A 116351-nucleotide genomic window follows, 5' to 3' on the forward strand; every position below is an offset into this window, starting at 1 on the left:
GACCGCCAACATCAATGGGATCTCCCGGTCCGCAAATTTCTGAGATTGACACCAATTTGATCATGGTTTAGGAGTACCTGGACTCAACCTCCAGTTGCCAACACGGGCGGCCAAGCAGAGAGCAGTGTCGTGAGCTGCAATCGTGCTTTCATTGATGTTTAGACGTGCACCTTGTTGTACGAAGAGTCGTACCACATCGAGATGACCGTGTGCAACCGCTCGACAAATTGGCGGATCTATGGAGCCCCGTCCATTGATCTCTACACCTTGCACACTCAAAAGACAAGCAACCGTATTCACACGTCCGTGATACGCGGCCACGGGAAATTGAGTCTGGCCTGCAACGCAGAGATTCAGAGCGATCCCCGGTATTGCAAGTAGCCGTTTTAGGAGGACGGTGTCCAATCTGATTGGTGGAGTGGTGAAGAGACGTAGACGACGTTTGGAATCCCTCCTTCCGCCACCAACAAAATTAATGTTGACGTCTTTCTCCGCCAACAGCCTGTCGGTTATCTCGTCGCATGACAAGTAAGTCGACAGCCACAGTGGCGTGTTGCCATTCTTGTCTTTGCAGTTCACGTTGGCACGGGGGTGACTGAGGAGTATATTGACCATCTCCAGGCGTCTGCTTTGAATGGCAAGATGGAGCGGCGGATAGCCTTTCCGGTCCTGGAGTTCCAAATTCAGACCCTTGTGTCTGAAAAGCTGTTCTGACAGCTCCTACCAACCCATAGGACACTGCTTGGTGAAGAGGTAGCTCAGCATCTTGTGATGATTGTGTACCAATATATGCCTCAGACTGCGGATTGTTTGAAAATATCAGTTCCATCACGGGCCGATTGAAGCGACATGCCCAGTCCCATAGTGAATGACCTGAATCGTCCCGTATATCAGGGTCGCTGCCATTCGAAAGTAGCAAATGCACGACCCCTATTCTGCCTGCCAAGACTGCTGAGTGGAGTGCCGTTCGGCCGTGTTTGTGCTCGACGTCCACTCTAACACTGGGTTGTTCTAGAACGCGCTTGACGATGGAAAAAGTGTTCCGTATTGGAGGGCATACGACAGTAGGCGTTCTCCCGTGCGTGGTTTTGAATGTTGATGTCTAGGTCTTGCCGATTGAGTAGGAAGTCACGCACAGCAGCGGAAGAGTACTGGAGCGCCCGCATCAAAGAAGTTTTGCCGCGGTAGAATGCATTGATGTTGGCGTTATATTGGAGCACAGCCTTGAAAAGGTGAACATTGTCGTCCTTGGTAGCCAGATGCAACAGATTGCTGTTCTGAAATTTGGCATTGTACTTCCAGATGCTGGGCTGCAGTCTGAAATTGAGGTCGGTGCATGAATTTGCGAGCGAAAATAATGCAGTGCCATCCAAATGCGACACAATCCACAGCAAGAGCTCGTTGGGCAGGTCTCTGATGTTTGGCTGTAATGTGTTAGCTTATCAGTAGACCCAGGAAGAGCCAATTGAGACAGACCATGATTGGACAGATTCAAGCGAGGAAGCATGGGAACTGCAGAGGGTGTAGTGTGAGAACTCGAACACTGGATATAGCAGGCCTCTTTATACTGACCTTTTACTCTCACCTAGGAGTGTAGCCTCCTCACTCCTCCGAGAGATGTAGCAACTACACGGCAGCATCAAAGCCTTGACAACAATGTTCAGGTGGTGTTAGAGAATCTGGAGTCCAGCTCCGGGAACGCCAAATGAGTTCCTGGCAGTGTCAATGGCCCCGGGAGCTCCGAATTTATCTACGTACCCACATCTGCATCTAGTGACATAGAGATAAATCACAACCTACCACGCACTTCGAAATTTCAATAGGCAACCCAGAATGTGTCGACTATGCTGCCTACCGCAGTAGCCACTCCTTGTACCAATGCATGGTCATCATAATTTACAGCCACAAGTGCAGCCGATTGCGCAGCAGTGATATGGAATGACATGCCTTCTCGCAGGCTGCTGATCGGCCGTATACCGACGCATACTGCATGCGAATGCATTTCTCGACGTATCGTCTGTTCCAAGGAAGGCGTTGCATGCCAGAAGGCACGCAGACATGCAGGGCAAGAGCCTACGGAGATGGTATATAAGCTGACGAGGGGACGCTGCAGAGATTGCCCAACACCACCAACAATCCAAAGCATTTTCTGCCTTTGTCGAGTCCATCACGACCACATCAATGACTACCATGCCTTGGAACCCATTTTCCGTCAGCGAAATCCCTCACAGTGGTCCTGGCTCCTGTTGCGGCATGACGAAAAAAGGCGAGCCGTGCAAGAACCGATCAAAGTTGGGGACACCAAGATAGGGCATCAAAGTTGGCCACTCTCGCGGAGAGTCGTTTGACCTGTCAAATTTGCCGGAATCGAAGCTCTGCGACATTGCCAGAGACTTTCTCTGCGCGAGATGGCATCGGCAACGACAGAACCGAACAACTTGGCCAGCAGTGGTATGACGCCGCCGTCCGCAACCAGACACAAGTACCACATGGCTCCAGAACAGCCTGTTCATCAGCTGTTGAGCACTCGGGCCAGCGTGAGACATTGTCAGTCTCTCAAAGACGCACGCCACAGTCCGACGAAACTGACCGATCATCGCGCGGGCTCAGACAAGACACGCAGGTACTGCCAACAAACCCCAAGCCAGTGCTGCCATCGAATCCATATGTGACTTCCACAACGCTGCGGACCGACAGTGTCCCGTGGCAAGTGTCGCCGGCCCGACCAGCTGTTCTCCTTTCAGCAACCAATCTCCTGGCCGGGTTCCAGAGTTTGACGTTCCAGCGTATCACGCCCAGCGATGAGGTCAACAGCATCACTGTGTGTTCTGCCTGGCCGAGGATGAAGAACATGCGAACGAGTCCGTGATCTTGTGTTGCCCACAGTGTCAAACACATTCTCATCTATCCTGCGCGGAAGAGTGGTTGGACAAGCGAGATACGGGCTTTGGCACGTCATGCTGTGTGTGGTAAGTGTCGATGATTTGTTTCTGCGACGACCAGGATACTGATGACTACAGTCGAAACGAAGGAGCCTTGGACGCCTTGATTCGCCCTTTACCAGCCCTTCTTCTAATGCCGAGACACATTTTGTCAACACGGCCAGCCAATCGTCGCCCAATGGAGGACTTGCAGCCGTCAGAATGTTTTCAGCGAACGATCCTCAGAGTCAGTCGCGTCAGCGGTCGGAGGGATTGCCGGCAGCAATCGAGCGAAGTGGTCTCCGTCGCTCCGCCAGACTATCAGGGGCCCATCCACCACGAGCCACGTCTACTGCACCGCTCCGTCGGTCGGCACGACTGACTTGGACTCGGTAGGTGAGATCAGCGAAATATGTTACGGGGATTTCAGCAAAATGGGTCTCAATCATATCCGGTAATGCTTGATTAGACGCTCGGAATTGTGACGGAATTGTGATCAGCAACGGGCATCATACCTGTGGTTGATTTTTGGAATAAACTTAGTAGAAAATGCAATTTTGATTTTTCGACTCAAGAATAAAGTAAAACGCAAGCGACCTTACCATTACATCGTAATCAAAGGCTGCAAACTGCTTCGCGTATGACGAAATGACTAAGCGCTGAGCTGAGCTGTGCTGGCAGGCTGTTCTGTCGACCAAAGGGAGCCGCAATGTTTAGCGCGCCCGAAGAATATCCAGCCTGACGATCGTAAGGGACTTAACAACCATACTAAGCTGATCCCCCATCCATTTTGCACTTCCATAGTATAGAAAACCACACCCTGAAGTACTCGATTGGCTATGCCCGTACTAGTCTGTAATCTAACAACCACGTCACGAAATGCTTTTATATCCTACAGTACCGAACAGCGCGATGAAACAGAAAGATACATCTTAGAGTTGCGTCACGTGGGAACGGAGACTGTTGGCGGAAAACACACCTCTCAAAGTTGGCAGCAGACTAACACACTCTTGTGCTTATCGATTTGACTTTGAAAATCAATATAATGACTCTCGGACTCAGTGTCATCTTCAGAAGGTGATCCCATACACTTTAGCTCCTGGGGCTATTCTAGGTTCCAGGAAGACGAGATCTGCCCCTGGGACCATTACTCTATGTTCCTGACTGAATAAGACAATGGCTCTGGGAATACACCAAGCAGACCCAGGAGCTAGAAAGCCCCTGGGAGCATATTTTGGAATCCTAGAGCCACCATACTACCATCTGAGTTTGTGAAAAGCCCTGACAAAACACCTTCATCAGTCCTGCGCCCAAACCTGCGCCATTAAATAATTCCTTGAAGACCCACAGGTAGTCCAAGAAGTCTCGCCTACGCCTCTAGAAACCACAAAGTTGCCAACAGGTATGCGGCTTTGATTCGGGGTGTGTCAGGAGATATACAGGACGGATGGAGATACGATCTGCGCGGAACCCACTTGGTGAGTCTGGATTCACCTACACGCGACAGTCAATCTTGCATCTAGAGTCGACTACAGCTGCTCTCAATATTGATTACTCACCTACAATGTCATCTCGCATCTGTACATACGTGAGACCATCACGCCGACGTTTCGGAGTTCACTGCGACGGCGCGGCTTAGTTCCTGATCTGCACCCGTCTGATATTACAACACAGAATCATGATGGAGTCAAGATGAGTATGCCTAAAGTAAATATCTAACTAACTAATCTTTTTTTTGTGATTTTTCTCTTTCATTTTTTGCAATCCAAGCAGGTACTGTAAAAGCAGTGAAATCAGCGCGTAAATTGGACGTGCTTGTTCCCCAATCAGCAATCAAAGTTCCTCCACACTGTCGGCCGTCCCCAAATTGTGGACCTCTCTTGCGTTATTCTGTAGCATCGTCGCTTTGTAAATTTCAAAAAGAGCCTCAGCCTTGATTTGCAGTACTTCCCTTTCCGAGGGAGTTTTCTGTTCCCACTGACCCTCTGTGGCTTTTCTTTTCATGAAATCCGCCTTGCTGAATTCAACAATAGGAGTCTCCCATCGAGATTCCGAGGCAGTTCGATTGTATGACTCGTTTGACATAGCATTGGCAGACGCTGATTCTGACCAGGTAGGAGAATTGATGTTCTCCGTTTTCACGTCATGGCTGACAGGATTGAATCTGATGCCCGCCACATCATGGTGCCGAGACGGCGGAGGGCTACCGTCAGGATCGTAAGCTGGATAGAACGTCCTGACAGCAGGTGTTCTCAAGCGAGAAGTGGCTCTTTGTTGCTGAAGCCGGCTCAACGATTCGTTCAATGGACATGGCGTGGTGGAACGATTACCATTCCCCTTCCAGATTCCTGGGCCCAGGCCATGTATTGCCGCTCCTGGGTATCCCAAACTTGCTTGATCTTTGCCACGGTTGCCTCTGACCTCTTGAAGAATCGTTCGAAACTGGCTCTTGGAATCCATGAATACCCCTGCGAAATTTTGCACATCTCTTGGTCTTCTTTTCTCAAACCCTGCCATTGAACTCTCACGTATGAGCATGTGTCACGTGTCGAGAACCTCGCATCCAGGTTTTCGAATGTTGCTCCGGAGAAGCAGACGACGTTTTCGCTCGAATACCGATAAATCTTTTTTCCATTAACAGCTCGGTCTCTTATATCAGAAATTCGAAAATCTCGGTCGGAAATGTTGGCGGTACGATCATTGGTGTAGTCTTTCTTATACCTGAATCTGTATGTGGCTGCGTGGGGTGGGCCCTCTTGCACGATCACGAAGGACGAATTTCTCAAAGTACCCCATCCATCCACAATGACATCGGATTCGAAATCTTGATCCTGCGTGAGGCGATCTTTCTTGGGTTTCTTAGGCGGATCGAGGATCGCTAGACATCTCAAACCCTCAACCAGTTTATCGGTATTCTGCTCGTGCGATGATGACACACTTGGACGGTTCGGACCACTCTGTACGTCCAGTGGGCCCATTTGCGTGGATTGTTGCTGGTTTTCGATCTTGCGACTTGCAGAAAGATCCTGCATCTCGATCTCATCTGATTCTACTGATTCGATGATCGCATTACTTTGTGATGTTGGGCCGTTGTCCGCAGGGGCATTCTGCTGCGCCTGATCAGGATGATCTTCGTCCCGGGAGGGCTGGTTTCTGCCATTCGAATTCGTATGCGATACCGATGCTTGTTGCATTCCACTTTCCAATTTTTGTTGAGAGAGTGACCCGCTATCGGCCATCCTCAGTGCCTTTTCGACGCTGGAAACAGACTTTGAGTCCGAGTTTTTGGAAATACCATTGGATGGCATATTGGCAAGTCAGAGCAATGATCGTTCTGAGATGAATTGATGTGTGACCAGTGGGAGATATTTATGCCTTTTCATCCATGACAAAGAGAACCACATAGGCCATAAGCATTCATACGTATGAACTAGAAATTGAGGTTACATCATTTTTAGGACCCTGGGTTTTCTCGCCCGACGGTATCGAAAATGCGGTGTCATGACATTGAGATGCAATCAAGATTTAGTAAAGGAATGAGAATTAGACATGTTGACCCCAGTGATGGATTTTGGGATGCACCAACATCATGTTCTTGAGGATAACTCCAAAGTGACAATGCCAGACGTGAGAACAAGGTCCGCGCAAGTGAGGGACTCAGAAACTGAATCTATCATATTGAATGATGGAATATGCAGAGGGCTTACGGCCACAATCAGGGCTAGCAATAGAATGAAGATGCCGGCGGCCGGTTCTGCATTTCCTGCGGGCTCGTGCTTCCGCTACAGGTCATCTCGCGATGCAAAACTACGGTTGTTGCGGGATCACTAGGCAATGAGCTAAACAATATGCATCTTTTTTTGTAATTGGCACTTTTGTCAATTGATATGCGCTTTTACAGGCTTGAGACATCTGCGCAATTTTTAGCACCATTCAAAGTTCTCGTACCACGATATCCTTGGCATCACTTTCCTAGTACAGTGGTAGGATCTGTCTTCTGGTGTTTAACGAGAATAACACCTTAGCAATACCGGGCTGTTACATTGATCTTTACATGATCGCTTGGTACAGCTTTTGTGGTATTCTAATGTTCTCCAGGTGATTATCAGAGCTAAAAAATTGTTCACGTGGTTGTTGTACTGTAGTTTGCAGTGGCTGTGGCGTTCCCTAGCCAGCTTCATATGCCATTGCTGTAACTTACCAACGCCACAGTTGGCTTCTTGATCTCTGTGAGATTTCTAGGCTGCTATCTCTATGGCTGTGTGGCTGCTCGCATGCAATGTTTTCTTGAGCAGACAATGCGTCGAATCAAGCACCCGGGTGCAGTATGCGCCGTATACGCCTGATCAGTGGCCTGCGTGACGGGCCACCATTCCAGACCACGGTTCAATTTAGCTATACTAGTCGGTGCATAGTATGGTAACGATGTATTGACACAGGGATTCGTCTTCAATGTTTTTGAAGCTCATAAATATGTGTCCAAGTTCTAAAACATGTAGTAGCTTGGGGATCGCTGACCAGGCACAGTAACTTTTGGCCAAATAGCGTAGTGATAAAATCCAAGCACCCATAAGATGTCACACCATCCCCAGGAGATATTCGTGAGCAACATATAGAGAACAAGCGCTTCGCCAATTGCTTCTCGTTACAGTATTAGGGTGACCTGCGGTATGTGATTCATCGATTCAAGTAGTAGCAAAGAAAATTGATCAACCTAGTCTTGCCTGATTATCAAAGCAAAAAATATGCCTTGAGTCTGTCGGTTGCATGTGCAGTATCCAGGCTCCCGTGTGTTTGTTTTCGAGCTCGAATGTTATCGAGAAACTCGACACCGGCAATGGTTGGATTTTCTCTGGGCTGAGAATTATAGTCATCTTAATGGGACAGCCTCAAGATTTTATTCAATTTCCAATGACGCAATCGTCCCCGAAGATGGGATACTGACGCTAACATGCGAAGCGGCCGGAATACCGGTTTACGTTTATTCCGTGACGTTGCTGCGACACATTTCTCTCTACTTTGCCCTTGATTCATGAGAATCTCGAGAAAACAGTAAATTCAAGCATTGGCAACATATATTTAACTAAGAAAGACAGAAATAACATGTGACGGTAAAGTCGTGAAGGGTATGCCCGGTACATGCTGGGAAGGAGGCCATTTTCCCATCTGCACTTAGCGTTTCAAACATTGGAACAGCTAGGAGAAGATGATGTCTGAAATGTTGTCGAAGATGAGTCCAAAATTTTTGACGCAGATTTCTCTGTGGTCAAAGCCGACAACGTCTTGGTAGAAGATTCCGAATCTGTAGCATCGCACCGACTGCCATGCTTGAGTCCATTTTCGAAGGCACAGGTCGATGTAGATCCTTGGTAATTGAAGAATTTCACCAGGCCAGAGTCTTCCACTTCAATCCATGCAGCTGACGAATGCTCTTCTGCGCCACAAGCCTCCTACCCCGTGAACGGGGTAGCGATTAGTGCCGTTTGTGACTTCCTCCGCTGCCCGTGCGTTAGTCTCTCGTCCTTAACTCTCCTGATAAGAATCCACTTACTTGAACATGTCTCTCCCTTGAGTCGGCCAAAATATGCTGAAGACCCTGTGCAGCCATGGTTGTCATATGACCATATCGCGCATTGACCATCAATATCAATGATCTCTAGAGTGCCACCGAGCGAGCCGCTTGCATAGGCACTAGCGAGAATCATGATGACGGAGAACCGCATCTTGTTTATCTTCAGGCGAGGTGAATAGGCTTGAAATCTGAAGATGTCTTGTGTGCTACGGCCAGTCCTGTGTTGTGTAGTCAAGTATCTGGGGAAAGGCGGTAGAGACTTTTATAGACTTACCTTGAGAGATCTAGGGGCTGCATGTTGTCTGTGGCAAATTATGAAAACGCTGTCTGTTTTCTGAACAAAGATGAGGCGCATTCAACATCATGACCTTAGTACGTTGCATATATTGAGTCCGACTACGAGCAACAGAGTTCAGGGTCAAGAAACGAGTTCCTGGAACTTATCAAACGTCAACAGCAGCGTGACCAACTATTTGATGACGATGGTTTTCATTCTGCATTTGGTTGAAAACCGCAAAAATAGACTATGAGAGACTTCGTAAGCGGAACTTTGAATGTACCCGAGCCGTCCTACAATTTCCCGATTAAACACTAAAGCGTAGGCTGGTAGATTTCGACGCTACATTTTTCATATTATAGCCTTGATGAACTAAAGGGCCCTTCAAGCCCCAAATTTACAACGAGATTCCGTTCCCAGCAAAAGATGTGCCTCTGGTTTCATGCGCGTAAATCCAACTTGAAATGCTTCTTTGCTCCGCATATTGAAACCTTACCCGTCCCAGGAGCCGTCAACCGAATACAAGCAATGTTGGCTATACGAATGCATGGCTTACAACAGGCCTCAACTAGGCACCGGTGTCTTTTATTTCCTGCTCGGCATCAAAGTTGATTGTTGAGTAATGATCCAAAAATATAAATACCTCGACTCCCTGCGTCTTTGCTTTCCACGATAGCTATCCAACCACTTTGGAGTCGATTATTCCTCACGCTCGGAGTGACCTGATATCTCTTTCTCTTCATCCAAGGGCACTTTGACAAATATATGAGAATTTTCCATTGAGTTCTGAACAATTCCGTTTAAAGTCTCTTTTACATTCTTTCGAGCTCTACTCCTCACGCTCAATTGCCTCATTGAGAATGAAAGCCAGTCATAGCTATTTCGACACTGAATCCGAGTTTGACCGCCTGAAACTCGTCGTGGAGATTGCTCTTCAGGACGATCTAGTGGCATTTGTGGAAGAAGCTCATTCGTCGCTTCAGTCGCGAGGATGTTTCAAGAAACGGGATCGCTTCAAGAGGTCTCTCCTACATTATGCTGCCATGGGAAATTGCACAAATCTCCTTCTCTATCTCCTAAAGAGGAAGCCCAATGTGGATTCCCGTGACCAGTGGGGGCGCACTCCCCTCTCCTGGGCTGCCCAGTACGGCTCATTGACTGTTGCAAAACTCCTCCTAGCGCAAGGAGCAAATATCAATGCCTCAGATTATGAGAGTGGCACGCCATTGACCTGGCTGTTACACGGCGGAGACCCTGATGTGACAAGCCTAGCGGCGACCGAAGCTTATCTCAGAGAGATGGGCGCGACGGAAATGAAATTGAGAGGTATCAAGCTGGCCTGGATTTGGGTTTTGACTTATACGCGCTTACTCCGATACATTCGCCCTCATATCTAAGAATCTCGACAAAGTGGAGCTGGTCTGGTGCGAGAATAGTACGGACATCAGATGGTGGGCATACGGAGGCAGTACTATGCACTGTGGTGCGAGATTAGGCCAAATGTCTTAACACCGATACTCGTTGCTCTTTCTATGCTGCTCAATTTGTGTCGTTGGAATGGAAATAAGAAACAAACAAGTGAATTTTCAAACATAAATATCATAAGAACTTTGGTTAGAGGAGACATTTATCTTGCTTGGCCGTGTAGCATCGTAGACAAGGTATTTGTACGTTTTCCCTTTCCGTGCACTACTAGACTGGTGCATTGGACCCAAGTGTATTGCAAGTATTTTATGATTCTTTTAATTGGCCAGAGTTTTGAGCGTATGGACTACGTCTTAGTACTGGGTCTTGTCAATTGTGTTGTGATATGAGGCTGGTGCAGATCAGGAAGCAAGCCGCACTATCCAATTAGCTCCGAGATATCTATACAGACAACCAGGTTGATTCCTAATCAGATTGGCTCCTACTTGTATATATAATCACATATTTTCCGTCACAATCAGGAACCAGGTATATACCTCTGAACTACAATAGAGCGCCTTGTCTCACGATGATTCTTTCCTGGCAAAGGCTAGTCTAGCAATACATAAGAAATAGAGGGTTGCTGTTGATGCAATGGCCACACCACATGAAATGGAAACGATACAGGAGTGAAAAGACAAATCATGGAATACTAAATGTTTGCTCGCCTAGTTCGTCGGACTTGCGGAAAATGAAGACCTAAAACTAATCTGTATTCTGACCGTCCTATAAGTCGATCATTTTGGCAGTCTCAACCATTTTCCCTTTGGCCTATTGTACTTCTCCATTAAGCTTGATGTTCGGGAATTTAACTAAGAAGGTAGCTACAGTAGAACTTGACCGCATCAACAAAGGTTATGATTGATTGGAGACCGATAAGGAATGATTGGATTGCAGATTCGCCGTCTTCTAAAACAGACAATTTGAGCACTGTGAACAATACAAGGAGTCGGGAGATCCCTTCAGCCAGGTCACAGATCAAACAGCCTCCTCACAACCAAGAAAGGTAATACAACAGTGTCTAGGAAAACATTCTCGTAGTCTTTCTCTTGATCAAAGCTCGTGTAGCTCCCTTCTTCGTGGCACCATGCTTCGTCAGATAATTTATCATGGCTGATCGGTTAGGGCCCTGACCCGCACGTATCAGCCATGTCAAGGGTGTTGTGTACATATCATCCATGGAATTGATGTCCGCTCCGTTTTCGAGCAAGATCTTCATAGCATCCCATGCTCCATATTCTACAGCCCAGGAGAGAGGCGTACGTTTGTTCTGGTCGATGTCGTCTTTCGCGGTGCCATCTTGTAGAAGATAAAGGAGCAGCTCGGTGCAGTTACCCATTGCCGCGTAATGGATCAGGGACCGTTTAAAAGGTCCTCGCGGGTTGTGCAGTCCTTTGTATGCGAGTGTTGACTGGGCTTCCTGGAGAAATGCCAAAACATGATCATCTAGGTCAATCTCTCGAATGCATTTCAAGCGTCGGAATTCATCCTCTATGATGGTCATAGATCGAGGAGGAATTGTCATGTTCCTTACGGGTGTTTCAGAGTATAACGATCTATACTTTTGCGAGAACCGAACGATTGGTTGCTTGCTAATAAAATAAAAATTGCACTCCAAGTCTGAGCATCGTGCTTCTCTTGATATAGCAGGCCCCAAAGGTGTACAACTTTCAAATGTGATGGTATGTGCTTTTTCACTGGCTACAATTGCGTGCGAAGAATTGTTGCATCTGATGTTTGTTGATTTCGGGGTTGGAAGGTAGATTAGATTCCATTTCAGCGTCGGATCATTTACTGAGGGTCATCGTTTGTTTATAATCCAGATGATAACTGGACAGAACATGCGCTGGTGTCGGCTGCGGTGCGCAGTATTTGGGTATGCTAATTTATGCATTCAAGCCATTTATAAGCACTTGTTCATCCCCTTTTGCGCGCGCTATGCTGGTCATATGAGGGGTTGAGGTGAGATTGTCGAATTTTCCTCACAATAATTCGGGTGATAGATCCAATTCTTCGTGCATTGCTGGTGTCCATCGAAATTTCGACCTTTATATTTCATTCAAGAATCCAACACATGTACTTGAACACATTCCCGTTATCAGATATGAAAAAGCGACCCAACATCGTTTGAGAACCACATGAGGCTTTAAAACCACGTGGCAGCAGCAGGAACGGAAAGCTCCCTCGAGCTACCAGGGCCATAATAGATACATGTACCGGAAGCAGCATAGATCTTTCCTCGATGAGAGTACAATAGAGTAGATTGATGTGGTGTCGTGGCCCGGTCTTCACTGATGCTAAGGGTCCAAAATCTGGTGCTTGTAGGATAGAGTCTGAACGTGCGCTATTGGTGGATATCCTGTACTGATGGTATTGACCTGTCAGCCTGATACGCACTACTACTTCATTACGCACATGACTCCACCAATAATACAATTCACATACACATGCTACAAGTGCTATCTACACTTTTCGAACTTGCAAGATATGAAGCGATGAAAATTGTACCGAAAGAGTTGCGAGTAATCACCAAGATCTACCAAGCGCAGGGCGCTTGCCCATTGCAACCATGTCTGTCACAACTCCAGTAAGACTGACCATGCTGAAGTTGAGAATTATGATATGAACCGAGCTGCAAATGCTGTATCCACTCATGTCCTTGACTTCGGCGTGGCTCAATGCGAACCAGCGGCAATTACTTCGCAATGCGAGTGCTATGTTGCAGAAAAGGCGGAACGGCGCATTTTTTTTGAATCATACTGGCAAATCATACTACCAACTCTATGTCACAGTTATTCTGTTTGAAAACCTTCTTCGCACACTATTGATGAACCATGTGACAGGCTGGAGCAGAAATGAGCTTTCTTCCCTTGCATCCGCATCCATAGGTGAGTCTTCCAGAATCACTGTGTCTACCTCGCTGTTTTCGTCATCCCCCGAGGGCTCGCAGATATCTTCCTGGACTGAGTCCCATTCATCATCGCTGATCGGGCTTGGTCTATGCGTCTCTACTTCAAAGTGCCCCCATTCTTCGTCAGCCGTATCATGATCCAACCGGTCGACCAATATGTGACCTTTTTCTGATCCCTGTGAATACACATACATCACCCAGTCTTGCATAGCAGAGTCATCCAAATACCCCCCACGTGCATGGACATATTCTATAACGGTGAAAAGACGTTCCGTACCAGCGCCTGTAGCTGGAATAGAGAGTAGATCTCGGGCCAATCGACTGAGAACTGGCCACTCGTGTTGACGATCTTTCCAGTACGAGCATGGCGAGATATTGACAGCCCCTGCAGTGGGTCAGTGTCGAATAGAACATGCACTGGACAGTATAGACAGACCTTCTTGGAGATATTGATCAACTTCATCTGGCTCACCTCTCGAACTATGGAACGGACCAGCTAGTGGGTGTAGAAGCCGCTCAAGCCCTAACAACTGCGGGGAACAAGATAGTCCATTTGCACAGGACAGGCTCGTGGGCATTTGGGGTGAATATTGTAGATGAAAGATTCTCAAAAGTTCGATGTAGCGCCCAGCAGAGCCCAAGCCCTGTGATGACGTGGCGTCATCAAATGCGGACACTTTGTATTGGGGCGCAACGAATGTTCCAGTGCCATACATGACCTCAAACTTTTGGAATGTGTTTTCATAGACTTCTGCAAGCTCCATCCGTAGGCGCAGGAATGCCTTTAATAAGGTCCGCTTCCACGGTGCTGACTTTCTTCTTAATATCCCAGCTGACTCGTCGATATGCTTCATCAGTGCCTTGAACACGAAAGAGACGTTGTGGACTGTCGCCTCTTTCGATGCCAATAGAGCTGTGGTAAATTCAATGAATGGTGTTATCAGCTGCACCAGGTAATCGACCTTCCGCCAGTCATTATCTGTTAATTTATGCTGTAAATTCCCACTTTCATAACAATATTGGTCAATAAATTTTCTCAAGCTGCTGGCTCGCTTCAGCATCAAAAACAACGATTTCCAGCCGTCTTCTGCATCATCTAATGGTAACAGTCGAACCAAAGAGGACTGGAGAGATAAGAATGCATTCCGCTTCTGGTTGGTCTCGTTGACGTACTTTGCAAATGACCGAATCTACAAGGCACAACAGTCAAAATGTTTCTCGTCAATGGATGGAGGGGATGTACCTTTTCCAAGACAATCATAATTTCGTCGCCGTTCGAGGGGTCAGTCCAACCATTGACGTGTGATATTGCTCGCACATTTTGAACCTTTTCTGGTAAGTTTGTAATGTTTTCAGAAAAATGCCGAAGAGAGAGCTGTATGGCTTGCACTGTGCCAGGAACGCCAAAAAAGCACTGAAGATGGCTGATACCGCCAGAAGAAACAAGTTTCTCTTGTAGTGACAGCGCCAAGTTAGCATCGACCCTATAGTCGATAATCACGCTGAATATCCGACGGAGGAGCCCTTTCTTCCTGATCAGTGCCAATATTTGATCCCCCGGGTCAGTCCCTGTCTCATTCCTGCAAAGCATCTCGAGCCCAAGCAGGGCCTCTCGGTACCTCCATTCTGTATCAAAGTAATACGCTATCATAGCCAGACAATCTTGTCCCAATGAACTTTTCCAGCAACACAAGGCGATTGACACTTTCGAGTCCCCGGGCAGATCCTGCAATTGCGACTCTTGATAGCTACTTGCCACATCGTGCATATGCTGGCGGAGTTGCTTTGACGAGGGAAGCTCCAAACCGTGGGGTCCGGCATAGACCAGGTTCAACAATTCCTTGAATGTGGGTTCTTCTGTCACTCCAAATGAAAGGTTTGCGGTTGTAATTGTCCGCAGAAGCTGATCTTTCAGCTGCGCCTGGTCGAATCTGCTCCTTGGGGGGACCGATCCCGCACGGGCCACCTGGATTGGGCCTGAGGTGACAGCAGAAACGGCCACCTTCTCCTTGCTTCTGCGACAAGACGTAGATTTCAGATGCTTGCCCATTGTGCTGGTCCCATGAGATTTGTGATGTGGGTGATGAGGGTGATTCAGCGGCGCCAGGCAAGACCGACACACGACCTTGGGTCGACCAGACCCGACCTCTGCCACCTGGTCAAAGTGCCTCCACACCTTCGAAGAACGCGACTCAGTCGACCATCTGAAATTGTATTGTCCATTTTTGGTCAGTTGTTGTCCATATTCGGTCTCCAGCCACCAGGATAAGAAGTCGTTCTCCTGGGCGGTCTCGTAGAGTACCCAGTGTCGGCGGTCAGGTGCGAATCGCGTGAGATTGGCCGAGGGGGTTCTCGGTTGGCCAGCGGAAGGCTGTAAGTCGTTAAGTAAGAACCACTTCACTGACTCCGGGTGAAGACATACCGAACACCGCGATACCGGGGTAGGTGACGAGTCTATGTCTACCCCAATCGAACACATCGCGCTAGAAGGTGTTTCACCTGCGAGAAGACCAGCCGGTTTAAATGAGAGGAAACCAAGCGAGATCGATGTGAGAATTTTATTTCAGAGTAACCGCTGGGTCCCAGGAATCAGTGTTCGCGTCAGATATTATATATGGCTGTCCTGACGAACCCATCCATTCCTGCCTTGGTGCTGAGTTCGGTGAATTTCGTCATTGTTGAGTCAACGCGGGTACACGTTGCAAAATCTCTTACTGCAACCCTGTTGATCATGGGTTCATCAGGTGAATCAACTGACCACTGGTCTTGTACCATAAGCCGGGTGAAGCACCCCTACATTTCTTTGGCCCTTGCTCGCCTGTTGAAACACTGGCTATAGTTATAAGTGCGAAGATCGAATAGACCCGTGGTTATAAAACTGGGCGTCGAACCAGATTGGACCCGCGACATGCACCATATTACCCAATATTTTGCTCGCACCCAATTTGTCTACCTGAGACGGCCTCGAAAGAAGACATTGATTTTGTCGGAGCCATGTCTTCGCACAACGAACTCAGTGACTGTGAAGCACAAGAGTCCATTTCCGAGTACTCAGATGATCTTATCTCAGAGGATGATATTTCGGAGACAAGTGAAGACCGCGCATTCGTGGTATCCGATGGAGAACAATCGGCCTATTCGAACAGATCCTCTGCGTCTTTCAATGACAGCCAGTATTCCTCCAATGACTCTTCTAATTTTGTAAGTCAATTGGGGATACCGTTTTGGGTATAGGTATATAAGCTGACATCTTCAGAATGGCCAGAAAGTCCCGCTATGCATAGTTACCAAACGTACTATCGAACAAAACGGCGGTCCCGTTGTACAATATTTAGTGATATGGCAGTCCTGGGAGCAGGAAAAACCACAGATAAGGAGGGATTTGGAGGTTTGATTTGGACTTGGTATTGCAGCTTTTCATTATTCAATTTGTCAGGAAAGTGGCTCTCTGTTGTGCGTGCTAAGCAATGTCGCTGTTTAGCAAGAAGGCCATCATTTGAGTTGTTTTCCCAGATATTTAGCCATGTTGGCATAGTAGAGAACATCTACATACATTGTTAGGCATCTGCATCTTGTCCATTGCACATTGTCCTAGTATAACCTTCTCACAAATAAAATAGTCTCTGTATTTCCATTGGATGCATCAATGTACACCTTTAATTCTGCTCTTTGTAAGCTTGTTGTCACGCGTTGCACGGAACAATTATAGCCAAAAAGAACTTGTGCTGTATCCAACGTTGAGTGACAAAACGCCTCCCACGATGCCAAAAGTCTCAAACAGTTCGATCAACATGTGCGCCTCTCTACTCTCACCAAGAAAGAAAATATTTTGCACAATGGAAGCGCTGCTCAGCGTAAGCACTGCTGAAAGGCTGCAACGGGGAAATACTTAAGTACACCTAGTCCTCCGCGAAGTGCAACTTTTATCTTAAGCATCAGAGTCTCACGCAGACGCCCTCAGATATTTTCATACATCAATCTCATTCCCAAGGCCCACTTCGTACCTGCTTTCGTACATCTACATTGTCAGAGACTGACACTTGTGGGTTGGTCAAAAGATTTTGTTACAGCAACGCGTTGATATCGCCCTTGATGCTAAAAGTACTGGAACTTCCGCTTCTGTCGCATTGGGGGCGTAAAAGTTGGTATGGCATGACTCCGATGGCCATTTGCGAAAATACTGAAGAAAGCAGGAAGCATTGTCCTCATGCTGATCACTCCTCAGAAATCCCAGTCACCAAAGTCCCTTTCATATATTCGAAGACTGAAGAGCTCGTTTGGAAGTGGGAGCAGTCAAAGCTCTGTGGCCAGAGTATTAACGTCACTCTCTCTTCCAACATAATTCCACCAGCCCATTCAGCAAACAAAGCTGATAGCCGGGGAGAATACGTATCCATAGAGAATGGCGTCATTCATGTCTTCCCTCAAGCCCAGCTCAGCAATCTGGAACCGCATGACTATCAGATTGGGATTCTGCAGACAGCGCATTCAGCCAATTTGAAGATCATTCTTCTCGGTTCAAAGAAAGAAAAACAAACAAGCCGTCTCAGGAAAGGCTTCTCTCGCTTTCAACGTCCTTTGATGCAGAGAAGCGATTTTTCTTCCAACCGCTGGTCAACCGAATTCTGGATATCTGACTCGGTCGTTGTTGATTCAAGATCCACCGAACAGGCTATATCGGTACTCAGGACTGTGCTTCAAGACAGTCGTGTAGAGGCAGCGTACGTCTGTGTCGGCCTTCCAGTTACAATCTTCGGGCCATTATTCAACACGCTGGTCTCAAAATGGAACGCGAGCGCAGCTTCTTTTGAGTACTCCAACGGGTTTATCTGGATGTATTCCACCCTGGACCCGGCAAACTTTACGATTGATGCGCTTGACCCTGCCAGTCTAACCAATGACTCACTTTCCTCCCTGCTGGAACGAATGAACGGTAAATCATGGCTTGCTAGGGCAAAGCTCATGTTCAGACTCGAAATTTCGAGCAGAGAGAAAGCGACTATTCTTGCTGAGCTATTGGAAATTTCTCATATACATGCAACCTCTTCTCACAAGCCCATCACTCACTGTTAGGACCTGCATGGAAGCTGGAGGCTGGTACTACTGCTGCTGTCATCCATTTGTGAAGTATACGCTGCCAAATGAATGATAAGAGGAGTATTTCAAATCTTGTGATAGCTTTACTTTGTGATTGGACCGTCACACTCACAATAGAGCCAGAAATATCTTGTAATGGTCTTCACCACGCATCCTATTGGAGGAACTTCAGACCAGGAACCAAGTGCCACAATTAGATGTAGCAAGCCTTATTAATGGATCTGCAACATCAGTACGTAGAAGGAGTTATAAAACGCAAATGCTGTGATATAGGTGCGGTCTTGTCGAATCTACATTAGATCGAAACAATTCAATACAGTAAAACAGCTCGGAGACATGTTCGCTACGACACGACCGCCTTCCTCGGAAAAGATGTTTTTGCGTCTTGGACAAGTCCGATCCAGACTGCATCGATAGGCAGAACGACTAGGTCATTGAAAAATCTGGTGTGAAAGCCCCAAGGGCGAACAGTCACAACAGTATCTATGGTCGCCGTCGCTGTCCACGGTCACCTTGATCGTCTTGACAATGACAATCACTGCCCAATTTAATAGGCGGGCATGCGACATCTAAAAAAGCCTCTCTGGACGTTGACTGGGCTCAACTTTGGAAGTATGGGATAATGAACAACCGCATAATATTACAGCGATTTGATCAGTGTATACTTGTGGTTCAACGTTGATCGTAGACTGGACGAGCCTCATCTTATGCAATAGATAGCGTTTTTCATGTTGTCGGTGATGCTCATTTCAATCGTCAATCGTCAACCCGTCATCTCAGTCCGCGTTGTACAAAGAGACCTTCCCATCTTTTTCGCCAGCAGCATGATTACCGCATCAACATTGCAAGGTGCTTTCGACCACCCTTGCAGAAGCACTGGAACGCCCTGATTTGGCTTACCGATAGAACTTGAGATATAAGCCTGCTGCGATCCAGTATTGCCTCGCCTCAAAGCATGTCCCGCCCTGTTTCAAAGTTTGTCGAGTGGCTTGCCAGGGCTCCTATCCAAGATAAATTCGGTCTTTGCGGGCTCCTCACTCTTGTATGCTGGATATCTTATAGCCTTGGACTCCGATTCAGCTATTTACCACTGAGGTTACAACGCACCGTATCCTGGAGACGCTTCTTCCGGGCGCCAACACCAGACGTGCTCCAGTCGCTGGATATCCCGTCATACTCGCAAGGGGGCATACTTGCAACCTTGGTGATTGCCAACGTCATTGTAATCACCTTTCATGCTCAGAGCTGGGCGGATGTGCACAGGCGAGCCGGATGCCTGGCGGTCACACACCTTGTTCCCCTCTACTCCGGGTTGAGCTTCAGTCTTCCGGCCCACATCTACCGTGTCGAACGAGGCACGTTTCAATGGGCCCATCGGTGGCTAGGCCGCATTTGCGTGCTGCATTGCCTTCTTCATGGGTCCATCTTAATCACAATGGCTCGAAATACCATGTTTGGAGCTCCCCTCGTCATTCCACTCCTGGTACGTGAAGCGCCACAGAGAACGGCAACCTTCCCATTTCCCGTAGTAACTAGTAGTGGCTTATATGGAACAGGCCGGATGCAGTCTCATCTCAATCATGCCTTGGACGCTTGCTGGAATTCTTCGACGGTGGCCGCAACTCGGCCTCGAGGTCCATTATGTGCTAGCTTCGATCGCCACCGGCGCCCTTTTCTACCATTTGATCGACCGAGCATCATCCTACCGATGGGTTTTACTGGGTGGTATTTGCGCTGGATGTGCCTGGAGTGCCGTCACTTGCCTGCACAGCATGTGGGTCCATAGGTCGTGGCGTATCACCGCTCGAAAAGCCCTCGCGCGGTCTTCCAACCGGCTGTTATGGCTTGATATCGTGGTTCCAGTAGAGTGGGTGGCTCGACCGGGGCAGTATGTGCAGCTCTGGATGCCACGCTTGGGAGTCAGATCCTGCTTGCAGCTTCCTGCATTTCACGTGGCTTCGGTGGCTACAGTGCAAAACCCCCCAGAAGCACCAACTCGTCTGCTACACATAGTGACCCGACCTGGGCAGGGTGTGACTGGTAGGATCGCGCAAGCTGCGGATCGTGCACACTCCACAGTTCATTTTCCAGTGTGCGTGCTGGGTCCTTACGGGCACCCACCTTACCTGGGACAGTACGGGACCGTCGTGTTTGTACTTGAAGACATTGGACTCTTCCGTGCGTTGCCGTTCATACGACACCTCGTTGAAGAAAGCCGAAGCCGGAAGAATACGGTGCGACGGCTACAAGTTCTGTGGCAAGTTAAGCTGCAAAACTTCAGTAAGTGTCCCCTTCTTGTCAGATGATTTGCAATGTCATGCGCTTACCGAAATAGACCATCCCCATTGGGTAGGGAACGAAATATCGCAAATCCTCGAGCTTGACCGTATGTTTGACCGAGACGATTGTCCCGAGCATAAACATCGAGATGACCGGGGATTTGATGTGAGTGGATCCCTTTCTGCGAATTTTTAACATTAAATCGGCCTAACTCAATATAGATCCTGCAATTCACCACGCATATTCTAGGCACTCAGCCCGCGGACCAGATTCGTTACCGCAACCGAACGCGCTTGAAGTACCGTTTCCATCCCATTGACATCACAAAGGAGCTAGCACGTTTCATGGACGGTAGAGGCGGAAAAACTGCGATTTCTGGTATGACTACTTATACCCTTTGGATTATGCCAGCGCTGACTGGTCTTAGTATGCGCAAGCAACCCGTTACGCGCAGCAGTTCGCCGTGTCGTTCATCCCAGAATGACGGGTACTGTTCGGTTAATTGACCTGGACCTTGAACCCTCTGGCAACTGGTGGACTGGCGATGACCCTTTCGACCATGTAAAATCCGACAGGATGACAGCCTCGGAGCGAGCAGAATCTTGCAGTGCTGGTACAAGTTTTGAGCCCACTTGGACGCCGGCCCCCGTTCCTGTTGCACATACGGTCTCTGAACAGTCCGCGCGGCTCTCAGGAGAAACATTGGTCGATATCAGACAATCCTGGCAAGGCGATGGGTCGGCGGTTGGAGGCCAGAGTGCCAATCACAAAAAGTGGGTTCGGCAGAAAATCATGGAGGGTGTGCATGGCCTCAGGCGGTGAACAATGTCGGATCGGATAAACTGATCTTGCTGGGCCGGGAGCTCATTCGGACGTAGATCTGAGCGGACAACGCTAACCAAACAATGGCCGTGCGAATTCTGCTTTACTCATGACCACTATGACTACGTATATTTCTCAGATTCGGGGCGCGTGTCCCTTGTTCGTGCTGGAGATGTACGATATGTATACATGATTGGCTCTCCCAAAGATATATCCTGAGCCGGATGGGCCAAGAGTAGCGCCAATTCATGACAGCAACCTCCTTCTCACGGTACATTCACCTCATCTCACATTCCGATGTGGAAGACCAATGATGGCGTTGGAGGACAGGATAGAAAAAACCGAAGGAATTGCTTTATCGTGTGACAGTGACATCAAAAAAAGTAGGGATGCACGCCGGCCAAGTCGTTGACCCTCGGACCCAAATCAACTCAAATTTTACAATCCTCATCCGTTTTGATTATACCACGCACCATTTTGACGCTGACGTCGAACCGATCTATGGGCTATCGTCTACTGTTGCTAGTTCTTTCGAGGTCCTCAGCTAGCGCTTGATCGAATCGGTTCCTAAAAATCCACAGAAGGGCAATATGCGTTTGAAAAGGGAAATAGATTCATAGAACAAGATAATAAAGATGACGTACATTTGCATTGTTTTCTACTCTACGCCAGTTATTCTCCTTTTAATACAATAAAGTTGAACAGGTGAAACTTAGTGCCACGTACATCTCGAGCGCCAGAATCACTCATGGCCAGCATAGTCAAGTGGCCCCCCTTCAGGGCTTAGCTGGCCACGGAAATCCGGGTCATACATGGTTCCTGTCTTATCTAGAGTAGCCACATACCGATTGCGGCCCCCACGTTTGCCGTGTGTTTGATAGTGGGCATTGAGGCTGTCGCGTCGCGAAAATCTGCGTTGGCACCCAGGGACCCAGCAAACATGAGGTTTCGCTCCTGAATGATTTGTCAAGTGACGGCTCAAGCCTTTTTGGCGTTTGAATTGGCGCTTGCATCCCGAAATTGTGCAATTGAAATGTCGCCCTTGGGTACTGTGTTGTAAACCTCCCTGATCAAAGTTGGAGGGATCTTGTGTGGAGATTGGATTGAGAGCCTGTGGAATGACCTGGCACGCCTCTACAGCCTGCGTATTCTGGGAAATGTGATGCCCTCCAAGCTGCTCTAGCCAGGGAACATTGCTATTCTGTGAGACTGGCAAGGAGGACGTTCCGAACGCATTCGGCACAATGTCAGAGTAGCCAGGACCAGACTCCGAAATAGGTAGGTATCGAAACCAGCAGAGAACAGGCCGCCATCCGCAATGGCTGGAGCCTGGGTCCATTGAGCAACCCCCGTGTCGACAAAAAAGACCATGATTAATGCTTTGGCTGGTATGTAATTGGTATGTCCAGCCCTGAGGACTAACTTCACAGGTTTGAATCCGGGGGAACTCTAAGTTAGGCTGTTCAATGGGTACGTGTTCGGTCGGGTATTTTTGCTCGCTTTTGTCGCCGCAGAGCAGTGGTGTGTCGCTTGGGGAAAACATATCCGTCGCGCATGTTTTTTTTTGCGAGAAGGTTGCCATACCTTGTACCACTTGTGATTCTCCGCTCAGACTAAGCATGAATCCGAATTCTTGTGTCAAAAGGGAGGCGAGAGAAGGAGTAGAAGGTCCCAAGGACGATGACTGATCGAGAGTCGATCAGTGTATTATGTGAGATCTAAAGTGCATCAAAGAGATGGCCTCTTGAAACAACATGGACAAGACAAACAGCAGAAAGTGTCAACAAAGCCGTAGAGCTAGATGACTGCAAAGTTATTGTTCGCCCTTAACAGTGGCTGAACTGACCTCAACAAATTCTGTCGAAAAAATATTCTGCCATCTGTGTCCGAGTGTATTTCAACATGGCCTCTAATTTATGGTTGGCAAAACACATGAATGATGAAGAGGACTAGTTGAGGCGAGATGGTCGTTGATTAAACGTTGATAAGACACCGCCTTTGAGGCTGGCTTACTGTGGGATTTTGCTGCCGACAACTGGAAACAAGCAGTTACGAGTGCAGACTGATTGGAAATATGTAATTGTTCACCGGCTGGTCAAGCTTCTGGAATTGCCCGTTGAATGTTTGAAGCTGTCGAAGCCGCAGGACATGTTTAATGCTGCTGGAACAAGCCAATGCATTTTAGCACATCCATCAGCAAGGATACAGGCTTGCTCAACCAACAACAGCATTTAAATAAATGAGTCCGTTGATACCCGTATCTCTGTCGTAACCCCAACGAGGCCGTAACGTGTCTCCAAGCAGACTATAAGAGAGGCTTTCATCCCCTGAACAAAATTAAATCAAAACTGATTCTTCCCCTGTCATAAAATGGATACTGCAAGGAACGTACAGGACCAAAACAGTGAAGGAGATCATGAGCCGAGTGGGCTTCCAATCCAGGTTGATGAAAGCCACCTAAAGGATGCTTCTGATCCCAAACCACGACAGGTAAGCCAGATGCATCCTATACAGTATTATATCTCGTGGCTGACCACTAGAAATTTCTACCCGCAGCTGGATACCAGCCAGAAAGAAACTCTGTTGATCGAGCAATTTCAACCCATCTTGGCAACGCTAGCAAACGTTGAACGCGAGGATGCGAAACTGGGCTTTCAAGCGGCTCGAACTGTGGGGCTTCATCGACGTGTATGGGCATCATGTGTGCCTAAACACCTCCGTGGCGAGGATGTTGATCAAAATCTGCAACTTTCAAAGGAGGCCAGCATCGACCCGAGCAAAGAGGGGGTTGTACCTCAGCTTCCTGCTGATGAGCAGCGACAACGACTGCTGTCTTTTGAGCAGGCTTGGGAATCAACTCGGGAGCGACTGGCGGTCGTGCTTAACGGTTGGAATCAATGCTCGAAAAGTAGCCTGGGCATGTTAGTGGATGCCAAAGAACTGAGTAGGGGCTGCTAGTGGGAATCATGCTACTGCACTGTATGTATTTCTTGAGTGTGATGTAATGTCAATCTTTTGACGGTCGTGTTTATTTCGATAATGTTGTACAAAGCCCATTGCAATTACGTGACTACTGGTAGGCAATCGAAACACAAGTACTATCACACGAGTTGCATCACGATCATCTATAGTTTTCTTGGATATTATGTACAAAGAACGACGGGTCCAGAGGTGGCATCTTGGGTAATGTCGCTAGTGGAGAAAGGGTAGAGTGACCGGAAAAAGGTAGCGATTCTGTGCGCGGCCATAGAGATAAACTAAAGACGGGAGAAGTTGCTCCAACAGTGGCTAGGGATATGATATCTAGGATCTGTCCTCGCACCCGACGTAGATTACCCATGACTGTTTCAACACGGGGCAGGAAGAATAGATGCTCACCCATTGTCTCGCCGGTAGATTGATGCAATCTTGCAAGCCTCAACTCCACCCAGTAGACCTCTTCAAAAAGAAAGAATGCTGACATGTGAAGGAAAAGGTCCTCAGGTCGAGTGGAGACTGACAGAGGGTCTGGACCTGTCCACTTGAAGCCCGGCTGGTTATCGTTGTTGAGGTGAAAGAGATATTCGACCGGGCGGAATCCTTGTCCCTTGTGTGATACCGAATTCAAGTCATTGTGAAAGTCTGGTCCTGGATTTTCGTGATCCGCGCAAAGACATGGCGGTGGCGCCGGGATGCAAGAAGACTCTCGCCAGATAGCGTGAAGGTCGAGATCGAAGTCGTCATCTAGTCTATTGTCAGCACAAGCACGCCGTAGAATCAATTCTCACAAACCATTTTGATCAAGTTTATTCATCTGAATCAAAAGGACTCGGGTACTGTCGTTGCGAGGAAGTGACAGGAGCTTCTGAATTGACAGTGCAGAGTTGCCGGAGGTTTAATATAGAAAGCTGTACGCGATGATTATTTAATAAGGCAGAGTCAAAAAGCCAAAAGTCAATCATTCAGAAAAGAGAATGGGCTAATGTACGTGGATTTCGTGAATCGTTGATGGTTCATCGGGATCAACGAGACATCACCGTCGGCCGTCTCACCGGGTATCCCCGTTGATAATCTAAAATATCATCTCACGAAAGTATCGCTTCATTATTATAGTATTATAAAAGGACACTAACTCCACGCGGCATTGATTTAACTGTTCGTGAGGCTGTCGTTGAGCTTCTTTCCTATGTTTCGGGTAAACAATAATGAATCATGATTGGGCGCGAGGCCCGAGTATCGTCACAATCTCAGGATCATGTACTTTTGGACGGCACCAGCTCAATCAGAACGTGATTAACCGGGTATAAATGGATCAGCTCAAGCTACTTAGCCTCGTTCGCTTGCTATCTGAAAGAATCCGTTAATGTCTACTGTTATTGTAGAAATCGGTAATTGCCAAGGCTTAGCTCAGATAGGGGCTGGTAGATGCTGAAATCAGAGCGGACGCCCGTCAAATGACAGCGGACCACGGAACTCTGGATCGTAGTCGGGACTCATCTTGTCGAGGGAAGCAACATAGCGGTTGCGACCACCGGATCTCGCATGTGTCTTCGTACAATGGGCTTTGAGATTGTCGCGGCGTGAAAAGCTACGGTGACATCCAGGTACCCAGCAGACAAACGGCTTTTCCTTTGAATGACTCCTTGAATGGCGCTCGAGGTGATCCCGACGCTTGAAGTCCATTGTGCAGCCAATAATTTTGCACTTGAATTTTCTCGTGTGCGTATTAAGCTCCTGTTCTTTTGCATTCGATAGATGCCTAGGCTGCTTGATATAGACGTTGAGGTCTTGCTGTGAAGGGTCTTTCATACCCACGTTGGTCTCATGGGTTTTCTGCCATTGCTCTGGTGACTGGTCAAAGGAGATACTGGTAAGAGAGGGAATGGTATTGGCTTCATCATTTGCGTCAGGGTTTCCTGGAAGACCCAAGAAGTCGGAACTACTTGTCGGAAGATTCGGAAATATCAGTGCAGGGTTGATAGTCTGCGTTGGCGAGTAATCAGCCCCCGGCTGCCGTTCAGCTAAATCGAAAGGTGAGATCGATGGAACTTGGTGTGGCTGACAAATTCTTGGTGGCAAGCAAAGTATGGAGGTCAACTCAAGGCAATGGTTTGCTTCCTGGCCAGGACAGAAGTCCGAATTGCCATGGTCTCGGGCCGGGATAAGTGTGGGATGATGAGAAGTTGAGGGGCAGTAGTAGACCTGGATGACTCCATGCTCTGCCCGACTGCCATGTTGCAGCGAAGCAACATTAATGCGACTAGCTCTTCGTAAGCTATCATCCAGGTTGGACCAGGTTGGCAGTATCTGTGAGTCCAGATAATAGACAAGATTGGTCCTTGCGGTTGACAGCTTGACTGGTGCGAACTTTGTGTCATCATGCTGAACACGAAGCTCTGCGAAAGTCGGAGCCGGCAAGAGCGGGGGAAGGGGTTTTTGATGTGTCCGAGACATGTTGCCAGCTGATCTGGGCATTTTCAGTATTTTGAAGCAGCATCAAGAGAATTGGAGCGGCTGGCAAACTATTTGGAGTAATAAAAGCTTATAGCTCAATCTAGGAGGAAAAGGACATAATGACGCACCGGTAGTGGGCAAAGTCATGACCAAGATGCGAGCAAGTAAGATGCAGAAAATTGCGTTAATTGTACATTGATTGCCTCAGCGCACACGATTTCAACAGCATCTCAAACATATGTCTATAGCAAAAGCTGGTACTAATATCTTATTGTCACGGATAGATTTGTACTCTTTGGTCATGATACTGCGTGGCAGTCAATGCATTTCTGCTACTTTAGTTGACTCTGGTGAATAACCGTTGAACCTTCAAAATAGTCCACCTTTTAGGAGCAGAATACTTTGTGAGCTTAGTCCGTCATTTTCTGGTATGAGTTTCGGGACCCGGAACAACGCCGCACGATCTTGACACATCCACTTGCTAATATTGACGGAAGTGTCTCCTGTCTGTAGCAGATCGCACAGCAACACACCTCAAGTTTAAACTTGATACTGTAGTCTAAACTATCAGATGGTAATCTTCGGCACTGTAAGCTTGCAACGCTCTTTTATCGACAATACCGTAAATTGCACACGTATTTCCACCTTATGGATCGGTCTTATTGTGCATTGTGCCTCTAATACTATTTCTGCCGTCTTTTAACTTGATTCGCTTTCAACTCATTCGTCTATCTGGCTGATGGGAATTAAAGAAGCACTTATACGTGGCGTCACTATTCTGAGCCAGACCCTAATTTAATCACACCAGCCTTCTTTCACAATGATTTTAATTAACGCCTAGTCTTGGTTCTGTGATTTGCTGTATACTTTTATATATGAAATGTCTCCCCGGTTTCCAAGATTCTCGATCTTTAAAATACGTGGGATTTGATTGGTCAAATAGTGCCTCAATCAAGCGAAGACCAAGCTAGACTGGCACCGTTATGATGCTCACTAGATATGTTCTACTGTTGGAGATGATCGTCTTATGCGTGGTCAGCGGACATCTCATCATGACTTCGCCAGAGCCATACAGTCAAGACACCCTTAACAACTCTCCTCTCGCTGAACATGGCAGCGATTTCCCCTGCAAACTTCGCACAAATGCATTCTTGACTCCTTCGACGGAGACAATCTATCAGATCGGCACTGAGAATTCTATCAAGTTCAAAGGAAGCGCGACACACGGTGGGGGCTCATGCCAACTGAGCCTGACCGAAGACCGTGAGCCCACCAAAGATTCTAAATGGAAGGTTATCAAGTCCTATGAAGGAGGTTGTCCTACAAAGGCAGAGAGACTCGCCGGAGGCGCCACTGCAGACAATGGCCTTCACCTCGATTTTGCAATCCCCGAAGGCGTTCAGCCCGGGAAATACACCCTAGCTTGGACATGGTTCAACCGCATTGGACTTCGTGAGATGTATATGAACTGTGCTCCCATCACCGTGGCTAGTGGCTCGTCGCAACAGCCCAAAGACATACAAAAGCAAACGCCTACTTTCCCACCCATGTTCGTCGCTAATATCAATGGCTGTATCACGAAAGAGAACTTGGACATTCGCTTTCCTGAGCCAGGAAGCATTGTGGAGCATAATGGCCAAATGGACCACCTTCTTCGCGAAGGTGAGCCACCATGCACCGGAACACCTACGTTCGGTGCCTCGGCAGCCATCCAGTCATCCATTCCCGACCCGACCAAGGGTGTGGTTGAAGAAACAGACTTATCTCCTAATTTATCAGCTCTTGCCCGCATTCCGTCTTCAATTTGCTCTTGTCATGTCCTTCGCCGTAATTGTGGCCATAGATACATATCGAGGAACTGAGTAAACGCTGACGTACAATGAAAGGAGGAAGGAAAGAACCCAATCAAATCCAGTGAAAATTCAGTGCTATTTTGAAAAATTTAGTTTCAGGTGTAAATTCATGACTCGCTCTGTTGTACAGTACTCGGATCGACTGGATGAGAACGAAAGGGGGTATCATATATAAGATCGCTAATTCAAAAAGTGAAAAGAACGCTTCCTTGCTACAAAACAGGAGGTTACGAAACACAAAGACGTTTTACATCTCCTGCCTTTGTTTGACATGGTCGTCGTCGTTTGGCTGCCCCCGACCGCTGTAAACTCGGTCGACATATTATAGTAGAGCGATGAAAGTCGATAATCAAAGCACGGCCAAGCTCTTCACTCCAGAGCACATTATCTCGCCGCAAGTCTTCATGGATGATACCGAGGGCTCTTATTTCCTTGTTTGATCTGTGAGTCTCGCGGCGAAGCATTGCTTCAGCTTTATCGTCGCTGTACCATAGCCTCCCCAGCCCATTTCGATCATGTGGCGGATTTCTCCAGCGCCATGAAGATAATAGATTTTTGCCAGTCCAATCGTACCCAAGAATATAGGCACAGTAGATCCTTGGGCCTTGCGCAGCACTCGATAAACCTGCGCTTCGCGGGAAACTTCTTTCCACAACCCCGAAGTGGTGCCTTTGCCGACAACTGTGTAGCCATATTCTATGCCGTTCGGTGTCTTCATTAAAAATGTACGAAACATTGGTTCAGACTTATCAGCGTATAATTGATTTGTTGGAAGTGACCTACCGCGCTAACCTTCCATAGAAGATGTACGAATAGATAAGTATCTCGATAATCAATTTCATCACCGCATTATCAAACTGATGGTCTTGGCCGATGATATCGTAAATTACATGGAAGCCAAGTTTCACCAGCAGGGAGGCTTGAAAAAATGACCCTCATGACCCGCAGTATCTCAATAATAGGAAGCCCGTCATGAAAGTGCTGCATCTTTTGCTGAGCAAGGACTTGAAGATCAGTAAGACCCCAAGGCCTTGACGCATGGTACTGTAAGCAAATGCTGGGGGTGGAAATTAGCAACGATGTACTAACAAAATTGTATATTTGCACCTCAATACCGGTACCCCTCAAGGTTACCCTGTGAATGGCGTGGGGGCTTGCGGCACGAAAAACAATTCGTCAGTTGCATGGATTGAGGTGGAAGATACTGGCCTGGTCAGCTTCTTCAATTACCAAGGAGACAAGTCGGCATGTACATTGGACAACGGACTCAAGCATGGCAGCCGATGTATTGCTTTTGACACGATATCCTCCACCAAGGTGTCCTCCGCTCTGACGACACCGAGGTCTTTGTCATCAGTGTCGGAAGCATCCTCGGCTACCTTCCAGACCGCACCTTCTTCTGATTGTTCCGCGGTTTGAGGAAAACATGAAGAACAAGTGGCAAAGTGGCATCATTCTCGGGATGTACCAAGCATACCCTGCATTACTTTGCAGGTACAGGGATTTTTGGCTTTTCTATTAGTTATGTTTTTCAATGTCTGGTTTTACAGTATTTCCTTTTTGAACATTATATGTAGGCAAGTTAGACGGAGACGTGGGCAGCAATGCAATAGGGTCAAACTGGATGAGTGTTCTGATAGATTCATCCTGATTCATAGGTTGTGATTCGATTTTGCAGTTTGTTTTATAATTTCAGTTGGGAGAGTAGTAATAGCTTGTACTGTAGCTATGCTTTACTTTCCAATTTGGGCGCTTCTCTTGAAGAGTTCCATCGATATAACAGTGTCCGAGACCTTGTCCCAATCCGACGAAAAGTATATAAGGGAACTCCTAAGTTCGGAAGATTGGGCCATGGTAATTGAATAAGCGCTTTGATGTGTCTGGTTAGTTTGTGCGTTTTTTCCTCATCCCAGGGATTGACCATACATATAATATGACACTTCTTGAGTTTCTCGACGGTCTTCGAGCTCGACGACAAATAGCTCGCCGATCACGGGAGCCCGGGTAATGCAAATACCAATGACAGGGTCAAGAGGTACCTTGTTACCTTGAGAATCTGCCAATATTAGTTCAGAATTCGCATAGTGTGCTTTGAGTGGCCTCATGCTTGTCCTATCCCGTTTTTAGTATGCAATATTTTCTTTACTACCCCTTGGATCAAGGAAAAACATACAACAAATCACCTTGCTGAGAGTATGAAGCTATGTCGATGGAGAAACCTCGCTTAAGATTTGCAAGTTGGGGCTGGGTCGTATGCAACTCCCTGCAGAGGTATTCAACGTTTAGCACCCGCGCATAAAGTGCGTTTACGAGTGCAGCATTGCTACTAACATCGACGGGCGTGGCGTAAGTTCTTGCTTCGGTATTTTTCCGGAAGCCAACATATCCCGGACGACCGCTACGGAACAAGCTACCACTCGTGGATTGTTGATTCCGCAGTGCAAATATTTTTATTGGCAGGGACTCTCGCAGAGCGGTCTTTGGGTCGATTGGTCGGTTTTGGGGCCCTAACAAGGAATCATCAGCAAGCTGGTAACGATCTCTCCGTTCCGGACCGTACTCAAGATTTCTTGGGATGTGTTAGATTGAGGTTTCCCAATCGCGAATAATCGGTCGACTATTGTGGAACAATTTGTTGTATAAAGCTCCCCGCTAACTTTGTCGAGTATTCTCGCAAGGTCCTGGTGGTCGTAGTTTTTCAAAACGCATGCTAGGGCTGCCGATTTTGCTGTACATATATTAGCATTAGTGCTAAAAGAGTGCATGGGGTACGACTGACCGGATTCTTCCATACCAGGGGCATCTTTGAAGCCCCATTCAATAGTAGTGGGCCACCACTTAGGTTCCACTTCCAGCCTCGATTTCACAGTGGCCAAAACCCCGTCATCAATCAAATCCCAATCAACGGCGGTTGGCCACCAATGTGGTTTGTTTTCCAATCTCAGTTTCGCAGTCGCCAGAAAGTGGTTGTAGAGCACTTCTCTATCGTTAGGGCAGAGTGCTTGGAACCCCAAATAGTATTGATCGGCGTAAGTTGGAACCGAAAGGTTGACCTTTGCGTCCATTGTGTTATTCCGATGGGTAAGGTTTGAGCGTCCAAATAGTAGGAGGGCAAGGAATTGTTTTAGACACAAGAGCAACAGATCAATCGTAGGGAAAAGTCACCACCCTGACCTAACTGCTGAGCTAGAGATAGCTTGGAGGGCATGAAAGTTGGACCATTCCTGTTTGGGTTTCGCAGGCATAAGCAACCTATAATCAAATTGAAGGCTTCCGACTGCAATGCGGTGAATCCAATTTTCGTTGGATTGGTTTATCGCACACTTGGCTTGGCTGCTAGTTATGGAGTCATTCACTGGATTGAGAATTTTCCCCCTGCATCCTACAACTCCTTCCTTACGAGGACTCCCCTCACAAAAAGCGTGGCAGCTCCTAGGATCAGGTCGAGCGATTCCAACATCAATTATGTGAGAACAGTCTCAGCTTCGGAACTAGGTTGCGAGCAGGTCTCGCCAACCCATAGGTGTTGGAAGCCTTGGAAGGGCGGCGCCATGCTGGCCGATAAGCTGTAGCCCACCTGGGAAGTCAGGAAGTGCCGGTGTTCTTTGCGTACGTCTAGCCCGTAATCTCGAAATTGCCTTAACCAATACACGTCTGGCAATTTTCTACTAGCCCCACCGCCAAGGCCTTAGCGCGACTCGCTCGCGTCGCATCCAATAGAGTAGCTCTTACGGGGCCAAAGAACAATGTCAAGCGTGTATTGGTCAAGGCAACTACGAGATTGTTGGCTAGACGCCGCAATATAAGTAGCACGTACGCTCCTTTGTATATCGTAACAACTTTTCCTGCATATCATCTATCAACTGAGAGAACTGATGTTCATATCGGCTTGGCGCATGCAACCATCCCTTAAAACTGCTACACCGCATACTCTCTGCAAGCCTGGCCGCGATTGCCCTACCGCATCCAGACATGAAGCCAAAGGCTTGGGTATACAGATTCCCAATACCCCAAAGATGTTGTAAGGTCATCCGGGCTGAGTGTGCTATGACGAAGAGCGAGTATTACGAACTAGCCGACCCCTTGTTGAGTGGACTCATGGAAATTTTTTTGATAGCGCACCTGCTCGGAGTCACAGAACAACTCCTCTACGCCAGCAGATATCTGAATCCGCTTAGGGAGCTGGACCCTTTCATGGTCTACTTTGAGCCACTAATCAAGAAGGAACTGCAAGTCTTAATTCTTGGTAACGATACTCATGATTTTAATGAAGAGGGTCCAGCGTCCGGCGACGTACTGGGGCAGCCAAATTGCAGAGGTAGAGACCAATGGCGGACTCATTCATACGCCTGAAATCTGGATCGTGGCAATAACCTCCAACCAGTCCACGAACGAAGCGCCAACAGAGCTCGCGACAACTGAAGAGCCATTTGACGCCTTAGTCCAGCCTGTGGAGAGCAAACACATGTACAGAGACCCCGATACGAGCATGCCGGTGATGTGGTTAAAGGGTAGGGGCGTGATTTGAGACATCGACGTCCTCAAATGCAGACTCAACGGTCGAAATACATGTGTACCGTGGAATCTTCCTCTTTCGCGATCGATTCGGATGATCTTTGCCAAGAATATGACCTGGCCCTACCCTACCCTACATCGACGCTTCAGGAGAACCCCACACGATCAAATTTTCGGAGCATGATACGGCGATGGAATTCATGTCGGATACCCATAATGGAAATCGCTCGGTTGTTTTGCAGAAGACAATTCACGGTCCGGAGGCGAAGGCGGTATTTAATGACAGGGTGCTAAACAGAAATTGAAGGAATGTTTTGGGAGAGATTGAGTTTGCTTTCAAGTTCCCTTTTCAAAGTACTGTAACACATAATTGGGGATAAAATTGTAAGCTACAATCAAAAAGTCAGGCATCGAATCCTCTAAAGCCGAACTTCTTAAGTCAGTTCCTATGAATACGGTATTCAAGGTTGGATGGTGTCGACATCGCCATAAAATGGTGGTGATCATCCTCTCAAGGCAGAGGTAGCACTGAGGAGCCTAATTATGGAAAGGGGAGGATGGGAAGCATGCATTCATGAATTTCTTCACCAACGACGTCACGTCCGGATCATATGTTCTTCCACGAGGTGCAGTAATATGGTATATGCAGCGACCAATCCAACCCCAGAATACCTGATGCAAATTTTTAAAAAGGCAGCAGACCCTGGGAGCGTGATTCCAGGAGCTGGTTTACTCCCAAGACATCAGACACATTTTCCGGGGCTGTCGAACAACGACCTCTTGTGTAAACATCGATCAAACTTGGTGCTAGTGGTAAAGACTTCAAAATGTGACTCTGGAAATATCATAGCCCCAGCAAATCGTACGTAGCTTGTAAGGCTATCCACTACCACTATCACGAAACCGGTAACATTCCTGTTGACGGTGCCAATGATATACAAGAAGCATACGGAATGGATGGAGATATGATCTGCACAGGACCCACATGGTGTACATGGGTTCCCCTGAACGTGAGGCAGCTACCTTTTTTTTGCTTCCTCGCGCTACGTCTTGTATCTAGAGTCGAATATAGCTTTATTCAATATTGATTACTGATCTGAATACGCTGTCCACATCTACGGATATGTGAGACCCTCACAGACGGCCTATCAGTGCCAGGAACACACATTTTGGTCCTGGGAGTTCGCTTACTCCCGGAAGCCTCTGAAACGTTTCTGGGAGCAAAGAAGCAGCTTCTAGGAGCCACGTAGCCCCCAGGAAACCCGATGTAGCTTCTGGGGTCTGCTATCACCACCTCAGGAATCAAAGCCGAGTTCCTGTTGACAGCTTGTTGATTCATGGGGCGATTATTCGGCCCTGTTGGGGTGGTCAACGACGCAGATTTGTGCGCAGTTCCAGTGAAGGTGTCTTGTAAGGCTTTTTGCGATATCAGAGGCAGTATATTGACTCTACGACCCCAAAAAAAGGTCCCAGGGGCTCCACAGGTCCCAGATCCAGGCTTGTATTGAAAATTCTGGCTGCAGGCCCAATGGCTTATACCATGAATGAGCAATGAGCAGCTGCCGTGATTTTTAATTATTTGAGAATCGGATTAACATTAGCTCAAGGAGAAGATTTTCACTCAAGCATTCATGAACCGTAAGACTTCAACAACTCAACAGCTTGAAGCTTTTTGGTGACCTCACACGTCTACGTGGAGCTGCTTGATATGTTAGAAAAAATAGATGAAAATTCTCATTTTGCTGCTTTGCTAGATTTTTTTTCACAACTTTTGAAGTCCGTGGTCTCTAAACGTGCTTCTTACCAATTTTCTCCTTGTGTTCGAACCGCCGAGGCTGAATCGCCTAGAACGTAAATGACTTTATGAGAATACTTTCCAGCATCATCATCTGACAAGTTCAGATCGCGTAAAGGAATCATCAGCCATGACTCTATTTGGATTAAGACTGGGAGGGAGCTTTCCAAAGGATCAGGTTCGATACGACGTAGATATTCCCACCAAAGCCTTCTGGATTCCTTCCCCGTGTTTTGAATGATAATTTTGTTCAAATCAAAATCAGAGGTAAAAATCTGTCCTCTAATACTCGAGCGCCAGTCATGACGTCGGAAGATGTCCCAGGCTTCAGGGGCCGATCCCTTCAATTTCTTTGACACAGCACACTCGATGTCTTTCATTGCTGGGATCGTAAGATCAAATATCGGTTGGTCGCGTGAGAACTTATGCACATAAGCTGAGAGATGCTCCTGAAAAACTTTCCCTCCCGCTTCCAGATCTCTTTGAAATAATTCAAGTATGTCAGATGGTGTTAAAAATGGTTGCATACCCACCACGAAAGACATCCAGTTGTTAAGAAAAGTGTCATTCTCATCGAGAAAGATTGAATCACGCCAATCGCAAATCCAGGTTGGACGATTGAAGACTTGGAAAAGAAGAAAATTTGATGCGTAATCAAAAATCTCAAGTATTTCGGCGCTTTCTGTAAGGCTGCGATGAGGATTATCGGACCATAACTTCGCGATTATCTCATATGTGAGGTCTTCAGCCCCGGGATCCGAGGATTCTAAAAAGAGCGCAAGGCTTTGCAATGCTTTCGTGTCGAAAGTGCGAGCCATGAATGCACGATAAAACCTTTGCGCGGAGAATTTCATCATATAATTGATAGCAGGTGGTGGACATGTATGGCCACCCAGGACATTATTGCAATCTGCGTAGCAAGCAACTGCATATTTATCTCGCTTTTCCAAAGAAAAATGATCGGCAGATTGATAGGACAACGCGCAGCCGTATTCGGTCATATGCGAAAAATATAAGCATTTCAATTGATTGGCTTGCTTCCAACACAAGCGAACGCGACGAAGATAAAGTTCCACCGCCCTTGACGAAAGATTTCGAGCCAGGGCGGATCTAGACTCCAGGTCAAGGAATTCACCCACCCATTTAGAAGAAGCCGAGGTTGGGAAATTTGGAACCTTCAGTGCCGGATTATCATCTTTCGCATGCAAGTAATCTAATAGTGAACAAAGGTTGATATCGTATTTGTGCCATTCTGATTTCGTCTGGCAAGCTTCAGTAATTCATTCAGGACATGAGTGTTTTCAGCAGAGCTTACGATAATGGATAATTCAATAGCGTTCTTGTGACGGTCGTACACATCATAAACCCATTTACAAGATCGGGCCAGACGCAAGGGGTCAGCGATAAGCTCAAAGCTCTGAAAAATTTGCAACAGTATCTCAGTTGGAAGAGAACGAAAATGAGTGCTCTGGTCCCCCATCTTGCGGCCAGCTTGTTGAACAGCCAGATGTTGTCGCCTGTTCCTGTGAAGTGCCAATAGCAGACAGGACTGTGCAGAGCATGTGAAAATAGCAATTGATTCAGTGTTTCACACAAGCTGGAACGGTCTGCTGGCTTCGGTGCGCTCCGGAAGTTTGTTATTCCGCGGCGCCCCCTGCTCCCAGTGAAGGCGGTCAAGATCAAACGTCCATTTGAAAGTGATCTACCGTCGCGCTAAAAGCTTCGTTCTCTTTGCTTTGTTTTACAGTATCTCTATGTTTGATACTATAAGTGACAAGCTTTTATTGTGATATTCAATTTATTTAGGCCACTCAGTCTGGTTGTCGGTAGCTCGACGCTACTGGCAAACCCGAGCGAAACTAGACATAGAGTTTGTCACCATCATCAGTCTGAGTAAGAAGATACTGATTTCTTCCGGTCTCGATTTGAAACAGCCACTGGAGGCTTTTCAGTTGCGCACTTTGATTCTGATTTTCATTGAATTTCAAACAGACAAATAATTTTGATATGATGATGATGTATTCATTTGCCCGATGTAGCTCGCTCCAGACATATGCTGCTATGCGGGAGTGCTGTCAGGCCTACCGTCAGCTGGAAAGAGTGGTACCCGCCCACTGGGCGACTGTTGGAAACTCGTGCGAATTTCTGGTCAATCTCCGTCCAATTCTTCTTTGGGTATTGTGGCCCCAACAATGCAAAGCTAGACGGTCGGGTCAATCGACAGACACCCCTTCGCTAGCTACACTGTCCACATTGTTGCTAGATCCGCAATTTTGTTTATGATAACTTTTGTTGCTTCAAGTGAAGTTGTCTCCGAACATGCGAGTAAATCCGCCGATACATTCTATGAAGGGTATCCTATGACCTTGGGTAAACGCTTGAAGATATTAGCTACTTTCCGTGCGGTAGATTTCTTTCAATCCCAACGTCGTCGTACAGTCTTATATCTATTGGAAACGTATGGTATCGGACAAGCAAGAGTACAATATCCAATCCTTCACTATTCTTTTGCCATATCTGACGGCCCTTCCAGATACAGTCTAGAAGGGTGATTCCAGTCATCAAGTACCCTAATCAGTCGACCCCGGGATGATTCCAGTGCCTGCTCGAAGAAGCGCAGCCGAGATAGCTGCTTATCGTGGCGAAGCTGAAGACCGCCTCTCTTTTCTTTCCATTGCCTACAATCCTCCTTCAAGATCCGATTGCTCAGCTCTAGCTTCTGGCTATCCATATGCTTGGACACGCATGACTCCCACAGGCGTCGATAGATACCGACCAGTCGAGCTGCGGGTACGGCCGACTTCATATTTTCGCGTTCGAGGTCTGCTATCACCTTCAGAATAGGCTGAAAGGGCTCGGTTGTTAAAGCATGTCTCGTTTCTGCTTCCTGTTGCGAGAGAGATGGCTGTAGTGGTCAGCAAAGGCATTCGGAGTGGAGTTGTTCCACTTACCGTTGGTGCATGATCAGAAGCGTCAGGTGGATCGAGTCTTTCAGAAACGACTAGCAATGCTGGGGGTTGCCCTTGTTCTTCTCTTTCCTGGGCTGGCGTGCTGGCCGGGGTATCTATTTGTCCGTTAGAGGATGTCGAATGTGGGAGGAATAGCTCGTTCCATGATTTCTTTTATAGACCGGATATACAGACTTGGCATTCTATTTGACACTAGTGCTGGTAATCAAGCCTCGTTGTATTGGTTGATGAGTATATGTCAGATATAGTTGATCACGAAGGATGACCTGTCCGAGACATAAATATTCAATCGCATCATTATTTTCACATTTTGGAGGACTCAGAAATCTTGAAGGCAGACAGATAGAATCCAACACATTGAACAAAAGCCGTAAAAATTCAAAATATGTCAACAGTAGTCACCCGTCCAGAAGTTGATTCAAGCCAAGAAGAAGGATGGGTTTCAAGGGGTGCGCTCGCGCGACCGCGGACTGTAGTTTCAACAGTGAGCCAACATTTTTAACTGACTCAACTTCACTGATTTTCAACATGACCAGCATTTTTACTCGGCGGGAATCTCAAATAGCCCTGAAAATGTCGCTGCAGATGGTTGCGGTATTAGAACCTGCCTCACTTAGGATAGGCATCGTGTCCTTCAACGTTTGCTTCCCAGCAGAGCACTTACGCGACTGCAGCTGAGGAGCCTATAAATACGTCCTCCTCCCCCCAGCAATTGTTCTGCAATACTTTCTCTTGGCTACCAGAGTCGAGCGGCCTTTCGCTTTGAGGCACCAGATAAGTTTCTTTCTCTGACCTTACTAGAAATCCACTGTACTGACATCTATAGTTACATTGTGGTCCTCCAAGGAAGTGCGAATGAGAATGTGATTCCCACCAAGTTCACTTTGCTACTATACCCATGGCAGCCGACCACTGTCCGGTGAATACATCGATGTAAAAGAGCGGTTAGACCGATAAGTCCCAGCACGATACTGTCCAAATTCAGCTGACCCCATAGATGATCCAAAATATTACTATGTGCATTCGCCCAAATTACACCAGCCACGGAGCCCCTCCCCGTGGCTTTATGCAGACCATGTGAGTCATGCAGTGTCCCGCCGATCAAAAGCTAATGATGGACAGGAAACCGTGATAACACTCCAACTTGAGTCCGAAGTAGCACTCTGTCAGTGCTCCGCGAAGGGTCATGAATTACGCGCCATTTCTAGCGCTCTCAATCCAAACCATGCTGCGTGTCCTGCATGAGAAACCGCCAACCAAAGTCGCGGGCGAAGAACATGATGCATAAATTCTAGACGTTTGTCGTCCACGATGAGGTGAATGGAATATTGCGCCGCTTGCCGCGTCAACTCCGATGCGTTGTGTCAAGTTTGTGCCACAGACACGAAAATTACTGACATTATTATGCCATTGTAGCAGCCCATCACCAACTGGGGAAGCCCTTGTCGCGAGAAAAGCTATTCCCGCCAAGTCAGATAAAATTGCGGGCCGACGCGCTGTATTGTCTCCACCTCATCGCCTTCGCACCCTGCGCGACGTCGTGTCTCTACAAGGAGTCTCCAATAAGACTGTACAACTATTCCGCACATAGGTTCGTCGCCAGCGTTTTCTGCCTTGCGAACCTGCTCTGCGCACCGGCGTGGCTTTCTCGCATAACCGGTAGGTGACGAACCTGGATGCAAGATGGCATATTGATGACAGCGTTGCAGAAGAGACATGGTCTCGCTGATAGGCTGGTATGACGACGATTCTAATTGACCGACTGTCTGAAGCATACCGTCGATCACCAGGGACGTCTTCATCAACAACGTAAAGTACATTGCCTCGTCCAACTGAATCAACACTGGCTGACTCTGATCTCATTACAGGCAACCCTCGGATTCCCATGAGTCGAATGCGAAGCGAGGAAATTGCGTGTCTGTTCGGCCTTGTTGGTACTATTGCATGGCCTGTGCCTTCTCCAAGACTATTGCTAGCTTCAACGGGTCGCCACCTCGACCTTCGAGTCGATTAATCCATCGATCAGTTGGTATGCCTATCTGACCTAGATCCGAAGAAGTGCATAGCAGTCTGTCTCTTGGACTTTGAAGACCTACAGGGATAGCCGATAGCCTTGTGGCGTGGGTATTTGTTCCGCCTGATGGTATGGATGTCTACTGCAGTAGATGCTATCTCCATACCCCGACTGAACTGCGTGATCGAGACGAGGCGATACCAAGACCTGAAGATTATGCAGGACAAATACTTGCACATCCAGCGAGGCATACGGTGATCACCTCAAACTTGATGGGCCCTACAAACTCGTCCATGAAGACGCTCGTCCCGAATGCGCTCGCAGAGGATTCAAGGCATACGAGCATGGAGACTAAATGCAGGTTCGGTGAAGCTCCGTCGACGCATGCACATCGATATATCCGACCCTCAAGATCGAGAGGTAGAGAATATGACTGCTCATCCCGTTCGGAAAGCTCAGATATTACTCTTTATAGCGGCCATGAAATTCTCAAGGCTGTGGGACAGACCCCGCTCATTGTGAGAGGCGTCGCAGCGAATATTCTGGTTCAGCTTTAACGCGCCCTCGAGCCGGGGGGCGGGGTCCCCCAGAGACCCCCCTTTATGGGGGTCGGCGAGGCAATTTCCAATTTCCGGGGGTGCCCCCCAAGGCGACGGGCAAGACTTCTATGCCAGTTCTTTCATTGTTTCATCTCTGAAATCTCTCCTCATCGGCTTAGGCTGGATTGACCTTTTCATCATTCTGATTCGGGTCTTATACGATCTCGTCCATTGGCATGAAGCAAATGTTCGCCGCCCTTGTAGCACCTCTCCCTGTCCGTTGAGATCCTGTCGTTCACTGTATCACGTTATGCTGGTGCGTGTAAGCATTGGATGCCTTTCCATCTTCGTATGATGCTAGAAAAGTACTATCGCCTTTCTTAGTACGACGAGTTGTCATTGATGCTGGATGCTTCTCAGATCCTTCATGTCAATGCCCTTTCCGCCATGATACTGAAGAAACAGTCCTGAAATGGCGGTAGACCAAGCCTGTTGAAGAATCTGATGATTCGAGACATAGCTCCCAATCCATCACAAGAAAGTATGAGACCACTCCATTGTCTGCTGCTGAGAGCAAAGCAGCGAGCATGACGTGCAACGTATGGCACCTCAAATCTCGTTTGTGCTAGCGTGTTAAAGCTGCGGATTCTCTGATGAGTTATGTCCTATAATCCTACTTCAATAGGGCTTTCAACGGAATTTCTCGGCAGTGAAACCAAGGCAAGGAGCGTCTGCGGCTCGCGATCAGGCCTTCGGCGTGGTAATCATGCATGCTCAGTGCACCCCACGGGTCAGCGTATCTTGCCCGTCGCCTTGGGGGGCACCCCCGGCAATTGGAAATTGCCTCGGCGACCCCCGTAAAGGGGGTCTCCGGGGGACCCCGCCCCCCGGCTCGAGGGCGCTTTGGAACGGAATCAGAGCATACGCTTGTGTGCCTTTCAGGTAGGACATGGCCTTTCTGTACATCAAAACCAAACCTACATGACATACAGACGTGGGTCGTAAAGATTAAACGGCTAGAGACCCGCATCCTGGCAGCGGCGTGGGGACCAGAACGCAAATCAATACTCTTGGCCTCACGTGTCACAGTCCGACTACGAGCTCAACTGGCATGGCCAATTGCGTGCTAGGCAGATCATGTAGGCCGTCTACAAAGGCTGGTTGACTACGTTCATGTCATACATGCGTAGTCTCAGCAAGACATGAAGGAATCAATGATATATATCCGCATCTGCCCTCGGCTCCTTGCTAGTAGCCCAAAATCATAGAACGACGCCCAGAAATTAGATATGAGAGCTGAGAATGGCATATGTAAAGCGGATGCACAGTACAAAATTTTCACTTCTAATACTTGCAGTAAAGAGTAGAGATGGATTTCATTAGGCATCAATTAAGATGTAATAAACTGTTCATTCATGAGAAACCTGACCACCTTCGCACACTGAACGACGGAGTCCTCCAATACAATTGTACAATGCTAACACAGGTAGGTTCGTCACCCGCGTTTTTTGTCCTGCGAACTTGCCCTGCGCACCAGTGTGGCTTTCTCGAACAAGCGGAGCGTGACGAATCTGCATGTGCGTTGATCACCAGTCCCTTCACCGCCCGATCACTGCACGTTTCACCACACCGGCATCAACGTCAACACGTCAACACGTCAACACACAAGCTCTAAATCTCTACTTTCACTTCACACTGGCATAACAAACATCCTACCGAAACAGCATCACAACACAACATCGCTATGTGTTCTACACCCAAATCATGCGATTTTACGTTGTAGCAAACGGATCATCGACTGCGGAAAGGCATACAGAGTGGGAATACGGGTTGCTAAACATGAATCCTTGCTTGGATTGAGTTGGTGATTGATTGTCTATGCTATGGTGCTCTGCAGCACGATACAGTATGAAGATACTGAGCAGGTCTTGGCTTCATCGAATGCTGTTGCAAATTCGAATACTAGTCTCTGACACCACGAAGAGGTGCCTGCACATTGTCAGAGGATCAGGACTGGCACCGCGGCGCCACGGGACGCCTAAAAAAGCACAAATTTGATACTGTAACGCAGGGCTCAAGGCTGCATGGAAGCTCAAGATTATACAGTCACAGGGCTCAAGGCTGTGAGGGAGAACTTGGTATCGCAGCGATCTCCTGCGAGGAACAGTTGATATCGCAGAGCCTATCCTGCGAAGCACATTTCTACAGTCACAGGGCTCAAGGCTGTGAGGGAGCACATTTTTACACTCGCGGGGCTCAGGGCAACGAGGGAGCACATTTTTACACTCGCGGGGCTCAGGGCAACGAGGGAGCACCTTTTTACAGTCACAGGGCTCAAGGCTGTGAGGGAGAACTTAGTATCGCAGCGGTCTCCTGCGGAGACTCTTGGTGTCGCAGATGTCCCTGCGGAGACTCTTGGTGTCGTAGATGTCCCTACGGAGACTCTTGGTGTCGTAGATGTCCCTACGGAGACTCTTGGTGTCGTAGATGTCCCTACGGAGACTCTTGGTGTCGTAGATGTCCCTACGGAGACTCTTGGTGTCGCAGATGTCCCTGCGGAGACTCTTGGTGTCGTAGATGTCCCTACGGAGACTCTTGGTGTCGTAGATGTCCCTACGGAGACTCTTGGTGTCGTAGATGTCCCTACGGAGACTCTTGGTGTCGCAGATGTCCCTGCGGAGACTCTTGGTGTCGTAGATGTCCCTACGGAGACTCTTGGTGTCGCAGATGTCCCTGCGGAGACTCTTGGTGTCGTAGATGTCCCTACGGAGACTCTTGGTGTCGCAGATGTCCCTGCGGAGACTCTTGGTGTCGCAGATGTCCCTGCGGAGAACTTGGTAATGCAGCGGTCTCCTGCAGAGAACTTGTTAACGCAGCGGTCTCCTGCGGAGTTCACTTGGTAACGCAGCGCACCCCTGCGAGGATTGTTGTTGACGCAGACCTATCCTGCGGGGTAGTCTTGTTTTCGCAGCACCCCCTGCGAGGCATATTGTTGACGCAGACCTATCCTGCGAAGCACATTTCTACAGTCACAGGGCTCATTGGCTGTGAGGGAGCACATTTTTACAGTCACAGGGCTCATTGGCTGTGAGGGAGCACATTTTTACAGTCACAGGGCTCATTGGCTTTGAGGGAGCACATTTCTACAATCACAGGGCTCATTGGCTGTGAGGGAGCACATTTTTACAATCACAGGGCTCATTGGCTGTGAGGGAGCACATTTTTACAGTCACAGGGCTCATTGGCTGCGAGGGAGCACAAGTCTTACATCGCTGGGCTCGTGGCAGCGAAAGCCGTGGTCATGGAGACCCTCAAGCCCGTAGGCAAGAGGGACACCGTGACACATCGGAGTGTGAGGACTGAAGTCCTGATTTTTTTGGGCTGGGAATTGGGCCTCTTTTATACCTTTTCGGCTGCGTCTCTTCCAAGGAACTACATGCGCAGATGGTAGCGAGAATTGCGTATTTCATAGGCGTTGACGCCATGTGAACCACGTTAAAACGGTGTTTCGGGACTCTGCGGCCTACAGAGTCAAGAGTTATCTTGCAATCATGTCTCTAAAAATTCTGCGTTGAGTGTGGTGAACAACGTTCATCAACTGTTGAGAAGAGAGCCGTACCGGAAGAATATGATTCTTACACATCGTTGAAATTGCAATTAAATCGCTCAACAGGGCGGCACCTAGTACAGCTATGAGTCAGAGTCTGAAATGTTTCTCCCCCCGCTGAAAATTGTTTTGAAATTCGTGGCAGATAGTCACGCTTGATTGTGCCCGTGGTTGGCTTTTTCGCAAAGTGAGTCCCATTGAACCCATTGAAATTTATTGTGTGCATCTCCTAGTCCCGTGCTACTCGATTGGGGGTTTTCTGTGTTGCACACAGCCGACTATTGTTTCAACTATTGCAGGACTCGAGAACTTCTGATGCTCGTAGGCACACATTCGAACACGCTAAGAAGTCCAGGGTATTTGTTGCGTTCCTTTGACGCAAAATCCAAATTTCTCGTCCTTGTCGTCAAGCCAGAATCGGAACTCGAGTCCAGATTTCAGGACAAGTAAGTGAGTCAATTCAGCGTCTCGTAAGGTGAAAAAGCCTACCATGAAGTCCATGCCTCATGCCGCATTCTCCCTGAGCGAGCGTTTCCATGGCTCATCGAATCTCATTTGTCGAGATAACATGATGTCGGTCCTTGATTAACGCTCCCGTCCAATAGCCCACGGCCTTCATAATATCCGTTTCCATGCCTTGGGTGGAAGGGTATACGATACTGCTGTATACTGAGTCAAAAAAGTCTGCACCCTAACCAAATCAGACTTGCCGATCAGCTGCATTGCTTGATCAACTGCTTTCGGCCCAGCCTTCCAACCAGGTAGGTCTCGAGCAGACTAATGTCTAGAAAATTCCAGAGCTTCCTGAGAAATACGAACATCATGCTACTGTATTGTATCAAGTTCTTAAAAAGAACCCCATGGTCTGGTTTCCAGGCATCTTTATACATAGAATATTACTTTGCAAGCTGTATCAGAATATGATGATATGCTTCTGGGTCATAATGATACAGTAATAATGTATATGGCTGTATCTGGAGCTTCCTCAATATTGTTGTAACTTATGAATGAGTTTTATCACAGAACCCATTTTTTCCCTAATTGGACCCCATCCACCGATTTATTTCTGGCACTCAAGGGTTTCTAGCTTGCTCTATCTTCGGATATGCCATAACAGCCAGTTCGGATCTTCTCTCCTTCGTAATACCCCCTGCTCCTTCCTCCACACAATACTGGGTTCAAGAAGGAGGCCTCGGTATCATCTCCAAGGTTCCGTCATCTCGTGTCTCTCAAGTATCAAATTATGCAGCTGCAACAACATGTACCAAAATCAAGATGAATAGTGCAGACGCAAAGGTGGCCTGGCCAACCGCGCCATAGTATATGACGGCGTAGTATGGAAACGAACTCTCTCCACTAAACAGCTCAAATGAGGATTGAAACCCATGAATACAGCCGGCGGCATAACCTCCTATGGAGATAACACATATGCTCATGAGAAATGTCAAGCAGCCATAGTAGATTCGAGCATTGCAATCTTCTTGTAGCCACCTTGAGTGGACCGAAAGAAGTATTCCGAAAATAAAAAGCACCGTTGAGATGAGGGCTGTGATAACCATGCTAACGAGAATGTTGCTCATGAGCTTCTGAAATGTGATGTCCAGCATCAAATTGTCGGTGTGGACAAAGTCAGACTTTGCGCGATTTTGCAGGACGTCTGCGAGTCGTGCAGACGCTGAGGCGAGAGCCGCAAGTCCCAGCCAGACTATTGTAAGAAAAGAGACGACCAGTCGCATCCGCATCATGCTTCTGGTGAAAAATGAAGGCATTGTTCCAGAAATGGTAGTATGGACTTTTATTGGTCGAGTTGGGTCTCGTGGAGACAAGTTTTCAATAATGTGAGAGTGAAAAAGAAATGGTCAATATCCGGACAGAGACTATTTATACTTTCCAGTCAATTTTCTGTGCGCCATGTAGACTAAACTTGCCTATACGATGAATGACCCATTGCATTGCCCGCTGCCTAAGTGGAGTATAGCTTCATTCACGAATTACGCTTTTCAATTAAGATTTCTACTCATCGTGGCGAGCAGCGTCGCAAAAGGCTCTCGGCCTCTGGGGTAAAAGGTAGCTCCTAGGATCACCTGTGACTTTCTGTTAGGCATATATGAAGACATGATCTGCATGACGCACTTTGTGCATCTGGATTGCCCGGAAGACGAGAACGCCCTTCTCTTTACTCCTCGTGCTACGTATTTTATCGTGAGTTAACCATATGTTCACCATATTAACGGCTTATCTCGAGAGGCTAAAATATGTAAATTCCGCCGAGCACGTTAGCCACTATGTTCACGTGAAATATGTGTTGACGGTTCAATCTTTGGGTAGCCCTGGACTTCTTCACCATCAAAGACACGATATGGGATGTGCGGCGGGTTAAGTATGAGATAATACGGTTCAGCGCAAATTATGCCTGAAAATGGTATAAGAGGAGCTCATTTGAAAGGGGTTGCATTGTACCGGACGAGATTAACAATTATCTAACAAAGCAATCATGGGCTATCTGTAATTCAAGACCTAGTGCAAAAGTGGACTTGCTCATCCAAGTGGCCTCCACGGTACAGTGCGATTCTAGAGGTGAGAGCTGCTTCAATGGCCCTTTTGACATCACTCGCACATTTTGCCCGAGCATCCCTGTAGAGACGCTTGACAACCTGTTCGTGTCCATTCCGAGCTGCTTTGCATAGCGCCGTGTTCCCAAAATTATCAGCAGCAGCAACATCCAATCCATCTACTTTTAGTAAAAGATTTATAATCTCCAAACGACCATGGTAAGCGGCCAAAGAAAGTGCAGTGTCGCCCAAGTAAGTTTTGAGATTAGTATCCGGGGGTGTTGTGTGCCGAAGGAGTAGCTTTGTAACTTCCGGGTAGCCCATCTCGGAGGCAACGCAGAGAGGCGAGCTGTTCCAAAATTGCTGATTGATGTCGATGGTATCAAAGGAGAGCAATCGGCGTACAACTTCCACATGACCCTGTTTGGCAGCATGGAAGAGGGGTGGGGCCTGATGCACGTTCACTTGTATGTCTGTCCTCGCGAGAAGGAGCTCCACCATGCGTAAATCGCCATTGGAAGCAGCGTGGGTGAGAGGGGGCCATCCGTCATCATCACGAAGGTTCGGATCTAGATGATTATTGTCGAGAAGCACACATGCGACCGACATGTTTCCCACCGAGACCGCATGGTGAAGAGCTGTCCAGCCATTTTGACCAGCCACGTTGAGGTCTGCATGGTCTTCTGCGAGAATTTGCAGGGCTGCAGCTGTGTGCTTTTCCTTTACAGCCAAGCAGAGTGCTGTTGCCCCATTAGCATCTCGGGCATTGATATCCACAGCACCGTAGGCTAAGAGAAGCCTTGTGATCAACTTGTTGCCATACTCTGCTGCGATGTGAAAGGCAGTGCGACCGTAGGTGTCTCTTGCGTTGGATTCTATACCGCATTTGGCCAGCAGGCACTTGGCTACCGACGTGCATCCATACTCTGCTGCGATGTGAAGTGCAGTGCAGCAACGTCTGTCCGTTGCATTGATAGATATCTCTTCATACGTGAGCAGTTGTTGGACCACCTCCCTGTCACCATTTTTCGTGGCTTGATGCAACAAGCTCTGGCCATCTCTATTTCTAGAGTTTAGATCTGCGCCATGGGCAACCAGTAGCGCGATGACATCTTGAAAGCTTGCCTGTACAGCCCGACGGAGCAGACGGTTTCTGAGAGCTGCATCCTCCAGTAGTATCTTTCTTGAATTGGCATCTGAATTGAGGAGTATCAGCCGGGCGATATTCGGGGGTTGCTTCGTCACTGCCAGGCAGAAGGGCGAGAAGTCTTTGTAATCTGGCGTTCGCATGTCGCTATCCCTTTTCAAAAGGGCTTGCACCAGGCTCTCATCGCAGCGAGCGATAGCGTACCAGATAGCCGACCGTTTTTTGATATCCACTTTATTCAGACATGGATTAAATTCAAGTAAAAGTGATGCAGCCGACATAAAATTCCTTTCAATGGCATATACCAATGGAGTCTGCCTGTGTTGATCTTGCCAATTGATATCCGCTTTCTCGTTGTCAAGAAGTTTGCGAATGATTCGCTCGTTCTTGGTACGAATGGCGTAAAAGATCGGTGTGCGAGATCTACTATCGGTCGTGTTGGCGTTCGCTTGGTAGTCGTCCAACATCATTTTGACGAATTCCAGTTTGCTTTGACGAACTCCCCAAAACAATGCGGAGCTGCGTTGGCGTCGGACGTTGAACCTGTACAAACAGTCGAGAAAAAGACGATTCGCAGTTCGATTGAGGCAGGCCAGCGCAAGCAGATCTTTGGCTTGATCCAGGCTATCTACCATGCAAAGAAGGATTTCATCAGGAAGTCTGTAGAGAAACATCTATCAATTACGTTAGGATTGACTCATGTATCAAGAGTGGGGACAGCCATACTCACATTGGAAATTTGGAGCTAAGAGGAGCTGCGTACGGCTTGTATCGTGTGGAGTCGGCGTGCTGGGTGACTTGATTAAAAAACTGAGATGGAGAGAGCTCTGGAATATCTTATATGCACCAGAAAATAAACCTTGTAACAGGCAATATGGGTGAACCGAGAATATAGATGCCTTCTTGTACGGTAGGATATCATCGAAGAAGTTGAGGAACTGGCCAGGCTCCTGGGAAGCTGGTCTTGGATACCAGGACCCCTTCTTTGTGAATGCTACTACAGCAGATCATGTGGAGTCGATCTCGGGCTGGAACAAGAGTTTTTATTCGCCAATAGATGGAAATGCGATAGACTTTTGACGCATTCCCTCTAAGTCTTGATCGGGCCCTCCATGATCTACAGTATACAACGCCATCAATGCAAGGACTCGCGATTGATTAACTTACTGGTGCGTAGGAAGGGCCATTTGTGGAACAAAAAACGGGATGCCACGAGTCATAAACAGGATTGAATAGCGGAATGGGGTGCAGACTCTTCAGATGTCCCATGCATAGGGATAGGCGGCTCGCAGAAGCTGCTCCTTTGTGCCCAGAAACGGTTCAAAGGCTTCCAGGAGAAGAGAACCCCCAGGGCCAAGAGACGAATTCCTAGCGAGATGAAACTGTCTGTGGGAGCGGGAACAGTTGTTTGACAGGGGCGATGAAAATGGGGAAGTTTGTTTCTATTACGAATATGAAACCTGAGTCTGAATTCTTCAATCCAAACTATTGTTTTGAAGCAACAGTACTGAAGTTTTCCCGGATTTGAGTAGGAATCTTTCCTTTCTGTCTTGATTTTACGTCAGGCTATACACGGCTGCGCCTGAGTGCTCAATACGTATCTATGTTCCTAATTACCGCGAAGCACATGACGAAGAGATTGACGATGAAATGCGGGCCAAAGCGGATGAATGGGGAGATGATACTGTCTCTCCAAGCATATCATCGGTCAGATCAGGAATGGACGACTGAATGGCTGCCGAGGCACCGAATGTAGGTTTTCCGGTGCATGGTGGCTCACCTTCGCGAAGAAGGTGATCTATTTGGCCATTATGCTTCACAATGCTTCCTGGCTGAGGAAAGCGAATGTCCACGCTCTCTTTCGTTATACAGCCATTGATATTAGCGACGAACATGGGTGGGAAAGTATGCGTTTGCTTTTGTATGTCTTTGGACTATTGTAACGAGCCACCAACCACGGTGATGGGAGCACAGTTCATATACATCTCACGATATCCAATACGATTGAACCACGTCCAAGCCAGAGTATATCTTCCGGGATTAATGCTTTCGGGGATTGCAGAATCGAGGTGAAGGCCATTGTCGGCAGTGGCGCCTCCGGCGAGTCTCTCTGCCTTCGTGGGGCAACCTCCTTGATAGGGCTTGATGACCATTCATTCAAAACTTTTGATTAGCATAAGGTTTGCCGTCTTCTAGAAGGCTGCTATGATTGGTCCTTAATCGGTAAACAGAAACTGCTAATGTAACTGAGCATCTGATAATGTAGGAATCGATGTAGTATCACCAAGATTCAGAACATGCTGGCCTACTTTAGCTCCTGAGCAAAGAACTTCAAAGCAACGGCGATCAGTCGTCGCTTGGAGAGTTAAAATACTTGCGTGACTTTAAGGATGAAAGCAGAAATATCAGAACTCTATTTTCACAAAAGAAGGAAGCTGAAAGCAGCATAAAGTAAAGATTTGGTTCGCTTACGGAATTCTCAGGTTGAGTATGTCTTCTCAGGAGAATAGCGATATCCAAGTTCTACAATTTTATGATCCTAATTTACATTAGTGATTTATCTCGCCGCATAGTTTTGGAAAAAAAACCTACATCATGTGATGCCATCATTTCAATGCTTCTGGGATCCCATTCAATTATAACGCGGGCGCTATTTTCTGGACAAAAACCAAGCCATTCATCATGCCAGATGAGCGTATCCTTGATGTGAATTCCAACAAGGCCGTTCTCCACACTGGCAATCTCAAGCCCAGTGAAGGACGTCACTTGGACAGACTGCCATATGGGGCCCTCATAACCGATCAGCCGGCCATTGATGGCCATTCCACATAGAACTTGGATGTCCTGAGACTCTCTGAACATGAAGACAAAGTAATGAGCACCTTGAAGGCCAATTGTATACCGTATAGAATTGTGGTGGTCGTCGAGTTTTACACCATGCAGCGCTAAGACACTCGCTGGCACAGTTTCCAACAACAACGGGGTACCCATAACACTATACAAAATCTCGACATTGGCCCAAATCAGTCGATAATTGGTGGTTTGGGGGCTCTCTTGGCTGTTGTTGCAGGTTGCGGAAAAGGGTTCTGATGTTCTCTTTTGGGTCGAGATCATCTGCCAACATATATTTAAATCCAAGCTCCCTCCACTGTTTCAGGGAGGGCCCAACAGACAATACTCTGTCAAGGTCGATAATGTCCTTTTCTTGGTCGAGGAAGTGATAGATTCGCTGAATGGTCTCGGGGGGCAAAGGTATGCAGAGCAGACGTTGCACCTTGTCCTTACGGCAGGCTGACCTGAACGCCATAAAGACGTCTTGATCGAGGGAATGGGATTCTTCGTCAAACGGAGCTTCTTCCATGAAAGGAGAGAGCAGATGACTGTAGCTCTTGAACTGTTCAATCCAAGCCTGCTCGAAATGGACTTGTCTGAAGATGCGTTCGACGATCTGCCAACAGTAGTCGTGCACAGTAATCTCTTGCGATCGCTCCTCTTCGGTCAAGCGAATCATGTCCATGAAATGACGGTGCATTGGTTGTCCCGTTCTACTGTCATCCTCCTCCGTCCCTTCTTCAAGCAGGTAATGCCACGTTTGAGCAGCATCCAGATCAGATTTGCACAAAGGACAATAGATGGACGGATCTGTATAAGGCATTGGTAAATAATCAACGTTGCACAATCATGCAATGTGAATGATTGCTCTAGCGAGTTGTCGGCCCCTTAAATAGATTGAGATGGGTAGAAACAGAGCAATCTCGGTGAAATGTAAATGCGGCGAAGCCGAGCGCCACGGATCGATCCACACTGCCCTGTAGCCGATAAACCAACCTGAAGTACATCTGACGTGCGTACTGTTCTTGCACAAGACCGCTCCATCTTGTCTGGCCCTTGGATAAGAGGGTGAAAGTATCGGAGTAAGCGCGTATAAATCAAAAACCAAAGCCAAGCCCACTTCATACCTCTCAAGAGTTCCTTCGCGCCCATCTTTCTGAGGTAAGCTTCAGTCGCCGCTTAACTTGTCACTCTAGAGCCTCCGGCGTTTAAAAGCCACGTCAATGGCGTGTCAATTTCATAATCCAATGCATTGATATTTGCTCCTCGCGCTAGTAGAAGTTTTGCAGCAGTCAATGAGCCGTACTCAGCAGCCCAGGAGAGGGGTGTCCGCCCTTACTGGTCACAGGAATCCACCTTTTGCTTCCTCTGTAGGAGATAGAGCAGAAGACTTGTGGAGTTCCCCATGGCAGCGTAATTTAAGAGAGACCTCTTGTGGCAATCCCAGACGGAACTGGTCCGGGATCAATGAAACATTCACAAAACTTGGTCAAAGTACACTTGGATGAAAGAAAAAAAGATACGGGGTCACTCCGAGCGTGAGGAATGATCGACTCCAAGGTCGTTGGATAAATATCGTGGAAAGCAAATACGCAGGGAGTCGAGGTATCTATATTCTCTGGATCTCTACTCAACAATCAACTTTGATGCCGGGCAGGAAATGAACGATGCTGGTGCCTATCCTAGTTGAGGCCGGCTCATAGCCATGCATTCATATCACGGGCATTGCTTTTATTCGGTTGACAGCTCCTGGGATGGGTAAGGTTTCAATATGCGGAGCAAAAAAGCCTTTCAAGTTCGATTTTAGGCACATAAAAATCAGAGCCACATTTATGGCTAGGAAAGGGATCACACCGCATATTTGGAACTTGACGAGCGTTATTTGTTCACCCAGACTATTAGATGAAATATTTAGCGTTGAAAGCGACCAGCCTACGCTTTAGTGTTTAATCGGGAAATTGTAGGACGGCCCGAGTACACTCAACCTAGTTCCGTCCACGGAGTCTCTCGTGGTCTATTTTTGCGGGTTTCACCAAATCCAAAAGAATATCGTCGTCATCAGTTAGTTGGTCACGCTTCCGTTGACGTTCAATAAGTTCCAGGAACTCGTTTCTTGACTCTGAACTCTGTTGCTCGTGATCGGCCTCAATATATGCAACGTACTAAATTCATGATGTTGAACGCGCCTCATCTTTGTTCAGAAGAGAGACAGCGTTTTCATATTTGCCACAGACAACATGCAGCCCCTAGATCTCTCAAGGTAAGTCTATAAAAGTCGCTAATGTCCTTCCCTCGTTACTGCGCTTAACTAGAAAACACACTGAATAAACTGGGTACACAATACAGAACTGGACACGGCACACAAAACATCTTCGGATTTCAAGTCTATCCACCTTACCTGAAGATAAAGAAGATGCGTTTCTCTGTCATCATGATTCTCGCTACTGCCTACGCAAGCGGCTCGCTCGGTGGCACTCTAGAGATCATTGATATTGATGGTCAATGCGCGATATGGTCATATGACAACCATGGCTGCACAGGATCTTCAGCATACTTTGGCCGACTCAAGGGAGAGACATGTTCGAGTAAGTGGGTTCTTATAAGAAGAGTTAATAACGATATACTAACGCACTGGCAGCGGAAGAAGTCACAAACGGCACCAATCGCTACCCTGTTCACGGGGTGGAGGCTTGTGGCATGGTGGGAGATTCTTCAGCTGCATGGATTGAAGTGGAAGATTCTGGCCTGGTGAAATTCTTCAATTACCAAGGATCTACATCGACCTGTGCATTCGAAAATGGACTCAAGCATGGCAGTCGGTGCGATGCTACGGATTCGGAATCTTCTACCAAGACGTTGTCGGCTTTGACCACAGAGAAATCTGCGTCAAAAATTTCCGAGTCATCTTCGACCACATTTCAGACATCATCTTCTCCTAGCTGTTCCAATGTTTGAAATGCTGAATACAGATGGAAAGGTTGCCTCGTTCTTAGCACGTACTGTATCGATACAATTTGCGGCTTTGCAGGTACATGGTATTCTTTTTTCTATTTCTAGTTATATGTATTTTTTCAATGCTTGAATACACTGTTTTACGAGGTTATCATGGATCAAGCGCAAAATAGAGAGAGCTGGACCGCAGCAACGTTATTTGACAGAATTAACCCATTGGCTGGTCATTTTATCGGGATTGAAATGTTGAAGCAACTTCAGAATATTTCATTGTCGCCATTCTCACGATTAAAACTAGTTGATCTGTTGAACGCTATTTGGCACCGACATTTAGAATTCTCTGAGACAACAACTATCGAGGTCAGTAATAGAAGTGTTCGATAACTTACTTCAATATGAAAAATCAACCTCTTATTCTCATTTTCCCATTCCAGTTCGATATCACTGCATGCGCTTTGCGGCTCTCCATACCACTGGCTCCACATTTCACCATTTTTGATCTTTATAGCTGTGATGCTACCTACAGAATTTCGACCGAGTACCAAACCCTTGAGATCCTTGATGCGCACATGGTATGATTTGGAAGACCGGGGCTTGAAGCCCAGCAGCTTGCCATCATAAGCAATGCCTGACAGGCAGGGCGATGATGCATAGCTTGAAAATAAAAACTCCAGTCGGCGACAAGTCTTTGCCGGTATGCATTGCTTTCTATTATATGGGCTGGCAGGTAGTTGCGGGTTACTGGCGACAAAGGTTGGTGGCGGGGAATTGTTCATGGCATTGATCGCTTCGTATACATTGTTCCATGCGACACGGAAATTGTAGGTCTTGGGAAACCTGGACTGGTCGCATTCTTTGATGTTCTTAGCTATCCTTTCAACACAAGATCTGACGTTCAGGTTCTTGTCATTTTGCAAGTCGTACTGGTTCCATATAGAGATCCAACAAGCTAGACAATGATCGACTCGTTCAACTTGATCTATTGTTATTTTTTCCGGTTCCTGATCAAGTAGTGCAAAGCCTTTTTGGAAAAAGTCCGGTGCAAAATTGTCTCGACATATATCCTCGTCGGCGGTATCCATAGCAGCCTCCGGTTCTGCAAAAAGGGCATAATCCAGCCCGTTCGTTTCGCAGTTGTAGGGCGTTTGTTTAGCGAAAAGCCTCAGGTTAAAAAGGTGGTTTGCAATCGTGTTCAGTAATTGCTGATCAAAGCTGGAGCGTCCAAGTACCAATTCTGCAACTTTCCAACAGCAAGCATGCACGGCTGGTTGCTCAGTTAAAGAGTTGCGTCGAGCCGAAACAAGATGACCATTGTCCCCCGAAATTTGGAGAGGCTGGAATACGTTTTTCCAAGTGTCTGGCGCGTAATATGAAAGCTCTATCGGCCGGCAGCAAATCCAGCAATATATGGGCGAAGAAAGCCCGAACGGGAAGCTGGTCGTCCTTGGAGGCGGTGCTGTCCTTGGAGGCGGCGCTGTCCTTGGAGGCGGTGCTGTCCTTGGAGGCGGTGCTGTCCTTGGAGGCGGTGCTGTCTCCGGACGAACAGTCGCAGAAAAAGTCATCGCTTAGAAAGAATACTTCAAATCAATTTGAGGTCTCCATTCGACTTAATGAATAACGTTGGGTGAGTGTATGGCGCTCAGGTGCGCGAAGACGGAGAAATAATTTTAAACCAGAGGAGAGGATGGGTCTTTCTACCCAAGTCATTGACTAAAATTGAGAGGCTGCGCTAAAACTAATTAGTTCGACACTTCGCATGTAATCTTTTTAGCTACAGTAGTGGAAAGCAAAGTGGCGAAATCGACTACAACCCTTGCCGCAGCTTCCGGGACCACGTTCGATTCCAGACGAATGCCCGCGTGGTCATACAAGCCTGATTGATACCTTCGAGCCACCAAGATACAAAAGCCTAGGCCATCCATAGCGCTACTTTGAGTAAATGAAGGATAATATCTTTGGAGTGTAGGTTCGCTGAAGGGATACTTGAACAACAAAAAAATAAAATTATAAAATATAAAATTTGGTAGAGGTTTCCATTTACTCATGTCGGTCCGGGTTATCTCCGGGCACGGTCCGCACGTTGTGGACCCTTCATGTTTACTTTTCAAATTGGTTCTTTCCTTCAGTACGCACACTGACTGGGCTGGGGATGCCATGATACCGTCCAGATTTAACTTATGATTTGAGCAATCTACCTGGGGCTTCAATACCCTGCTAGCCCTAACGAAGAAGGTTCGACGAATTCAAGGTTATCAGAAGATTGAAGACAAACTAGAAATGTGGATTGACAATACTGTAGGGGTAATGACGTTGGTCTGGATTAGCCGGAATGGGCCTGATCCGCGCACGGAGGATCGACCCTTTGATGGTTACCCCTGAAATTCAATGCCTGGTCTTTTTTAGCCCCTATCGCCTCCCCTGAGCTGGGATCCGGTAAAGCTACCACGGTACATATGGAAAAATGTCATGAGACTGGCAGAGTAGCTTGATAAGTATCGAGGTGAGAAATCAAGAACATAAGGCATTTTAAGACAATTCCCGCATCGTAGAAAACTGAACAAGGAAGGAGGCAGGGAGGTCCTTACACTCCAATCTCCGTAGTCGGCGATCCATGGCTCCAACGTGGGGGCCAGATTCATAGAGGTCTGGCGAACCGCCAACGGCGTCGAAAGGTGCGGGATCTGCCGCAGCACAGCCATATTCGGTACAGCAATTTCAGGCTTTGTGGAAATTAGCCAAAGACACTGAGAAGCTCATACTTTCCGTTCTACCCGATACTCTATACCCACAATAATCTAGAGCGAATTTCGGGTTGCCCATCGTTTAGCCATACCCTAAGAAAGATAGTGCGTAACCGGGGCAAATTCGACACTTCCGAAACGGTGAACCATGGACGGCCCACATGCCCAGTTCACATTTAGAATCGAATCGTACGTGGAGATCGGAACTGGAATAGCTTTGCTCATCGATTCATTCATCCCTTTGAAATTGCGAGACTCTTCGCCGTTCGTTTGTTCACTGATACGGACGTAGGTTGGTCTGCAGCTCCAAAGTCTTGTGTTCGTGTTGGCGATCAACGAACGGAGATCGCTCCAGATTGCATGCTATGTGGCCGGGCCCACCCATGCTTTTGTCACGAGGTGACACCAGCCCAGATGGAAGGCCATAGATCGCCAGCCGCTCATTGAGAGAGATCATCGCATAATACCTTGTGGAATGATCCAAAGCGGCAAAGACACACCATCGACGCGCTTGGACAACAATTTGCTGACGGCACCCACACGACGCAAATTCCATCCCACTCGGTACTGTGGCAAGTCAGCTTTGGGTACTTTGATGTGCTTTGATGGCAAACGGTGGTAGACTGGTGAACTTACCTATTTTCAAGTAGAGAAGCTCCGACCTGTCGATGAAACACTCCTCCGCGTGGAGAACAACTCGGTACAGTGGGCCCCCGCCAAGCTTTCGAAACGATTCTGCCTCATTGTCTTCCCAGGTGACCAGCAGGCCTCCTGAGTGGGGTGTGAGTTTGATGCTATGCGGCATAACCCGAAGGAGACGACTGATATGACGCATATATCGCATCTCAGTCATGCGCAGCGTCGGGGATGGTTTGAACATCGAAGAAATCGAGAGACACAAGATCTCCTCTACGATGTGACTGCAGAAAAACGGCGCATGCTTTTCATTTATGGCAGCAGGAAACCATTTTCGACACGATGCGTCGTGGTGCGTCGCATCAAAATCCAACCATCGATGATGAATCTTCAACGCACCTTGTTCAGCGTTGTATAACACGTCAAGCCTCCGAGTCAGTCCTTTGACATAGAACACTTTGATATGACTTGTCGTTTTCAATAGGGCCAGACAAGCTTTCAAAGCCCAGGCTGTTGTTTTTGCAAAGGTAGACTCGGGCAAAGCACAGATCTCGGCATCTTTGAAAAGCTCTACCTGTTCCTCCTCAATGGTCCGAATTCCTGAACCTGAGCGCAGCAGGTTCCAGAGGGCTTTGGGAAGTCTTGTTGGTGTCTTCCCGGTGGTTTCTCGTATCATGCCCACACTCTGTTCAAGGTTAGTATACATCATATCTAGCTTGGACATTTCACCGCGAACTGACTTGGACGCTTGATGTCTCGCAATAAAAAAATCTCTTTCTCCCTGCCACACCGAGAAGGTGTTTCCAGATACGAGTCTTGAGAAACGGCTCCAAAAGTATATCAGCGTGGTCGACATCGCCCACATGGGGAAAGTTTTGGAGGAGATTGACATAGATTGGAAGCAAGGTCTGCTCGTGCATACGCAAGGCACACTGCCATATTTGTAGCACCTGCTGTGCCACTCCACACGAGGCGACCAGTTCTTGACGATCACGGCTGAACTTGCCCCGAGTAAGGTTGTAACCAAACTTGAGGGGCTTGAACCCCGAATTTGCTACCGGTAGCAGAATCCCATGGAGAAAAAGCCTTCCGTGAAACTGCAGATCCAAAACCAAGTCTCCATGGGGTGTTTCTACAATCGAGGAAGGATAGGAGAGTCCGCGGATATCGAGGGTGACTTGAAGCCATTTGAAAAACGTTTCAGGTGAGACCACTGGACTTTGTTTGGCACGTCCAGCCCCAATCAACACCGTAATGTCTCTTTCAACCCGGAAGCGCAAGTTTGCCATATCATCAGCTGGCTCTCGTTGAATGGCAGGACTCATCTTCCGGGAAGGAGTAGTGACACAACGGAGAGACTGGTACTTTCCATGCAGACCAAATTGCCACTTACACTGACTTGCAGCCACGCTCACTCTATACCCCTTTCGACTCAGTACCAACGCAGCTAGTTTGAGCCCCTCACCATGAGAGCCTGCCAGCTGGTCGAGATCGTTTTTGGATGTGAATCCCATCACGAGAGACTCGACAGGAAGTTGCATGCAAGCATTGGTCAGTGTGACTTGACCAGTCTTTTTTTCATATTTGATGAACCCTAGAGCTCGACTGTTGCCGTTTTCGTCTGAGCTAGTAGGGACTATGATGGAGAAATGGTCTTTTTTGTCTTCCAAAAATGGCCTAAAGTCCAGTCGCTTTAGCTGGAATCTTTCGAGAATGGCATCTTTCCTATTTTCGCTCAGTGCTTATCCAATGAAAAAGAATGCCGCATACCAGTTTTGATACAGCTCGCGAAAAGCATCGGTAGTGTCCCAGCCATTTACATAGGCAGGTGAAATTCCAACTGTGACAGTTTGCTGTGACAACTCAGTCGCTGCGCGAGTATTTCCCGCGCTCTGTTGTAATTCTCGATCCAGCTGCAGATTCGCTTCGTCGCTCGTGCTCGTGCAACTATCTTGCTCCATGGGATCCTCATCGGTGTGATTACTCATTGTTGCATTTGGAGCATTGCAGCTGAATGAGTTATTTTCTTTTTCTGTCTCTGAGCCGTGCGCCTGTTATTTATGCAGCTCTCTAACCTTCCTCGTGGACATTTCCTCTACCCGTTGAGCGTGGTGAGCAAAGCCATCCTCATGTTGCATGACGGAAAGTTGAAGCTGTTACATCGAAATATCGCAATAAACCAGTTTGCACTCACGCCTCACCATAATGATACGAATAGTCAGACGGTGATATCAAAGATTGTTCGGATTGACTTAGTAGGTCCCCTCGCGTTGACTTGACATTCAACGTTGAATACCCGGCATGTGATCCAAGAAACGCCCTCATGGCTCCGTGAATACACTAGCGTGCCAATCGTTGAGCTCAGTTCAAGTAAATTGTGAAGTCGACATGTCCGGAAATGAGGAATGAATCGTGTTGAATCCGTTTCAATATTCCAGAAACAGAAAGCCGACATTGACACAACTTTGAAAAGGCCCGAGCATGTGCGGTCACCCAACTCCATTTGCAAGTACACAGCGCGTCGTTACCATGACTCCGGCAATATATAGTAAAAATGGGTTTAGATTCATATTCCAACAGGCTGCCTGAAATGTTTATCGAGCAGTACTTTAGAGCTATAACAGAGGGACTGAGCGTGGTGGCACCGGTCACAACACGAAAAACCGGATCAATGAACGTTTCGTTTCCGCCCAAGGGCCATCAGCAACCATATCATGAGGAAACTTTCCATCATCAGAAATAGCATTTCGATCAGCGCCGGCCTTTAACAATTCCCCCGCTGCTTCCCACGTCCCTTCTTTGGCAACAATCCTATGCAGTGGCGTGAATCCAAGCATATCCCGAGAGTTCACATCAGCCCCGTATTGAATGAGAAGTCCGACAATCTTGTCAACATTTTGTGCTTCGGCGGCGTGATGCAGAGGGGATCTGCCGGTCTTGTCTCTCGAATTAACATAGCTTCCGTGTTCGAGTAGAATCTCTGTTGACTCAATAGATCCGAGGCACACAGCAAGGGAAAGAGGTGTCAGACCATCGATATTTTGAAATTGAACATCAGCCCCAAGTGACAGAAGGGTTCTTAGGCATGCCATGCCTTGTCGGTTCCAGTAGTTCCTGATAGCGTAGAAGATCGGTGTCTCACTATGCTTGCCGCCGACCCAATTAACATCAGCGCCGTTGTCAACAAGCCAGCCTATCATACCGGGACACCAGCTTGATGAAGAAGCAGCCAAATGAAGAACTGTTTCTCCGTTGATATCTGTAGCCGTGATACTGGCACCACATTCAACAAGAGCATGCGCTTGTTTGATGGCGCTCTGAGAGACAGCATGGAGTAACGGCGTTTTTTGGGCGTGATTTCTTGCATCGAGCTCGGCTCCATGTAGAAATAGTGTTCGAATGATGCTTTTTCGGCCATTTCCAGGAATGCTGGGATTCGTTGCCGCGTAGAACAGTGCACTCCACCCTTTCCAGTACTGATTCTGATTTTTGAAGTTCGGATTGGCGCCGTGATTTAGTAACAGTCGCACAGCGCGGGTGCATGAATGATCAGCTGCGACTTGAAGTGGCGTTCTGCCCATATTGTCTTGAGACTCCAATTGAAGACCAGAGCCTATGAGAATGTGGATAATTCCGGGGGTAGTGTTCTTGGAAGCTGCCACGTGCATGAGAGTCATCCCGGTCCGGCGTTCCAAGATGTGTGTAACAGCCCCATATTTCAAAAGCAATACAACTTTGGATTCCTGATTTGAACGGATGGCCTCTTGTAGTGGAGCATGTTTGTCAGATGCAACAGAATTAGCCATGGCTCCATGCTCTAAAAGCAACTTGGTGATCGCCACATCGCTGCGACCCTTTGTCGCCAAAATCAAAGGTCTTCTGGATCGGGAATCGGCCACATCTGGCAAAGCCCCATTCTTAAGAAGGGCTTCAACGACACTAGTATGCTTCAAAGAAACCGCTTCCAGAAGAGCTGTCGACTGTGCGCGATTTGGCGATCGAACGTTGACATTCACGCCCGCACGAAGCATATTCTGGACTCCAAGTTCGTCCTCACGACCTGCATACCATACAAGGGCCGATCCACCATCTGAGAGGATGTTCCTTTGGTAAAGCTCATTGATCAAGAGATAGTAAAGCCTTTGGCTTGTTCGGAGGAGGCTGAGAATATCTTTGGACGAGTTCAAATGGCTTGAAATGAGCAATGCGATCTCCGGTGGGAGGAGTAAAAGAGACATTGTGAGACGCTTGCACAATGGCTGACCAGCCACTTAAAAAAATGAGTGTACCGACGTTTCCAATGTTGCTTGAGCTGAGCAGACCAAAATTGGATGGTTTTTGTGCATCAGGCGGTAGGAAAAGTAGAACAGAACAAAAATGAGACACAAACTCCATCGGTGCTTGTTATATATGTAGCAAGAGCAATTAAGTTGATTCGTCTGGTCCGGATGGTGTTGAGGCGTTGACATTTTCATGTGGCCGACCTTGACAGTCATTATACCAATTGAATCCGTCCAATAACCCCTTCCATGAAGGTCAAGACTGGATTCTCCATGATAAAAAGTATTATATAACGTGATCAGTATCATTATTGCCAATATTTCGAGATTTCCTTGGGTATTTGAAGGCAAAAGCGATCCTTTTTCCGAATACCCGGGCAATCCAGAGATAAAAAATATTCGTTGACCAGGTATGATGGCCTTTGGTTTAAGGAACATCTAGGAGTCTTAGGTGATGTCGCAAAACTGTGTATAAGAACTCTGTTGATCAGAGGCAGTTTTGGGCTACATTCAATCTTCTGATATACTGTAGAGATAGCGAGCGGGGAATTAAATAACTTCCTTGCTTACTGTCAATGAAATTTGGACTTCTCATTTTCGTTGTGCTGGTAGACGAATGTATTCAACGACGGCCACAGAAAGTTCCACCATCTCGTTAATGAAGTCTGAAATACCTCAACTGTCGCAAAGCCAACAACACCCGAGACAAGTTCTCAGAAAAATGATGTGAAGCAGTTGAGCTACCAAGGGCCGGGATCTGCTTCCTTGTCGATCGCCCCACCGTGCGACATTGCAACGCTACAATCAAATTCTGCTGGTACCCTGGTCACACGCAGAAAATGATTCCATGGACCTGTAATTTACAACAGTTGACTTACTCAGGCATACAGTATGGGTTTGTTATTAAAAAACTCTAGTCCCATTATTATTCCAGTTGCTTTCCCACCAAACAGACTCATCGTGAGACCCATCGTCTGCTCAATCTTTCCAGAATGGTACGTTCAAGGCGTCAAATTAGGCGCCGGAGACAAGGGAAATTCCATTCACAGGTACCAATGCTGCCGGAGCACGAAGCTTTGACAGCCAGGAATGTCCCGCGCCGCGGCCAATCGCGAGAAGTGCAATCACATCCATGTGCTTCTATGCAGTTAAATTGGAATGATACAACGACCAATAAACAAAGCCAGCCGGGCACAAGCCCTGTTTCTTTCACATCGAGTCAGTATGTGGCCGGAGGCACTTTGACCAGATCTTGGCTATCTCAGCCTGAAAGTAAGCGGTAAGAACCCACAGCCAGGTTCCCAATCTGAAGGTCGTTTCTAACGCTCACAGACTGCTAGATCAATTGGCTGAATGTTGCCGAGGGGAGTTCAATACCATATTCAGTAAGTCAAAGCTACAAATTTGGGAACGCGCCGACTAATCGGCGTGGAACAACAGTCCTACAAGGTCTGCACTCACTTCTCGGAGTCCCAATGACAACCATCCCATTCCGCGCACAAAATCTTATTCTACGAGCCATACAGCGACATCTTGAACTCGATTCATTTCACTTCGTTCACAAATGCCTCTTGGAGGAGTCTCTCATGGCTGGGTGGACATGCCCAGAGGAACTGGAGCTACACAAGCTTTTCAAATTCTTGGTGAGACATTAGAACAAGATACAGTGCATCTCTTGCCGTCAAGCTGCTACTGGCATACAAAAATGGCAAAGATTGATTTCTGGCATCCGCCACGCTGCTGTCCACCGTCTTTCACAGGATCGTGAATCTCTCCTCCAAATGAACCGCGTTGCCATTGAATTTTCACTTTGTATCGGTGCAATTTCAGGTGCGGAGACGCTTTACCAACTCCTGAAGTTCCTGGAAGAAAGACTCCCAGATTCAGAGTGCCGTCGAGCCGAGCCAAGGCGAAATTTCAAACATCAACCTTCTTTGCCAAGGCTGCGCCTGCAAGATCTGAAAGACAGATTTCTGTTGCTGCCGAAACACACCTAGAGAGTTCTTCACCAGATTGAAGCGATATACAACTCAGAAGTGGAGACTTTTGTACAAGCGGTATTCAGATGACATCTACTCATGGTTGCAGTCTCTTGATGCCGAAATATGACCAAATGCTGTGGTGGATCTGGCAAGGCACAAATATAGAATGATTTGTTGACAGGCCGAAAATACTGCGTTTGCAAGTCAATTGATAATAAAATCCCAGCAGCGACTCAAGGGCTAGCAGATCAAGTATATTCAAAGCTTTGCCCCAAAACAGAAACTAGAATGACCTGTAAGCATCCAGCACGGATTGCGTGACGCCAGCATTGCTTTCGTACTGAGGCAGCAGATCACTGTCACATCTTGGACGTGGAATCATGTGCACCGTATGCGCGTTGACAGTGTATAAGAATTCACGGTACTTCAAGTCTTCCCGAAGAAAATTAGAGCATGGTAGCCAGTGAACACCCGAAAACCGAGATATCTGGCTTATGGTTAGCTGAGGAAAATATGACTGATTAGATTTAATCGAGTCGGTGGGAGAAAGCAGAGCGATTGTTAGAATCAAGCGAACACGTTGTCGTCGACGGCCCCAGTCGCAAGGAAATGAAGTTTGCCACAAACCGTGGTTCCACGAACGGGACCGCAAATCATTTGGACAGCTGAATCTGGATGAACCATGGAGACGCCCTTTCGGTGAGAGAATGCAGCCGTCCCGGAGAATTGATGTTTGGGCCTCTGCACCGCTTGCTTCCCATGTTACTCGTGATTAAGCCCGACAGCTGAAGAAAATGAAGAGGACTGGGTCAGATTCACCACAGTATTGACCTGCTAATGTGCGGTAATTTAGAAAAGATGAACACTGCACTGAAAATAGTGTGTATCGCCAGAGTCATGATCCAGATGTGCAAGGGGATTGAAATAAAGTTGGGGCGTAGAGGGCCGGTCCACAACGTCGACTCATGCCGGGAGCCAATCGGTTTCTCTGGCTATTGGTACAAACCACGGAGACATGGTTACGTAAGCTCGTGGGGTCTGCCCATGATTGGCATATTTTCTACAAGCCATCTGCTGGATCACACTGGCAATCGAATTGAGTAGATGGAGAGGATGTGTTAGACGTGAAGAAATCATGTAGTTTCTACGAGAGGGGTTAATGCGGGACAGAAGACATTGTTTCTAGAACGTTCTACAGACCAGATAGACAATGAGCAATGTGCCACTTGACTGGAGAGCTTATTCTCCAGTGGCAGCCACCACAAGATTGGATCGGGTGTAGCCTACCAAGCTGATTCCAGAACTTTTGTGATATTCCAAATGCCCCCCCTCGACCATACCTTAATTTTGTCCCTTAAGCAACAAACCTCGGTTCCATCAACACTGACAGACGTCGATTTGGGCCAGTGGATCGTGTCTAGACTTGTGCAGATCCTCCCAGCATCTTCTCCGGACCACGGATAGAACTGCCTTGATCTACCATCCCGTGGCTCATCACTGGGATTGTATCGCAGAACCGTACCTGCGTCTGTCTAAATCCGCGTGCGCTGTTTGATTGGTTATTCATCTTCAGGGTCCCAACAATGTGATAGTAGCGTTGCAATCTTGCGACAGGTGGCGATCACGAGAGCTTCGCGGTGAGCCTTGGTTGAAGGAGTGCACGTGGTTGTCCTGGAACATAGGCACTGTTTCATCTTATGTGCTCGTCAATTCGACCAAGACTTTGATTATTGTCCCCAAAGTCGACATGGCTGATTGATATGTACGTTCTAGCAGAGTGGTATCTGGCTTTCCACAGACCAACCCACATGGCAGGGACAATTCAAAGCAAGCATTAAGTACTTCAGCAAGCAAGATAGAAATCATTGTCGACGTGTAGACATCACAAGAAGACAAAACGCTTTCCGGCTTCTCACATCATATGTAGATCATTTCGCTGACAGGGCCTTCGAAAGAGACGCGCTTTTTGTGACACCGTTCTTTCGGTCCGTAATGGGACGAGACAAGCACGTTCTGGAGGACTTGCAACTCACGCTTGAGAACGTCCAAGTGTGCAGCAAGACTTTTCGGCGTGATTGAGCGCCGCAGATCCTTGTTCTTTCTCGCCCTGTATCCATCTGTCAGCGAGTCTCTTGTATATGTAATCAAATTGTACAATCTAGATCGGAATAAATGAGGCAGGATAGGCAGAAAGCATGCAAGAACGGTGTACTGACTTCATTCGCCTGGAAGGTCTGAAAATAGTTGGTTAGAACATCGCAGTCGATGAAGCACACGATAATGAAGGTGGTCACTTACTGCGTGGTGGAAAGTGCGCGACTGTGCAGGCTGCTCGATGGATGATCGACAGTCACTGATTCTTGACTATGTTCGATTGACTCTCCGAAGCGGCGCTCGGTCCGAAGTTGATTCTCTCTGCCGGCTGCTACTCCCTCAGTTTTGATCTGCATGGAGGCAGCGGATTCGGATTGGCATTCATTCCCAGTCCGATAGCGAAGATTGTGTTCTTCCAGCATTTCAGAACTTGTGCAGTAGATTTTCGAGGCTGGTGCTACCGACTTCGATGAGCCGCATGCAACACGTCAATGGTTCTAGGAGTCTGTCAGAATTTGCAAGAGAGACAACCCTTTTTCATGAGTGAATGAACTTTGACAGAAAACCAACTTTATTTTGTATTTCAAGCGGGTTGAAAATTTGATTGCGAGGCTTTGCTAAGCAAAGGAACATTGTTTTTGTGTCACTTTGTGCCCAACAATTGCGGACAGGGTTTGAACACAAAAGATGTTGAACTTCCACATATGTGCGTCCATGGGAACCAAGGGTGTTACTTCATGGCGAAGTAAGCTCACCATGGGCACGGCCAAGCGTGAACATCGCTCAGAAAGTCCAGAACATTATTTTACCATTATCGAAAGTTTCAATCATCTTCCATAAGACTCTGACTCATAGCCGGACTAGGTGGCACCCTGTTGAGCGATTTAATTGCAAATTCAACGATGTGTAAAATTCATATGATTGCGGCATGACTCTTCTCAACAGTTGATGAAAGTTGTTCACCACACCCAACGCAGAATTTTGAGAGAAATGATTTCAGGACAATTCTTGACTCTGTAGGCCACAAAGTCTCGAAACATCCTTTCGACGTCGTTCACATCACGTCAACGCCCATCAAATACCCAATTCTCGCTACCATCTGCGCATGTGGTTCCTTGGTAGAGACGTAGCCGAAAATGTATAAAAGAGGCCCAATTCCCAGCCGAAAAAGAATCAGGACTTCAGTCCTCACACTCCGATGTGTCATGGTGTCCGTCTTGCCTACGGGCTTGAGGGTCTCCATGACCACGGCTTTCGCTGCCACGAGCCCAGCGATGTAAGACTTGTGCTCCCTCGCAGCCAATGAGCCCTGTGATTGTAAAAATGTGCTCCCTCACAGCCAATGAGCCCTGTGACTGTAAAAATGTGCTCCCTCACAGCCAATGAGCCCTGTGACTGTAAAAATGTGCTCCCTCACAGCCAATGAGCCCTGTGACTGTAAAAATGTGCTCCCTCGCTGCCCTGAGCCCCGCGAGTGTAAGAGTGTGCTCCCTCGTTGCCCTGAGCCCCGCGAGTGTAAAAATGTGCTCCCTCGCTGCCCTGAGCCCCGCGAGTGTAAGAGTGTGCTCCCTCGCTGCCCTGAGCCCCGCGAGTGTAAGAGTGTGCTCCCTCGTTGCCCTGAGCCCCGCGAGTGTAAAAATGTGCTCCCTCGTTGCCCTGAGCCCCGCGAGTGTAAAAATGTGCTCCCTCGTTGCCCTGAGCCCCGCGAGTGTAAAAATGTGCTCCCTCGCTGCCCTGAGCCCCGCGAGTGTAAAAATGTGCTCCCTCGCTGCCCTGAGCCCCGCGAGTGTAAAAGGTGCTCCCTCGCTGCCCTGAGCCCCGCGAGTGTAAAAATGTGCTCCCTCGCTGCCCTGAGCCCCGCGAGTGTAAAAGGTGCTTCGCAGGACGAGCTCTGCGTCAACAAATGTGCTTCGTAGGGGATTGCTGCGTTAACAAGACCTCTAGCGATGTGCAGTCACCTCTTCGTGGTGCTAGGGACCAGTATTCAAGTATTCAAGAGTACTCGAAGAAGCAAAGATCTGCGCACCATCTTGATGTACCTCTTATTAGGAAGGATCATCATTGGAGAGATAGAATGAGCCCTAGATAGATGCAAACCAATGGTCAGAGTCCTAAATTCAAGCGTCAACCTTAGTTATCGAGTGCCGTATTCCCAACCCTCTTGTCTTCACGGTTTGCGGTCGGCTAGTCTTCCTGCCGCAATAAATTGTATCTGCTATCAAGGCGTGGAGCGAACAATATGGTGAGTATTTTGGTGCGTCGTGGATGTGTTGACCGGGCGTTGATGAACGTTGATGCACGTTGATAAACGTTGATGAGCGTTGACGATAGTATGGACGAGGGTGCTGATGTGGGTATTGTGGTATATGGCCAGGCGGTGAAGTTGAGTGATGGTCACTAGACTTCAGCAAAGCCCAACCAAGCCCCGCAGGGACCTGCATCGCAGTACCGTGCCTACGTCTGCCTAAATGCGCTTGTTGTTTGATTGGTGTAACCGGTGCTTCATGTGTCCAGAGTTTCACCGGTATCATAGCAACGCGACAATGTTTGAGAAACGTGAAATTCGCGAAGTAGCGCGTATCTATCGTGTTCAATCAAGTGAAATTGCAACTAATCTCCAGTCACCCTAGCTGTTGACGATTAGGATTCTTTTGAGGGTGGACACCCCCTCTGCCTTGCACTGCGTTTCCAAAAATGGTTCCACGAAATCCCACTTCTTCATAAGAGCCTGCACCTTCCTTTTGAGAGCTTCAACTTCCCCTTCCAAGCATTCGATTTTCCTTGTTGCACAGTCTTCGTCTTCTCGAAACCTGTGATGTCTTAGCAGTCTTCCTCTTCTTCATATATAAGCCCGGACCCAGAATGAAAGAGGGGGTTGAGATCGGGCTCTAGCGAAGCCCGTGAAATAGACATACCTCACTCGTCGAATCGGCCTGCGGTCACTAAGTTAGTCATGAACATGGTGCCAGTCGTACTGTACGTGTCACTTACTTCGTGGCTGCATTTGTATGCGCCTGGGGACGTCTCTTGAGGGAGTCTTTCTCAGTTAGACCATGTCTCTTCTCGACGGGTTCGGGTGGTTCATCGTGAGCGTCATCGTTCTCTGGGTGGCCAGGAGACTCAGAATCTTCTGAGGACTCCTCTGCCAGAGCCTTTGATAATCGGGATCGGGCATTAAAACTCTCCATTCGGCGCTTAGTTCGCCGCTGCGAATAGTCGTACATCGTAGAGAGCTGTTGTTGAGTGAGGAGAAGGGGATGTTACGAAGGATGCCATGTGAACCATAATCCCAGAAACACGCTGACTCATCGTGGATGAAACGATATAAACTTGGTTTCGTATTTTTGGGTGGTGAAAATCAAGGTTGCTGAATATTGGCTTGTTGAATAGACCTAGCCGACCCAGCCGTTGAATGTTGAATGGTAGGACACACTCCAGAAGAGACTCTCAACACGTGCTAGAGCGAGAAGAATTTTGAAAAACGATCCAGCGTTGAGTTTCTTTCATGCGGGCGCCAGTACGTTGAAAACCTTTCATCCCAATCAACGCATGGATTTGAGACGAAAAGTTTACATGAGCCTAGCGGTAGTACTGTGCCCCTCGGCGAACCAGAGTAGTCACGGGCATAGTGGAGGCTTGGATCTGCACGCCCCAAACCGTGGAAAACACAGAATAAATCCCAACAACCGTTAAATTGTTTCAACTCTCATCAACGAGACAGTGATTCTCGCTAGGATGTGCGCAACTGGCTCCTCTGCAGAGACGTGGCCAAAAAGATAAAAAAGGAGCCCGATTCCCAGCCCGAAATATTCAGGACTTCGGTTCTCACACTCCGATGTGTCACGGTGTCCCTCTCGTGCCTGCGGGCTGGAGCGTCTTCGTGGCCACGGCTGTCGCTGCTTCGAGCCCTGTTGTGCTGTGACGCTGTTTCAGTAGGATGTTTGTTATGCCAGTGTGAAGTGAAAGTAGAGATTTAGAGCTGGTGTGTTGACGTGTTGACGTGTTGACGTGTTGACGTGTTGATATTGATGCCGGTGTGGTGAAATGTGCAGTAATCGGGCGGTGAAGGGACTGGTGATCAACGCACATACAGGTTCGTCACCCTCCGCTTGTTCGAGAAAGCCACACTGGGTGCGCAGGGCAAGTTCGCAGGACAAAAAACGCGGGTGACGAACCTACCTGTGTTAGCATTGTACAATCGTATTGGAGGACTCCGTCGTTCAGTGTGCGAAGGTGGTGAAGTTTCTCATGAAGGAACAGTTTATTAGTCGTACATCTTAATTGATGCCTAGTGAAACCCATCTTTACTATTTACTGCCAGTATTCGAAGCGAAACTTTTGTACTGTGCATTCGCTTTACATATGCAATTCTCAGCTCTCATATCTATTTTTTGGGTGTCTTTCTATGATTTATGGGCTACTAGGAAGGAGCCAAGGGCAGTTGCGGATATATATCATTGATGTCTTGCTAAGACTACGCAAATATGATATGAACGCAGTCAATCAGCCTCGTCAGTAGTCGCAGCGATTGCCTTCATCAATATACTATGATCAAGTGAAATAATACCTGAAGATCCGATTTACCAACCTGCTACGCGCTCTGCCGGCGATGAAGCTCTGATGCCCGATAAATGACGCAGCGCCGGTTCCTGCACGAGCGTTTGAAGACGACCTACATGATCTGCGTATCACGCGATTGGCCATGCCAGTCAAGCTCATAGTCGGACTGTGACACGTGAGGCCAAGAGTATTGATTTGGGTTCTGGTCCCCACGCCACTGCGAGGATGCGGGTCTCTAGCCGTTTAATCTTGTACGAACCACGTCTGTATGTAATTCTATTTCGGCTTTAATTACTGTACTATTCCTATGAATGAAATTGTACAACCATGGGCTAAAAATCCAAGCATTAATCCGGAATAACTTGATGCACAGTCCTTGGTGACTGTGGTCGGATGATTGGCGTCTCTGAAGGTCATGGCTCACAGGGCCTACGTTTAGTGTCATGGAATTGTAGCTGAAATTCTGCAGCCTTAGGCACCAGCCTGAGAGCATGTGATCTGGGGCCATGGGTCAATGGGGCTTTCAGTCTGCCAATTGGCGTCTCGTACCCGTGGCTGCCTGAGGTCTCCAGAATTTTCCTCCATATATGTTTAAAATTTTGACTTCTCCTACAGCTCCTCCTACATCTCAGGGTTTATCGTTCCCGGGAATCGAAGACTGCGTTCCTCTCGGAATATCTAGGGAAAGGGTCTCGTCGACGGATTTTGCGTGAAATTACAGCTGGATGTACATTACATGACATCGATCGATATATTGCTACATGCTTAAAATATGTAGGTCTGTTGTAGCGACCGCGCCAAGTTCTTACAGTATACAGTAATACTGTATGTATGCTCCAAGAGAATGGGAGGTCTATAATAATGATTACAGGAAGGGAGCGGAACGGAGAAGAGATTCACATGACGAATATGCTCCTGATTGGTTCCTGGTCTTCGGTCTGTTCTCACAGAACTAATTTCGTCTCAAGAGGATTCTCTCAAGAGCCATTTCATCTTGGAAGAAAGCTTCTGGTTCCTGCGTCCCAAGCGTCATCCCTTTTTGAGACGCTCGATCTGGAATGACCTTATCGTCAATATCTTCTTGGCACCTTATCTACGAGAGGCTCTACATAGGCCAACGATAGACACAGATGATCTTTTCCATTCCGTCCAAACTCTTGGAAGGTTTCGTTTGGGTCTACATCGCTCCTGTCTGTCAACCACTCTTGTTTTGGGCCACATATGTCCATATCAGATTTGAAAGGGTATTCATAACCGCCGCCTACGATGATGTGTAATTCTATTCTTGATGATTTCTTCACGATAGTCGATCTCTGACTGCTCAGCGGCCAAGTTGACGATAATAGGATCCGTGGCCGGGGAAATCTTGCTTTTGCCTGAGGAACATGTATTCGTCATGTGCCGTTCCCAGGAACACAAAATGACACAGGATCAAAGGTAAGAGAGGCCAGGAACGGTCTGGCTCGCTCTCAGGGATGATGGGTACGGTTATTGGAGGACATTTAGCTCCCAGAAGCCGACAGCATAGATCCTAAAAGCGATTATTGATCCAGAAAGTGTACTGTATGCCACATCACGCATTGTGCATCATGCAGGTGATCTGATCAGAAGCACGTAAAGGGTGCGTGAATCCCTGTAGTCTACATTGGTGCCTGTTGAAGGAGGCTACCTCAGGTTTGATACGAGGCAAAGAGAGGTGCGACAATCTTGTCGGAGCGGGGAAAAGAATTCTCGCTGGTAGTTTGGGGGGTCGCAAGGTATTAGATGATGCACGAACATCAGAACAAGTGGAGACAAATAAGCCAATAAAATATAATAAACAACAACACCCTCCCTTTTCTGCGAAGGTGGTGATCAACTAAACAACTAAATTTCTTCGAACAAGTAAATCACTTTCACTACCGTCAGCAACCTGACTCCCTACTAATCAACGGATTTCGAGTTCATCGTGTGCAATGGTCAACCCACGTCCAGCATCAACCAACCCATCCAAATTCATCAATCACATTTCTTGGAGGCCTCCGTTTCCTCACTCTGATATGACGAGAACGTTGATTCGGCCTCTCAAATCTTCAGCACCGCCGCAGTTAGTTACCATTCCCTTTCTTGTTCTGGTCTAAACTCGGCCAGCTTCCTGATTCACCTACGATATGCTGGTTTAAGACTCATCGCTCCTAGGATCGTAGTCACGGCATCTGGGAGCTTAATATCCTCTAGGAATCGTACCTGTCACTCCTGGGAGCGAGACAGATCGTTCCTGGGCTCTCTACCTTGGATCCTGGAGCCCACTCGTCCGTTCACAGGAGTCTCTAGTCTTCTGGCACTGTGTTTAAGCTTCCCAGGATGCACTCTCATCGTACAGAGGAATTCTACAGGGGCAAGATGATCCAAGAAGTACATTCGTATATAACTAGAAGGTGGGCAAAGGCAGGAGCAGAGAAGAGACTCGCTCTTACCTGGTGGCTGATGTGATTAGCTTCTTTCGTAGCATCGTTCAGACCACCGCTGCACTTGAGTTCACTAGATACTGTATGCATGCAATGACTCGCATTCTCTACAGTACCTGGAGGACAGTGCATGAATCACTTTTCACCGTTTTTTGCGCCCTCAGTTTTGAAAATTCCGAATAATGTTGCTGCTTCACCGCCCACCATTTTCCTGTCCCGCTGACCTTCAGTTGAACTCACAACTAAAAAGGGCCGGTGCAAATAGTCCCAATTCAAAGATAAAATTTTTTGATCAACCGGGTATCAACAATATTTATGACTCGCAAAATCAGGGGTGGAGGGCTACAGCCGCGGGGGAGGGGAAGAGAACTCGGAATATTCGTTCAGCCGAAAGCCGATGTGATATGAATTGGCCTCTCTCAGCGACACTCAGAGTGCCTCTAGTCCAAATTAGGTGCCTAGAGGAAGAACAATATGTTGTTGAGCCAATAATGAACTCGCCTGTGGTGAAGCAATATGGACAATGCTTCGAGCCTTGGGAATTTTAATAGCGGTGAGCTTAGTTATGTATTCTTAGTTGCGTTTAAGCTCAATTTGTTGTGGGAGAAGACCGTTGAAATATCTAGGTGGGAGTAATAAAAATGAGGCAAGCAACGCGGTTCCTTCAACCCAGGGGTGTTCCACCATGTTTCATCTGATGGAGAGGAAGGTCATTTTTGATCGGAGAAATCGTCCCATCAGCTTTCTTCCCTTTTTGTACTGGAAAGCTTGGCCGTCAACGCCCGCTTCAAGTTGAGGACTCAATCAAGGACTACCGCAATGCAGTAAAGACTTTCGCCTATAAATACCTCGCAAGATGTCGGGTCCTCTAGGTAAGGAATCGGGGAGAACCATCATCAAGCAAGCCCTAGCTACAAATACCTCGTCACACGTCGGCTCTCATAGCATTCTTTAAGAAACCACCGTCGCAGATTTTGTCAGTGAATTATACAGCAGAGCATATTCATGATGAGAGATTCGGGTGCCCAGACAGAGAAGGTACATACAGGAAAGGTACGTCTCTTTGCTTTCCATGAGGCTCGTTAGCGAGTGACTGCGTGACGTCTAATCTCCAAAACTCAGAGTATACCGAAGCGTGTTCCGCGGAACAGAAGGCTTTTATTGAGGAACGGAAAACGGGGTCAGTGATGTAATCAAGATCATGACCTCGCAACGGTGACTATATTTGCTAAGGAATTTGAAGTAAGACTGAATTCTTCATTCCACTAACGAGACCGATCTTGGTAATCCGAAACCATTGAGTCGACGTACATTCCAGAAATCAAAAGGACTCTGAACGTCAAGGGGCCAAACGGTGTTGGTGCCTTTGATGCCTGAGGCATGAATTAGCTCGAACCAAGGGGTGAGTAAGCTGGTAAACCTCTGGACGCATCTTGCCCTGACGGGCCACTCCCCCGCGCCAGACAGCGACCCTCCTACTATATTGACTTCGATTTGCATTATTCGTTTATTTGCTTGATACTGATTTCAACAAAGGATGGAGGAAACAATCGCCGAGCTACGACGTCAGCTGGAGGAAGAGAGACAGGCGCGAGAAGAAGAGAAGAAAGCGCGAGAAGAGGCAGAGCGCCGTGAAAGAGAAGAGAGACAGGCGCGAGAAGAAGAGAAGAGAGCGCGAGAAGAGGCAGAGCGCCGTGAAAGAGAAGAGAGAGAAGCGCGAGAAGAAGCAGAGCTGCGAGTGCAGCCCAACACACTGTTTCGCCTTCTTGATCATTGCCACAACTCTTTATCTCAAGCGATCCGAGTCGAGACGGATGCGACTCTCACAACTCAGGGTGAAGCGACCAACCCAGTGAACCGACTTTACCCTAAGCGCATAGTCCCTTGGCTTAACTTCCCTCAACTCCAAGAACAAGTCTGGAGGAAAATTGAACGCGCGGGCGCCTTCACCTCACACCCACTCTTCCCTTCTGATACCCAAATCGATTACGTTGTTACGAACATCCAGAACAGGCCTATCTATTCGGAAGCGTCTCTTCGGAACTTTGAGCGAGACACAGTGGATAACTTTGTCGAGAAAATCATTAAGGCGTTGCGAGAGGATGAACTCCTTCGACATGAGTTTGGAATCCAGGGCCGAGTCACCTTCTATGACCGCGCGAACCCATCAGAAAACTCACTGGAAAACAGCTTGGAGCAAATGAATGTTCAGGACGTGCGGACACCTCAACCACCAGCGAAAACCAGGAATGGAAGAGGCAGAGGAAGGGGGAAAGGACCGGCTCAGAAACAGAAGAGGGGAGGCACTACACGAAAACGCAATCGGCGCGCTGATCAGTTCTGCGTCCATGTTGTGGCTGATGAACGACAAATACCAGTGTATGCAGTGGAGTTCAAAGCGCCGCATAAGGTGACAATCCCCGAATTAGTGGCGGGTCTACACCAGATGGATCTGGCTCGCGATGTCATTGACCAGGAAGGCGACACGTTTGAGTTTTATGCCACCTACCTTGTCGCTGCGGTAGTCACTCAGATATTCTCATATATGATTGACAGTGGAGTTCAATACGGCTACATCTGCACGGGAGAAGCTTTTGTTTTTCTCCATATCCCGAAGGATGATCCCACAGTGGTTCAATATTTCATGTGTATCCCGAATCAGGACGTGCAGGCGGACGATGAATGGCGCCTCCACCGGACCGCCATCGGTCAGGTCCTTGCATTCACCCTTCAAGCGCTAGCCGCCGAAGCTCCGTCTCAAGAGTGGCATGATGCGGCACACGATAAGCTAAAGACCTGGGAGGTCGAATACCTGGACGTGTTGAGAAAAATCCCCGAGACTGTCCGTAAAGACCCGCGGGCCTCTAATTATCGGCCCTCGCACTGGAAACGAGACCGGAAAGTACACAACACCCGCTCTCGCGCTCAATGCCAACCGGGTGCGTCTACGCCGAAGAACTCGTCGACTGAAGGCAGTGGGAGTGATCAAGAATCGCACTCGCCATCCGTCGCAGCGGCTTCGCGTAGCCAATCGAGCCGTGGACAAGGCAAGCTTCAATCAGCTAGAGGAAGCGAAGGGACACAAGCCGGCCGGAACAATAAACAGACTTCTCAAAAAGATGGGCAATCTGCGCGACCATATTGCACTATTGCCTGCATCCGCGGTATGGTCAACCGAGATCCTCTGGATAAAGAATGCCCCAACTGGAAACTCCACGGTGGCCAGAGACACTCCGTGGGACCGCAGGAGCTCACACGTCGGCTTCACAATCAACTTTCCCGAAACCGAAATCATGGGTTTGAACAACTTCACGTCTGTGGTCGGACGGGTTACCTCATCAAAGCGACTCTTCTATCACACGGATACACTGTGATAATCAAGGCTACCACGGCGGACAAGCAGCATCTCATTAAAGCAGAGGCAGACAATTATCGTTCTCTCAAGAGCCTGCAGGGAAAACAGATTCCTGTCTGTCTTGGAACATTTACGCCACAAGTCTCATATTGGTACCATGGCGAATTAATGGCGCAGATGATGATACTGAGCTGGTCTGGAAAACGGCTTCAGCATGTCATTAACGATGAGAATTCCAGATTCTTTCATCAGGAGCGCGACAAAGCTCTGACCGTGCTCCGGTCGCATGGAGTTGTCCACGGCGACAGTGAGTGGCGCAATATGCTGTGGGATGACCTGGGTGTTCGTCTGTTTGTAATTGACCTGGAGGAAGTGAAATGGTTGAAGCGCCCTCGGGCTCTTGAACCAACCTTTGGCAACATGCGGCATGGCCATCGCGTCGGGGTGGGGAAAAGCAGAAAAAAGCTCCTGTCCAGCTCAATTGCTGTCTGCTCATGACGGCCCCCAGACCCATAGACCACTGCGTCAGTTGACGTTACGTCTACAGCTTCAGATCACTAGTGATACCTGGGGGGAGGGAGTACAACGTTAGATTCACAAATCGAACAAGGAAATCAAAGCCCTCGGGATAATGTCTGAAGACCTTAGGCGAGACAATGTCCTTTGGACTGGAGAGCTTGGGCATGCTTTGATCATCGACTTTCACCGCTCTACTTTGAAATGTCGACCGATTCTGCAGCAACCGGGGGCAGCAAAACGACGACTATGTCGAGCTGAGACAGAAGACGCAAAACTTCCTCGTGTGTTGTGAGAAGGAAATCCACTTTCTACCTGTTAAACTAGCGATCTTATTCTTGATACCCATACTTACGTCGTCATCCATTCATATCGAGGCGAAATGCGCTTCGATATATATGGTTCGACACCACCGAATCATGATGCGAGCCGGGCTTCCGAACTTGAGGCTTTTTCCAACAATATACCATTATAAAAGCATCGCAAAGGTTCATTTAATTTCACTACCTAGCTAAGACTGTCGTTTATAAACCGAAAATATCGCGGTTACGGTCCCGGGTTGTTGAAACCCCTGACAGCAGAATTATCCCCTTAAGTTTTCCACGCATGTCGTTAGATATACATTCCGTCAACAGGACCCTGCCTGCCAAACTCCTTGGAAAATTTTTTGTTCGATTTCGCGGCTAATTCCAAGTGTTCATAGCTGACTTGCGTTGTATCTGCCTCAGCGAGAGCGTGTGCAACTGCTGCGATATTTTTGATCTGATTGATGGCAGTCAGTAAGTAATATATACCCGATAGTATGGAACTCACCTCTCGTCCATTGAGAGCCAAAGATTCCAATCGCTGGATGTCCTCCTCCTTAATCACGGCAGAACCTTGGAGTGTTCGGGCCTTGGACAAAAAGGTTCTCCAGAGGCCTCTGCGGAAGTCTTTTGTCAAATCTTCATATTCAATGGTCATATGGATTCGGCTCAGAATTGCATCATCAAACTGGATACCCCGGTTTGAAGTCAAGAAAAGCAATCCCTGGTAATACTCTAGCTTGCGGAGAAAAACAGTGACCAGACGATTATGGCTATCATGGAGCTCGGTGCGACTTGCCATGAACGCGTCGGCTTCATCCAAAAGAAGAATAGCGTTAAAATGCTTCGCGATTTGGAAAATAGTTTCAAGTTGTGATTCAAGTGCGTGGGAGTCCCCATGATCGACAACAAGCTCACCTGCAGATATCTGAGAAAGTCAGCTAGGCCAATATGCACGCAATGAATTGTTGATACCGAGTAGAGAGGGAGTTTGAAATATTCCGAGGTTGCCTCGACGGTGAAAGTCTTCCCGACGCCTGGCGGACCACTAGCACGTGTCAGCTGAAGACTATGCAGGGCAGATACTATTCACCGACATACTTTAGCAATATATTGAGCCCTTGACCTTTACCGTCAATCACGTCGTCAAACGGTACCGTCGGTATCAGACCTAGGCGGGTTTTCGTCAATGACAAGAGGAGTGTCTTGGTCTCGGAGGCTATCTGTAAGCAATCGAAAGATTCCGGTGACCAATCCACGTCCCTAAGAGCACTGACTGCGCACTCCACTGGGATCACATTAGCCGGAAACCAAACCATCGTCAGTCGTGTCACATACAGAACATTTTCTCCTTGAAACTGAAACAGCAAAGTGTTGGGCAGGAGACCAGTAAATCCGCCTCGCTCAGCTTTTGTGCATCCACACCGTCTCCTCGCATTTTTTCCTTCTCTCGCTCACGGTCCTCCATGAGCATTGCACCAATGTCAATGACTGAAATTCCATCCTTATCCTTGACCCCAATGTCGCGGAGTGACGGTCGGGTGTAATTCGGCTGCATTTTATGGAAAAATGCGGCATCTACTGCCACTCGGCTGTCAATGTTGACTTTGAAAACCTTGCCCTTATTCATAAAGAATGCGCTGCCTTTGCAGTGCCGAAAATGTGAGCCGGCCAAATTCCGGAACTTTTGACCCCTCTCGACCAAATCTTTCCAGACTTGCTTGTGACTTGGATGGTGGCAGAGAGGGAAGGCCTCAAGGCTCTCGATCGGCTTTGATCCTCGGAACTTGGCCACTCGCAGAAAAATGCCGGCCTCGCCGAACTTCACTCCGTTATAATCAAGGAATCGGCACTCGAGATTTAACCACGTCTCGTCATTGTGTGTCACCTCTTCGCCCGCATCGAATACGACACATCGCGGCTCTTTTGTGCCGATGCATGTGGTATAAACATGGCAACCAGGCTTGAAAAGCGCCCAAAGAAGGTCATATGTAATATGGCCGTGCTGCAACATTGATTCGAGACGCTGCAAAGTAGAATCATATGCGCGCTTGAGGTGGTCAATGAGCAGGTGGAGATGCTTCGCATGTGAGGAGTCATGGTCAGAACTGTTGTCTATGTTCTGCGCACTTATGTCGAGCTCTGGAAGGAAATGGAAAAGGGCATTTTGCTCGATCTAAATCCACGTCAGCGTTTTCTTCGAGATTCTACTCAGTCTCAATTACCGAAGGCTTGTCCTCCATGAGGCTAATAGCTTTGATATCTTGCAGCACCACACGCAGGGTGTCGCAGAGGCCTTCCGATTTGATGTCTATGTAGGGCGTCACCTCCGCGGAATTCCGTTCTAATCAGGTGATTAGCATTGGTTCAGTCCTCTGCGCAAAGTCATTTACGTACCAACACGTTCACGAACAATGAATGCGTATTCAGCATAGTCGTCCAGACCACTGCGGGTCTCCACCAGCTCTGTTATCTTGTATTTACAAGCTTCTTTGTCCCAGCTAAACCCATATCAGCCAGTTTCTAAAAGGAATAGGAAGGGGAGCTGGTGGCTCATACGTTTCCATGACCGTCTTGAATTGGGGTGTGGAGGCCCACTTTTCAAATGATTTGAAATCGTCCGGAGTAGTACAGATCGGACTGTCGAGATCAATTCCATCTCCTACCTGAATGCCCTCCTCCTGTTTATTGTTTGTTGGACAAGACTGAGCAGGCTTTGTTGCCACAGACAGTTCAGCTGAAGTACATTCATCGCGGGTGAGATTCACCATCAACTGCTTCAATTGAACCACGTCGAGACCTGGTGGGGACTGGTTCTGGGAGACAGGAGTGTTTGGGGGTTCTTGGTCGGTAAGACCGAGCAGCGCATTTTCAAGAAAAACGCCAAAGAGATGTATCAGATCCTTCAAGGTTGCAGGAGGCATATTCGACTCCTTCGCTGGGCTATCGGGTGGTGTCAAGCCTTGGTGGTGGGAAGAGGTCTTCTGTTCCATGTTGTGTAATTTGAACGACTGAGAAATATCGGCGCGAGGTGGGAAGCTGGTATGAAGTGGCCCAAGGGACTGGAATATCAATGGTGAAGGTAAAGGTCAATAAGACACTGAGGAATTGCTCCTTATATGTTAGTTAATCCGGACTTTGTGTTTCTCAATATCATACTCACAGCTCAGGATGCTACTTCCCCTCACGTCCGTCACCCTCTTTCAATCTCGGATCGCTTCATCCTGTGGCAGAGATACATGGTACGAGCGTATGAAATTGGATGCATGAGAGGGTGACAAATGAGTGAAAGATTGAGTGGAAGATTGAGTGGAAGATTGAGTGGAAGATTGAGTGGAAGATTGAGTGGAAGATTGAGTGGAAGATTGAGTGGAAGATTGAGTGGAAGATTGAGTGGAAATTGAGTGGAAGATTGAGTGGAAGATTGAGTGGAAGATTGAGTGGAAGATTGAGTGGAAGATCGTCCAGCTTAGAAGGCTAAGCGAAGCAAATTGTCAAGTTGAATGAAAGTGGCCAAGAAACAGATGGGAAGCGGACCGATAGTACCACAGACCTGTAAGTTGGCATTGGTTTACAGCGCTCACTAATATCGAACTCAGATCACCGATGGGCGGGCATGATCTCGGATAAACATACGGAATAATGTAATCCCGCTGCCCCTCCTTCCCCCGTCGCCGCAATGATTTATCGTCGGGCAGCAACTATTCGGATATATCAATCACTCTCAAGTATGTCAGCTTTTGGTATCCCAGAACGTGAGTAAAATTTTCCGAAATCAAAGGTCGTGTGCATGTTTTTTTTGTCTAACCAGACACCTTGTCCCTGCCAGAATAAATCGAACCCTCCGTCTTGAATAGTCAGCAGATTGCTCTAGCGTTTCTAACGCAGCAATCCCTCAAGCTAACCACTGTCAAAGAGAGTTCTCGTTCTCGGTGGTTTTTGACACACCAAATATCGTTCAGCAGAGCAACGAGTCTCCCCTCACGGTCTGGGTCGCTACAGACCTCAGAATACGCGCTTCTTGATTATGTGCTCGGCCGCTTGATAATTTGAAATGTCAACCAATGTGTGTTGCTTCCATTTAATTTAATATTGACATGTCTAATACGGGAAACCTTTAGGTCGGAGATGCGGCTCTCAGAGGCGAAAAGGAATATATCCGAGGGTATATATTTGATGGAGTGGATTATGAGAGGTATATCATTGGCAAGGGCAGCCTCATCATGATTATTCCTCCATCGTTCAGTGAGGAGGAGCCGCAAACACACAGGGACGTGGAAACAGAGACCAAAATTCCAGTTCCTCCGAGGCACGAGGTCAAGGTACTAGATGCCCTAGTAATGATGACCACGTAGGTTTCAGTTTCAGCTTTTCGAGAAACTCCATACCTGCCCTCTGCCCAACCAAAAGAGTGATGGATATATCTGCATTTGTATCCTCGGGTATAATCGTCGTGAAACAATTGGTTGTCTCTTCTCCTGCCGCTCTTTCCATCTTCCATTGTTGGCTGGTTTCCATCGCTTTGTACATCAGTTCTCCGAGTTGCGGAATGAGGTCCACTGATGCTTCCGAAAACGTGAACGCCGGTTCTAGAATGCATTTAGCTTTCGAATTGAATGTCTGTTTTCTTGCTCACGTCTTCCATTGACCAATCCAGTTGACCGAGACCCCGCCAGTGTGGCTGCTTGTTCGTATGTATCAAATACTGTGTTGCCACTTGGTGTTTTTTCTGTTGGGGTTCCTGGTTGCTGAAAATCCTCTGAGCCGGGACTCACGGCAATTAGCTTGGATTTTTTGTTTTGAACCAACGACACTCACGCTGTGTGGTCTCTGGGGCATTACATTCAACAGCAGCAAGCTCTCGTATAACAGTCCCAGAAAGCCGCGTATCAGTCTTCAAGATGGCCCCAAGTCGATCGCGGTTTTGCTGATTCATATTAGCGACAATGACTTGCCCCAGGGCAACGGCGCACAAGAGAACTGCATGAGCACCGCAATCTTTCATCAGGCTGTGTAAAAATAACTGATATTTTTGGCGCTTCCAGCTATTGGTTTCTGTTTTTAAGATCGTAAGAGCAGCCCGAAGGCTATTTTTTTCACTCTTGGTAAGGTGCTTTCTCAGGGATAGACTCTCAGCTTTGTTAATGAGCCGTTTCAAAGCGTCCGTCGCACTGTACGGCTTTTGCGGTCTGGCATATCGCTTTTCCCCCATGTTGAGAAAGCATAAGAAATCGTGGAGGAGAGGTGGAGGCGAGGTGGAGGCGAGGTGGAAGAGAGGTGGAAGAGAGGTGGAAGAGAGGTGGAAGAGAGGTGGAAGAGAGGTGGAAGAGAGGTGGAAGAGAGGTGGAAGAGAGGTGGAAGAGAGGTGGAAGAGAGGTGGAAGAGGGGTGGAAGAGAGAAGCAAAATGCAGCCCCAAAACATCAGACTGCCGTGACAAGGATCATTAATCAGGAGGCTTTCTATTGGCTATTTTGTCAAATGTACACGGCCTGCTTCCCTACATCATATAATTGGTCATGACGAGACAGCTACGGCATTGCGTCGCTTCAGGAGGACAGTACACCCGCAGTATTTGCTACACTGATGACTGACTTGTCGCCCACATAACTGGGGCAGTCGTCCAGAATTTGCTTGAAAAGAAAGACCATGCAGCCGCACATAAGCAATTCCACGAGTACTGGAGTATGTTTCATATTCACCTCTCAGCCACATCGGAAATGACGGCTTGTAGAGTCACAATTAGACCTACTCCATGATCAACGGAACCTCTGGCCCACAATGGGCCGCCACGGAGCTATGGTCCACTTAATGGTAAGGCGATGACAGTCAAGCTATATATGGTAAAGTATTCTTACTGTTCTGTCAATGCGTGACTTGCGCTGCGTTGAAGCAAATATCATATATATTGGTGATCAGCCTTTTCCCCCTGAACAAATTAACTGTCTGTGCTTCTATCATTCGATATCAAATGGTTAGAAAAAATTAGTGGTACCTAGCAGGTGGGAGAGCTGAAGGTGGAATATGGGAGATCCGGAGGATTCGGGAAAAACTGGGAAACCTAGATACTCAGGTACACTAATCACTGAACCCCAGTTCGCCACGACAAGAGAGAAGTCCAGGCGCTACTTTAAGCCTGGACCCTAGACCGCTCAGCCGCTCGTATTTTATCACGCTGGGGGCGGCTTCAGCGCAGACATCTTGATAACAGGATCACGCTAATGCAGTAGTGGTCACCTCCTCGCTCTGAGGATTTACCTTACTGCAGCCAATAACCAGCAACTCTGGATATAGTGCCGCACTGAAAGCGCCTTTGGTCGTGATATTCGCGTCTCCTTGACAGGGTTCCCCGCTCGGTTTAACGTTGCTGGCAAGTCAAGCTCAAAAGTGCTCCTTTGATACATTATCCAGAAAACACAGAGAGGAGGGCGGATTTGCTTAAGAAGCCTGCTTGTCCCATTGAACCTCTCGCTCAACCACTGCCTTAGTGACCGATCCATTGCATCGCTGCCTTCCAAGTCAGATCTTTGATATTTGCTTTTTACGTGGGTACTCATTACGCAAGAGGCTCCCCTAATCTCCACGCATCCATGGCTAACGATAAATAGATCCACTGCTGTTAAAATGGCAACCTCCACCCCGAGCGAATTGGTCAACCAGCTCAACTGTGGCCACTGTGGTACGCATAATATGACCGGTATATCGACCTGCACCAACTGTGGCAAGCCCGTCGCAACGACTGCGTAACAATGGCAAATTTATGTTTGCTTTGAAACACTGGGACCTGCGTACCAAGAGTCTTTAAGCTCCCCCCTTACCTGGTCGTCATTTAATGACTAACTGATGTTATAGGGCTGCCCTTGGCTGTTGCTTATTCCTTGATAAGATACATGCTACTCTACATACGGAATACTTGGGTTCTAACTTCGGGAATTTCCTGCTGTAAGCCGTGTGTGCAATGTTTAGCGTTATCTGACTTATCTCATAAATACAAATGGAAAGTGGTTCACGTTCCAGATCATCTCGCGATAGCCTTATTTACATTCTCTATTTGTCTAGAGTTTTACCTGTTATTTATGCAGGCGAAGGGGACATAGACACGGACATGAAAGTAAGGGCAATGTCAATTATTCAGGACAGCGTATTTTGAGAGAAATGGAGTCTAAACTTGACACACCATTGTCTACTAGCTGTCCTGAAACTTCCACCATGCATCCACAACATCGCGGTAGCCCATCTTTTCCAGATGCTGCGCAACTCTACGGCGCCAGTCCTTTTTGGAGTCCTCATCCCCATAGTTGAAATCCATTCCGGCCGAGAGTCGAAATTTTGTTCTGATCCATTCGATAGGAACGTAGCCAGCAAGCTCCCAATCGATGATACCCAGCGAGCCTGTCAAGGTATTGACAAGAAGATTCGTAGGCCCGAGATCACAATGATAGAAGGCAAGATTGGAGACATCCATAGACATCTCGGTACAATTCTTCAGAAGCTGCTGTGGAGAAAGGGCATCAGCCATCTTGTTGTTGCCTTTGACAAGATAACGCTCTAACAGCTGATGTCCATCCACACCACCAATGATGTCGCCCTTCCATGCCGTTAATTGCTTGCAAACATCTGCAACCTTGCCGATATAATACTGGCGAAGAGTCTCGTCCATGTTGGGCCAAGCTTCCTCAAGGAGCTGGCCGGGAATCCTCGAGACAACGAGGAAATATCGTAGCTCGGTCTCAAAATGATGGTATACCTCTGGGAATTCAAAACCCTGGGGCTGTCGGTCTTTGAGAAACTGTAGGGTAACATGCTCTCTGGTCACATGGGAATAGTCCATGTGATGCGCTTTGATGAAGGCTTCGCCTACCCGCCAAACGGCCGCTTGATTGTCGACTGCGTGGACTCTGGAGATATAAGAGGAACCTTCTGTGAGGGGCTTGGAATTTGGAAGAGGCTCAGGTGCAGTGGAGAGGGCGAAATGGCCCCCATTGCTGTCGCTCCAGCATGCTCGGTCGGTTGGAATGATGACCGGGGGTGGCGACGACGAATGAGTAAGAAGAAGCGTGTTCGAGATTAGCCAGGAGCCTTTATCGACTTCCCGTATCGATTCATTCAGGTGCGGCTGAGGCAAGTTAATCAATGGCATGTTGGTTGATCTTGAAGGTTCAAGGAGTTGGGTAAACAAAAATGCCAGGCGCCAATCTCAGGTGCTTTATAGTAGCCGTTGCAAGCGGTGAGCGGGGCCCCCTGTAACTATATATATATCCTGGTGTCACCCTCACAATATTTGTATGCCAAATACACCTGTATCCGGGACACCCTTTCTGTCCCCACACATATACTTTAGCACTATTGCCTAGTCTACCAAGGATTTCATGCTGTAATTGCGCTCGAGCTCAAATGCCTTGTTTTGAAGCAAAGATCAAGCCTGATATATTCAAAAGTGAGACCACGCTCTTCATTCCAGGGTACTACAAGTCGTCCGGAAGCAGTGATAATACATCCCGGGAGCAAGCAAATCGTGCCTGGGAGCTTCACTCTAGGCCCAAGGATCCAGCCAAACCAGTGGGGCTGGTGACATTACTCCTAGAGCGGGGCCCTTGAACCTAATCATTTTTCGAGAAAATATTATAGCGGGGAGCCGTGTTTAGTCAGCTGACAATAGCCTGCTGGATCCTGTCCAACCAGCCGATGGCCGACAACAACTCTCACCTGGCGATGATGACCATATGAATGGTGTTTGATCGCTCTTTCTCGCCCTACAGCTCTATAATCTGCTGGAACATAGGGCGGCTCTGGCAGCAATACTGGTCCTGGAACCCCACGTAAAGTTCCCACAAGCAACCACAGGTCCTCCGGGAATCGAGTGGAGTGTTCTAGGATCAGTATCTCTAGATAGGGTTTAAATAAGTAACGTTGGCGGCTCCGCGGCTTCACTTTTTCCTTGTCTCCTTTTCTGATAGTCTTCCAACGCCTTAATTTGATAGGAGCAACTACCACGAGACAAAGTCCGTTGGGATATGATGTCTCGTCCGAGCAAAGCTAATTTGAAGAAGTACAATTAGTCAACATGACAGCATGGCCGCTCACCACGAAGGGCACGAATATAGAAATATTTAGTAGACAGAGTTCGATCCTGTCAATTGGATGCCCTCAATAGCACCAAGAACTACATCGGTCATGGTTTGGCTATACAGTCCCATGCTGTCGATTTTTGAGACCCATTCCGCTGTCACCTTCAGCACCATCACAGCTTCTCAGAATCAACCAAAATCCGCATACGTGAAATCCAGCACTGCGCTACCTAGTAAGGTCAGATGTTTTTGTCACTGGTAGGGAGACGAGAAGAAGTCAATATCAGTAACTGAGTTACTTTGACAGTGTCGTTGAGATGAAATTATTGGGACCGCCTTTCGCACGATGACTGCAGTATTTTCACCATTAGCCAATGTCACTGCGTGCTGGCCCTACATATGCATAGTGGAAGAGGACTGGATAGACCGATGGCGACAATTGGGTGCTAATGGACCCGACTCCACACGCCGCGACTCGTTCGGCCCACTCTTGAGGTTGCGCCCAGGCTGCGGGTTCTAGGCTACCAGGCTCAAGTATGAGCCTAAGACGATCATCAGTGCGGGGCTTCTGTCATTGAACAGTTACAAGAGCGCGCAGCACCTGTACTCACATGAGTTAAAAAAAATCACCAATCAAATACTTGAATAAAGCAATTCTAGAAAAAGAGGCATAGAGCAAATCAGACACTTGATGTACGAGCGCATCGCATTGAGTCAGCACCCAGTGGGAAAGTAGTTGACTCCGCATCGCTCAGAAAATGTTCCCCCAGAACCGGACGTCCTCTTCATGGCACATGTTGTGCAGAGGCCAAATAATACCGATTTCACGGACTGAAAGCAAGGCAACAGAGATTCGGCCACATTACCGACCGAGAGGAAAAAGGTGGGACGATTGGGTTGTACGGTGAGGCCGGATTGACCAGCGAAAGTTCAGAAGCGCAGCGACGAGTGCAAGGAAGGGATGGAGAGACAGGGCGAGCCGAGACTTTCGCGTGCGGTGTTTACGCTATTGGTCAGTATCACCGCAAAAACTCGTCGTCTGGGTCCAGGGAGACCGGAGAGACCGACGATGACGACAACTGGGCACCACAGGATTCGCGACAAGGCGACGGACAGTGGTTCTGCAACTTCAGGGGCTGTGCAAATGTAACCTCAGGTGGAGCGGGGCATGCGGCATCGAAGATAGTATGCCGGAATTTTGCAGATGCGATGGAGGCCGGTGGAATGAGTGACGAACGAGGCTCACTGGCAGAGGAAAACCTAGATAGCTTCGTAACATGGTAGACAGTCATTCCTTTGGGGAAGGAGTAGGAGTATCGAACTAAGCCACACGATGCCGCTGCGGGTTGGATCATTCCAGTGGTTCTGCTCCTGTGCAATTACCATTCCAGCCTGAGGAGCGAGAACAAGCTGGGGCTCGGATCGAGCGGCATCTCCAATAAAATGAAAGGGGCAGTGCGTTGGGCTGCAACAAGGCGCAATGGTCGGTGGGGGCGAGAGGGAAAGAAAGGGGGCGGCGATGAGTGCAAGATAGAGTAGTTCCAGGGAGGGGAAGAAGGGGAAGAGAGGCCGAAAGAGCGAGGTCTGGTCTTTTATGTCGAGGCGACGTTGGGAGAGGTTACAAAACAGCGTATTAGGGCGCTAAACCTAAAAAGGCAAAACTAACCGGATCGAGTAATTCACAGGTCCGCCGTTTACAAGATACATGGCTCACCAAGAATTCGATCAAGCTTCCTAATAAATCTGGGCCCCATTGTGGCATTAGACAGACAAAGGGGACTAGATAAAGTATTCAGTCTAACTATCAACATAAAAGTCATTAAACGCAGTCGAACTTTGCCTAGAATCCGAGGACTCTTAGCGCTCTGTTAAAAGTCCAGTCATGGTGATGCTGGTGTGAATTTGGTGGTATTTATGTGTGTTGATTATACCTCACATTTAAATTCTCGCTGGGATAAACGTGCCAAAAGATATATATTGAATCAAAACTTTTTTTTTTACATTCGTTGAACGACTCATGAACTCCCACGGTAGTTCGAAAGTTGACTCCGGTCAACGATGGTTCGAGGACCCGCTCGTACGACCGTCGCCTGACGCTTCCGCAATCCAGAGTCTTGACGGAGGGAACACACCACACAATTCAAACAACCAACATTGAAGCGAGGTTCGGAACATACAATCCATGATGCATAGTGATGAAAATGTCGACGCTTTTTGGCACAGTTAAAAAATGAATACTGTAGCTTTCATTGCCTCAATATAGAAGACCAAATGTTCAACAATGCGCCAACATTTTTAACTGACTCAACATCACTGATTTTCAACATGACCAGCATTTTTACTCGGCGGGAATCTCAAATAGCCCTGAAAATGTCGCTGCAGATGGTTGCGGTATTAGAACCTGCCTCACTTAGGATAGGCATCGTGTCCTTCAACGTTTGCTTCCCAGCAGAGCACTTGCGACTGGAGCTGAGGAGCCTATAAATACGTCTTCCTCCCCCCAGCAACTGGTTCTGCAATACTTTTCCTTGGCTTCCAGAGTCGAGCAAGCCTTCCTTTTGAAGCACCAGATAAGTTCTTCCCTCTGACTATACTGAAATTTCAATGCACTGACATCTATGGTTACGTTGTGGACCGCCACGGGAGTGCGAATGAGAATGTGATTCCCACCAAGTCCACTTGCTACAGTACTGTACCCATGCCAGCCCGCCAACCAAGGTCATGGGCCAAGAACATGATGCATAAATTCTAGACGTTCGTCGCCTACGATAAGGTGAGTTGAATATCGCGCCGCTGGCCGCGTCAAGTCCGATGCCTTGTGCCAAGTTTGCGCCACAGACACCAAAATCACTGACAGTAGCATGCCATTGTAGCAGCCCATAACCAACTGCGGAAACTCTTGTCACGAGAAAAGCTATTCCCGCCAAGTCAGATATCACTGCGGGCCGACGCGCTCCATCGCGTCTCCACCTCAACCGCGATCGCACACTGAACGACGGTGTGTCTCTACAAGGAGTCCTCCAATACGACTGTACAATCATAAAACAGACAGGTTTGTCGCCCGCGTTTTCCGTCTTGAAAGCCTGCCCTACACACCCAGTGTGGCTTTCCCAAACAAACTGATTGGATACAACGCCGCATATTGATGACAGCGTTGCACAAGAGACATGGGTATGACGACGATCCTGACTGACCGACTGTCTGAAGCATACCGTCGATCACCAGGGACGTCTTCATCAACAACGTAAAGTACATTGCCTCGTCCAACTGAATCAACACTGGCTGACTCTGATCTGATTACAGGCAACCCTCGGATTCCCATGAGTCGAATGCGAAGCGAGGAAATTGCGTGTCTGTTCGGCCTTGTTGGTACTATTGCATGGCCTGTGCCTTCTCCAAGACTATTGCTAGCTTCAACGGGTCGCCACCTCGACCTTCGAGTCGATTAATCCATCGATCAGTTGGTATGCCTATCTGACCTAGAACCGAAAAAGTGCATAGCAGTCTGTCTCTTGGAATTTGAAGACCTACAGGGATAGCCGATAGCCTTGTGGCGTGGGTATTTGTTCCGCCTGATGGTATGGATGTCTACTGCAGTAGATGCTGTCTCCATACCCCGACTGAACTGCGTGATCGAGACGAGGTGATACCACGACCTGAAGATTATGCAGGACAAATATTTGCACATCCAGCGAGGCATACGGTGATCACCTCAACCTTGACGGGCCCTACAAATCGTCCATGAAGCTTGTACCCCAATGCGCCAGCTGAAAATTCAAGGCATACTGTACGAGCGTGGAGCCCAAATGCGGGTTCGGTCAAGCTCCGTCGACGCATGCACATCGACATCCGACCCTCAAGTTCGGGAGGTAGACTATATGACTGCTCATCTCGTTCAGAAAGCTCAGAATTTGCTGTGTAGCGGCCGTGAAATTCACAACGCTGTGGGGACAGACCCCGTTCTTTGTGAGAGGCGTTGGAGCGAATATTCTGGTTCAGCTTTAACGCGCCCCCAAGGCGACGGGCAAGACTTCTATCCCAGCGGTTTGATCGTCCCATCTCTCAAACCGGTCCCTCATTGGTTAATCTTATCCGTTTACTGTCGAGATTCCGGTCTTATCTCATGTCATCGATTTGCACGGAGCACATGTTCGCTGGCCGTTATGCACCTCTTAGTGTCAGTCGAGATCCCGTCGTTCACTGTGTCATGTGATCCTGGTGCATGTCAGGCGTTGACGCTTTTCCATCTCTTGTATGATGCAGGTAATTATTATTGCCTTCCTCCCCCGGTACGACGAGCTGTCGTTGATACAGGACGCTTTGAGTCATTTCAAGGCTCTCTTCTGTGGTGACCACTACGGGATACTCAGATCCTGTATGCCAATGCTTCCTGCGCCATGAAACTGAAGAACCAGGCGTGAAATGGTGGTAGATCTACCCTGTCAAAGAAGCTGATGATGTCAGACATAGCTCCCAGCCCGTCCGAAGAAACTATTAGGCTGCTCCAATGCTTGTGGTATCTCATTCTGCCGATTAGTTTGCGCTGGGTTTGCTGTCGGGAGCAAAGCATCGAGCAGGACGCGCAGCGGATACGTCCAATCTCGTCTGTGCTATATTGTCAGTGCCGTTTTCACTGATGAGCTATAGCCTATGATCTTTGTTTACTAGGCGTCTTGATTGGATTTGTCGGCAACAAAACCAAAGATAAGGACTGTTTGGGACTAGGAACAAGGCCGGCTGTGCCTCCCATGGTTGACAAGGCAGAACGCTTTGCTGGTGCTGAAAGTGAGATTGAGCCCACAGTTCTGCAGAAGTGTACAGTAAATCTGAACGGTCCATGTGGAAATCTACCCCCTGAGTCAGCGCATCTTGCCCGTCGCCTTGGGGGGCACCCCCGGCAATTGGAAATTGCCTCGCCGACCCCCATAAAGGGGGTCTCTGGGGGACCCCGCCCCCCGGCTCGAGGGCGCTTTGGAACGGAATCAGAGCATGCGCTTGTGCATTTCAGGTAGGACAAGGCCTTTCTGTACACCAAAATCAAACCTACATGACATACAGACGTGGTTCGTACAAATTAAACGGTTAGGGACCCGCATCCTCGCAGCGGCGTGGGGACACTTCTGGCATACAAAGCGAGGTTCCCAGTGGCCGACAGCGTTGATATGCTGAGTGGAAGCATTCGCACTGCGAAACTTGTGGTCGTGGCAGGGAACGCCGAGAGCCCAATGGTCCAAGGTGTTCGCATGCTGGTTCCATGCCCTTTGAGATCGGAATGTTACTGGACGGGTCTCACACTCAATCCAATGATCGTAGTGGGTCATGTGATCATCACACTCGCCTTGATGATAGAAGTAATTATCGCAACTCAGGCACTCGTACATTGTGGGCTGACGACACTAAAAATTGACGTAAGTTTCAACTAGCTTCCGAGGCAGGATGCTGACTTTAATATTAGAGACTAGGGAATTTGAAGAGAAGCGGATAGAGGAAAGCGACTTTCACATTAAATGTAGGTATTTTATCATAAGGTATTTAAGGCGACCACAATGGCCATGTGGAGGAACGGACCTCACTCAGCGAGAGAAGATCGCATAATCATCTTGAATTGAATCCAGAAATGGCATTTCGAGACATTTGACACGGCCGTAGACTTTAGAGTTACGATTGTGAGCGTACCATATATTGCGTGAAGATGGGAACTGACATATTCGATCGTCTCTGTCAATCTAGATGAAGGCTGCGTTCAGGTAGGATCAAAAGGATCAGGATTGCCTCACGGAGCCGAGGCAATTGGAATCATCATGATATGGTGACATGGTAAGAAGCCGCGCTGCCTGCATGTGCGTTGATCACCAGTCCCTTCACCGCCCGAACACTGCACATTTCACCACACCGACATCAACATCAACACGTCAACACGTCAACACGTCAACACGTCAACACACAAGCTCAAAATCTCTACTTTCACTTCACACTGGGATAACAAACATCCTACCGAAACAGCATCGCAACACAATATCGCTATGTGTTCTACACCCAAATCATGCGATTTTACGTTGCAGCAAACGGATCATCGACTGCGGAAAGGCATACAGAGTGGGAATACGGGTCGCTAAGGAGGAATCCCAGCTTAGATTGAGCTGGTGATTGATTGTCTATGCTAAGGTGCTTTGCAACACGATACAGATTATGAATATGTTGGGCAGGTCTTGGCTTCATCGAATGCTGTTGCAAATTCGAATACTAGTCTCTGACACCACGAAGAGGTGCCTGCACATTGTCAGAGGATCAGGACTGGCACCGCGGCGCCACGGGACGCCTAAATAAGCACAAATTTGATAACGCAGGGCTCAAGGCTGCATGGAAGCTCAAGATTATACAATCACAGGGCTCAAGGCTGTGAGGGAGAACTTGGTGTCGCAGATGTCCCTGCGGAGACTCTTGTTAACGCAGCGGTCTCCTGCAGAGAACTTGTTAACGCAGCGGTCTCCTGCGGGTCTCAATTGTCATCACAGCGTCCCCCTGCGGAGTTCACTTGGTAACGCAGCGCCCCCCTGCGAGGATTGTTGATAACGCAGAGCCCATCCTGCGAAGCACACTTGGTAACGCAGAGCCCATCCTGCGAAGCACACTTGATAACGCAGAGCCCATCCTGCGAAGCACACTTGATAACGCAGAGCCCGTCCTGCGAGGATTGTTGTTGACGCAGACCTATCCTGCGAAGCACATTTTTACACTCGCGGGGCTCAGGGCAACGAGGGAGCACCTTTTTACACTCGCGGGGCTCAGGGCAACGAGGGAGCACACTCTTACACTCGCGGGGCTCAGGGTAGCGAGGGAGCGCAAGTCTTACATCGCTGGGCTCGTGGCAGCGAAAGCCGTGGTCATGGAGACCCTCAAGCCCGTAGGCAAGACGGACACCATGACACATCGGAGTGTGAGGACTGAAGTCCTGATTCTTTTTCGGCTGGGAATTGGGCCTCTTTTATACCTTTTCGGCTACGTCTCTACCAAGGAACCACATGCGCAGATGGTAGCGAGAATCGTCTATTTGATGGGTGTTGACGCAATGTGAACGACGTTGAAAGGCTGTTCGAGACTCTGTGGCCTACAGAGTCAAGAGTTGTCCTGCAATCATGTCTCTCAAAATTCTGCGTTGAGTGTGGTGAACAACGTTCATCAACTGTTGAGAAGAGAGCCACACCGCAAGAATATCAGTCTTACACATCGTTGAAATTGCAATTAAATCGCTCAACAGGGTGGCACCTAGTCCGGCTATGAGTCAGAGTCTTGTGGAAGATGATTGAAACTTTCGATAATGGTAAAATAATGTTCTGGACTTTCTGAGCGATGTTCACGCTTGGCCGTGCCCATGGTGGGCTTACTTCGCCATGAAGTAACATACTCGGTTCCAATAGACGCACATACGTGGGATTCGTCTTCTGTGTTCAAACGATTTCCGCAATTGTTAGGCCAATAGTGGCACAAAGACAACGTTTCTATGGCTTAGCAATCCTTTTGATCAACTCCCTAACACGATTGAGGTACAAATAGAATTTGGCTTTCTGTCAAAGTTCATCCACCCATGAAAAGTTTTGTTGCAAACTCTGACGAATTTCTAGGACTATTGTCTTGCTGCATGCGGATCATCGAAGTCCTCCGCACCCTCGGAAGAACGGAATCTTCGCTATCGGACTGGGAAGAAACGCCAATCCGAATCCGCTGCCTCCATGCAGATGAAAACTGAGGGAGTGCCAGCCGGCAGAGAGAATCAACTTCATACTAAGCGCCGCATCGGCGAGCCAATCGAACATAGTCAAGAGTCAGTGATAGTCGATCATCCATCGGGCAGCCAGCACAGCCGCGCGTATTCCATCACGCAGTAAGCAACCACCTCCATTATGGTGTCCTTCATCGACTCCAATCTTCTAACGAACCATTTTCAGCTCTGCCAGGCGACTGAAGTCGGTACACCGTCCTTGCATGCTTTCTGCCTATCCTGCCTCATTTATTCCGATCTAGATTGTACAATTTGATTACATATACAAGAGACTCGCTGACAGATGGATACAGGGCGAGAAAGAACAAGGATCTGCGGCGCTCAATCGCGCCGAAAAGTCTTGCTGCACACTTGGACGTTCTCAAGCGTGAGTTGCAAGTCCTCCAGAACGTGCTTGTCTCGTCCCATTACGGACCGAAAGAACGGTGTCACAAAAAGCGCGTCTCTTTCGAAGGCCCTGTCAGCGAAATGATCTACATATGATGTGAGAAGCCGGAAAGCGTTTTGTCTTCTTGTGAAGTCTACACGTCAACAATGATTTCTATCTTGCTTGCTGAAGTACTTAATGCTTGCTTTGAATTGTCCCTGCCATGTGGGTTGGTCTGTGGAAAGCCAGATACCACCCTGCTAGAACGTACATATCAATCAGCCATGTAGGCTTTGGGGACAATAATCAAAGTCTTGGTCGAATTGACGAGCACACAAGATGAAACAGTGCCTATGTTCCAGGACAACCACGTACACTCTTTCAACCAAGGCTCACCGCGAAGCTCTCGTGATCGCCACCTGTCGCACGATTGCAACGCTACTATCACATTGTTGGGACCCTGAAGATGAATAACCAATCAAACAGCGCACGCGGATTTAGACAGACGCAGGTACGGTTCTGCGATACAATCCCAGTGATGAGCCACGGGATGGTAGATCAAGGCAGTTCTATCCGTGGTCCGGAGAAGATGCTGGGGGGATCTGCACAAGTCTAGACACGATCCACTGGCCCAAATCGACGTCTGTCAGTGATGATGGAACCGAGGTTTGTTGCTTGATGGGTGCAATTGAGGAGCCGCCAAGGGAGGAGTATTTGGAATATCACAAGAGTTCTGGTTAAATCGGACCCGTGGTCATGTTTTCCTGGTTGCTGTCACAGGAGAATAAACTCTCTAGTCAAGTGGTAAGTTGCTACTTGTCTATCTGGTCTGTAGAATGTTCTAGAAGCTATGTATCCGTCCTGCCCTTCCTCTGATTCTCATACGCTCACCAAGCCACCCTCTCCATCTACCCAATTGTGTCGTCAATCTGATATCTTCCCACGAGTTTATGTAAGGATGTTTCCGATTTTGCACCGAAAAGCAGGGAACCGATTGGCCCTTGGCGTTATGAGCTCTCTTACGGGCCCGAAACTTTATTTCAAGCACTCTGCGCATCTCGATCATGACGCTAATTAGAGACTCCTGTTGATACAGCAATGCGTTTTACAAAAAGCACTATTATATGCAAAGGCAATGAGAAATTCTTAGCATTCCCCAGTTCTCGATCCCTCTCTCTCGGGCTGCAAGGCTTGACCAGAGCAACTGAGAAAGCAAGTGGGGCAACAGCACAAGCTTGAATTCTGCATGACAACCGTATTTTCTCTCCGAGCGAATGTTTCCATGGTTCATCGAAACTCATTTCAGGTTTCGCGATTGATCGACGATCCCGCTCATGTTCCGCGGTCTTTGTGACAAGTATATTTGAACTTGAAGCAATATTGAAATCTCGTATATGTTTAACAATCATATTTCTGTAATGGGGGTACTGGTTCATGAGGCCCGATACAGCGTGTAAGGAGGAATCGGTAGAGAAGTTAATTGAGTTGGAGCTTCATCTATGTATGGGAAGCCCCTTATATACTGAAAAATGTGTCTTCTTCTTTGCCTAATTCGATGCTCAAATGATGATCGACTTTAGTGGTAGTGTACTGGTAGATGATGCTCAGTCCGATCTGCAGCCATAATTCTCAACACACGAAGTCCCACGTACAGCCCTTCGATGTTCATCATGCTGCAGCTTCATTGTCTCAGCTGCCATATCTTCATTTTGTAGCAACGTCCATTCATCGAGATAGCTGAACTCTGTTCCCTTTGGATGAAGATAGGAATCGTATGTTGACCGGCTGGTTCTACCATCGTGGTTCTGTTCACCGGTTTCTCAGCTTCTTCACTGCACAGACACGATGTATGTATTCCCAAATCTGCGATGATGAATTTTCCTCTTCAGGTCGTAAGTGACGGAGTAAAGTTATCGCGCGACCTGTGATGAACTATCAGCTTACAGCAAATGGTGCGACAAATTGAGCTCATACCTCGTCCCCAAAGATTCGTATTCGCTGATTCAATGCTGTTGTTTTGGCTAGGCTCGGCTGTGATCATTGTTTGAAACCAGCGTTTTATGGTCAACTGGTCAGGCCTTTCATTCGGAAGTACCACCAATGAAGCCGTCGGGCCGACCGAGTGACGAAGTGTCCCTGCTTGACTTCGATTTCCTGAATGCTGAGATGACCTGGCACCAGTGCGGCGTTGTTTGCGCAGAATATGGTACTTCTTCCCTCGTAGAGACTCAACGCTTCGGTCTATCTGATATTGTTCATAATAAGCATGGGAGCGGGCTTTCCATGACAGCGCTGCATGGGCGGCAAAGCCAGGGAGAAGGTTCTTCTCCTCCCATTCCGACCAGACTGCCTCGATTCGGAAGGACATTGCGCTTGCATGAAGACAAGAAACCCTTTGACAGAATGGCACGACTTGGGCTCCACATGAGTGGGAGATGTAAGCTATGATATCTTCCAGGGCTCAGTCAACAGTCGAGATAGTACCCTTGGTTCATCAAAAACCTTCTGAGGCTTGTAAAATAAACCCATGGATTACTCTGAAAGCCGATTCGGTCATTCTGAGTTGTGATGCATTGACTCTGTATTTCACAATCAGTCAGACCCCAGCGTTCGACGAATATCGCTCTATCAAGGCAACCACATTCCAGCGTCATATTGCTCAATGTTTTCTTTAAAATTGTTGACTGTATGAATGAAGATAGTAATAATCAGACCCAGCCCCACCGGCTATTGAGCAATGTAACATCAAATAGACTTTGTAGACAAATAATTTGCCTTCAGATAAAGTCATATCCCCTAGAGTCTATTGTCTTTCGATAATGATTGGGTGGAAACATTCCAAATAAAATGAGAACTACGGTAAAGACGGATATAGATCTTGGGCTTTGCAAATCCAATCGCAAAGTCCGTTTTGAAGAACAGACTCCTCATGAAAGTCTATGAAACCTTCCATAACATACTACCAGGAACAATTATCTCGCCTTAAGACTGACTCCAGCATGGGTAGAACTCGAAAACTTCCTTTCATCGATCAACCACAAAGCTTTCGGAAACGATTACAGCATGCGCTGTCCCTGTCATCCACCGAATCAGAAGATATCTGGAGTCTGCCCAGATCTGCGGCAGGGGATACGACGGAGGACGAGTGTTCTCAGGAGGATGACTCTCCTCACAATCACCGTAACGAAACCACAGCGGATGATAGCCAGGAAAGTCCTCTGCACACCTGGAAGACGGACCCGACACCAGAAGAAGAACTAGAACAGCCCGGACAGGGACTCTCCGAGGACTCTGACCTGATCGCCTTCCAATGTCTCGCAGAGTGAGTCATCATCCGCTTCCCTGAAATGCTACTCGTGATATGTCTGCTCACACCGTTTAGACTAGATGCCCGAACAAAGTCAGTCGTGCGATCTACTAGATACGCAACAAACGCTGATTATTTCCAGATCCATGCAGAACTCATTGAATAACCAGAACAGCTGGATTGAAACTATTCGCAGTGATCTGGAGGATCTCGTGCGTCGATTGGCGGTTCTGGAGACGGGTATTAGAATGAGGGCCAAAGAAGGAGAGGAGCAGGTTACGGAGGGTGAAACAACTAGACGAACACTTCGGTCACAGCAGTGATTCCTACTTGAAAATAATGAAATGAAGTCTATTGCCTAGAGTGACATGTCAGCCCTCGTTGGCTGAAGTATTTTTATGCCGTTGTGCTTTGCGAACAATTATGCACCCCGGCAGAGTCTCACGTGAAATGGTGAAATCGCAGCGCGGCGGGGCGGAACGGAAAGCGTCTACAGAACTTCAGTGCGACGAGATGACCCTTTTGCCCAGGCAGGCTGGAGTCGGAACTTGATACAGTATAACACAGATTAAGATTTTTGAAAGTTAAATGGCCTGGCGATCATTTCCAATCGTACCGGCCGATCATGGCCCACCAGGGCTGTGGGTCCTGCTGGTAACCAAATTTAGCGCCCCGAGCATTCTTTTCCAACCGGCAGAGCAAAAGTCTGAATAGCTAATCTTGTTCTTAAATTGAATTCCATTCCAATGTAGTAATTTTAATGTATAGATCTGTTTCTAATTGGAATGGCGGTGGTGTTGCTAAAGATTATTCACTGAGCTATATTTCTGCGTGGTGGTTATAAGAATTTGACTATCCAGTTCCGCCACAGCCAAGACTGTCCAAGCCAGGTATCTACCATGATTCACACAATCGATTCATACTGGTTGGCTGGTGTTGCCACTTGCTGAGTAAATGGGTAGTTACTCGATGTGGAGAACCCAGGTAGAGCATTGTGCCCCAAATTCTCAAGCGTGGCGTTCTGGTTGGGCCAAGTTACGTGCATTACTTCAGAGCTAGGTAACAAAGGCACCGGTCTTCCACTCTGCAGAGCATCGATGGTGTTCCAGAGCTGTGTGGTGGCCGATAGCAGCTCACCATGCGTCTGACGCAGGACCGGCTTAATATCGTTCCACGAGACCTGATCCTGTCTGGTGGCCTCAAGCGACTCCTGCTGCTGCTTCATTCGGCAGAGTTCTTTTTCAAGCCTCTGATTCTCCTCCAAGACTTTGTCTTTTGCCGTGATAGCCTGCTGCAGTTTTGAAGTCTCCCGAGCTTTTTCTTCATGTAGACGCTGCATTGCCTGGAACTCATGGGCTCTCTCGTCGTCCATCTTCTGGAGAGCTTGTTCAAACTCTTTTTGAACTTGGTCCATCACATCCAAACATTGGCCATGTGTCGCCACATGATCTTTCTTACGGGTGGTGTTCGTCATAGATTGTCCCTGGAAAGCTTGTCAGCCAAAAGAACATGATGCAAGATAATCGTGTAATATCTGTACAAAAGATACAAAACAAGCGATAGAAGAGTGGCACACCTGGCATTTGTGTAGCTTCGCTACTGGGCTGACAGGGCTACGGCCCAGCTTGGACGTGGTAGTTGTCGACCGAACAGAGCCGGGCGAGCCAGCGCGCGAACCGACAACACGAGGCTTTGCCTTGGTAGCACCACGACCTGCACCACGACCAGTACCCCGAGAAGATTTCGAGTCATTTGTCATGATGAGTCCTTGTGGTTGAGGAGTTATCGTTGTTTCGAGCAAAATTCGGGGAGATTAAAGAAAATGATTGTTCGCATAATTTCTACAGTATGGGGAACAAACTCTTTAAAGGTCTTGGTGGAACCAAAAGCAAATGATCTGAAACGAAATGAAAACGCTGTGCCCTTTGGGAAAACTTTGTTTGCCAGCATCTGGACCCTGAGCAGAAAGGCCAAGTGATTATTGTGCACAATGGACCCCACGGGATCCTAGCACGAAGTGAGAAATAGAAATTAAAATTACGAGAGAAGAGGAAAGGGACAAGAGAAAGTGCTGCCAGTCCATTGTGGAGAAAGTGATCGGCCGGCCCGCATTACCCTATGCAATCAGTGGTGTGTTGATACTGGCTTGGATTCTCTTTGCACTTTGATATAGTGTGATGAATCTATCTCGTGAAATTTCACATTAAAGTGTGAAATTTCACATTAATGTCGTCATCTGATTGATAAAAACAATCTAGTCCCTTGGCCCTGATTGATGTATGGTGTTATTGCAAAGGGGGTCGAAGTTCTTCACAGTTCCAACGTCGACATAACCAAACCCTGGTCTACAGAATAATCATAAAGTCCATTCCAGCTACCACGGCTCACGATTGGCCCCGTTGTCCCTCGCCACCCGTCCAGGAGATTGCAACGCTATTATCATGTTCCCGAGGAGACCATGGACAAAAGAAACACTCAACGGACCAATCAACAATTGGCATGGATGTGGACGGATGCTGGTACAGTTCGAAAAGAAAAATACCGGGAATGACCCATGGGACAGTAAATTAAGGAGATGCTAACTGTGGCTTTCTGAAGAAATTCGAAGGACCTGTAAAAGTCCAGACACGATCCACAGGCCCACAATTGATGGGCTACTTCCGTGCGGGTGAAGGCCTTTGTTGCTCCGTAGGTAAGATTTGGGCAGATGAGCTACTCGGAGTATTACGCGGTGTTTCCAGAAGGGAAGTATATGCCAAAGAATATGTGGTCATAGTTTCCTTGAACCCTTCGGTCATCTATCGATTGCCAAGCTTCCACCCCGTCGTCTGTCTGATCTCTCAAGTATTCCAGGAAATACTTATTTCTGTTTGCACCGGCCATTCCAATTACGTATATTCTTTACTGCTGGGTAGATCCTCTCCTACCATGGCCCCAATTTCCTGGCTAATCCAGTAGCACTAATATAGCATAGATGTGGTTATGCTAATACGAGACGGACCAGAAACGTCTATGTAGACATATAGTCCGGGTTTTGTTGTAAAAGCCGATGAACCAATAGACTTTAGAACTGGCACCAGCCGGCGTTGTGGGCCCGAACTTCATACGGTCCGAAAGCTTACTTTTTGAGCATCCTTCTTATCTTCCGTTATACGCGTGGTTGCGCGGCCAACAATCTTCAAAAAAAAAAATTGTGGTCCTTCAACCGTAAAATACGTGATTATAGCAGAATTTTTAATAAGCGTGGCTCATATTTTTCAGTAAATCCATTTAGACTGTAGTGGCAGCCATATTCATAATAGATCTGGAAAGTGGAGCAGAAGAAGAGAGACAATCTGACTAGGAGGAAGCTTAAATCCTAAATTCCATGAATCATTGCTGTCTACCACCGAACGCACCGTTCCGTGATTCACTCAAAGAATTTGTCACGATATTTGACATTCGCCACTGACCATGGATCCTGCTCTGCGTTCCACGGTCGTCATAAAACTAACCTTCGGTATGACTTGAATGGAAATGAACCTTTGTTCCAGCTGCGCGAGATCCTGCCATTATAGTACTGGCTGGAACAAATACTCTCCCATCAAAACGACTGGACGAGGATCGAGGATCAATCATGCCTGGAGCTACGGCGTAGATAACTTTGCTGTGGACCTACCCATCCAATTCAAAGTACCCAGGGGTGTAGAGTTATAACACATACTGTGCGGGTTCTAAGATCTTTAGAACTTTCCAGGATATGACTTGCTACAGTGTGATGATTTCATTGCAAGGATATTCACATGCTGGGTCCAAAATGAAGCTATTTAAGCCCGCCACAGGTCCCATCCATAACATTTCCTACAGTATACTCTTTGTTCACTGAGAAGACCATGGACACAGTCATAACCAGCCTGCCCCCAACATTGGGCACCATCCTGATGGATAATATCTCAATCATCCAGATCGTGTCCATGTTCTCAATCGGCGCGTACAATGGTCTAGAAACAGGAATCGTCGCGTTTGATGCGTTCAAAGGCTACCGCAGCCTGTATTTCTGGAGTATCCAGGTCGCATCCTGGGGGATCGTTCTGCATGCTCTTCCTGCCATGGCTCGCTTTCTAACACAAGCATCCAACATCGCGACGTCAGTCCCCTTCGTGATCGGATGGTATGCTATGGTCACCGGCCAAGCCATTGTACTGTACTCGCGTCTGCACTTTGTTGTCTCCAACGTGAGGACGCGGCGTTGCGTTTTGTGGATGATCATTATCAACGCCTGCATCCTACACATTCCAATGACCGTTCTCTTCTTCGGCCTCACCAACGGCGACGCACGTCTCGCTCGCCCTGCCGCAATCTTCGACCGAATCCAGCTGACGGCCTTTTGTGTGCAAGATTCCATCATCTGCAGCATTTATGTATACGAATCAGCTCTTACTTTCAAGAAGATCAGCACCATTCGTGGTCAGAACAGTCGCAGTGCCATCATTCATTTACTTTGGATCAACATTCTTGTCGTGTTTCTCAATGTCCTGCTCCTCGTCACAGAATACAAGCTTCACTACATTCAAGTGAGCTTCAAGATGGTGGTATACAGCATCAAGCTGAAGTTGGAGTTTTCTGTACTCAACCGTCTTACTTCATTGCTTCGCTCCTGTACCTGTCAGCGTGAATCCGGGGAGCGGCGGCGATCGAGTGGACGGAACCTGTTTAATAAGCTTCTTCCGCAGTCAGCTACGGCATCGACGACGGAATTGCGGCCTGCAGCCCAGGGAGAGGTACCAGATCGTCGCATATTCCCGACATGCTTCCAAAGAAAGCAGGGAGCGCGACGCGAGACGTCCAGCGAGTGTATGACACCCCCAGGAAACACGTCGTACTCACGGCGTACTTCCGAGTGTCAGACAGACACACATCAAGCTGGATCATCCGAAACTTTGCCGGCGCTAGAATTGACTTTATCTGAGTTTTCCCCAAAGTTTGACGTTTGAGCATTCCGACAACGAAGAATGCCAGGTCAATGTGACCTCATCGACGATGGAGCAGCGAGCTTGGATTCCGTGACGGACAGGTATGATCGCAACTACCAGGCCAGTCTGTTAGCGACAGGTTAACTATGATGCGTTCCCCTCAGACCATGTTGGATGGTGTCTTCGTTGAGCTATGGTAGGGGAATGGTGGTTCCACGCTTGTGAAGTGAACCCATGGATTTAAATTTGGCACAGCGATAGATTGAATTAAGACTTACAGATCGATATAGAGTACTATCAAAACTACGGCATAGTACAACGCTATAAAGAATATGTCTTTTTGCTCATTTCAAACTATTTGCAGCTAAGACTGCCGCCAAAAGGCGCCTTCCTGTTTCAGTCCACCCCATAATCGTCACTGACATTTGTTGAAAAAAGCAGAAAGTCCTACACCTTGGATTCTGAGTTACTCAACATTTTTTGAACTGGTGCAGGATGATGAGAGTTCTTGGCCGGGTCAATACCTTCATAGAGATGAAAGGGATAACGACGGGAACTTACTAACTGATCTTGTGAAAGAGGCCAATGTTTTGAATTGGAAGTCAAGATGAATATCTTCCCCGATTTTCTCATTCGAATAATGAGATGGATGTCGGCATCGCATTCCGAGCTGTACTCAGACGCCTTTTTGAAAAGGGTCTTTTTCCTCCTACGGGATTTTTGGTGAACTGGGCGTCCGACTCTGCTTTTGAGCTTTGACTGCAGGCTCATATTAACCGTGACTGCCGGTATAAGAGAAGGAAAGGCAAGTAGTAGGATGTTAAGTAATCAAGAGGCCGGATAGGAAAGAAGGCCGAATGGGAAAGAAAGGCAGGATGGTAAAAAGAGGTCGCATGGGGGCTGCGTTTCGATAAATGAATGTTCGTCTCCAGTCAGTCTGATACCTGTGTGACAAGAAATTCAGGACAATGGTAGTACATTGGCAGCGTTGATCTGAGCAAGATTGTTCACCAACGGTATAGTCCGGTGAGTCTGATAGTTAAGTTGAATTTCGAGCGAACGGAGTAGTTTGTTTGCAATGCACCGTTTGTCTAGATGGATGCATATACTCAGAGAAGCTCAGTGGTCCGAAGAATGTTTCACATCTGTACCCTGGGGTTGTAAAGCTGCACAGACATTTGGAATTTTCTATGGTTGAAGCAACCCTGAAATACTTACAAATTAGTCTTGAGATAGTCCTTCAACAGTTCAGGCACTACGTTGAGTAATCCAGCATGATTGTGAACCATTTTCATCGAGATCCGTTCGGCTCCATGCAGATTGTACACCCAGTACGAAGTCTGCGCTCCTAGTGGATCTACGACAAGCCTTTTTATCTCGCTAGTTCAATTATAATAAAATTTACCACAGCACTCAGTATTATTGACACTGGCGATGCTAAGATACGACAAGACTTTCACCTATATGAGATGGAGCGAAATGCAAATGTGGCATTCATTTGACAGTATGAGGTCCGACTAAAGCAATATGCATTTACTGATAATATTGAAGCACATATATTTTACTCAAGAATCGACGAAGAAAGGACAATGAATGAAGAGAGCGAGCCATTGGCAGTCAGTGTGAACAGCTGCTTAAAACAGTTCCCAAGCCCGCTCCGCATGTACCTACCTTGTCTGTCAAAGTACTGCACGTATTCTTCCTTATTCGGCAAACCAAATTGAAACGCATTGTGACAGCTTCCCGACCTGATAGAAAACGAAAAGGCAAGCCGCATTCAATGCGTAGTTACTTCAACGAGCGTAGTAAGACTGGACACCGTGATAGGCGGTCTTGTTGGTCACACTAACCAGTAGCTTTAGCTCCTCTTTGGATGACTCTCGATTAAATATCTCATTCTGGTAAAAATATTAGGCAAGAGCATGATGCGTATCGGGGTGATCTTTCTCACCTGCAGGAGCTTCTCCAAGGGAACATTCTCCAGCTGGTATGGCAAGTTTTGGATCTCGAGTTCCCATTCGTAGTTTAAATTCTTCAGCATCAATTTTTTAACAATATCAGCTAAAGCACATAATTTGGTCGTTGCGGAATTCATTTCGGATTCATGGATTTTGCAGCTATTCTCGACGCCCACTACGGAACGTTAGTTTCAATCCCTCTATACTCGCCAAATGTGGGGACATCTCACCAATCTTTACATCACCAGAATGTGTGACTAAAACTGTTCCCGGGCTCAGAGTGGCGAGCGCTCTTCCAAGCCGACGAAGATGTAAAATTCCCTCCAGTATCTGTGAAAGGTGAGTTCGAGCTCGTCGCGAATTTCATATGACTGACATACCGGCTTCACAATGGAAAGGATTTCATCCGCGGTGATCAAGCAACTGGAGGCTAAAATCTGATCAACTGACACCTCGGTTGGCTCCCAAATTAGCATACAGGACGCGTCATATTGGTAGCATTCGAGCAATTTGAGGAAACTTGGATGGGCAACTTGGTCCATCACTCCCCAGAAGAGCTGTAGCATCAGGCATTTTTTGTTGGAGCTGTTGGACATGCACTACTGCTCCTTTATTTGTCCGACGCCGAGCAAAGATCCATGACTGATCTTGCAATCTGGCAACTGGTTCGAAAGTATCCCATGGATTCGCATAGAGTTGCGGAATCTTTGCGACCGAGCAATCCAGGCGTGGTTTTCTTGATGAAGAGGTGACTCCTTCGATGGCTTCTTTCCGGGTTTGCGAGGGTTTCAAATCAGTGAAAGAAATTGGGTTTGAGGCCAGCTCACGGTGAAGAGACTCATCAACCCATACGGTTCGGCGGTGGGTGTCCTTATGATTCTTCATCATTTTTTGTGGATTTGGCAAGTATGAAACGATACAGCGACAAAGCTAGAGGGCAGAAGAGCTTTATAGCTACAGACCTTTCTTTCGGCATAGATCTTTAGCCTCCCCATAGTATCTGGGTCACGATGTCATGTTATTACTTCACCGCAAAGTAAAGGTGATGTACCTCAATTAAACAGGGTGCTATTAATTTTTGATCTCTTTTCTTCTGACGACTCAATTATGATCTTTTGAGACATTCGATGCTCGCAATAAACTACTTGTCAATCAAATATCATGCACTCTGTCAAAAATTCTTCCGGAAGGGCAGGGCTACGCTTATTTGGGATTATTCCTGCGCTGTATCTTACAAGCCGTGAATGTAATCATATGTAAGTACTCGAAACGGAAACAAGAAGCTTGCGGGATCAATCAGATCAAGCTAGACCATCGCACTAGTATATTGATGGACTCTGAAAACGCGAGCACCGTCTCAGGAATTGTTCCATATATACTACGATTAATGCGGAACTGGGGTTTTGTGACTTGCTCATTTCCATCGGCATCATTGCGAGAATAACAGTATCACTTTTTCAGATACGGTGATCATATTATGTAACCAATGTTCGTAATCATCTGCGCGGTCTGTCATGGCATGACCATAAAGTTATACAAGTCCTATATACATAATCTGGCTTGAGTAAAGATTTGGAGATGAAGACCAGACTTTCTCTACTCCCAGGAGTACCTTATGAGCTTGGCCTATGCGTGGCCCTTGTCTAGAGCTCTGTGGAATGTTAGTCGTGTGTAGCATGTCTTGCAAATTGCAGCATAAATATAGCTCTCTTGCTCTGAATGAGCCATTAATCTCATACACTCAGCAGCAATTTGACTCCTGCAAAATGATACCCAACCGGTTCAACTCTCGAGCACTGTCAGTTCATACCAAAAAATACCGAATTCCCTCTAATATTTGATAGCTCTATAAAAGACCTACTGCTGCCTCCAGAATCTGCCACACAGCAGCAATTGAACGTGGTGTCACCAGGATCTACTGAAGAAGCCATTGTGACTCGAAGCACGGATCCTGAAGAAGTGAACACATCCCCTTCCGCTAATGTAGCTGATGCGAAAAGAATTCCTTGTCAATGGGACTTTTCTGGCTCCACGGCCGCAGCTCGTAAGCGGAAATATCAGGCTCAGGCATCACAAAGACATCGCGATCAAATCAAGCAGAAGCAGAGCTTGATGGCCAATGTCGCTGCCTACTCGGGCGAGGTTGACAAGCTTTCGTATTTGGTGTCACAGCAAAGAGCGCAATTGCATATGCTGAATAATTTCAAAGAACTTGTGTGGGCCAAGGATACAGATCGTGCCCTGGCATTTCTCGGTCGTCATCCACAGGTACTTCCCATCTATGTTCTTGAACTCCAACATCGGCTCATCCCCTCCATAGCCGCTCCTGTTAGATTCTCGTACATACAGGTCTATCAAACATTTTGTTAGATACTGTGGCAGCTACCTTGCCTCAATGCCGTGGAGCAACCCTTGCATGGATTTTGAAGTGCAATTCTACGACGGAACAGCAGGGCAGGTGAGATGGCAAGTGAAAGTGCCATTGCGGTTGCAGGCTGCGCCCGATTTCCAAATCCAGGAGGAAGAAGAAAAAGCCGAGTTTGCTAAGAGTCTGTTGCCTACGGTAGAGTGGGTGTTCTTCGAAAGTTTGAATATCGCCAAAGAAAATTCTATGCAGTTGGTTCCGGATAGGATGAACACGAGTTTGGTTATTCTAGAGAATGCGGTGTTTTAAATTGCATGTATCTTTCAGGTGTGTCAAGAATGTTTAGTGTCTCAAATCAGGCACCATCGCAATGAATTGCACCAGTATATGCCAACCCCCCAGATTGATGAAAGATTTAACATAATCATGTATTTCCACAAATGACTACTGCCATGAGTAGAGAGAAATAAAAAAAGCCCAGTCCTCGAATTGCCCCCGAAGATGCCAAATTTTCAGAGGCCTCGGCAGATCTCGTAGGTCCAAGCTGTGTAGGACCAGGCAAGTCAGACACTGATGTAACACCCACTGTATTAGCAGTTGGCAGTGTGAATGTCGGAATTATCAAAGTCAAGGGCACAAATTCATTATTCCAAGCGATTCTTCCCCGTTTGTGTGCGTACTTTGAGCAGTCGGCATTTTGTCCCTGGCTTGCTAACTTTGGATACTATAATTTGTCAACCTTGAAACATAGCGATTCGATTGGCCTTCAGTGACTTACTAATATGGACTCGTGATGCTAGACAAAAGGTTGCGGGGGCCGTTTAGACTTGAATCGACGTAACAGTTGCGCCCGGTAAATTTGATTCAGCTTTTCAGTGACAAAGCCACCCTAGCTAGAACATATGTTAGCTATCAGGGTTGGGGAATATCACCTAGAGAACTTCCTCACCTGTGCCTAGTGGTAGAAAGGTACCGTTTCTTGTGATCGAAAAGAAGATAGAGGAGTTATATTGAATTTAGGATGAGAGACTTGAGAAGGTGATTGTGCTCATATTTATGTTGTCGGTTCTGTGTTTCGCGTGGACCTGGTGACCATATCCACAGGAACTGCTTGGGCCACCGTTGAAGCCATTAGATTTTCTAATGAATTACGAAAGACTCCCTGGGCATCAGATCGCGTTATAGCTCGTTGAGGGCCTCAAAATAATGGGCTTAAAGGATACACGCTGTTATGAGGTTGAAACGTCAGTCGCTGAGTACGAGCCCTTCTCCTGAATAGCATACAGGCTTAAATGTCGAGTCAGCCCTCATTCAAACGTGAAATGAAGCCTGCGTTCTACGGACCAAGATTCACCAGTCGATTTATAAAACGCTTAGCATTCTTATCTCTTACGGGATGGGTCGAAATCAGTTTCACCACTTGCACACAGAGATTATTTCCTCGAAGTCTCTATTAAAACATACTATGCATATTACAGTTCCTCTGCCCCTGGCTCTTTTTCTTGGCAGTATTCCAATACATTCCTATATAATGGTACAAAAGTGGACTCTGTAGTACTCTTGTATGGCGTTAGGGGATTCTAAGTCGGGCCTGCATAAAAGGCAAACAGATAGGAGATCTCCTTACTTTGGCTGCCAGACTTCGGATGACAGTCTGTAGTCCAGTCAACTTCAGAGTTTTTGTATGAATAAGGTGTGAATTATACGATACAAGCGGCGTTTTCTGTTAATCTTTTGTGTTCTCCTGTTCTGCTCTTAGGATCCTGTTGTCTCCAGGAGTCACACCAAGCGACTGAGCTACTAGCTAAGAAAGGATGTCGGCTGCTGTAAGTCTGACATCCGACGTCCCGAACATAAAAAGCCGCATGCCCACTTTTCTGCTTGGATTCGCATCGAACTTTCTCGCGTCTTTCGAAAAGCCGAGCCTTTGACTAGCCGTTGTATGTGACTCGAACTTTTACTTCACAATGGCTTCTCACTTAGCTCCGGTTTCAATGCCCTTCAATGGCCCTGATCTATTGCAACTTTTTTTTGGAGAGTTCGACGATGTCCAAAGTGTGATGAAGCAGACAGATGCTCTGCTGGCTGTTCAGCCCATCATGCAGAAACGATCTACTATATACATATCATCTCCAGTCTCCTCCTTTCTCTGGCACAACATTTTGACGATGGCCTGCTATAAATCTACGGATGTATGGAGGAGACTCTTGGCAATTCCTATTGTTTCGGCTAATGAGATGCTATAGAAGGATTTTGGGTCGTCGTATCGGAGACTCACAGACGGAAAGAGCGTCACTATCAAGCCTCTCGGTGATGGCACGCTTTATTTCTATGCCACCCATGAGATATGTCTTATCGACTTGAGGGGTTTCTACTTCCCCTTTTGCTTCTACCTCAGATGCAAAGAACACAATTGTCTTTGGTCCCCTGAAAGGGCGCTGGCAGGTCGATGAGCTTAACACCCTCAGACTCCGTGGATGGAGTGTGGATTACTATGCCGCTAGTCGGTTGCTTGATGAAGCTTCAGGTTTGAAGTTGGAGGGGGAGCTATCCCTAGAAAATGGCCGACAATTCCTCGAATACAGCAAAGCGATTGAGTACAACACTGAGGACGACGGACTGATCTCTACGAGTACAACGCTGACCGTGAAATACGACACGGGAATTGTAGTGGATCTATTTGGGCTTGGATTGGTGATGGAAGATTAGGAATGTTTTGAGGATTGAAGAGGTTTGTAGAACTCGATCAATTTATTGGCCTGCAATTATGCCTTTCAAAGTGCCTCTGTGAGAAATTCCAGCCATATTGTTAATGCTCAATTGTTCTTGATCTCAATGTGGCTGGTTAGGCGAGACTAATATTAGACACATCATCCTGTATCTAAAGTCTACTAACTAAACACTACCCCACAAGGAACCGCTAAGATATTGACAGCCAAATTGACATACACTGAAAGGAATCTTGTATGGGCTCCAAGGAGGCACAACATTAGCTAAAGTATGTACATTTAGATCAGTGATAGTTACCCTTTCGGTTCAGCCGCCGGGCGTTAACAAATTGTTTGTGTGTGTGTGCGGATCTAAACTTCATTTGCGGCAACGTTCAGAAGATTATTGGCGGACAAGCATATATTAACCACATGAGCTCATTCAATGATTATTTCCCTTCCAACTTGGGTACTGTAATGAAGGGCGCGAAATGAACAGTTTCCAATTTGTGACGTCTATCTGAATTTCTGGGTCTGCGATTGATCCAACAGTACAGTATCAGGTCGCGCATATACCTCGGCCTTCTGTAACTTCTACTAGTTTGGCCTACGCTTCATCCACCCTTACATCATTGCGCTCTGCTCTTGAAAGATGGTGGCATCACAGAGACTTTTTCAGCGGATCTTCAACTTATCGATCATGAGGTTCAGATCCTGTGTTACGTTATGCTTTATACAATTCGTTCTCAGACTCATATTTTTGATACCAAGTGTACTAACTAGATAGAGGGTGGGAGTTCGAAATCCAAAGAAACTGTTTGACGATGAGCGAAAGAGCAACTGGGTGATACATATCAATCCACTTGCAGATTCAGAGTAGATAAAGTTTCGCTGCTTGACTCTAAAAATGAACATCTGCTGCGGTACAAAAATTAGGGGCAGAATCAGAACGAAAACAAATGGAGAAGAAAAATTTCAATCTCACAGTGAACCTTTGGAAATGCCCTTTTGGGATCGAAAAGCTCTGATCTCACGTATCAGACATGACTGAGCCTCGGGCACGCCGGATATACTCGTCCTCATTTCGGAGTAGCTCTAATTTGTAGAACTTGTAAAGCGCGAGAAGTGCTGAACAAATCACTAGAGTTGCTCCAGTAACAGAAGTTGTTATAATAGCCATTACTGACCAATTCCCACCTTGAGACGTGCAAACGTTGATGACGGTGGTCAGCAGCCCCGCAGCGGCATGCAGACACAGGGGTCTAGTTCAATGTTAGACTTGGATCTGGCTTTTCAGCCCTTTCCGGTAAATTCGCCGACTTACAGAAACACTTGATTGTTCAACCAGACGTAATTTCCTCTAAGCTTTGGGAAATACATAAGCCAGATGAGAGCTGCAGCTCCACCAACAAAAAGGAAGCACGCAATAACGAGTAACGGAGGGTTCTGGATCATATGTAGAGCGGTACGACCGGCTTTGTTGCTCTGCAACGTCTTTTCAACCTGGCTCGAGGTCTGTAGTGATGTGAACGTGCCGGGTACGACTAGATAGCCAGCCAGCAGTGCCCAATTAGCCGCACTAGCCGTGATGTTGAAAAGAAGGTCCATTTGTGCCTCTTCTCTGAGCATTCTGGCGTAGTTGGTTTCGTTGGCGGTGTGGATCGCTTTCGCTCTACGTAGCTCTGGAATTCCCACGCGAAGCCGAACCCGATGAAATCAGCGCAGGCTTCAATCCAAAAACGGGACTCTTTGTCGATCTGATGGGAGCTAGCATTCTTGTATGATTGTCTGCAGCAGATAGTATGACTGAAATGAAGAACAAACTTAATCTGAAGAAGGCAAGTCCGTTCGGGGACTTTGAGCGCTTTGTATTGTCCATAGTGAAAGCTTACTACGGCCAATCGACAGCTTTGACAGTGAGAAAAATCGCACTTTTCACATGCGTTGAGGCTGACGTGGTCTAATTTCCAAGTCAAAAACAAATGGCTGCTCATAAATTTTAAGTTGCTGCGTACGTGATTTGGCAACGAGTATCTACAAATCTATAGCTAGAAGGAATGTGGGGCTTGACAGTTTTGTACAGGTCGAATTATGAGGCGGGACAAGATGCCAGCTTCAATCTGAGTATCGAACTATTCTTTTACCACTGCTTGTCACAGGTCGTAGTCCTTATATAACCTCCACAGGAGACTGTTTTTCTCGAATCAGCCAACATTTCTAATGGCTGCCTGGCTCGATCTCGTCAGAGAAAACGAAGCATGGAATTTAGTTGATACCAACCGCCTGGAAGAATTAGTGCAGGGATTGCCCTATCCGAAATGTCAATATCCGTCCCTGCTGTACTTCTGCGGAAACGCAAATCGCATGAAAGCCTTACGGGCTCTCTTTCCCTACAATAACATCACACGTAAAGGCCCCGCAGGATTAGTCCGTCTCCATCTCAGCACCACGACCGCTCATACACAGAATCCCATATTATTTGCCGAAAGCAGTCTTGGCCTTGAACGAAGCATGGGCGACTCAAAATGGCTCAAGCATTCAATGACAAAACATCGAGCCTTCTCGGTGGTGGCTGCCAAAGCTACGATGTTGCCTGCAAAGCTACAGCAAGAAGTCAAGAGACACTTTGTATTGCCATGGAGCCAAATTCTGTGTTTATTTCTCGATTCCATGTCAGACGTGCAAGCTGCAAAAGAATTGTTACAGCAACCATGTCAACAGCTGACCATTGGTGGCGAAGCGATTCCTTCTCACACGCAGATAGCCATTGTTATGACCAACAGTCAAAAAGCAACAAAAGCTTTCACCCAAGAATGCGCACAGCTTCAAAGGCTGACTGAGACTAGAACAATCACGATTCTCGATCTGGGTCCACGAAGCGGACTCTCAGATATCACGGCGTTCGAGCCACTGCAAGCCTGGATCCTGAAACAGCTTAATACAGTTCAAGCGGAGCAAGTGTCAGCTCACCAAAAGTTCTCAGCATCTCATCTCGGTACTTTCTGCAGCAGCCGCTTGCAAAGTCACGAATGGACCTTGGACGCAGCGCCATGCGATCTTTTAGCAACAGCCCGAAGGGACTTGACGAGGAGTGAAACGATGGGCGATTATCTGCAAGAAATAACGCGGAATGCAATATCCACCGGTTGTTCAAAGAGAGATTTCGAACATCTGATAGCGTCGGCTTTCCTGATGGAGGCTTATCCTCCGGGAATGCATCGTACGTCCACTTTCTCTAACTTGGTTCTTTTGCTAATTTTGCTAGAATTCTCTCCGACTGTGATGTTCAAGGCATTGTACGAGAAGCTGTGCCGTCGCATCTGGGACGGGGACTTGTACCACCATGTTGGTGGCTTGCTATACTGTTTCGTCCAGTGTTTTGAGCAGCTGAGCCCTCCCAAGGCATCGGCATTGATCCGAAAAGAGACCTTGCACCGTATATACCGCCAATGGGGCGGACTCCGCTCTACCACGACTTGTTTTGTCTGTCTATGCCGCCCTCCAGAGCACATGCTCCCTTGCAAACATACACTGTGTGACACGTGTGTCGTGATTTTCGGGCATCCAAGTGTGCTTGGAGAGTATCACTTCGAGATTGCACAATGCCCCATCTGCGATGAAAGGTCCCATGTCACGATACGCCAGCTACCTCCGACGAAGCACCCGGTGATTCTCAGTCTCGATGGCGGAGGTGTACGCGGCCTTATTCAATTAGGGCTATTACAGGCGTTAGAGAAGCGCATTGGGGTTTCAATCACGTCTCTGCCAGATCTGTGTATGGGAACGAGTGTGGGTACGTACAACTAATGGCATCGTTCATCATGTGTTTGGATAGACTGACCAGCCTCTGTAGGAGCATTGTCAGCGATTGATCTTTTTCTCAATCAATCCTCGGTTACGCAGTGTTTCCACGCATTCCCGGACCTGGCGCGAAACATTTTTCGTCGTTCATCGAAATTCCCGATTCCCCGTGGTATCCGGTGGCTTGCCTCGGCGTTCAACTTGACCACACATAGTTTGTATGATTCCGATGGGCTGTCAGAAATCATCAACACGGCAGTTGGCCCGTCTCGTCGCATGTTCGATGTTGCCACGGCCAGCCCTGCAGGTTGCCGGGTCGCTGTTGTAGCAAGTCGCACCTCCGATGGCAAAGCCTGCGTATTGGCCAATTATCGAGGAATCGGCCCGCGCACTATTGATACCGCCTATCAGTTCTTGGCGCCACGTGACGACCGCGAGAATCCTCTTGTACGGGACGCGTAGGTCCACTCGGTATTTTCCCAGCCTGAACCGGCCCTGTTGCTAACGCTTTTTCTGGCAGTGCAATATGTAGCGTTGCGGCACCCTTGTGAGTACATTACTGACGTATATGGAAGCTCGCTGACACTGTCCAGTTATTTCCAGACCAAGACTTTGCCGGGCCTGGGGCTCTTGCAAGATGGGGGGGTTCGTGCGAACAATCCGCTCGCCATTGCGCTGCGAGAGTCGGGCATCATCTGGCCCATGGCAAATCGACCCGACCTTGTCCTTTCTGTCGGAACAGGCTTCTCCACACCTCCCTCTGGTGATGCAACGGGAGTTTCTGAGTCGAATCTGGGAAGGTGCTCTTCCTCGATTGTTTCGGGCCATGATGTCGTCCCCATCCATGGACGGCAAGCAAGGCTTCTTGGAAGCCCTGAATTATGTCCCGCATCCGTTGGCCCCCAACATTTTCCGACTAGATCAGGCAATCAACGGAACACTCCCTGCATTAGACGATGTGCGCTCGTTGGAATCGATGTCGACCATGGATTTTGTAATACCAGATGGGCTTGTCAGAACGATTCTCGCTTCGGCCTTGTTTTTCTTCGAGTTAGACGAGACGCCTACTCCGCACAATGCGTCCTTTCAATGTCGAGGATCTATTCTCTGTTCGCGTCCACATCCTGCCGAGATCGTGCAGCGTATTCTTGTCGAGTTCCCCGGCGCAAGGTTTCAGTCCAGTCCGGACCATAATTTAGGAAGCATAGACCCAGTTGACATGTGTCAATTTTGTGGATACTTCAGAAAGCGCATTACTTTTCGCGTCGCCAGCCTTGAAGAGAGGGTCTCTATCGAAATTGCCAACGATACCTTTCGCGAAAGAATTGGTGGTTTCCCTAAGTCGACGCAAGAATTTCTCGACGAGCAAAAGGCCTACGCTCAGTTCGGTCGCACAGATCATCAAACTTTGGAATGGCCACGGCGGAGATCTTGTTACTGCCATCGTGGATCGAAGCGACTCGTCCACTTTCTAGAACCCACTTTGACGCAGAAAAGACGACGGTTATGAGCTGGGTGTAGCTGTAGTTCCGGACGGGGTTAGATAATCAATGTAAACAAAAATTTATGTCTCGGCGGGGTATCCGATGAAATGCAAGACGGGTGGAGAATAGGTCTGCTCTGGTTTTGAACAACAGGAATAATTAAATAGGTAGTCTGCATTCGAACAAGACTTCATCACCTCACTCACTGGTTTTTACCTACGCATGATTACAACCGTTTATAAGTGTTGGAAAGCGCGATTAAGGGCGTCAAAGAATACCAGACTGTGGGAAGTCATTCGACAACAAAGAATATGCGCCGTCTCCAATCTAGAGTCTGTTGGGATTGCGGTAAGGATGACCCCGAAAATTGGGTCAATCATGAGCAAACTAGCTTGGCAGTGTGCTGGTGCTAATCTTCGACTCAGGAATCGACCGTCAACGGTGGTGATAATGTGATGAAAGCCGTTCACAAACTGTTCAGCACAACTACTGCCGTTGCGCATGGACTGAATTTGCCTTCTTATAGACCTGCCCCGAGCCCAACTTCAGTTTCATTGAGGCATATTCAGTATGAACCTTTTTCGAAAGCAAAGTCCCCGTCACCCTAGTGACAATACTTCCAGTATCTATAGTCGATCCACCGACACGGCTAAAGATGTGCCTATGACTTGTATACCAACTACCATACAAATCAAGCCATCTCTCCCTGAGATCAATCTGCTAGACCACCAAATCTCGATGGCTTGCGGATCTACCATGGCCTTGGAAACCACCCGCCCGCGACTGAGAAAATCCAAAACACAACTCGAGATGTCGATTGCAGAGTTGAAGGCCGAACGACTGCAGCAGCATAGGCAACAAGGGCTTGAGAATGATTTTTATTGCAAGTGTTTTGAGAGCTTCCACAAACTTGTCAGCACCACAATGGACGCAACACAGAGTCTGGCTCTGCAGTACCATTTCAACCCTGCAAATAGTCCTTCAAGGGATCCACGATTGATTCGAGCTATCGTTTCCTTGAGAGTGGCTCTTGACAAATCACAGGCCGAGGAAACAAACGCAGAACGGGAATGGAAGCGGCAGTGGAAGGACTCTTCTGCTAGGCAGTCGTCACTCCAATGGCTTTAAATGTTGAGATATTTTGTGTACCTGTAGCATCTATATAGATACATATCCAGTTGGAAGTAAGAAATTCAAAGACGAAGTTTCTGAGATAAGACCAAGAGAATCTTCAGGGCATCGAGAATTTACTTGATATCTTACCTCATCAACCACAGCAGAGATACGTGCAGTTGTCCATGCGATTGTCTCCGTAGGAATTTACCGACCCCTAAGAGTTTTTGAATTCGGCGCGTAAAAACTGTTCCACGTTAAAGACGAAGTCATCTTCAACACCTTGGAGGACTTGGATCACAGCTTCTGGAAGCAAGGCCAACCGTCGACCCAGATGATGTGGGCGGGCTTCACACAGAGAGATTTGGAGGGTGGCTTTCTGCCTTAGCTGAGCTGTCCGCTGGTCGAACTCCGAAAGTCCGGTCTTCACGAACACTTGAAGTCGACAAAGACTTTTAGAGTCTTCCAGGCCAACAGTGCATTGCGAAAAGTTGATGGCAACGCGAATTAGCTCCAGTAGTGATTTTCGATGCTGTGAAATGCGATGAACAGCCGCGTGGCGGATACTAGTGATCACGCCACGCCATCCGATCAACGCACTTAGAGTTGACTGATAAAATTCGTCCTTGACTTTTTCTCGATGAGCTTGTAAAAAACGGAAGACTTTGTGTAACTCCAAGGCTTGCGGGCATGTCCATCCGACCGCAAGCGATTCTGCTAACAGCCATTTCTGAATGAAGCAGAAAGCACAAACTTCAAGTTGTTGTTGCATGACCTGCAAGATCTGGTGCTGGGCGCGAAAGGGAATGTATTCAGCGGAAAATCCGGGTAATGAACCTATGCCTTTGATCATCCCTGTCCAACATTGTTAGTTTATAGCATCTGAAGTGTCAGTCTTGGAGTATCCGACTTACCCTCATATTGCAAAATGTTCTGGGGCATAGCCAATTAGAGCTTCTATCAAGTCCAGCCCTTGAAAGTA

At 47.7% G+C, this 116351-nt stretch overlaps 30 protein-coding genes across 30 annotated transcripts; 11 read left to right on the top strand and 19 right to left on the bottom strand.

Annotated features, from left to right (window-relative positions):
* Positions 1 to 13015: 13015 nt before the first annotated feature.
* N7511_011224 (uncharacterized protein) lies at positions 13016 to 15624 on the bottom strand (the record flags this gene model as incomplete). Its single annotated transcript, XM_057133601.1, has 4 exons — positions 13016 to 13530; positions 13582 to 14335; positions 14389 to 15516; positions 15568 to 15624. The coding sequence occupies 4 exons, from the start codon at positions 15622 to 15624 to the stop codon at positions 13016 to 13018; spliced, it is 2454 nt and encodes an 817-aa protein (XP_056978719.1).
* Positions 15625 to 16139: 515 nt separating this feature from the next.
* On the top strand, positions 16140 to 16539 carry N7511_011225 (uncharacterized protein; the record flags this gene model as incomplete). The annotated part of the gene is made up of 2 exons (XM_057133602.1): positions 16140 to 16346; positions 16402 to 16539. The coding sequence occupies 2 exons, from the start codon at positions 16140 to 16142 to the stop codon at positions 16537 to 16539; spliced, it is 345 nt and encodes a 114-aa protein (XP_056978720.1).
* A 962-nt stretch (positions 16540 to 17501) lies between these two features.
* Positions 17502 to 18109, bottom strand: N7511_011226 (uncharacterized protein; the record flags this gene model as incomplete). Its single annotated transcript, XM_057133603.1, has 3 exons — positions 17502 to 17618; positions 17765 to 17840; positions 17871 to 18109. 3 exons carry the CDS (start codon positions 18107 to 18109, stop codon positions 17502 to 17504), a joined length of 432 nt encoding a protein of 143 aa, XP_056978721.1.
* A 1088-nt stretch (positions 18110 to 19197) lies between these two features.
* On the top strand, positions 19198 to 21344 carry N7511_011227 (NADPH oxidase family protein; the record flags this gene model as incomplete). Its single annotated transcript, XM_057133604.1, has 5 exons — positions 19198 to 19725; positions 19799 to 20522; positions 20578 to 20687; positions 20744 to 20900; positions 20950 to 21344. The coding sequence occupies 5 exons, from the start codon at positions 19198 to 19200 to the stop codon at positions 21342 to 21344; spliced, it is 1914 nt and encodes a 637-aa protein (XP_056978722.1).
* Positions 21345 to 25757: 4413 nt separating this feature from the next.
* On the bottom strand, positions 25758 to 26777 carry N7511_011228 (uncharacterized protein; the record flags this gene model as incomplete). The annotated part of the gene is made up of 1 exon (XM_057133605.1): positions 25758 to 26777. One exon carries the CDS (start codon positions 26775 to 26777, stop codon positions 25758 to 25760), a length of 1020 nt encoding a protein of 339 aa, XP_056978723.1.
* A 1052-nt stretch (positions 26778 to 27829) lies between these two features.
* Positions 27830 to 28639, top strand: N7511_011229 (uncharacterized protein; the record flags this gene model as incomplete). The annotated part of the gene is made up of 1 exon (XM_057133606.1): positions 27830 to 28639. The coding sequence occupies one exon, from the start codon at positions 27830 to 27832 to the stop codon at positions 28637 to 28639; it is 810 nt and encodes a 269-aa protein (XP_056978724.1).
* A 415-nt stretch (positions 28640 to 29054) lies between these two features.
* Positions 29055 to 29348, bottom strand: N7511_011230 (uncharacterized protein; the record flags this gene model as incomplete). Its single annotated transcript, XM_057133607.1, has 1 exon — positions 29055 to 29348. One exon carries the CDS (start codon positions 29346 to 29348, stop codon positions 29055 to 29057), a length of 294 nt encoding a protein of 97 aa, XP_056978725.1.
* A 1506-nt stretch (positions 29349 to 30854) lies between these two features.
* Positions 30855 to 31695, bottom strand: N7511_011231 (uncharacterized protein; the record flags this gene model as incomplete). The annotated part of the gene is made up of 4 exons (XM_057133608.1): positions 30855 to 30893; positions 30962 to 31137; positions 31191 to 31358; positions 31410 to 31695. The coding sequence occupies 4 exons, from the start codon at positions 31693 to 31695 to the stop codon at positions 30855 to 30857; spliced, it is 669 nt and encodes a 222-aa protein (XP_056978726.1).
* Positions 31696 to 39647: 7952 nt separating this feature from the next.
* N7511_011232 (uncharacterized protein) lies at positions 39648 to 43365 on the top strand (the record flags this gene model as incomplete). The annotated part of the gene is made up of 3 exons (XM_057133609.1): positions 39648 to 39718; positions 39778 to 39938; positions 42794 to 43365. 3 exons carry the CDS (start codon positions 39648 to 39650, stop codon positions 43363 to 43365), a joined length of 804 nt encoding a protein of 267 aa, XP_056978727.1.
* Positions 43366 to 45310: 1945 nt separating this feature from the next.
* N7511_011233 (uncharacterized protein) lies at positions 45311 to 45838 on the bottom strand (the record flags this gene model as incomplete). The annotated part of the gene is made up of 1 exon (XM_057133610.1): positions 45311 to 45838. One exon carries the CDS (start codon positions 45836 to 45838, stop codon positions 45311 to 45313), a length of 528 nt encoding a protein of 175 aa, XP_056978728.1.
* A 741-nt stretch (positions 45839 to 46579) lies between these two features.
* N7511_011234 (ankyrin repeat domain-containing protein) lies at positions 46580 to 48238 on the bottom strand (the record flags this gene model as incomplete). Its single annotated transcript, XM_057133611.1, has 1 exon — positions 46580 to 48238. One exon carries the CDS (start codon positions 48236 to 48238, stop codon positions 46580 to 46582), a length of 1659 nt encoding a protein of 552 aa, XP_056978729.1.
* A 2525-nt stretch (positions 48239 to 50763) lies between these two features.
* On the bottom strand, positions 50764 to 51423 carry N7511_011235 (uncharacterized protein; the record flags this gene model as incomplete). The annotated part of the gene is made up of 1 exon (XM_057133612.1): positions 50764 to 51423. The coding sequence occupies one exon, from the start codon at positions 51421 to 51423 to the stop codon at positions 50764 to 50766; it is 660 nt and encodes a 219-aa protein (XP_056978730.1).
* Positions 51424 to 56567: 5144 nt separating this feature from the next.
* Positions 56568 to 58917, bottom strand: N7511_011236 (uncharacterized protein; the record flags this gene model as incomplete). The annotated part of the gene is made up of 4 exons (XM_057133613.1): positions 56568 to 56860; positions 56930 to 57614; positions 57670 to 58654; positions 58700 to 58917. The coding sequence occupies 4 exons, from the start codon at positions 58915 to 58917 to the stop codon at positions 56568 to 56570; spliced, it is 2181 nt and encodes a 726-aa protein (XP_056978731.1).
* Positions 58918 to 59577: 660 nt separating this feature from the next.
* Positions 59578 to 61167, bottom strand: N7511_011237 (uncharacterized protein; the record flags this gene model as incomplete). Its single annotated transcript, XM_057133614.1, has 1 exon — positions 59578 to 61167. One exon carries the CDS (start codon positions 61165 to 61167, stop codon positions 59578 to 59580), a length of 1590 nt encoding a protein of 529 aa, XP_056978732.1.
* Positions 61168 to 65108: 3941 nt separating this feature from the next.
* Positions 65109 to 65707, bottom strand: N7511_011238 (uncharacterized protein; the record flags this gene model as incomplete). The annotated part of the gene is made up of 2 exons (XM_057133615.1): positions 65109 to 65298; positions 65490 to 65707. 2 exons carry the CDS (start codon positions 65705 to 65707, stop codon positions 65109 to 65111), a joined length of 408 nt encoding a protein of 135 aa, XP_056978733.1.
* Positions 65708 to 67911: 2204 nt separating this feature from the next.
* Positions 67912 to 68509, bottom strand: N7511_011239 (uncharacterized protein; the record flags this gene model as incomplete). The annotated part of the gene is made up of 3 exons (XM_057133616.1): positions 67912 to 68095; positions 68201 to 68218; positions 68277 to 68509. The coding sequence occupies 3 exons, from the start codon at positions 68507 to 68509 to the stop codon at positions 67912 to 67914; spliced, it is 435 nt and encodes a 144-aa protein (XP_056978734.1).
* Positions 68510 to 73829: 5320 nt separating this feature from the next.
* On the top strand, positions 73830 to 76145 carry N7511_011240 (uncharacterized protein; the record flags this gene model as incomplete). Its single annotated transcript, XM_057133617.1, has 1 exon — positions 73830 to 76145. One exon carries the CDS (start codon positions 73830 to 73832, stop codon positions 76143 to 76145), a length of 2316 nt encoding a protein of 771 aa, XP_056978735.1.
* Positions 76146 to 76775: 630 nt separating this feature from the next.
* N7511_011241 (ATP-binding protein) lies at positions 76776 to 79461 on the bottom strand (the record flags this gene model as incomplete). Its single annotated transcript, XM_057133618.1, has 8 exons — positions 76776 to 76925; positions 76977 to 77396; positions 77444 to 77516; positions 77570 to 77756; positions 77807 to 78644; positions 78694 to 78812; positions 78866 to 78969; positions 79028 to 79461. The coding sequence occupies 8 exons, from the start codon at positions 79459 to 79461 to the stop codon at positions 76776 to 76778; spliced, it is 2325 nt and encodes a 774-aa protein (XP_056978736.1).
* Positions 79462 to 83652: 4191 nt separating this feature from the next.
* Positions 83653 to 84606, bottom strand: N7511_011242 (uncharacterized protein; the record flags this gene model as incomplete). The annotated part of the gene is made up of 1 exon (XM_057133619.1): positions 83653 to 84606. The coding sequence occupies one exon, from the start codon at positions 84604 to 84606 to the stop codon at positions 83653 to 83655; it is 954 nt and encodes a 317-aa protein (XP_056978737.1).
* Positions 84607 to 86553: 1947 nt separating this feature from the next.
* N7511_011243 (uncharacterized protein) lies at positions 86554 to 86889 on the bottom strand (the record flags this gene model as incomplete). The annotated part of the gene is made up of 1 exon (XM_057133620.1): positions 86554 to 86889. One exon carries the CDS (start codon positions 86887 to 86889, stop codon positions 86554 to 86556), a length of 336 nt encoding a protein of 111 aa, XP_056978738.1.
* Positions 86890 to 93264: 6375 nt separating this feature from the next.
* Positions 93265 to 93797, top strand: N7511_011244 (uncharacterized protein; the record flags this gene model as incomplete). Its single annotated transcript, XM_057133621.1, has 2 exons — positions 93265 to 93416; positions 93608 to 93797. The coding sequence occupies 2 exons, from the start codon at positions 93265 to 93267 to the stop codon at positions 93795 to 93797; spliced, it is 342 nt and encodes a 113-aa protein (XP_056978739.1).
* Positions 93798 to 98401: 4604 nt separating this feature from the next.
* N7511_011245 (uncharacterized protein) lies at positions 98402 to 98747 on the bottom strand (the record flags this gene model as incomplete). Its single annotated transcript, XM_057133622.1, has 2 exons — positions 98402 to 98437; positions 98565 to 98747. The coding sequence occupies 2 exons, from the start codon at positions 98745 to 98747 to the stop codon at positions 98402 to 98404; spliced, it is 219 nt and encodes a 72-aa protein (XP_056978740.1).
* Positions 98748 to 100860: 2113 nt separating this feature from the next.
* Positions 100861 to 101961, top strand: N7511_011246 (uncharacterized protein; the record flags this gene model as incomplete). The annotated part of the gene is made up of 1 exon (XM_057133623.1): positions 100861 to 101961. The coding sequence occupies one exon, from the start codon at positions 100861 to 100863 to the stop codon at positions 101959 to 101961; it is 1101 nt and encodes a 366-aa protein (XP_056978741.1).
* Positions 101962 to 103733: 1772 nt separating this feature from the next.
* Positions 103734 to 104464, bottom strand: N7511_011247 (uncharacterized protein; the record flags this gene model as incomplete). Its single annotated transcript, XM_057133624.1, has 4 exons — positions 103734 to 103838; positions 103892 to 104073; positions 104129 to 104228; positions 104279 to 104464. 4 exons carry the CDS (start codon positions 104462 to 104464, stop codon positions 103734 to 103736), a joined length of 573 nt encoding a protein of 190 aa, XP_056978742.1.
* Positions 104465 to 105664: 1200 nt separating this feature from the next.
* Positions 105665 to 106572, top strand: N7511_011248 (uncharacterized protein; the record flags this gene model as incomplete). The annotated part of the gene is made up of 3 exons (XM_057133625.1): positions 105665 to 105696; positions 105743 to 106237; positions 106281 to 106572. 3 exons carry the CDS (start codon positions 105665 to 105667, stop codon positions 106570 to 106572), a joined length of 819 nt encoding a protein of 272 aa, XP_056978743.1.
* Positions 106573 to 108230: 1658 nt separating this feature from the next.
* N7511_011249 (uncharacterized protein) lies at positions 108231 to 108972 on the top strand (the record flags this gene model as incomplete). The annotated part of the gene is made up of 3 exons (XM_057133626.1): positions 108231 to 108455; positions 108510 to 108630; positions 108662 to 108972. The coding sequence occupies 3 exons, from the start codon at positions 108231 to 108233 to the stop codon at positions 108970 to 108972; spliced, it is 657 nt and encodes a 218-aa protein (XP_056978744.1).
* Positions 108973 to 110001: 1029 nt separating this feature from the next.
* Positions 110002 to 110600, bottom strand: N7511_011250 (uncharacterized protein; the record flags this gene model as incomplete). Its single annotated transcript, XM_057133627.1, has 2 exons — positions 110002 to 110233; positions 110296 to 110600. The coding sequence occupies 2 exons, from the start codon at positions 110598 to 110600 to the stop codon at positions 110002 to 110004; spliced, it is 537 nt and encodes a 178-aa protein (XP_056978745.1).
* Positions 110601 to 111191: 591 nt separating this feature from the next.
* Positions 111192 to 114282, top strand: N7511_011251 (uncharacterized protein; the record flags this gene model as incomplete). The annotated part of the gene is made up of 5 exons (XM_057133628.1): positions 111192 to 112191; positions 112237 to 112764; positions 112825 to 113230; positions 113293 to 113319; positions 113376 to 114282. The coding sequence occupies 5 exons, from the start codon at positions 111192 to 111194 to the stop codon at positions 114280 to 114282; spliced, it is 2868 nt and encodes a 955-aa protein (XP_056978746.1).
* A 544-nt stretch (positions 114283 to 114826) lies between these two features.
* N7511_011252 (uncharacterized protein) lies at positions 114827 to 115384 on the top strand (the record flags this gene model as incomplete). Its single annotated transcript, XM_057133629.1, has 1 exon — positions 114827 to 115384. One exon carries the CDS (start codon positions 114827 to 114829, stop codon positions 115382 to 115384), a length of 558 nt encoding a protein of 185 aa, XP_056978747.1.
* Positions 115385 to 115586: 202 nt separating this feature from the next.
* On the bottom strand, positions 115587 to 116311 carry N7511_011253 (uncharacterized protein; the record flags this gene model as incomplete). Its single annotated transcript, XM_057133630.1, has 2 exons — positions 115587 to 116224; positions 116284 to 116311. 2 exons carry the CDS (start codon positions 116309 to 116311, stop codon positions 115587 to 115589), a joined length of 666 nt encoding a protein of 221 aa, XP_056978748.1.
* Positions 116312 to 116351: the final 40 nt, after the last annotated feature.

This window comes from Penicillium nucicola, assembly GCF_028828085.1.
Source record: "Penicillium nucicola strain IBT 29836 chromosome Unknown utg000012l, whole genome shotgun sequence".
Taxonomy (NCBI): Eukaryota; Fungi; Ascomycota; class Eurotiomycetes; order Eurotiales; family Aspergillaceae; genus Penicillium; species Penicillium nucicola.